The 144179-nt window shown below is 36.9% G+C and overlaps 1 protein-coding gene across 1 annotated transcript; it reads left to right on the plus strand.

The window, feature by feature from the left end:
- Positions 1–9267: 9267 nt before the first annotated feature.
- LOC108701422 lies at positions 9268–108165 on the plus strand. Its single transcript, XM_018236080.2, has 58 exons — positions 9268–10047; positions 17801–17894; positions 24536–24662; positions 27229–27311; positions 27636–27706; positions 28833–28985; positions 30687–30817; positions 31365–31468; positions 32576–32676; positions 33645–33744; positions 36096–36195; positions 36980–40936; positions 41904–44840; positions 47291–55117; positions 55865–55977; positions 56444–56541; positions 57378–57622; positions 57794–57867; positions 58905–59029; positions 61330–61485; positions 62387–62557; positions 66003–66183; positions 66678–66817; positions 67354–67482; positions 67758–67848; positions 69486–69665; positions 70238–70535; positions 72194–72308; positions 73225–73554; positions 74153–74222; positions 75504–75638; positions 75742–75888; positions 75961–76147; positions 77034–77252; positions 78679–78875; positions 79190–79347; positions 81995–82231; positions 82570–82723; positions 82923–83175; positions 84300–84380; positions 84932–85022; positions 85286–85413; positions 85577–85664; positions 86001–86106; positions 87337–87388; positions 88255–88432; positions 88936–89051; positions 89777–89948; positions 90973–91226; positions 92889–93102; positions 93765–93874; positions 94617–94767; positions 99746–99880; positions 100364–100467; positions 102000–102092; positions 103628–103733; positions 105926–106063; positions 106542–108165. The coding sequence occupies exons 1-58, from the start codon at positions 9979–9981 to the stop codon at positions 106632–106634; spliced, it is 22467 nt and encodes a 7488-aa protein (XP_018091569.1). The 5' UTR covers positions 9268–9978; the 3' UTR covers positions 106635–108165.
- The last annotated feature ends 36014 nt before the right edge of the window (positions 108166–144179 follow it).

The following is a 144179-nucleotide window of genomic DNA, read 5'->3' on the forward strand; positions in this document are numbered from 1 at the left end:
TACCTGAGGGGCTAGCTGGGAAGGGTTGGGGGATGCTAAACACGGGCACATTATGGGGGAAGGGGGGCCTGGCCTAAATCCATTCCTACCTAGACGGTCCTCATTCCCCCTCCTCTCTGTACTCTATAGTTTTGTCACCAGGATTCCATGTGAGAAGCACATCTTGGCATGTCAGGGCAGGAAGGGGTAAAACTGCAGCAAATTGACTAAGATTAAATAAATTCTAACCATGGGATAAAGGGAGCTACAAATACAGTTTTACACAATACACAAATAATTGTTCCCTTCTCATTGCCTAAGTCTCTGAATGTATGTGAAATCTTTCAGTGATATATTAAATAAATATAAATATATATGAGCAACTGGCAACCTGGTTTGTGGAATAAATACATATTTATAACTACTTGGGATCTTTTTAACTCACTGTAGTCCTGGAGATGCTGCACATGGCTAAACCTGAACTTCCATTTAGCATACAGCCTTTCTTGCAGGAGGATCAGCTCTGAGCTGTGCAGGTCCCGCCCCCTCCCCTCCCGTTCCTCAGACAGCTGATCTCTCAGCCTGTGTGACACTACGGGAGCTGCAAGTCAAACAAAGTTATTGATTTCTATAGCAAGGTATTGCTAGAATCGGTCTTTCAAATCCCCCAGTTTTAATGACATTTACCATGATGGTTTGGGGAGGCTTAGCCTCCCCAAGCCTTCATTAAAATCCGCCCATGAGTGTTTGTGTATGTATATATATATATTTGCTCAATGGATGGCATACCAGGTTACTACCAGTTGCACAGTTAAATATCAATATACATTTGCAAAGTAGAACCAGCAACCATAGGATATTATCAAATCAAAAAAACGTGTATTAGGTAAAGCATGTATATCCAAAGTGATGTTTCGGTCCCAACTGGGACCTTTCTCAAGGCAACCACACCCTCCATATAGAATGCTATATATAGCCAATCAATTTATTACACACAGATTTATCAAGGGTCGAAGTGAATTAGAGGGAATTTTCGAAGTAAAAAAATTCGAAATTCAAAGTAATTTTTTTGGATACTTCGACCATCGAATAGGATACTACAACTTTGATTCGAAGTAAAATCGTTTGAATAATCGACCATTTGATAATCGAAGTACTGTCTCTTTAAAAAAAACTTTGACTTCGATACTTTGCCAAATTAAACCTGCCGTGCTATGTTAGCCTATGGGGACCTTCTAGAGCATTTTTCTAAGTTTTTGGAAGTCGAAGTAAAATCGTTCGATCGATCGCTGAAATCCTTTGAATTGATATTCGAAGTCGAAGTATTTCAGTTCGATGGTCGAATTATTTCTAACTTCTATTTCTAATTTTTAACTTCAAAATTCGACCGTTGATAAATCTGCCCCTTAGAAGTAAAACATCAGAGTGATTAGTGCACCATATATGTCAACAGATAACCAAACGTTGAAAGATTAAAATGTGATGGTGCTAAAAAAATACATTTAAAGTGACGTGTGCATGTTTTTACAGTTATAAATTACATTTCCATAATTAATCTAAAAAATTGTAAAAGTGCATGTGAGCATATAAAAAAGGAGAATACCCTTAAAATTCACTAAAAAATAGTTAATATGTATCCAAGTTAGCTATGTTAAAAATCACCATATAAAGGGGATTTGGTGCAAAAAACAGCGACTTATATTCAAATGATTGTCAACCTGCATAATAGATTTTAATACAGTGTTATTGGGTTACAATGAACTTCTGCTTTTCCACTCCTCAAAATCTGAAATTGCAGTGTTAAAAAACGAATCAAAATCCATATTAAATATATCAGACACAGGGTTTAGATTTTACGGGTCTGAGCAACTGTTTTGGCATGCATTTTAGAATATCAATTCCTTATCTACCTTCTGCAAGTGTAACAGGAAGACACAAAGGTCACAATACAATGACTTGCACACCTGAGGTATATATTTTTTATGTTGACAGTTAAAGGACAAGGAAAGGTCTTTTAATTTGGGGGTGCCAAAAGTAAGGCATGTACTTACCTCACACCCAGTCTGGGGATTCTTCCAGCGAGCAACACAGAGTTATCATCTTCTGACTTCTTCTATCTTCAAATTTCCCGGGGCAGACGCATGTGCTGTAGAACAAATTAAATGACTTTTTCTTTAAAGTAAAAGGGTTGTTCACCTTCCAACATTCTTTTCAGTTCAGTTGGTTTCAGATAGTTCACCAGAAATAAATGACTTTTTCCAATTGCCTTCTATTTTCTAATATTGAAGTGTAAAGTGTCATTTTTCAAGTGTCATTTTGTCATTTTTAAAGCAGCTCTGGGAGGGGAGTACCCAACGCTGTAAACTGTTCTAAATTGATACATTTAGTTGATACATTTCTTATCTTTGTCCCTGTTGAGCAAATTCCCTGGGTTTCATTACAAGCAACTGTTAGAATTGATACAATAGTTGCTAACATTTCAGATATGCTGCTGACAAATGTATCAACTAAATGTTGCAAAAATGTAAAAGTTTCGAGTCTGCGCCTGAATTTCTGAGCTGACAGGCAAACAACAGAGATCGAGACATTCAACTTAGATTTTGGAAAAATGGTAAAAAAATCGAAGGTAATTAAAAAAAAGTCTTTATTTCTGGTGAACAATATGAAAACAATTGTCCTGTGAGTGCTGCGGCCGTCCAGGCATACAGTGTTATTTGGTGTGTGCCCTCTATTACTATGGTATATAGTAATCTTTTATGGTATATTGTAAACTCCTTCACTCTGCAAGGAGTTTGAATGTTCTCGCCAGGACTGCGTGGGTTTCCTCTGGTACTCAATGGGCATCTGTTAATCATCACCGGCGTCTAAATCGACCCCGGCATCGATTACGTCGCGGTCAAAAAAAAAAACAACGGCGAAACGCAGAAATTCACTGCCTGCCAAATAAATTCACCCATCACTAACTGTAAACTCTCCTAGGTCAGGGACTAATGTAAATACATAGTGATGAGTGAATCTGTCCCGTTTAGTTCCGCTGAAATCCTGAATCCTGAAATGCACTGAAGTCAATGCCCATCAAAATAATGACGCACAACAATTTTGACACGAGCGACAATTTTTATATGTGCGACTATTTTGTCCAAATGCCATGAAGTCAATGGGTGTCTGAATAATTTTGGTTTTTACTACCCAGAATTTTCTCAATTGGAAACTGAAAAGGAAAATAAATTATTTGTAGAAGTAAAGCTTGTTTACATTGCCTTGCTCAAAGTTACCCTTAAACCTGTATGAATGTACTGCTGCAAATCATTTAGATTGTTTTGTGTACACCATCTATTATTACCCAAACATGACTTTTTGTCATGTTGGAAATCTTTTTCAAGGGAAAAAGGGATTATGCGCTTTGCACTTTCATACCCTGCCCCACACTTTGCAGTTGCAGCACTGGTGTTTTGGCTCCAGAATGTAATGCAAAAGCCTGTGCGTCCACTAGAAATACAGTGCTGTCTGTGTTTAGAAACACTGTAGCCATGATGGGAAAGCTGAGGCACATAGGTATCCCTTCTTTTGTCACCTTTCTGCCTTCTAATTAACATGTCATTCAGATGTGGAGGATAGGGAGTGTCAGCAGATACATGACTTGCAAAGACAGACTGTAAGGACTGTCAAATATGTGTCTTTATAAACAACAAAAGATAAAACCAGTTGCGTTACCTGGGCATTAGGATCGACCTTGGTTCCCGATAAAATTACCCTATTGTGTGTGTAAATGTAATAGAGCCCTTAAATTATAAGGATCACTGATGTAAATGTTGTATAATCTCTATAAAGCACTGCAGAATATGTCAGCACTATACAAATACAAAATAATAAAATAATAATTGATACATCCCTTAACCCTTTCCCTGCCAGCCGTTTTGTCCTAGATGCGAACATCTACTGCCAAGCAGTTTTTAGACATTTTGTACTCTTTCACTTTAAGGGCCTTTGCTGGGGCGGTCTTTTAGTTTACCAGTAAAACAATATATTGTTTTTTTCAGGACAACCTGAACTTTAAAAATATGCAAGAATTTTGGTGTAATTCTACTTCTGTAAAAAAAATATAGGCTTCTAAGTGTCTAATAAAATGAAAAAAATCATGTTTCACAAAGAACAATCACATATATCAGAAACATCATTTATTTTATGTACGAGAACACAGCCGATTTGGAAAGGTCTATGTCTCCTGAACGCGGCAATATCAAATATATATAGTTTTATGGAGATTTTTCACTTGTATAAATCAAAATCTCTAGCAGTACACTACCAAATTTCCAAAGCACCGCTCCCCAAACAGCATACTTCTCATTTCAAGGCCAAACATTACACTAACAGTAGGTTTACCCAAGAAAACTACCCATTATTAGAAAGAACAGATTCTGGTGAATCAAAAATGGGTAAATATATCTTTGTACTCCAAACTACCAAGTTGCAAGTTTTTCCTAAAATTATAATGTTTTATAGAAATTGGTGAATTTTCTGAAAAATTAACTCAAAGCTTCCACTCTACAGCATCATATCTCCCACACATCATTAGGTATCAATGTAAAACACCCCAAATATGAAAGCCTGGGGTCCACTGAACAGTTTGATGCCCAATATGTATCAGTTTACCTAAACATGTGGTATATAGGGGCCCTAAAATATAGACACCCCATTTGAGCTATCAGTTCTGTAATTCCAGATACTGCAAAATCAACACTTTTGCATCGTTTTGGGGGGGGGGGGGTAAAAGTAGAAAAAAAGTAAGTTCACCCCAGAAAACCATATATTTTCGGAAAGTACACATTCCCCCAAATCCAATATGGGTATGCATGTCTTTCTACTCCAAAGCACCAAGCTGCAAAACTTTCCTAAGTTTGGCAATTTTAGGGACATTTTCAAAAATCACCTCAAAACGTCCACCATGCAGTATCGTATTTCCCACATACTATTGAGTATCAACATAAATCACCCCAGATATAAAAGCCTGGGGTCCTCTGAACAGTTTGATGCCCAATATGTATAGGTGTACCCAAGCATGTGGCCTATAGGGGCCCCAAAATGAAGACCCCCCATTTGGTCTGTCATTTCAGGTACTGCAAAATCAACACATTTACATAGTTTTTGGGGGGGGGGCAAAGGTAGAAAAAAGTAAGTTCATCCCAGAAAACCATATGTTTTCGGAAAGAAGGCATTCCCTTGAATCTAAATTGGGTATGCACGTCTTTGTACTCCAAAGCACCAAGCTGCAAAACATTCCTAAATTTGGCAATTTTGGTGACATTTCCAAAAACCACCTCAAATTTTCCACCCATACACCATACATACTTCTAGGTATCAAGAGAAATCACCCCAAATATGAAAGCCCGGGGTCCTCTGAACAGTTTGATGCCCAATATGTATAGATGTACCCAAGCATGTGGCATATAGGGGCCCCAAAAGGAAGACCCCCCATATGGTCTGTCGTTTCAGGTGCTGCAAAATCAACACATTTACATTGTTTTGGGGGCGGCAAAGGTAGAAAAAGTGCGTTCACCACAGAAAACCATATATTTTCGGAAAGTACACATTCCTATGAATCCAAATTGGGTATGCATGTCTTTATACTCCAAAGCACCAAGCTGCAAAATGTTCCTAAATTCGGCAATTTTGGTGACATTTTCAAAAATCACCTCAAACTTTCCACCTTGCAGCATCGTATTACCACATACTTTTAGGTATCAAGAGAAATCACCCCAAATATGAAAGCCTAGGGTCCTGTGAACAGTTTGATACACAATATGTATAGGTGTACCCAAGCATGTGGCATATAGGGGCCCCAAAAGGAAGACCCTCATATGGTCTGTCATTTCAGGTACTGCAAAATCAACACATTTACATCATTTTGGGGGGGGCAAAGGTAGAAAAAAGTAAGTTCACCCCAGAAAACCATATATTTTTGGAAAGTACACATTCCCCTGAATCCAAATTGGGTATGCATGTCTTTCTGCTCCAAAGCACCAAGCTGCAAAACGTTCCTAAGTTTGACAATTTTAGGGACATTTTCAAAAATCACCTCAAAATGTCCACCCTGCCGCATCGTATGTCCCACATACTATTGAGTATCAAGATAAATCACCCTAAATATGAAAGCCTGGGGTCCTCTGAACAGTTTGATGCCCAATATGTATAGACATACCTAAGCACGTGGCATATAGGGGCCCCAAAATGAAGACCCCATATAGTCTGTCATTTCAGGTGCTGCGAAATCAACACAATTACATTGTTTGGGGGGGGGCAAAGGTAGAAAAAAGTGCATTCACCCCAGAAAACCATATATTTTCGGAAAGTACACATTCCAACGAATCTAAATTGGGTATGCATGTCTTTCTACTCCAAAGTACCAAGCTGCAAAACGTTCCCAAGTTTGGCAATTTTGGTGACATTTCCAAAAATCACCTCAAATTTTCCAACCTGCAGCATCGTATTACCACATACTTTTAGGTATCAAGAGAAATCACCCCAAATATGAAAGCCTAGGGTCCTCTGAACATTTTGATGCCCAATATGTATAGGTGTACCCAAGCACGTGGCATATAGGGGCCCCAAAAGGAAGACCCCCATATGGTCTGTCATTTCAGGTACTGCAAAATCAACACATTTACATCGTTTTGGGGGGGGGGGGGGCAAAGGTAGAAAAAAGTAAGTTCACCCCAGAATACCATATATTTTCGGAAAGTACACATTCCCACGAATCCAAATTGGGTATGCATGTCTTTGTACTCCAAAGTACCAAGCCGCAAATCATTCCTAAATTTGGTGATTTTAGTGACATTTCCAAAAATCACCTCAAAATTTCCACCCTGCAGCATTGTATGTCCCACATACTTTTAGGTATCAAGAGAAATCACCCTAAAAATGAAAGCCTAGGGTCCTCTGAACAGTTTGATGTCCAATATGTATAGGTGTACCCAAGCACGTGGCATATAGGGGCCCCAAAATGAAGACACCCCCCCATATGGTCTGTCATTTCAGGTACTGCATAATCAACACATTCACATCGTTTTGGGGGGGGAAAGGTAGAAAAAAGTAGGTTCACCCCAGAAAACCATATATTTTCGGAAAGTACACATTCCCACAAATCCAAATTGGGTATGCATGTCTTTGTACTCCAAAGTACCAAGCCGCAAGCCTTTCCTAAATTTGGCGATAAAAGCAACTGTTTTTCTGAAAATTTCCTAAAAATATTGCAATTGGCCGCATTTATCTCACCCAATTTCTTACATACAATTGTAAAACACCATAAATATTGATACCAAGGGTCTACTGAACAGTTTGATGCCCAATATGCATAGATATACCAAGGCAGCTGGCATGTGCGGACCCCAAATAAAAATAGTGAATATGAGTTTTCTCTGCTGCCGATTCGCCTTCTGTGAACATAGACCCTTGACTTCATATTATGTGCCTCAAGACCCTCCTAACAGCAATGTTAGGACCATATATTTTTGGAAAGTGCACATTCTGACGACTCCAACAAAGATAACGACGACTTTCTACACGAAACTACCAAACTGCAAAGCTTTTCCAAACATATACGTTTTTACAACATTTCTGAAAATCGCCTAAAAATGTTGCAGTCTGCCGCATTTATCACAGACAATGTTTTACGTACAAAGAAAAATCTCTCTAAATATGGACGTCAGAGGTCTAATAAATAGTTTGATGCCCAATATGAATAGATTTACCAAAGTATGTGTTGTGTATGGACCCCAAATGAAAAACGTGCCTATCAAATTTCACGCTAGCCAACTAAGCTGCAGAAAAGAGAACCCTAACTGTACGTTATGTGCCGTAAGACCTCCAAACTGTAAAAAGACCCCCAGAAACCCATATATTTTTGGAAAGCACATATTTTGGCGGATCAAACTAAGTAAAATCTATCTTTCTATACCAAAGCACCAAAAAGCAAAACTATACTAAAGATACATAAGGAACAATAATGCAGGGATAAAATTGCAATAAAACCACAAAAATAGCGTAAATCAATGAAATAACAAAATAATTGTTCTGACAGCGTAATTAGTGGCCGAAATCGATTATCTAATAGTCACGCTGCCAAAATAACACGTTTTTAGGCAAAAAAAACAAAAGATAACAGTACAATGAATTCGTAAAAAAAAAAACACCTGTTTGTGTATACATATTTGTGCACTAATAAAAGTTATCTGAGTGTGCAAATACATGTAAATAAGTGTAAATAAGTGTAAATAACTGTACAAAAGGGACCAAGTGTGCTAAAATAAGAAACATTTTTTTAAAAAAATTCCAATCTTTACTAAAATTTATAAATGTACTGTAAGTATGTGTAGGTGCAGGTAAGTGTGTAAAAAACGTGCACTTACCGTTTTTGGAGCAGGAGAATCGCTGTCTTCTTTGGAGGAGTCCTGGCAGCGTGTCTGCAGAGTTGCTGCGCAGCAGGAAGTGCGTGGGCGGCTCTGCAGGCAGGAAGAAGGTGAGTTGAGTAGCAGACGCTCCAAGTCGGATCTGCGACAATTGAGTCACAGATCCGACTTGACAGCCCCCCAGCCTCGTTGCCTAGGGGGCTGTCTTCTCTCCCACTCTCTGCGGAGGCGGCAAAAGCCGCCAAAGCAGAGAGAGAGCTCAGCTGCTAAAGAACGTACAATGTACGTTCTTGGCAGCCTGAGCATTTGCCTGCCAGCACGTACGCCGTACGTGCTTGGCAGGCAAAGGGTTAAACAGCAAATATACAATTAGGTGCAAATTTATCAAGGGTCGAATTTCGAGTCTATGGGAGTCTCTAAAAACTCTCATATACTCCCATAAGCGTGAAATTCAGAAAAAAAGACCATCGAATCGAAATTAATTAAAATATCAGATTTTTTTAAAAATCGGGTGAATAGAATTGGCCAGCAAATTGATTTTCAAAAGCCCACCGAATGACTCCAAATTGATTCAAGGTGCTCCCCATAGGCTAAAACACAGATTCGGCAGGTTTTAGATGGCGAATGGTCGAATTTGAATTCTCAAAGGGACAGTACATGATAAATTTTAAAATTCAAATTTAGATATTTTTTTTCAACTTGAATTGAATTTGGACTATTCCCTAGTCGAATTACACTTAAATAAACTTGAAACTCGAATATTTGAATTTTCAATTCGACCCTTGATAAATCTGCCCCCTAGTTTTCATGGTAACTATCCAGCAGAGTCTCGTGGGTGTGCCTTGCCCCCCCCCCCGGAAAACATCTTCTGTGGAGGCCTGGTGTGAACAGTCCCTCCTTCAGCTCCTCTCTTGGCCCACTCGCACAGTACTTACCAGGCCACACTGTGTATTTATATCAAAAGTCAGAGCAGGGCTTGTGAGGGAATATGATAAATCATGCCCCCTTGTTGCCTCCCCCCACCCCACGACCATGGGGGCTGCTCTATAGCTAGTTATTCCACTGTAACACATGAAAATACATTGTCTTTGTAGGTGTCCCTATAAAAAAAAAAAAAGAGATTGCACAATTTTTTTCTTAACCTAATATTCACAGTCAAAGAATGTGTGGTGTGCAATAAACTGTTGACACCACACGCAGAGTGTATTTGCTCACTTCTACTATGCTAAATGTCATAGAGGGAAAAGCTAGTGTATGACTACTGGGCTTGGTAGGGGAGGGGTGGGAAAAAGGTGTGCTTTAAAGGCCACCCAGACAATGAGTAGCATCTCTCGTTATTCCAGTCTGTACTAACAGCAACACAGGCTCATTAGCAAACACTGAGCGCTGCTTTCCTTTGCCAGGCTACCAAGAAATCATCTCCTGCTGCTCTGAAATTCCCCATAGTGCTCCATTACCTTACATCAGCGGAAAAAGATGGCCTGGATATATTTTCTCACATCATTTGTTTTAATTTTTTAACACCAAATGTATCATATTTCTACATATTTATTTTTTTTAACTTAATTTTTTTCTAAACTGCACATAAAGCAAGATGGCTTCATTTTTACACCAACTCAGGGTTCTCTTATGGAAAAACTGGCTGAGCATCTTGAGGCAGCCGGTAAGTAAAAACTAGTCATTTCAGTTTACTTTTTCATTAATATTAATTCCCCATTATTACTAAGTAAAGCAGAAATATTAAAATCATGATTGATTTTGGGCTGCAGTATTACAAGAAATATCATATTTTATTATTGTGAGGAATACTATAGGTTTTGTATAGGGTATGTATGCATGTATCTATATTTGTATTTCATTGCCAGGGTAGCAGGTGTTAACCAGGTATACAATATATTTATAATACAGATAATAAAGAAAGGCATTTTAACAGCTGAAGTCAGTACTTTTTAAACAGGGAAATACATGCTGACTAGTTTTAGAAATGCAGAGGAACATTGCCCTTAAGAGTCGATGTGGGCAGTTTGTGACTTTTTTAGAAACAAAAGTTGGCATGGATCATGGATATACTTTAAAGGGGATGTAAAGTCAAAAAATACTATTGCAAACAGCTCTTCTCCACCTTAAAAGAAGCATCTTTGTAAAATACTATATAAATTCAGTGCCATTTTTATAAAATAAGCAATCTTCTGCCAGCTTTCGTCTCAAGGATGCACACTGAAATCTTTTGACAGCTTCACGGCGGGAGTAGCAATGCTTCCCTGCCCTACACAATGTAGAGCATCTGATCATTTTGCACTACTCCGGCTGTCTGGCCGTGACGCAAGGGAGAGGGAAAACGAAAGCCAGCAGAAGATTGCTTATTTTATTTTTGACTTCACATCCCCTTTAAGTGTAAATGGCCTAATAGCCGGTAAATGGCTTAATAGCCGGTGCTGCTTCAGTACTACTGAAGTTAGTGCCATCAGTTTGCTTGAGGGCATATGTTAATTGTGTCCTGTCCTTGTGACAGTCGTTCTTTAGGGACAGTTGTTCACATGAATTTAACAGTGTACACGATGACTGTGTGCTGTTAGGCTGTGATACAGTAGTGTAACTTACAAAAGAGAAGGGTTTGATCAATACACATTATCTTGTCCCTGTTTCACTAGTCATTATGCAAGTGCAAAAATAGGGTTAAAAAAAAAAAACTTTAATGGTGGTCTTATGCCTTTAAAAATGGATGGAGGTCTGGGCAATGCCTCTCTCTTTAATGTTGCAAGAAGGGGGGGGACTAAGCATGTGCAACCAGTATTTTGGTCTTCGCAACTTCGGGCGACTTCGGAAAACGAATCAATCAGAGTGCCATCCAGCCAGCGATTTTCATTTTACCTGGTGGGAAGGCAGTTCAAGGAGATTAATCGCCCCAAAGAAAATGAGATTTGTTGCCGGGGGACTAATCTCCCCGAATCTTACCGTGTGTCTCTGCCCTAAAAGCTAATGGCAGGGGAGGATTAAGCCCTTTGATACCAGTCCCTTGGTTAGGAGACACATCCCAAGAAATACTACTATGCAGGGAGGTGCCAGCCTATGAAAAATGATCAGAGGTAAAACGTTAGGAACGTAGTTTGGTGGCTTGTCAATTTAATGATCATAAATTAAAACCCCTGTTTTTGTAAATACATGCACTTGCACAGATACTAAATTACTCTCTTTGTATGTTTTCAGTTAATTTGGCCAGGTTAGTAGTACTTCCATTGTACTTTTGTATTCTGCTTAGCCATGGGGCGGGGGGGGGGCTAGAAAGACATAACAGTCTGCTTTATGCAACCCACCGACCCCTTCCACTGATTTAAATCCCCCAAAGCCTTAGACCAGGGGCCCACTCTCAGTACCAATATTCTTCATCTCCTCAATCAACTTCTATTTTCCTAGTCTTTCTTTATACTATAATCAATTATTCCATCTGTTTAGCCTCTTTGTTCTCATAGAAATAGGGAATGGCCATGAAATAGACCAAGTTTAGCAGCATGAGGTCCCACTGACACCTGGGCCCACTGGGAGTTTTCCTGGTATCCCGGTGGGCCAGTCACAGAAGTCTGCACGCAAGCTATTTGATACATGGTATATGCTCTGCTTATACTCTTATGTCTGTAAGTCAGCTTGTAGAAGCAGATCTACTGAGTAGTATGAGGCTTCATTAGCTGCTATTGTGAGGCCCCCCAAGCAGAAAAAGAACATCGATGGTTTCTAGGGAAACTAGTAATCTGCCTTTATGGGGCAATCTGGTTATGCGTGTAACAAGTTTTAATTCCACTCAATGATCTGCCCCAACAATGTGCATTGTGGTGAGGCCTGATGACTAATAACATGGTTTGTAGTTTCTGCTCTGTTCCTCTGGAAACTAGCTCTTTCCAGACCAAAATGGTTTGTTTGAATAAAGCTTGTGGAAAATATGAACCATGTGTATTCAGCTTAAAGAGATACCGATACAGATACGAAACTGTCAGGTTTCAAGTAACAATTACATTCAAACGCAGACTTAACAAAAAACTATTAACATATTAGTGTCAGTATCACTTTTAGTACTGATTGAACAGAAAGCCTGGATACTTTATTCAGATGGCATTTGTGGCATCTTCTTCTATGTTGAATAATTTAGTGGCAATGGATTTTTCTCCATTTAGCAAATGAAGGGTATATACATTTATATGTAGAATTATCCAATCCTTTTTTTACTTCATTTACAAAAAGCTAGGTGATTGAGTGAAATAATTCTAAAATATCAACAAAAACCAGCCTTGGTGTGAAACAAAGTCATTTTCAGTTAAGCAAGAAAGTAAAAAATAAAGTAAAATTCACCTACGTGTATGGTTGTAAAATTCCATGCATTTGCCTGTTTCTTAAAATAACTCACTTTACATTCTCATGGCATTGTTCTTCTTTTGTCTCTTAATCTGCAAACTGCAGAGATAAAACATGCGTAACTATAACAAAAAAACAAAAAACTATTTGATGAAGGATAAACACATTGGAATATCTTGTTACAGGGCAAGTTTAAAATCACTGTGTGAACTCAGTGTACAGCAAGGGGCCAATTTATTATGCTTTGCAAAGAGTAGAGTGAAGCATTACCAGTGATGTTGCCCAGAGCAAGCAATCAGCAAGTAGATTTCAACAGTTAAAAGCAAACATCTAATTGGGTGCTATGAGCATCATCACCGGTAATGTTTCACTCTTCTTTTTACACAGCATTATAAATAGACCCTTAGGCTAAGGCCACACTAGGCGATAGCGCCGCGATTTGACTCGCGGAGACTTGTCGCCGTGACTTTTAAGCCGCAATCGCTGGGGAAACTTTTGCGCTGGCGTCTATGGGGAATCGCGAAAAATCGCCAGCGTAAAAACACACGCGGCGATCTTTTTTCTATTGTCGCTCGAAATCGCCTAGCGAGGCAATTTCGAGCGACAGTAGAGAAAAGATCGCCGCGTGTTTTTACGCTGGCGATTTTTCGCGATTCCCCATAGACGCCAGCGCAAAAGTTTCCCCCGCGATTGCGGCTTAAAAGTCGCCGCGAGTCAAATCGCGGCGCTATCGCCTAGTGTGGCCTTAGCCTTAATTGTTTAGGTAGTTGCTTATATACCCTGTACAGCCCTGAAGGCAGTGGTGTAACCAGGCCCAGATTTGCAGCAAAACCACAAAGGCCTGGGCCAGCATGAATTAAGGGGGTGGCATGCTGCCCAGCTGCATGGGGAATTTGCTTGATTCTGGAACACTAATAGCTAGGTGCTAGTACTCCGGTATGAAAAGGATGCACATGTGTGATCCTGTGGGAGGGAGGGGGCAACAGAAGACGTGGACCTCCAGGTCCCCTTAGGGAAAATTCAGCCCTGGGTGTAACTACCAGATACACTTTCGATGGGGAACACTGTTGTATGTCAGTTCCTTCTCCTAGCCCTGTCTGCTTTCTAATTTTCTCTGCTACAAACAAACAAGCAGACAGACACACAGACAGCTTGGCAGTGGGCTGGGAGGGAAGGCTGAAGGAGAACTCACCGGGCCTTCAGAAGTTTTTTTTTTCACAGGGGGCCTGGCCCATAGTAGAAAACGCTACTGCCTGTGGGCCATATACTGCATCTTTTATCACTGTCAATGGTGATCCTTTGTTAAGAAATAAAATACATTATTTTGCACAAAGGAAAAAAGAACTTCTCAAGCAGTATCCCAGACATACCCAATCACCCATGGATGCAGGAAATTGCATTGTGCAACACTTTCTCAACCAGTAACTTTGCTTTTTAATAAAGTTACAGGCAGGTAACCAGGAGACATCAATAATGAAAGACAAGGATGACAAGTGTGATTGGTGATCCATGACAACCTGTTGCCTGAGGCAGAATCAACCTGTTGGTCAATGTTATAATAAAAAGGTATGGGATCTGTTATGTAGAAAGCTCTGAATTATGGGAAGGCAGTCTCCCATAGACTCCATTTTAATAAAATGAATTAAAAATGATTAATAACATAATTACAATTGATTAAAAACTATTTCCTTATTCTCTGTAATAATAAAACAATACCTTGTACTTGATCCCAACCAAGATATACTTAATCCTTATTGAAGGCAAATCCTATTGGGATTCATTAATGTTTAAATGATTTTTTTTAGCAGATGGGGGGATACAAATTACAGACCCCTTACCTGGAACACCCTAGGTACCAAGCATTCTGGATAACAGATAACAGATCCCATACCTGTACTGGGCTTTCTTTTATACACTGGGAAACGCTCAGTGAGTGAATTCAGAGGCATTCAAACCGGCTGAACAGAAATTCAAGTTTAAACAGAAAGTTTGTTTCTTTAAACTTCTACAGGTTCTTTTAGAGCAGGAGTGCCTATACTTTAATAATGCAAGGTCTACTTTTAGTTCTGCTGTCCCATTATGATCTACATCCATAGAACATTGTTAGCATTCTGTTCCATGGAAAATATTACTTAAATAACTTAAACACTTAAATAACTTGAACAACTATATTTCTTATGTTACCTTAACATTATATCTGAATGAAAAACATGAAACGGGAGGGTAATTTAGACAAACTGTTTGTTCACAGTGTCATGAGATCTACTGATCACCAGCTAAAGGTCTACTGGTAGATCCCGATCTACCTTTTGGGCACCCCTGTTTTAAAGGACCTGTGTAAAAATAAAAACTGGGTAAATAGATAGGCTGTGCAAAATAAAAAATGTTTCCAATATAGTTAGGCAAAAATGCAATATATAATGGCTGGAGTGACTGGATGTCTAACATAACAGAACAGGACACAACTTCCTGCTTTGCAGCTCTCTAACTCTGAGTTAGTCAGTGACGTGAATGGGGGGGCACATGGGACATAGCTGTTCAGTGCGTTTGCACAGCCTATTTATCCATTTTTATTTTTACACTGAACTGTTCCTGTAAAGGTTTTACAGACTTTGCTTTCTTATTCTAGTTTGCAATAGAATGACAGTTTCCCTTGCTCTGATGACATTTAATGTATATCCTACCAAGGTCTTCTTGTCAGTCTTAATAATCCCTTTGAATGAAACCAAGACATATGGACTAGGGTGAATGCAAAGTCATGTGGGTGTGTGATTAGCCTTAAGCAGTCGAAGATGCAAAAGACCAAAAAAAATCACTGTTCTAATAACGTGAATGGCAGAATACCAGTGAGTGTGTATAGTATAAGCATTTCACCTTCCTGAGTGAAATACAGCTAGCAATAGCACTGGGTGTTTATGACATTAGGAATGTGGTTAAAGGTCTTTTCTTGCACACAATACAAAAACATATATGTCTGTTAACATTTCTTTTTTAGTTCTTGATAGAACCTCCGGCATATAACTTTTCAAGAATTTAGCTTTTCCTTTCTCTCTCCCATACAGTATCTCAAGCAATAATTGTAACTTGAATAAATCTGTCACAGACTTTTAAAGCCTTTTAAAAAGTTGCAATAACAATGCACTTACAATGAATTTTAACAGTACAGATTCCATTTACACAACATCAGCACTTATGTCATTATGCGCATTTACTGTACTTTTTAACTCAAACTTCATTTAACAATTTCTCACCAGCAACAGTGTATATAAGATAGGCAAACACTGACTCATACTGCACAGTAATCCACCATAATGTAATATAAAATGCTCTTTGTCTCGTACACTTTGAGGTTTGAACGTATGAAAAGAAGAATTAACTTATTAAGGTATTATCACTCTTTGAGTCCTTCTAAAGCAACTCTCGATAGGGGGTCGCTGACTCTAGAAATTGTTGTAAATGATAAATTAGTTGATATATTTTACATTAGTTGATACATTTATCTTTGGCCCTGCTGTCCACAATACCCGAGTTTCATTTAATAACTGATACAATACTTGCTAATAGTGATGGGCGAATTTATCGGCAGGCGCGATTTGTAAAACCACAGCGAAAATTTGCTGGCATAAAAAAATGGACGCCGGCATCGTTTCGCGAATTTTTCGCCATTTTGAGAATTTCGCGGGAAATTCGCAAATTTTTCTGCGAAGCTTAACATCCCAAATTCGCCCATCACTAGCAATTAGTTGCTAATATTGATTTCTTAGCACAGATGGTGCTAACAGATGTAGCAACCAAACAAATTATAACAGATTAGAATCTGTACCTGAATTACTGAACTGGCAGACTGAAACACCAGGGACAGGAACATTAAACTTTAGATTAGATTTAGAAATACAGCAATTGAACAAAGTCTTTTTTTCTGGTGAGCAATCTGAAAACAACAAAATTGTTAAAATGGGAAGGTGAACAATCTCTTTAACCTGTATTCACAAGTTGACTGGGCAGCCTAGGCCACCTGGCTGGCCACAAGGCTCCACCCCCTGCATGTGCCATAACTAAGGGGAAGACAGTGGAGGAAGGGAAGAGCGCCAAAGGGGAGGGAGTTACAGGGGGAGGGGAGAGTGGCAGAGGGGAGTGGCTAGGGGTAGGCAGAAGACCCATTAACAGGTACCTGCCCAGCCCCCCTATAATTGCGCCCTAGGCAGGTGCTGCTTCTGCCTACCCCTAGTTTCGGCTCTGGGTTCATCATTAAAAATATATACTGTATGGTTAACACCAAAAAATCAACCAAAAAGTAATGTCAAGATGCTATATAATAAGCAGTATATAAGAACCAAACAGAGAGCACTCACAGTCCTTCATTAACCAAATAATTCAGTATATAGTGCTCTATCATATCAGGAGAGTATTATTAACCTTTGTATCAGTACAAAGGTACTATATATGTTAAATTGTTTCCCAGTGTCGGAATGGAATGCCAGGGGCCCACCAGAAAACTTAGACCATAGGCCCACTTTCCAAACTATTATTTCTCCTCTCCTCACTTAACCTCTTTATTCTACTAGTCTTTTATATCTACTTACTATACTCTATTCTTCCAATATTACGCCTCTTTTCCCCCCATAAATAAATAGGGAATGGCCATGAAATGGGTCAAATAGTTAGAAGCAAGAGGGCCCACTGACACCTGGGCCCACCAGGAGTTTTCCTGGTATCCCGGTGGGCAAGTCTGACACTGTTGTTTCCTATGAAAAAGTGTTCTATGAGTAATGACTTTGCACTTTTCTACCCCCTGTCTCAGAGGAAACAGCTGTAAGCCTTATATTTTAAAGCTTTACTAAATCTAGTATTCTTATTGCAAAATAAGATGGTTAGCAACCACATATTACTTTCCAGTATCTTGCATTCTGCAAATGTATCATGCCTTTCTGTTAATTGATTTTGGTTGTCTATGGCTTCCATTATTGATAGATATTGACTATATTAAATAACCTATGGTGTTTGCTAACTTACTTTTTTACTGTATTTGTAACAAAGCCATTGTTTTTTCATAAATACTTTTTTAATTGCAGGTTTGGTCTTTGGTCCTCATTTTATGGCCTGTGGTCATATTTGTAATAATTGCAATCACCCGATCAAAATTTCCTGGAGATATCCAGCCAAACTGTAAGTATTCTATGGATAAACAAAAGAAAAATTACAAAAATGTGATACCGCTAGTACATGTTTTGTCACAATACTACATTTTTTAAATAACTGAATCTGCTGAAAATCAGTGGAAAGTTAATTTCAGTTTTCGATGAAAATTCACGAAAAAATCTATTTTTGGGAAAATGTAATAATAAATAAGCGTGGAAAACCCGAGCGGGTTAGATCGGAGTTTGTAGCAGCCAATATTGAGATAAATTCGGACCTTGATAAATAACCCCCTAAATGTGTCATGTTTTAATGTGCAATTTTGTTCCTAGCACTGCATTTGCTAAAAGGAAATGAACAATAATGTACAGCTAAACTTTATACACTCCTGCAATGGTAGCACACATTCCCTAGACAGTAGTCATGTGTCATAAAATGCAATAAAAATATTTGTAGGAGCCACACACAGTATAATGCATTCAAGGAGATGTCTGACAAAGGGAGTGTTATTACACCAAAACATTAATAAATTGAGTGAGCAACAGTGAATTATGGGGGTTATTTAGTAAAATTTCTCATTTTTTAGATTAAAAAAGCTCAACCAAACTCCCATCCCTGATTGTGCTTTATCATTAAGGTAACTAATAAATTGGATCGGGAAAAAATTATTGATTAAATTAATCAGTTTTCAGGACCTGAATGTACTTGATTTAGTGTTAAGTCATACCTGGTTTTACCTTTATTATTTATAAATCTTTTGGATATTGTTAATGTGTTAAAAGGTCTGGTTATATTCAGTGGTGTAACTATAGAGGATAGTTATTATAGTGAGTTAGTATAATTGGTGGTTGAACAGAGTCTGGTAAATATGAGATCCAGAGCCATTACCGTTGGAGTGAGAGGGGGAGTCTGAGCACAAAGATAAGCATAGGGAGGATGTTAGTGAAAGAAGTTTAGAGACAGCAGGGTTGTTAAGATTGGTAAATGGCTATTGCTTATTTATTGTGTCACCTACAATTTAGGGAAGTCAAGCTATGAAAAAAACATACCAGCCATAAATACAATCCTTGCGTTATATTAAAGGGATACTGTCATGGGAAAAAACATTTTTTTCAAAATGAATCAGTTAATAGTGCTGCTCCAGCAGAATTATGTACTGAAATCCATTTCTCAAAAGAGCAAACAGGTTTTTTTATATTCAATTTTGACATCTGACATGGGGCTAGACATTTTGTCAATTTCCCAGCTGCCCCAAGTCATGTGACTTGTGCCCTGATAAACTTCAATCACTCTTTACTGTTGTACTGCAAGTTGGAGTGATATCACCCACCTCCCTTTTCCCCCCCAGCAGCCAAACAACAGAACAATGGGAAGGTAACCAGATAGCAGCTCCCTAACACAAGATAACAGCTGCCTGGTAGATCTAAGAACAGCACTCAATAGTAAAAACCCATGTCTCACTGAGACACATTCAGTTACATTGAGAAGGAAAAACAGCAGCCTGCCAGAAAGCATTTCTCTCCTAAAGTGCAGGCACAAGTCACATGACCAGGGGCAGCTGGGAAATTGACAAAATGTCTAGCCCCATGTCAGATTTCAAAATTAAATATAAAAAAAAATCTGTTTGCTCTTTCGAGAAATGGATTTCAGTGCAGAATTCTGCTGGAGCAGCACTATTAACTGATTCATTTTGAAAAAAAATTTTTTTTTCCCATGACAGTATCCCTTTAAGGAAATGTGCAAACTAAAAAAAAACAAAGTCTCAATTGGCTTTCTACCCAATGGAGGATCAACTACCATTAAAGCCCCCCACCCACCGCTTAACACCATCTCAGTGCAGGTTTCCATGTGCTAAGTATACTTCTGTTTCCCTTTTGAAAAATGACCAACTACAGTACAGGGGGCAGGTAGGTTGCATATCATATGCGGACCTTTTAATACAAAAACTGCCAATTACATCCAATTTCTATTCCTACAAATAATGAAAGATCTGAAAGTACCTTTTCAAATCTTGAATTGAAATAGTCGGTGGTAGGGGAAACAATGGCTTGTCTAGTAATACTTTACCTTGCAGAGTGATCCCCCTCTACAGCCTTAACCAGTGATGTGTCAGTAGCACATCATGACATCGCATTTCATTCCCTGGGGGATTTGTGACATATATAAAGGAACGCTTTCCATGGCTTCTAAAAGAAATGCTGTGTGCTGTAATGCTGTGTGCTGTATAATATTGTGCGTCATTAGAACAGTGGGTGAAGAGAGAAGTTAATTTAAAAAAAATGCTATCACAACTATGTAATAAATATCCCTTTGACTCAGTTAGGATGTCTTTCTCTTATGAATCCATTTTATTGTATGGCAAATATAAGCTTACGAGTGGTTCACCCAAAAAGAATAAAAGTAGCTGCTGACTACAATGTCACAATATCACAAATGCCTGTGTTTGATTACTGTTTTAAACTGATTTGGTAACTCCAATGTGCAGAGTAGAGATATGTGTTGGTTGCAAATATGTTTTTTTTTATTATACAAATTTTTTTTTTTTTAGTTTGACATTCCCTTAAGGGGCAAAATGTAGTTTGCACTTGCATCTCTGACATCTGCATATGACAGTTTTGTGGAGGGGGGTTGTTTCCAAGTAGTTTCTTGCTTGGGTTAAAAACATACAGTTTAATAGCAAGTTGTAACCCACTGCTTATTGGGATGTGTCACAATTTTTTGCGCCACTTAGAGCTCTTCCACTTCCATCTGGGACATCTGCAAGTTTTTGGGAGGGGGCTCTTTCCAGTAGCCTCTTGCTGGGTAAAAAAAAAACAAAAAACAAAAAAAGTTAATATCAAGCTGCAACTCACTGCTTATAGGAATGTGTCACCTAGTGGGTCTGGGATTGAAAGGGCTAATATGGAGTTTGACAAACTTTATGACCCAAAATTGTGATTTGCTTTAATTGTATCCTATAGTTAATGCAAATTGGTTGGACTGTTAGAACTATGAGCATTAGGCATGTTATGTTTAGTGCAGTACCTGAATTATCCAAAGACCAATGGCCAGTTGTATTTTGGAAGGCCATGCCCCCCATACTGGGGTGACCTTACATGACGAGACAGGGAAAAAAAGGATACATACCATGAACAGGGCTTAGTTGTGACTCAGCATAACACTCAGAGAAGGATTAATACACCTATTGCTGCTGAAATACAGGTGAACATTATGTTCTTGCTTGTAATTTTACAGGAGCTCTTCTAATAGCAATAACAATGATTTCCACCCTGAACAAAATTACACAAATTGTTATATTCACCATAAATCTGTTAATAAAGTATATAATCAGTAAAATAATGTGGTAAATACTACTGCAGAGAAAGTGTGGTTGAATTAGTGATGCATCTCATTTTAATTAATATTATCTATTGAAAAAAACATTATACATTATGAAAGGGGTTGCAGGAGACTCACCATAAACAGCCAATGTTAGTATACACTGCTGTTCTATACAAAGCTGGTCTGACCAGTGCAGCAAGATGCATATCATGTTGCCTGCGAATTTATGCCAAACCTGCAGCATTCCTGGGGTAGATAATAAAATGAGTTGAAATCATGCAGCTACTGTAGCGTTTAAGCCTTAACTGGGAAATGTATTTCAGTTCATAAATAGGAGCAACAATATGCATATCATGGTGCAACATTCTTCATAAAATACTTAAATTACATTGTACATTTTACAAAGACCTGCATGGAATGATACTAGAGTAGTAGTGGTGTTGAAATATAAATATATTGAATATCCTCATATTTTACATTAGGAGGTACATTATTTATTAAAATACACAAGATTCAATGAGTCATGTGACAGAAATTACATCACTACACCATTTACAAGGATAGAATTTAAAAGATATTCATGACTACTTGTGTATTAGGGTAGGACTACATGAACGTTTTCGACAGGTTTTAGCGGGAGTATTTATGGATTCATACTATTTCCAGCTTTGGAGTATAATAAATCTTGAAAAATTCAAGTTTATTTTTAACCCAAAAATGCAAATTTTGACTGGAAAAATACCATCGAAAACTCAAATTTTTCGGGTAAAAAACAACTCGACCTTTAATAAATAATCCCCTTCATCTTGTGCACTTTTAAACAATGTATGACTTTTATTATATACTTTTAAAAGTTAGCTGCACCTGCAAAGTTCAGGTGTTTTAAACAAAAAAAGGAGTAAAAATGATAAATTGGTAACAAATATACCAGAAGCCAAGTGCTGGGAATGACATTATCATAAAATGATATTTAAAATAGTGTTACTAATACAACTTTTTTGTTGCTGTTGAGAAAAGCAGCCTAACCACAAACGTCACACAAGGAAATAGGTTATGTTTTCTGTCTCCCCAATCTAGAAAAGCAGCAGTATCAAATCTCAGACCACAGATTGTTTCCCATTAAGGATTAAGAAAATTAATATAAAAATGGCACACCTACATGTTTGATACTTGGAATTGTAGCTTTGTGCTCTTGTCAGATTACACAGTTATATATGATGTTATTATATCAAATAATCTAAGAAGATGATCTATAAGTAGTTGGAACAAATAGTGGAATATTACTGTGAGAATTATAAATGACATACAGTGCACCTCTTCCTTTCTAAAGATTGGTCCATTTTGCAAGATACACAAACACTGTAGATTTGATAAATTCCAGTAATGGAAAAGATTTTGCAATTTCAACTAAGGGCGTATTAGAATAACTTCTTCGGATAAGTGTTAAAAATTCCTAAATGTCATCCTCTTCAGTCACATTCTCTTACCATCAAAAGTAGACACATAATTAGGGCTATGGCAGGATTACCTCCTAACAGATATAACTACTGCCACATAATCGCTTAAAGAACTTCTTAAAAGAATTGCAGCATCAGAAAAAAATCCTATAGAATTATGTTATTTATTACCCTGTCAGTTCTAGCAGCTCACAGGTAAATCTGGCTGCCTACTTGGTGTCTTTTCGCCAAAGTAAATTGACTCCCCCTACATTAAAAGTTATTATCGAAGTAAATTGTAGACATTCATATTTCATCACTCCTTTCTCTACATAATCAGTGTGCAGAGCTTATACTGCAGAATTTTTAGCATATACTGCCAAGAAATTAAAACTGCAGATCTAAAGACAATAAAAAAACTTAAGAACATAAGACTGTGTTTTCATTCTAAAAATATATACATTGAACAGATTCTCCTTGCATAAATGTTTCTATGAATGATTTAAGAAGGAGGCAGTACAATTAAAGTGATATGCTTTGGACTCATAATAGACTTTGGACTCATAATAGACTCATAAAGCAAATTTTCAGGAAAATGTAATAATAAATAAGCGTTAAAAACACGAGCGGGTTGGATCGAAGTTTGTAGCAGCCGATATTGAGATAAATTCGGACCTTGATAAATAACCCCCTAAGAGTACAATAGAACCCCCATTTTAGCTTTTTCAGGGGACCAGAAAAAAATGGTGTAAATTCAGGGAAATACATTTTGTAGTATATATTGAAGGGACCACAAAAAAGTAGTGTAAACTGAGGGGAAACTTAAAATCAGGGTATCTAAAATGGTTTTCAATTTTTATTTTGTTGTGCTTTTTTAATTTATTGAGCTTTTTGTTCAGCAGCTATCCAACATGGGATTGAAGCAACTGTCTGGTTGTTAAATGGGTGGTTCACCTTTAAGTTAACTGTTATTATGTTATAGAATGGGCAATTCTAAGCAACTTTTCAATTGGTCTTTATTATTTATTTTGTAACATTCCAGGAATTTTTGGCTTGCATATATTACACCGTATTTAAACATCAGGAAGGTAAACATGGTGCCAATTATGCATTCCTTTTTAGAAAAAAATGTATTTATGCTGCGCGCAATGACCATAATGAAAAAAAAACAGGTTATTCACAGGGCAGACAGGATTCTAACTTGAGAGTTCTCTTGCACTTAATTGGTCTTCATTATTTATTTTGTATAGTTTCTGAATTATTTGCTTTCTTCTTCTAACTCTTTCCAGCTTTCAAAGGGGGGTCACTGACCCTGTCTAAAATCAAATGCTCTGTAAGGCTTCAAATTTATTGTTACTACTAATTTTTATTTCTCATCTTTCCATTCAGACCATCCCCTATTAATATTCCATATTCTCATAAAAATCAATGCATGGTTGCTAGGGTAATTTGGACCCTAGCAACCAGTTTACTGACATTGCAAACTGGAGAGCTGCTGAATATAAAACAAAATAACCCAAAAACCACAAATAATAAACAATTAAAACCAATTGCAAATTGTCTCAGAATATTGCTCTATACAGTCTACATATAAATTAAAAAATAACAGTACTATAACTTCACAGAAAAATGGTTTTCTGGCTGCTGGGGTTAGTGACCCTCGTTGAACAGCTGGAATAACCTTGGAGAAGCAGATGATTAAAAACTATGAAATTAAGACCAACTGAAAAGCTGCTAAGTATAGGACATTCTATAATATACTAATAGTTAACTTAAAAGCGAACAACCCCTTTTAATGACAGTTCCTGGTGAGGCTTTTTCACTGTTATTGTTCACTTGTTATTCTTATCACGGCTCAGGTATTCCCAAATGGGAAAATGGTTTCCCCTCTAATTCATTACTTTTTATTTGCAGGCTACTTGGCTCCGCGCAACCTGCAGAGCACAGGGATGGTACCCTTTCTTCAGAACTTCCTCTGTGAGACAGGTTGTCAAAAAATGTCCTACCTGCCTACTACAATATTTACTAGCACAACAAGCAGGTAAGTGGAATGGTGTCACGACATAATTTTAGTAACACAAAAATATCCGCATTGTATGTAGGTAGTACGTTAAGACATAAGAATCAATACCTTAGCAAAAATCAGTAGGACTACATTAGTGGACATGATTGCTTGGCTCTACCAACTGTAGTAGGTGTAGCCTCTGCCTAGGAAAATAATCGCAGCTCCCTTTCATATGTATACATTTATTAAAGAATAGCACAAACACACACACACATTTCAAGTAGCTTTGAGCTGCAGATCACACAGCTGTTCAAATGGTACCCAAAAATACTGTAGCGAAATTGGTAACACTAAACACACACAATACTACCCTCTGGTGGTGATTGACCATAAATATGACAAATTAAAAAAATAAAATTGTAATCATGGTGCTTATAGAATCTTAACAAATGTGATGGCCACACACAGAACTAAACACGTGTTCAGTATAACTTATTTGCACAAAACCCAGGGATTTAATGGTAAAGGGTCCCTATCATCTGGTGGTTGCATCGGTTTTGTTGTGGCATGCTGTTTGTTAAGCAGCCAGCGGTCGCAGGCAATATTAGGGTTTACTTAGATTTAGTGGTGCAAACTTCCACCAAAATTGTGTTGTTTGAAAAATTAGAGACAATTCTTACACATGCAGGTTGGTAGACTGTAGTGTTTGTTTTACAGTTACAGTATATGCAGTCAGTGTTGTCTTTTCTAGCTAGATTTTCTAGGAGCAATTATTTTTTTGTGATCAAGTAGCCTTAAATATATACTCACTAACAACAACCAGTTTGTTATTTGCTTTCATGTTGTATCTTTTAGCGGAGTGGTCAAAACGAATATATAGTTGGCTACTTTTGATGACACTAGTACAATTGTAATCCTATGTTAGTAAATGAGTACAGAAGGCTGATTCTACAAAACCCACAGGCGCAAATGAAAGAAAGCTAAGGGAAGGTAATTTGCACCCCTCCACAGAGGACTTGTACCCATGGGATTTCTGGTCCAAACTGCAAAGTGCAAAGCACAATGGACACAGGAGCAAGGGAGCCCTCTACATAGACCCAGGGCAATCACAGGCTCCTCTTAAATCCTTCACCCAATAGCACTCCCTAGGTTTCATGTCATTCAGGTGGAAGCTGCCTTTGTTTCCATTATAAATGCAGGCAACTCTGTATTCACAGGAGGATACAGATTAACTATATTAATGCTCTCTGGGAATCTGTAGGGTTATGGCAACCCAAAGGTAAGGGTGTATGGCACTTTGCCGCCTGCCATGTATAGTACAATGAGACTCAGATTAAAATATGTACTTGATGTTATTGTATAAAACTGGAGTATTGGAATATAAGAAACACTACCTCCCACTGACAGCAATGGGAAGCATTGTAAGTAGCCAAACATGCATAATGTACACCAAAAGTGGTGCCCATTTTCAGGTGATAATGATAGGTATAGGGTGATATGTATAATATGGACATCCCATTGGAATAACATTTTTCAGGGGGTTATTTATTTTTAAGGAGTAAATCACCTTCAAATTAATTTATGTGTGATGTAGACAATGGTATTTCAAGATAATATTCAGTTGTTCTTTACTATTGTGACTTTTTTTTATTATATTTTGTTTTCAGCTCTACAGTTTGAAATTTCAAATGCTTTCTGGTGTCAAGAAAACTAAACTATATGCTAATGGGCTCCACAGCAAATTAATTTTAGGACCCCTATCATTTGCAGGAGTTGTGCTGTTTTACCAATATATGTTGAAATTGTCATGAATTAGGGCCTCATGGGGCCCCCTATACTTCCTGGCCCCCCTGCAGGGTCTGCTTCCAATGTAGTTAGGCCCCTGCTTCTAACCTAGCAGTAGTTTGGATATCAGAATGCATAAGAAAAAACTTGTCAGTACCTTAATAGACAAACTATGTTGAGTGGATGCATGTCCCACCGTAGTCACTTTTCCACAGGTGATACAACTTGCACTACTTGAGATAGCCCTCCAACACATCTATAAGAAATTAAAATGCCTTTAATGGTACATTTTTGTACAGACTACACTGCAACATTTCAAGCCCACTGTGACCTTTAATTAAGATAATAAATCAAGCTTGATATATGGGGCATTGTAGTGTGAGGGCTGTAAAAGCTACACCAATAAAGGCATTTCAATTTCTCAAAGACGTTGTGGAGTGCTGAGTGGTGGATGGAAGATGAATAAGTCAGGTTCTCTATAGAAAGTTAAGTTCTAAAAAAGTTGTAAGAAGTTTATATTGCAAGCTGTAAAGAACCAATATGAAGGCCTAATTCAAAAAGGCTATAAACATAAAATTGGAAATCTGGTTCATCTACAACATACTTATAGCCAATTTAAAGATGAACTTAAGTGCAGGTATCAAAAAATAGCCAGAGAGGCCCCTTTTAATACTCAGTTTTACTGGTGCCTTCGATATCTGTCTGACTTTGAAGGAAGTGAACAAAGGTCACGTCACTCACTTGCCTTATAGATTTAGTTTGTTCGGATCATTTTCTCAGTTATAATATAATATAATTTACACTTGTTTGTTGCCAGAATACAAAAGCGCTCAGTTGATTCTGGAGGGGGAGGTGCCACGTTCTTGATAAGAGCATCAGACAACACATCATCTTCATTGGGTATGTGCTAGTTAACACCTTATTACTCTGTGTTTGACATATAGATAGCAAACTATATGTAAATGGTCTGATCATAATATTCTTACACATGGTTAATTCAACCAGTATTTAGTCAACCAGTTTTGTACGCCCACTAATTGATCAAATAATAGAAAAAACTGGTGTCTTAAGGTGCCTTAAGACACCAGTTACAGATGAATGGAATTGTTGCTCTTTCAGGAAAATAACAAGTCACAATGAATTATTCTGTTACAATGTGCATAAAATAACCATATCATATTGAAAACATCAATAACATTGAATACTCATTCTTCTTCTACATAGGGCAAAACAAAACAAATCAAAATAACACAAGTCCGCTGAGCAATCTCACCGAAAATGTAAATACTGCACAGGTAAACCATAACTCAATCTATTTCATTCAAAGGGCTAGAGAACACAACTGGTTTTGGCAGGAGCAAACTTTGCAACCAATCAAATATTTGCTATCATTATTCCAATCCAAGGTAAAAATATCTGGACTTAATTTACAAATTATAGCAGCCATATATTAACATTGGGGCCTATTTATTAAACCTTCATTTTTTCTGGTAGATTTTTTATGGGAAAACTCAAATTGTTCGTGAAAATATTTTTTAGAGATTTATTATACCCCAAAGCTGCTAAAAATCTGAATCCGAATGTACTCCATCTCAGACCTGTCGAGGTCATGTAAAAGTCAATGGCAGATGTCCCTGAAGTTGTTTCTTGACATTGTGATCTGCGCTGGATAATCTAATAAAGTCTGGGTTTTTGTTCAATAATCAAATAAAATCACGTTTACGGAGCATCAAATGTACAATACAAATTGAGGCTCAGTTTTTTGTATAATTTTTTTCACTCTTTTTCGAGAAGATTAGTGATAAATGAGTTCAATTTGTGGAAGGGAGTTTGGTCCAATTTGTTTTAAGAAAAAAATGTAATTAATTCGAGTTTTAGTTAATAGACCCCATAATGTTGCTGGGTGTAACACTGAAGAAATCTCTAATGCAATAAAACCAATGCAGTTTAAATACCATCAGCTTGCTATTAATATAGCCGGTATAAATGCCTTTTTCATATTCACCAATGACAATGTAATACTGGTCTGGGACAATCTGTGCTATAGATCGTCATCACCTTCTAACAAATATGTATATTAGTTGCATTCAGTCTGCTTATATGTTTTGTTTGTACACTTATGTTTGAGAAGAGTGAAAGGGGAACTGTCACAAAAGTAAAAATGTAATATTAAAGTTTTATCTCATAACCAAATTAAAAACAATTCTACCAATGTTCTAATTGGCCTATAACAGCTAAATAACTGCTTGTTGTGTTGTAATTTCTAATAATTTATGAACTATATTAGTATGCACTGTGTTCCTACTGAGTCTGTAGGTTTATGGGAAGCTTGGCACTGCTAATTCCACTACTATTTCAGTGGAAAATAGACCTTGTGTATTCACAGTATAACCTTTCATTCCTATATTCTACTGTTTCTAGATGGTGATACAGAGGTTGCTTTCAGGAGATGTAAATGGAGCTCTTTGCCTTTCTGCTATATCATTATTGTCACCCAATCAAACCAGCAGCTCCCAGGACTTCTGCAAAAACATAACATCACTGACCCAGTTTATAAAACTGGCAATAAACCAGGTAATTTGAAAGTCATGGCATTCCAGTGTTTCGTCCATTCCAATGAATATCAATGAAATGAAAAATAAATATATTTTTGTGCTGTTTGTTGTCAATGATAGCATTGCCCTGGAACCTGCATGGGACTAGATGTACACATGCCATGTTAAACTTGCAGGGGTTACAGCAGTGATCCTCAAACCATGCCCCACCAGTGGCCCAAGACAGTGAAGACCAAAAAAGTTTTCCTAGAGGGCTTGTCCATGATATGTGAAATAGAATACCAATGTGCTTGTTACTTCGCCAGCATTTATTTGTTCAGTTTGGGAAAGCTGTTTGTATTTTGCCTGGAGAGCCCTTAACTTGAGATTCAAGTTAAATCCATTTAGTCTCTGTATATCTGAAACAGACACTATTTCCCATATGTACTATTGTTTTGGAGCCATCTCCTTGCACTTCTGGCTGGCAGCTGCTCAGTCTTGCAAGCACCAGTACATGCAAATTTTAAGCAAATTAGCTAATAATGAAAATAGGTGCTTAATTGCTCATGTGTATTTTTCAATAGCAATTGGTTTCTGCTGCAAGATTTGATTAATTTTCAGCTTAAGCAATCATAAAGGAAAACCAGTTTGAGTTAAGGAAGTCAGGCGGAGTTTCAGGAAAAAAAAAGCTTGTTAGTTGACATACCTGTATTTTCCCCCAAGCAGGTTTTCTTAAATAAGAAAAAGTTTCTCAACTTTTAATTGCCAAACTTTTTCTTATTTAAAGGACATGTAAACCCTACATTTTACTAACATGTATATAAGTTGGGCAAATCTCCGCATCATTTGTACTGCATATATGCCCTCCGTTTACCAGTGCATCACATTTTCCTAAAAAAAAATAGCAGCTTTCACCCAATGGCCATTTTCCCTCATCCACATCATCAGTGAGGTTTACATTTTCAAACAGCACACATGTGCTGTAAAATTCATGCACTGAAGAATGCAGGCTTACACAACTTAAAAAGTCCTGCTTGGATTGAGCAATGTAATGGTTAAACTGAGCTCAGGAGAGGAGGTAAGGAGAAAACATATTAGCAGATAGCTAGAGCTGAGTTTTTATGGGAAACAGCAATGCCATCTCTTCATTAGCTGCTAGACTGGAGGGCATGTTTACTAAACTGAGTTGAGAAGCACTGAGCATGCCAAGTAGCCAACAGCCAAAGTCAATTCCTAAGGAGGGGGCTGAGTGGGTAAGAGGAGGAGAAAGAATCCTAAGTGATTAAGTGGAAGCTACAGCCTTACTATTTTACCATTTAAATTCGTAGTGGGTATACATCTCCTTTAAGAAAGCCCACAGAAAGGCTCAAGTAATCATAAATTGCCCCCCACACCCTTTTATCAGGCATTACATTTAAGGTTCCCTTCGGTTGCCTCACCTACATGCAAAGGTGTTTGCTTAAAAATACTTTATTGCGCCTAAATGGAAAGTAAGCAAGTGAAATCATATGCTCCTACCCAAAATGATGTAGCAAAGGATATTATGCAAGATGTCTGGAAAAAAAAGACAAAAATTGGGAATTCTGATTTTTGCAGTTTGCAATGTGTTGCCCACATTTGATCTTAAACAAACAGTATATAGTGGTATGCAATGCACTAAAAAATGTTTTAACTGTGTATGAATTTATAAATGTGATACAACTTTTAAAATATGTATGTTCTTTCTTTTGTCTCATTAAAGATTGGCTTAAATATGACCGTACTCCTCAGTACAATGCAGACAGTGTCAACTGAGTTTCAAAAAGTACAAAATAACACTGCGTTTTGGAATCAGCTTCTTATGTTACCACAGTATATCAAGGATCCAAAAAGGTGAGAATCCCAAAACCGATTATCTGTAATAACACACCACATGGTTAAATATTAGAATAAAACATGGCATTGAATAGGCCTGGAATTGCTTTCAGCCATGTTCTCTTAGGGCTATGGCATTTGGCTGTTTAAATCCATATTTATAAATACAAATTATGCGGAAAGGAATTATTAATTCCCAGAACTACTACAGATTCTTGGAAATATTTATTAATGGGGTAATTAGCCAAAGAGGTTTATGTAATTATTATGCATGTATGATTATGCAATTATGTTAATACTTTTGCATGCAAACTAAGACTGGCACTGGACCATTTTGCAGTACCATAATGGGATTTAAATAGTGGTAATGGTAAATCATCACTATTAGCTTCCTTAACCCTACTAAGAAACAATATTAACAATATCATATTTTGTAAGTTAGAATTTATTTAAATTATGACATTTTGTTTGTGTCCCTCTGTACATAACATGGTTTATTTCATCTAAACACTGACACAGATTTTTCCTTATTTGTTACTTTCTCCCCCCCCCCCCCCATTCTCAGTTTTCCCTTTGGTGGAGCGCTGACTGTAGAAGTACCTCCAGTAATCCAGGAACCTGCAGATATCAATTCCTGCATTAAGTTCATCCTAAGGATAGAAAAAATAGGTAAAAATATGAAAATACTGTGAGATATGTAGAGGCATGGGCAGTTATGGACCCAGTACAGTAACTCATAACATCACAATAAACACATAGGGGTTCATTTATCAACACTGGGCAAATTTGCCCATGGGCAGTTAACTATAGCAAACAATCAGTAATTAGCTTTTTGAAGGCAGCTACAAGTAGAACAATGAATGCAGCAATTTGATTGGTTGCCATGGGTTACTGCCCATGGGCAAATTTGCCCAGTGTTGATAAATGACGTCCTATAGTGGTGCATCTGATGTCAGGTTTGCCCAAGTTGCTATAACCCTAACATGAGGTTCTTTGTGTAAATTAATGTTGTGCAAAATAATGTTTTGCATACACAGGTGTCAGTGGCAATATGCGACTACACAGGGCAGAAATTAGAGAGAAAAGGGAAACACTTGTATATGAATTAACCACAAGGCACTCATTTTACTATTGCCAGTGTACATTGCTTGCCTATTACTACTATTACTAATGCTGGCAAATATTGCCAAAGTGCAGTGATCCCTCACAAATAATCAGCAATTATCTTTCTGCTGGTAGAGTACTAAAAACAAATATCTGGTTGGTTTTTATGGTTTAATGCACTGAGACAATATTGGCAACTGTTAGTAAATGAGCTGCAGAATTGTTATATATTTATATGTGCAAAGTGACAGCAGTTCAGAAGCGTTACGTCTGTTTTTGCTTTGTAAATGTAAGGGACAATAATAGGTAAATTCCAGACTGGTGAAGTTGAGCAGGTTTGTCTTTATGGAAAAACAGTATTTTCACATTATGTCTGAGGAGGGTGTGACAATAAAGTATGAATTTTAAATCTAATGCCTGGAATAATTATGTGCAAAGCAGCACCTTGAATGTTACAGTTTCTCCATTATTGTTATTCCAGTCAGGTGAAGTTGAGCATGATTGTCTATAAGGAAAAAACATTATTTTCACTTCCATTTTGTCTCAGGCTGAGGCAGGTGTGATAATAAAGTATGAATGTTAAATGTAATGCCTAGAATTATTATGTCTTTCATATTATTATTTGCATGGTATTTAATAATTAAATTTTACTAAAAGAAATGTCTTTTCCAGTGCAAAACAGCACCTTAAATGTTGAAGTTTCTGGCCAGTGGGAGACGTTGGCAGGTCAGAATCTTACTAAGGAGATTGAAGCCTGCATTTCATTGTTCAAGGTAAGACCCTATTAAGTAAAAACTTCTCGTTATTCAACCCAAATATACAGAGCTTCTTGGGATTTTCCATATAGGTAGGCCCTCATTTGGCTCTTTAAATCTATATCTAGTCCTTTTTCACAATCATGACAGTTCATGACAGCTGGGTTAAGACCGTGTACTAGAAAAGCAATCCAAAAGCTTATTGCATGATGATTTTCTCAACTATATTTAATTGAAGTGTTTTAAGACTTGTACACAGTTTTCCAGCCATTGGCATAACTCATAACAAGCTGAGACACTTCCCATTACAAGTGATTGTACCTACCTATCCTGTGTTATTACAGATAAACCAAAACTGTAAAAGGGAATAAAGGTGAACATGTAAAAAGTGAACGATAATATTAAATTTAGCTGCACATTAGCACATTAGTACCTTAGGTTTTGGTCTAAAAATCCTTCGTAGCATCATCCATTAGTAGATGCAGCCTACAAATGGTATTGCTCTACTGTACTACTTTATAGTAAGTTCAGTATGTCTGAAAATCATGAAAACATTTAGAAAAAGAGAAGAATCATTTTGTTAGGGTCATAGGCAAAGTAATCTGATCCACTTAAAAACCTGGGGCACATTGTAAAATGTATTTGCCATGGCTCTACTAATAAACCTTAGACGAAATTGAATAAGAAAGCAGTTTAGTTTAATTTAGCAGGTCACAAAGCCTCTAAAAGCAAATAATTGTCATTCATTCATCATATTAAGACCTGTCTGACATTTTGAGTCCTGGGTCACTGGCAGTACAGAGTCAGGTGAATCAAAAATATTGCCACATTCCAAACACTCCAGAACTGAATGCAGAATGATCATGGTTATCTTACAATCTGAGTTTCAGCCAAGCGGCTCTTTTTGTTGACTTTTGATGTATTATGACTAGAAAGTTAGTTTTTATTCTGTGTTTGTGCTTAACTATCTCATATTCATTCCACAGAGCTTGCCATGTGTGAATGGGACTTCTGAATGCTGGCCTCAATTGAAAACATTTTTTTCATTGGTGATGTCTCTTAACAGTCCATCTATCAACAGTCCATGTAAGTCAATTGCTCAGAGCTTTTTTTCCATAGACAAACATAATGCAACAAAAGACTAAGGGGGTTATTTATCAAAGGTTGAATGTTAGCGTTTTTATACCTCAACAGAACACACAACTTAATGGTTTCTTATTTAAGAAAAAACTCTAATGGAAAAAACTTGATTCAGGGGGTTTGATTTGCAAAACCCTCAAACTGAAATTAATTGAGTTTTCGGCGAAAAAAACCCCTCAACGTTTGAATTGATCCAGTTTTGGGGCAAAACCCTGCAAAAAAAAAACAAAAAAACATGAACAACACGAAGGCTAATAACATCTTCAAATGGTTCAAGGGGCCATTTGAAGATGTTATGGGTTTTAGATGGTGTATTTTAATAAATCTCAAAAAAAAAGTTTAACCCGAAAATGTTTTGACCAAAAAAATCATCACCTCAAAAACTTGAATTTTTAATGTAAAACACAACTCCAACCTTAATGAATAACCCCCTAAAAGTCAAATTAGCTAGCATATAAGGGGCTATTTACAAATGCACCAGTACATGCTCATTCACTTAGCACTTGCATCCATGGCACAGTGCACTCTGCACCGGGCCATATTAAAAATCCACACATGATTGGCACCTACGCTATGTGGTGTGTAGGGGTGAGATGGGTGACCTACGTGACTCCCATCCTGACCCTCAAAAATACAGTGTTGGTTAGTTAATTGAAACAGAAGATGAATAGGAAAACTAACTTGCAATTATAAATAAAAATAATAAAATTAAGCATCAGTGAGAAATGTTTTTTTGGTTACTAGTGTCTGTGGCCACAGAAAGAGAGAACATTGTTTATTGCAAGGAAACCAATAAAAATAAGAACAGTTGAAAGGTTTCTTAGAATAAACCGACCTATAACATCATTAAAGTTAATGTAACAAGCAAATTCTCATTTAATTGATAAATGATAACTCTTTCTCACATGGATTTCCACTAATAAGTAAAAATATAAAACATTGCAATACAGATAGTGGAAAAAAAGATGTGTCATCGTGCAGACTTGTAGACTTTCTGCTTTTGTAATGTTTGTGATCACATCAACAGAGTCAACCAGTTCTGCACCAACGCCTACAAATAACACACAAAGCATTAACGACAGAGAAAATCAGTGGCCATGCTTTGACAACAAATATTCAGCATTTTTTGTTGTTTGTTGGGGAAGCATTGTGTCAATATCTGCATAGAGTAGCTCCACGCAGGCTTATGCCATGCCTGTGAATTGAGCTACAGGAAGGAGTGCATGAACTTGAATCTGCTTTCCTCTACTTGTGTTCCAAATGCAGGTGGAGGAAACAGGAGGATCCATTGTATGTGCTTTTGCCCTTAAACCCAATACAATGTTACAAGTGATAGGTTTGTAAGATTGGGACGTTGTACCCATTTTTTTTCACTGCTGAGGAAACTGCATTGGCAGAGGTCAGTATGTAATGAAAGGGCTCAGGAGAGATGCAAATAAGAATCTCTTTAACTCCCAAGTGTTGTGATAAAGTCAAAGAAAGAGAAAAAATAAAGCTAAAAAAAATGCTAGCTTATATATGGAAATAAAAAAAATAAATAAATAAAGGAGCATACATAATATACTACAAATCAACTGAAACCTTTAAAAAAGAAACAAAAGTAAGTTTGTTCGAAAATCAATACATGAAGCATACCAGAGTTACACTGCCATACAACTGGACCTAAGGAGCAACATCTTTTCAAATTACAGACGCACAGGATGCTTTTGATTATTAAGGATTTGGACCCACTAATTTTTTTTCTAAGTCATGCAAATCAAAAGTACCGGTAAACCATTTATATAGCAAAGCAACAATAAATGTTGGGGTTATAGTCAGGTCTGATAAATGTCTGCTTATAAAGATGCATTAACAAATTGGCATAGGATGGAGCATGGGCACTACTGTCCCTGTTGCAAGGCAATGTAACACTTTATGTATGGAGTTTTAAGCAACTCTGTCTTGTAGTAGTGTTCTGGCTATTATGTTAGTCATCCAGTCACTCCAGCCTTTATACATTACATTTTTGCCTAACTAACTATATTAGAAACATTTTTTATTTTGCACAGCCTATCTATTTGCCCCGTTTTTATTTGTACACTGAACTGTTCCTTTAAGTCCTACACGCCTGCCTGCCACTGTCAATCTGCTCTGCATTGTCATTGCTTGACAAAAACAAAAACAATACAAGTATTTACAATTAAAAAAATAAACCTACTTTGTTAATTCAAAAATGGGGATATTATGTATTGATATATTGCTTGTTAACTATTAGCTTTTTTTAGTTTGACATTTCACAAACTCTGTTTCATGATTAGGCATGTCCAATGTCTCGGAAGTGGTGTGCAACAGTTCCATCAACAGTTCAGGGACTCTCCTAAGCAAAGTTATTACAAGTCAACCAGCAGAACTTTTAAGGTGGGAAGCTTTTAATGCTCTTATTGTAGAAGCAAATTTTGCTGACATTGCAGCAAGTTGAGGAGATAAGAAGACATTATTTGCACCTAAAGCAAGTCTCCTATAGGCCATCTCTATTTACACAAAGAAAGATTACTTTTTTTTCATCTAAACTTATATACATAATGTAGGACACAGGAAAGTAAAATGACAATAATATTTAGAAAATGACTATGAAGACGATCATTACTGTATTGTATTAGTTAAGTATTTATGCTTGTAGTAAAACACACACACAGAAATATAGAAATGTATTTTCTTTGTCTCAATTTTTACATTTTTTACTCTTCGGGATTATTTGTTACTTTAGTTCTAGCCATGCCCAAATGAAATGCAGTCACCCCTCTCTTGCTTGGACATATTTGTCTCTTAAAAAAGCAATTTCTGTATGTAGCAACTGGTCCCGATACAAGTATTTTCATTACTGTACATTCAGGGATTGTGTAACACTAGGTACTATGCAAAAAACTCACCTACCAGAAGCACTGCACCTGGGTGCAGGTCACATAATAACACATGCCCATGTATTGAAGGAAATCTGCAGTCACAGGTCTTATCTTGGCCAAAAAGATACATTTAATGCAAATACATTAATATCGTTATATTTTAATATCAATATATATATTTTAAACAGTGTATATATTTAAATCAGAAGTTGCAAACATTGATTTATAGATCAACGTAGTTGTTTGTATAAAGTTATTTTGAGTAGACTCATGGTTTTCTTATTATTTCATGATTTCAGATTTTTACCACAAACTTGGACACTTGTAAAACAGTATAACATTGATGAAATTATCAATCAGAAACTTCAACAAGCAATTGCCAGCCAGTACCCTGGTAATCTTCAAGTGCAACGTACCCTTACAGGCCTTGTGCAGCTGCTATTTAATACCACCGATTTACTGATTAACGAGGTCTCAACCAACTCTCAAATTCTGAATATCACTAGCTCCTTGCAAGTACTTCAAAATATATCAAATCAGTTCAACATACTTTTTCTTCAAAATAATCAGGCAGAGTTGCTTAACACCACAGAAAATATTGTTAGCGCCCTACAAATTACTGCTCAGAATTTCCTGCACTGGAACAATTTCAGTGACTTGACTTTGCCCTATAATGGATCAGATGAGGCCTTGAAAGAGCTCCAGACTTTAGTTAATACCTGGATGACCATTAGTTTAGAAAATGCTCTCTTAAATGACACAACAAGAATAATTGGGATTCTTTCTATGCTTAACCAGTCATCATTCACTCCATTAAAACAAATATTTTCAGCTCTTTTGAACTTGGACCCAATGGCAGCCAACATAACCAATGTAGTGATCAAAACGTTAAACATATTAAGTGAGTCAATATCTTTAACTAATTCATCAGACAGCTCTTTGCTTGCTGAATTTTACTTAAAGCAGATTGCAAATTTTATATCTGATAATAACCTGCAAAAGAAACTTTTGTTCTTCCAATTACTTTTCAACAACAGCAGCCAGCTCTCTTTTTTGCAATCTGATAATCTTAAGACTGTGGCTATGGATTTCTTGTTACTTTTTACTCCATCCAACCTTCAAAACATAAGCTCAGACCCCACTCATGCAGCGTCATCTTTATTCAATTTGATATCTAATGTCATTCCTGTAGAAGGGCAAGGTATTTTTCACGAACTGGTGAATGCTACACTGACTCTACTTCAATCAGTTGCCACTTGCCAGAGGAGCAATTCAAACTGTACCGGCACTACCACAATGTTTCAGCAAATGTTGTCGGGGTCCATATCTTTTATCAACTCTCTAAAAAGTGATATTCAGCAACAATTTATAAATGTTTCTGTGTTGCAATTTCCCATTCCTAGCAGTGCTGAAATTGATGTAATTAACAACATATACAATATGGCTTTGTGTTATCAAGGCAAGTCCTGTACCACCTTCAATAATATCTATAATGAAACCAGGAAAATTATAGATATACTAATAGAATACACTTTCGGAAATGGTTCAAACATCCTTTCCAACCCAGCACTTCTAGAAGAGTTAAAACAAAACCTTACTACCTTTGAACAGGTTCTTCATTCTGTAGATGTAAATAAGCTGATGTCTCAGCTAGAGAATTTTATCAATGGATCCACCTGTTTGATCTACGCAGATACCCAGCCATTGAACTGTACAGTAAAACTGTTTTCTTTTCTCATGGGCCTCATTCAGAGTTGTCCATTGCCTCAGCAAGTGAATGAAACTGTCCATGTGGCTTCTTCTATTGTAAATTTCTGGGTAAAAGAACTAAATTCATCATTAGATTTGACCTACATCTACAATTTAACAAAGCTAACATTTCAGAATAATTCAATGATAATGGATATTAACACAATGATTACAAACATTGCAAAGACTTTAGAAGAAATTGAAATTATGTTAAACACTAACAGCCAGGAGCCTATACTAATTATTAAAAACCTGGTTGATATTATAAACTCTGCAAACACAAATAACACAACTACCCTCTTTCTTCAAATAGAGCAAGAACTGATAAATATAAAAACACAACTTCAGATTGCTCAGTGGTATATAACTTATGTAAAAAATATAACAGAATCATTTCAGACTTCTGGCAATTGGTATCCTATCAGGACAATGACACAACTTATATTAAATAATATTCTATCTACTATGAAAGAAAATCCCTCCTTGACATTATTTGCAACAGAAGTAAATAATACACTTTACTGGTTAGGACAATCAAATCTTATACCTGTTATTCAAAGCCTGTTAAGTGCAACATCTCAAAATGGTGTTCAAAGCATAGACCAGATTATAAACCAAACTATGTCTATAATGCAAACTATATTTCAGGATAAGAACTTTTGGAATACTTTACTTAGTGAAACTCAACAATATGATGTGATGTTTGTGCTCAGACTAATACAGAAAATAAGCACAGAAAGTCAAGCCAATTTATCATCTGTTTTAATCTCAGTGGAAAGAGTTATTTATGCATTGGAAAGCATTCTAAACAATGCATCTCTGGACATGGCATTTGATAGGGATATCATGGAAATAATCTACAACATTCCCACTGGGATAATGAGTATTATTTCTAATACTGGAAACACAAGCAATATTAATAGGGATATGATATTAAATATTTCCATATTGCTGCTGCAGAACTGGAATTCAAGCAGAGTGCCAATTCTTCATTCTATAGAGCAACACTTGATGGATCTATTAGATATAGGCATGCAGTGTCATTTAAAAAACATGACTCCAGCAAGTACTCAAAACTGCTCAACCACAGACATTCTACAAGGTATACAGAAAATACTGAATTATTCCGGCTGTCAAGATTCCCTTCTGCTTTCTGACAGTAGCAATGGCATTACTTTAACTAAAATAGTGGAAAATGCTTTGCATTTTTCACAGACAGGAAATATGAGTGGATGCCTGATTGAAGGTGTACATCTCGCAGATGAATTGGTGTGCTTCACTGAAATAATAAGAATCTATACTGAGTTTCTTTCCAAACCAAATGATGCTTTTGGTCTTAACCTTACTTGGATTCAACAACTAAATGGGGAAATAACTCTAATTTCAAAAAAGCTTTTGGAAAACAACAAGACATGCTCAGTGATAGACAGAGCCACTCTAAATATAATGGAACAAGTGTTTGAAAGCCAGATGCTTTTGTTGCAGAAGCTTCTTTCTTTTATTGCACACCAGACTACCATTAATGGTCATAATCTCCCTTCATACACTGAATATTGGGGATGGCTCTCTGAAACTGTGGAGTTCTACATCTCTCAACAGCAACCAACACTTTTAAATGATAGTATGTTCAAGATTTTGAATGAAACCATGATTCAACTAAAAAATCTCACCCAGACCTCCCAAAATTGCAGCACACAGTCTGTAGTCTCTGCAGTATGGAACATTCTGGGCAACTTGCCAAATAAATTGGGTCACACAGAAGCAATGCAAAATTATTCACAATTCCTCAGTGATCTACACAAAGCTGTTAATCTTGCTATAAGTTTGGAAAGGATGCTGTCAAATAACAGTTATGAAAGCTTCCCAGAAGGGTTTCAGACTTTTATAACTCTTTTGAATTCAGAACTTAATTTAACTTCTCCTGAGTTATGTAGCACTGCAGTAAAAACCTTTATTGCTACTAACCAGAGTGTGGGCAGAGAGATGGACACACAGTTAATATCTATCATGAGCAACTGGTCATGCAATTTGATTTTTGGCAATATTTCCATAGTAGACTGGATGAAAGAGCTTAAAAATCTTGCAGCTACAATAGCAAATACACAGAATAGTCCTTTACAGTATGTGGAGATTGCCCAACAAATATCATCATTAATAAAAGAGGTTTTAAATTCTACCTCAACAGTAAACTTTCATGCAGTTATAAACTCCCTAAATGCAGTTTCCAATGCCCAATATGACTCAGTAAGTTGGAATGTGTACACATCTCTGCATGACTTTATTACCTCTTTACAGTTATCTCTAAATGTTGCATTATCCAGTGGAACTCTTGGACCCCTGGCAGTAAGTGAAAAGATCACTGCTGATACAATTGGGTCATTGGACATCTTACTGAAAAGGCTAAATGTCACAGGATATGAGGACATTTTGACATTTACTAACAACATCGTTCAGCTGTATTTCAGAAGCAGAAACAGTTCATTTGCCTTGGACAACTTAGCTCAAATGTAAGTTTTTAAAATTTCTCTTAGAGCATGGGTGAATAACTTTCTTTATCTCATAGCTAATGAAAATCTAGAAATTCAGTTAATAAGAATGACCCAAGTGCCCAAGAATGCAGAGCATGAGGGAGTGGTTTGTAGCAGTAAGGTTGGGAAATCTACTGTGCATATAGGCATGTGTCAAGTACCAGGGAACACACAGTGCAATCTAGTACTTTTGTTACAAGATGAGTAACAGAGATTCAAGTTCTAAAACCTTTACGGGGGAATGTAATAAAAATCGCTAACGGAAAAACTATTTGCAATGCGAAAAGTTATGCCTTTGCGCGAACAAATTTTGCTTTGTGCGAATTTAATAGAGCTTTTGCGATCCCGGAAACTGTTTAGCGACCACTTCCAACAGTTAAAGACCGTTTGCGAATCTTATAGTTTGCGCCAATGCGCAGTCAATGTAATAAAACTTCTTACTGAAAAAGTCGTTATGTTTGCTCCAAAAGATTACGACACCTTCAAGCATTTCTTATGAGTGCGCAATTAAAATTCGCAATGCGCAATTAAAATTCGCAATGCAATAACAGTTTAAGGAACAATATTACATTGCGAGATGTGGATTTTTAGTCTTATTGGTGCGAATTGTTTTGCTCTTTGCGACTTTTATTACATTCCCCTGTAAATGTTGTATCTAACAGATTATCAGCATAGGGAATCTATTTTGATGTGTGCCAAATGCATTCTAGTGCAACTATGTAGTGTAAAGTCACTACTACTTTGTATATTTTAGGAACAGTGCCCAATAATTGTCCATATTAGTGCTGCAGAAAGGATTATATTGCTTATTGAATCCTACTGATGATGCCATTCTGAAGAACACAAATGTAGAATATGCATCTGCTTGGTCAAGTTTGGCTTGTAATAAAGATTAGCAATCTAATAATGAGCAGAAGTAGCATTAATCTTTGTTTTTTCTCTGCAGGACATGGAAACAGCTATTGAGCTATCTACAACAAAATGGATTTGAGAAGGTACTTATTCAAACACTTGAGAGTCATATCTTCAGTTATAGCCCTGAAACCCAAGGGACAGCAAAGATCCTGCAGATTTTACTGAATACTGTGTTCTCCTCATTTGATGGACCCTTTTCTGAGTTGGGCCTCCAAGCACACTACCTCAACAACAGCATGATAATAGGCATAATAAGGAACATTGTGGGGAAACTAAATAACACCATATTTCAAGAAAACCTCATGGATGACAAGAGAAAATTCACAGAACTAATTGTAAATCTCATGGATTTTGTATTACAGAACAATCTTAATTGGGACAATGATTCACTGGACTCTCAATTTCTCCAAAATGAAACAAGTGAAATGAAAAATGTCCTTGAGAACCTGGTGAATGACTGGCTATTAATAAGCACAGCAGAAAATGAACTTCTATACAACAGCAGCTCAAGCTTTATAAAGGCATTTTATCTTTTGTTTAAAGCAAGTAATAACACACAAGCAATGGAGGCACTGCAGTTTTTCTTAAACACCAATGACAGTATAATAAGCATTCCCTTTCTCATTGATGCACTAAAGAATTTTTACAACTTCAGTAGAGAAACTTCTGCTGACATGAATGTTCTTACTGAACTGTACCTGAAACAGTTAGTGGTATTTCTATCCAATGGTCAGCTAAATAAATTTCTCCTAGAATTAAGTGCAATTCAGGAGATCACATTTTTGCACGCCAGTGATGCTGCAATGGATATTTTACAATTTCTAAACCCTGATAATCTGTACAATATTAATGACAGTCAGGGCCTGATTCAAAAACTTCTTACTACTTTATCAAGCTACATGCCTATGGAAGACAAAGCAGGCTTTGGAAATATCTCCAGCTCCATTGTGTCAGTTATTGAGGCACTTAACAACTGCACAAATGCTTCAGGGAAATGTCTGACCTTAGTTTCTGTGTTTCAGAACGTGGTTACAGATGTGATTAATGTTCTTAATTCCATAGAGAACAATAGCATTCCCAATAATTTTTCCAATAGCTCTTTGCAGCATTATGCCACATTTGATCACTCACATATTTCCATTATAAATAATATTTATTGGCTTGCTGCACAGTCTCAGGAAATATTTTATAATGATACAGGAGAATTTACAGATGTGTACCAAGAAGTTCTTTTAGCAGTTAAATTCACTGAAAACATCACAAATGAGCTGAACATTACTGAGCATGCAGACTTAAACCAGGTTAGTAAATACCTGCAGGAAATGAAAGCGATTCTAAAAGTGCTAAAAAGAAATAACATGACAGAAATCCTAATACAGTTTCAACATGTTGTTCAAGAATCTAACTGTGAAAAACAAACAGAAGCGGAATTTCTTTTGTGCACTTTCAATCTAACGTGTCATATTCTGAATACCCTGGGAAAACTACAACTACCTAATCCACTCAGTGGAAAAATCAACGATTTGTCCTTAATTGCAACATTCTGGATGAGTGAAATGGATACAACTGTAAATATTTACCAGCAAATGATTTCCTTTTACAATCTAACAAAAAGTGTCTTGCAAAATCAAGCAACCCTACAAGCAATTCTCACCCATGTAAATGAAATGTCAAACACTCTGCAAAATATTAAAATGGAAAATGGTACTTCTGGCATTGTACAAAATATAATTAGACTTCTTGATCTGTTGAAACCAGACACTGTCTTCAGCCTGAACAATATTACTTGGAATGTGAACAGTACCCAACTAGAAAATGTACAAGCTCAGCTCAAAATACTTCAATGGTATTTAATATACATAACAAACAATACAGAATTTAATAATACATCCAACAAATTGTATCCTATGTACAGGCTTACACAGCTTATATTGACCAATGGGATTCTGACCAAAGAAGCAGATAGACTTTTTCAACTGATCACTGATATTGTAACTTCAAACCAGACAGACTCAGACTTCATAAACCAACTCGAAACTTGGGTTGAGCTTTCGGAACTAATAAAGTCAATATCAGCCAGGGAAAATGGAAGTGCTTTTGTCTCATCTGACCTTACTGCAATTTGGCAAAGTATAGACAAACTCATGAGCGGAGAATGGAACTGGGTCCAAATAAACAGCATAGCAAATGTTGTGCACACGATCATGACCAGAGGCAATATTACAACTGAAGCAGATATCATGCAACTTTATGAATCTTTATTACATTTTTTTAATCAAACAAATTCAGCAGGATACATGAGTTATGTACAATTATTTATTTCTAATTTAGATTCTTTGTCGAAAACAAATTGCCAAAATGTTTCCAATGTAATTACAAACATGTATCCGATTATACAAAATGTGTTCCCTTCCAATTTTTGGCCTAAAAATACCATTATCCTAAATGCCACCAAAGAGATTTGTGATTTGATACAGGGGAACTCACAAAATAACTTGGCCACAATTCTGCGCATTCTCAGAATAGTTATCACGGCTGCTGAGCCTCTTACACAAAATGACACAAGAGAGTATATTATTGCTGTAGAAACTATTGCTGCAATGGCAGAAGATCTTATTTCTGAACCAGTGCCCTCTTATAATACTATTGTAACCGCTATGAAAATGATACCAAAAATTACTGAGTTATTCAATATTGCAGAAAACACAACCAATTGGGTGGAAAACACAGCTCTTAATCAATTACTTTATCTGTTGTTGGACTTGGCATGGAGCTCATCTTTGTCTGAAGACATAATTCTTGCTAAAGTAAAAAATGTTACTTTGGAAACAATACAGATTGTCCAGGACATCCTCAACAGTCAGAATGACTCTTCCTACAAAACAATCTTTTCTTTTTCACTGGAGGTAGTTGAACTTTTCCTCAACAAGACTGGCAATACATCTTCTGAAGACTACTCTGTAATGTCGTAAGTTTTATAACAAAATTTCTTTACCATTCTTTGTAGCAGAAATAAGTAGATGCTAGCAAACAAAAACAAAAGCATATCTGTGTTCAATAAGTGTGTTTTTGTGTATGTATCTCAGATGACCCTTTTAAAAGAAAGATAGGGAACTTTCCTACTTGAAGGAACAGGAAAAATAATATACTGCAGCCATCTTATAGAACTAATAGAGTTAATGTAACAACAGCTTGTTAAAACCATAGTAACCGCTCAGAAGATAGCATTTACTTATCTGCTGTTTGAAAGCAATTACCATGATTGCTATGGGTATAGTAATACTGAAGCTGTGTGCCTGTTATTATATTATGCCTATGGGGTGTCTGAAGAATTTGTCTGAAGAGGTCTATAATATATACTAGATAAATACTTTAGCAAAGAAAAAATCTGTTGTGTTTTTATAGGAATTCTCTGGGATTTCAAAGTAAAGTAGTAATAGTAGTAGTAAAGGGCATGTTCTTGCTGTGTTAGTGGCGCTAAAGGTGGCCACACATATTTATCAATGGTCAAATTTTGAATTAAAAAAACGTCGAAATTCGAATTCAAAAAGACCAACCGAAATGAAGTTGAAGTTTTCGTTGAATAGGTCAGTATTCGGCCGAATTCGAATTGTACGAATCGTAGGAATAGCGCATTCAATCGAATTCAATTCAAAGTTTTTCCCAAAAAACTTCGATTTTTTAAAGTCCACCAATTGACTCCAAATTTAGGAGGTCCACCATAGGCTAAAACAGCAATTCGGCAGGTTTTAGATGGCGAATGGTTGAGACAGTACATGATAAATTTCGATATTCAAATTTTTTGCAAATTCAAATCGAATTTGGACTATTCCCTAGTCGAAGTATACAAAAAATAGCTTGAAATTCAAATTTATTTCATTCGTAAATTCACCTCGACCTTTGATAAATCTGCCCCTCAGAGATACGCTCATTTGGCGATTTCTCCAAAGAGCATATCTCTCCCCTGTATATGCAGGAATCCGCAAGTCACAGGTTTCATAGTGGAAACACCAACATTTTTATTTGGAGACTGTGACGTGCGGTTTCCTGCTTCAACGTTTATTACATTTCCTTGATGAACTGCACCCAGGCACATCATTTTATCATTTATACCTGAGTGCCAGTATCTTTATGTGTTTTATATATATATATATATATATATATATATATAGATATATACACCAGCATGTATATATATATATATATATATATATATATATATATACCAGCATGAAGTTTGCACTCAGTTTGTATAAGCTAATTGCCTGGGTGCCAGAAATAAAAAGACGATATAACATCATATGAAGCTAAACTCACAGGTTTTTGCAAGGTGAAAAAAAGTGGTTTAAAGTTATTTAATGGATCTTTCTCAAGGTTACAGGACAGGAACAAAAGAAAAGTGCAGTTTCATATGATGTTATATATAGATATGTATATATACTGTTTATATATTATAAAACATGTGAGAGTATATAAAAAACATTTAGGGGGTCTATCACAAGACACTTTCATTATTTGTGCACATTTTACTGTATATTTGCTTTGTACTATTCATTATATTACAGGGTTATTAGAATGTACTTTTTTTTGTTATTCATGGCCCTTTATCATATCAATAAGAACTTATTCAAGAGTTTGACACTTGATACAAAAAATGCATTTGTCCAACCAATAAAGTCTTGTTCAAGCTCTTGAAAGTTCATTGAAAATGGGCTTGTTGGAGACTTTCTTACATTTTTTTCTTTAAAGCGGACCCGTCACCCAGAAAAATTATTCAGAATCCTATTTTATCACATTCGTCAAGCAAAATTAACTTTAATTACACTATATCAATTATTTGAATCTTGTTTCCATCAGTCTGGGAATTCATTATAATAACAAGCAGGCAGGAGCCATTTTGTGGACACTGTTATTAAGACAAGCCTTGTATCATCTCAGAATCTTGTTTGTGCACCAGAATGGGGGACCCGATGTCCATCCCCATGCCCTGGTTACACAATTAAACAGTGAAGAGAACGGGAATGTGTGGAGAGCAGTGACATCTAGGAAGTGCTGAATGAAAAGTGAAAGTAATTGTCTGCCCCGCCTCTATGCTTAGGCATAGAGGAGGGGCAGACAATATTTGATTGACAGCTAAGGTTTTTAAATTGAGCTTACAGCTATGAATGCTTTAATAAAAAATAGAAATTGGATTTCATGTTTAACTTGAAAAGGATTTTTATTATACAGATTTTTGTGTCTGGATGACAGGTCCACTTTAAAGTATTTAAAATTGCATCAAAATGAAAGGAATTTTAAAATGCATTTCTCTGAGTTCCTGTTTGATAGAGTCTCTAATAGCTTGAAACTTTGCATAATGGCTGTCAACACAATTATGTGAGAAGCATGCTAAAATTAAACATCTTTTATTCTTCACAGATTTGTAAAGCAAGTTTGGGATCAATTTAGAGAAAGTGGAACTGAGCATTTGATCACCTCGATTATCAAGCAACAGATTATAAACACGTATCCTGGAGGCTCAAAAGACTCTGCGATTTGGGACACTATTCTACAGCTTATGATTAATATCACAGACCTGATTCTTTCTGACACCAAGCAGCACCAAAACTATAGTAACGACAGCACAACCATAAATATTCCACCTGTGCTTTTAGAAACTCTCAAATACATTTTGCTTCCACACACTGAAAACATTACACAAGTCCTTATCGAATCCTGGGAAATTCTTCATAACATGTCTCAAATATTATTCTCCATGTCTGAACAAAATGAAACTAGCCAAATCAGGATTATACTTACCAGCTTAAATAACCTTAACATTGGACATGACATTTTTAATGACACAGTGAAACTGGTTGAACTTTTTTCTGTCATAAACCAGACAGAACTTTTTACTGAATTATTCCACACTACCTATATTGCATTAAACAATAATAGCCAATCTGGAATGCTTTTCTTGGATGCCCTCGATATTTTCAAAGACCTTGTGGACTTGTATAATTCAAGTGACATTAAAGAACTTTCTACAATTTTTGAAAAATACTTTCAGAATCTCTTGGATGCTGGTATTGATCTTATGCTGTATTTTAATGATCTCTTAGGGCAACAGTCTCAAGAAGTAAATAACACAATTGGACAAGTGCTACCATATTTTATGTCTGCAGAGCTGCAAAATAGAAGCATTAACACTACAAACCATATTGCAGGGCTCTTCAAACTGATGTCTGAGTATGTTCCAAAGGATGATCAGGATATATTCCAGAAAGTTGCAAATACCACTCTGCTGCTTATTGATGCTCTAGAGACTTGCAGAAATAAACCTGAGAACTGTTCAAATCTTAATGAAGGAATACAGTACATTGCATCTGATATTACACAGATTCTGTCAGCAATACAGAACAAAAGCTTGGAAGGATATTTTGGAAACAACTCTCTCACTTATAATGCCCAGTCATTGAAAAACTTGGTCAATGATGTTAATTTGATATGGTATTCTCAAGGACACCCAAATTATACCACAGAAACACTGATAAACCTTTTTGAAGACTTCCTTGCAGTAAGGAGCTTTATTTTGAACACCACATTAAGAAATGATCTCAATTTAACAATGTCTCCTTCTCTACAGAGCATTCTAGAGGTTCTAGCATCTTCCAATATCTCTGAATACCTTTTTCAAATACAGAATTTGCTCACATCGAACTGTATAATCCAGGAAGATATAGATAAAGGGGTGTGCAATTTAAACCTTATATCAAAGCTTGCACATCTCTTAAGTCTACATCCCTTAACAAAAGTGGCTCATGACAGGCTCTCAGTCATTTTCTCATTAGCTGAACTATGGCTAAGTAAAATCAATGCATCTATTTCAGCGTATCAACAACTTTCTGATCTATACAACGTTACAATGTTTGCATCTAAACACAGACCTGTTCTATATGCAATAAACAAAACAACAGAAAATATTGTACAGTTATTACAGCAGACTGAGACTTTCCTAAATGTCAGTATAAATGGAACCATGTCAATGACCACACTTCTTTCTAGGATCTTAAAAGTTATTGCTTTTGATAACAAGCTAAATTTTTCAAATGCATTCTTACAAGTTAATATCAATGACAGCCTGGTGAGCATAAGACTGCAGAGTGATATTGCTTATTGGCTCATGTCCCAAGTGAGAAATATTACCCCTTTTCTGAAAACATTGGCAGGTGACTATACAAATCAGACTGTTGGACAATGGATAACAGATAATTACCAATACATAAATCAAATTTTTAGCAATGCAGAAAATGTGATAGATGCATTGAATTCAATTAATGAACTGAAAGACCAAACACCTATATTCAATTCTGTAAATGAAAAATACAGACTTATACTCTATAATGTTCGAGGACTACTCCAGAATTTGTCAAATACTTACTTATTTGAAAACCTAGTAATGCATGAAAACCTTCAAAATACCTCCTGGCGAAGTGTAATGTGGCTTGTTTTTAATGTTACAGAACTGATCATTACTGAATCCTCTCCCAGCCCACCATATATTACCGCCAATGCAACAATGACAATTCTGCAGATGGTTTTTGAAAATATCCAGCAGATGATGCTACTTCAGAAAGAGAACATAAACCAAGTTCTAATGGAATTCTGGCAAATGGTTCTTGATGTATCTGACATATTCTTTGCAGTTGGACAAAATCATACCAGCCAGCTAGAGATGCTAATCACCAATGTGAACAATCTGAACTTTGGACCTGATTTCATCAAGGATGCATCCAAATTGAGTGAACTATTTTCTATTATAAATCAGACAGGGCTTATTACTCAACTAACCAACAATCTTCCTACTGCCTTTAAATATGATAATATTCAACACTTCAAGCTCTTTCTAGATGCATTGGATATTTTCAATGGCCTTGTTCAATTGAACAGTAGAATACATATTTATGAACTTTCTTCTGTCTTTAAACAATACTTGCAGAATTACACAGAAGCTCAAAACCAAACACAAAATTCACTGAATATGATTCTAAATGTTTTGTTTTATCTCAATAATCTAACAGGAGAACTATTCGGGGAACTAGATATTAAATTCATGCATGGGTTGTTCCAGTCCCAAGAGCTAAAAAATCGAAGTAGTAATTTCACAAATCAAATTGAAACGCTCTTCAATTTTATTTCTGAGTATGTGCCTAAGGAAGAGCAGGGCATCTATCAAAACGTTGCAAACATCAGTCTGCTGCTTATTGGGTCAACAGAGACTTGTACTGCTAAACCTGAGAACTGCACCAGCATTTTTCAAGGAATCCAGCATTTAGTATTGGATATTACCCAATTTCAGGCAATAACAGAGAACAAAACCTTGGCTGGACTCTTTTCAAACAGCTCGTTATTGCTGCTTGAATCACTGGACCAATCAACAAAGGCTGTTATCAGTGACATCATAACCATACTGTTGAATACTCGAAAGCACCTAGATAATTCATCTGAAATGGTATCGGGAGTCTTTGAAGAACTGCTTACAGTGAGGAACTGGATTTTCAACAACACATTAAGAAATGATCTAAACTTAACAAATTCTACATCTCTGCAGAACATTGTGAAAGTGCTGACATCATCCAACATCACAGAATTTCTGTTCCAAATAGAAAATATTATACATACATCCAACTGTTTTAACCAGAGTGGAGCAAACCCCTTACTGTGTAACTTAAACCTTACACTGAAGCTTACACATCTCTTAATGTCACTGCCATTGTCCCAGTCAACTAAAGACAGCTTTTTAAGAATTTCATCACTTGCAGAACAGTGGCTAAGTAAAGCCACTGATAATGTTTATACATATCAGCAGTTCACTGAATTCTACAACGCTAAACTGATTGCATCTGAATACAAAACTGCTTTAAATTTAATTAACAGATCAGTTGCAGATATTGTACAGTTTTTGCAGGAAACCGGGGCAGTACTAAATATTACTTTTAATGGAACTGATAAAATGGATGCTCTACTTTCAGAAATGTTGTCAGTAGCTGGTTTCGTTGGCTCTAACTACAATTTCTCAAGCATCATACAACACAATATCAGTGACATTCTAAACAACATACAGTTTCAGCTTGATGTTGTGCAGTGGTTTATTATCCACGTTAGAAACCAGACAGGGTTCATGAGCACATTACCAGGAGCCTATACCATACAGCAACTTGCACAGTGGATGATAAATAATTACCAATACATCAAGGTAATTATTCATAATATAGAGCATACAATTAATGTATTCAACCCATTTTTTACCCTGACCGATGTATTACAAATATTCAACACAGCCTCTCAAAATGGACAATATAATTTGCTTCTTTATAAGATTAATTCAGTATGGCAGAATTTATCAAATGGTTCATTTTTTGGAGATCTTCTCGCAAACAAAAGTGTTATATGGCAAAATGCTCTGCAACTTGCTTCTAATATTACAGACCTGATCATCACTGAAGCATCTTCCAACCCACCTTATATTACAACTAAGACAACAGTGAAAATTTTACAGGTGGTTTTAGGAAATCTTCCCCAGATTTTGCTCTCAGGCAATGATAACATCACACAGGCTTTTAAGGAATCCTGGCAAACTGTTTTGAACATATCTAAAATATTTCTTGCATCATCTCAACAGAATAAAACCAGCCAGCTAGAGATGCTCATCACCAGTTTAAATTCACTGAATTTTGGAAATGACATTTTTAATGACACAGCCAAGCTGGTTGAATTAATTAATATCATAAATGAGACAGGGTTTGTTAGTGAACTAGATAATGCTCTTCAAATTATTTTGAGCTATGATAATATCCAGAAAGTAAAACTAGTCCTTAATGCATTGGATATCTTCATGGGCCTTGTTGAAATCAATAATGCAACTAATACTCGTGAACTTTCTGCTGTCTTCAGAAACTACTTGCAGATTCCGTCAGATTTTGGAAACCATACAGAAATCACTCTTACTATGATCCTCAACGTTTTGAAGAATTGTAATAATCTAATAGGGAAACAGTCCAGTGATGTGAAAAATGTAATCCTTGAGGTTCTACCATTTTTCCAGTCCCCTGAGTTAGAAACTATAAATAATACTGTGACAAATCAAATTGCATTGCTTTTCAACTTGATCTATGAGTATATACCAAACGGAGAGCAGGACACTTACAAAAAAGCAGCCAATTCTAGCCTGATGCTTATTAAGGCCATAGAGATATGCAATACGAGACCTGAAAACTGCACCAATCTCATTCTAGGAATCCAAAATTTTGTGCTGGATATAAGACAGGTTCTTACAGTAATAGAGAATAAGAGCTTGGCAGAAGATTTTAAAAATGACTCCTTCCTGCAGGTGGAATATTATGACCAATCACTTAAAACTCTGCTTAATGATATCCTCTGGAATGTTCAAGTAAGCTCCAATAATACCAATGAAACCTTGTCTGTAGTTTATGATGAACTTCTTTCAGTGAGGAACTGGATCCTCAATAGTACACTTAGAAATGATCTAAACCTTACTATTTCTCCATCTCTGAGAAAAAGTCTTGAGGTTCTGTCATCAACTAATATCTCAGAGTTTATTTTGCAAATTCAGAATATACTTCTCACATCAAACTGTGTAAACCCTACAAATGCTGATCCATTACTTTGCAACTTAGAGCTAACATTGCAACTTACACAGCTCTTAAAGGCAACATTGTTGCCACAGCTGACTCAAGACAGACTCTCATCTATCTATTTATTAGCAAGGCAATGGCTAAGCAAAGTTAATACTACAATTTCTTCCTATGAACAGCTCAAGGAATTCTACAATCTTACAGTTCTTGCAATTCAGCATCATCCAATTTTACTTGCAATAAACAAATCTTTTGTGGACATTATACAGATATTACAAGACAGTGAGGAACCATTAAATGTTTCTATAAATGGAACTCACGTGATAGCTAATCTTATTGCAGACATGTTACAAGCAATTGACTTTAATTCATCCAATTATAATATTCCCTCTTTGTTACAGTATAATATCAGTGATCTTCTGGAAGGCATACAACTACAGCTTGACTTGGTTCATTGGCTTATGCTTCAAGAAAGGAACCAGACATCATTCTTGGATCCTTTTTCAAGAGCCCACACACAAAGCATTATGCAGTGGTTGCATGATAATTACAAAAATCTCAGACAGATTATTAATGATGTTGAAACTGTTCTCAGCTTTTTAAATTCTACATTTAGCTTAACTGATCTGATACATTTAGTGAATGCAACTCTTCCAACTAAACAAACCCAGCTTATTATACAGCAAGTTGACCAAGTGATGCAGAATATTTTAAATATTTCTTTTCTAATTAATCCAAGCAGCCAAACAGGTGTTGAATTAGCTTTGCTTCTCTCTCAAGAGATGAATAATACATTATTGCCAGCAGTTTTGCAAACCATAAATGTTGCACTTGAAGTTTTACAAGGCAAAAAGGACCTTTATCTAGAGTACCCATCTCAAATCAACCTTACAGTAGAAAATATTGCTACAATATTGAAAGAAGGAATGGATATCCTAAATGATATTCAAATGAAAGAGATGGTAAATAAAGAAATGATTTTACGAATTTACAACTTTACTCTCCTGCTGGTTCAGGATGAATTGCACTGGGTTCCTTTCCAAAACATGTCTGCTATGAAAACAGAGTTGCTGGATGTTTGGTACTTGGCTATGAGTCCATTCTTAGGAGGAAATATATCAAAACAATATACTGGTAACTGCTCTGTTCAAGATGTTTTACATATACTCATTAAGACAATATTTAAGAATGCTACTGTGAATGAATCTTTGGAGGAAGGAAAATGTTTATGGCAGTTTATAAGTAACACTTCTGATAACAGCACGAGACACAACTATACACTGAATGATATTATTTATCTTGCATTACAGAATTCTCCTATGCTCCATAATGTCTCTGGTGATAACAGTTTGCACCCATTAGCTAATGAAATCACATTCTTGATGCAGTTCATGGAACTTTCTGTTGGCGTACTGGCAGAGCTAAATAATCTTTCTGGCTTGCAGAGTCCACTCATTAATTTGCTACACAATAGTTTTACCTGTATTTCTTCTCATTTACCAGAACAAAATTCCACCTTTACATCAGGAATACAATTAATACAAATCTTTCATAATATATTTCTGAACCAGACCAACCCACTTCACAGTTTCATTCAATTTCTCATTAAAAACATTAATTCAAGTGCCGAGACTCCAGATATGCAACTAAACTGGGCAGAATTATCCAAGATTTTGGCTTCACTTCACGGCCGGTTTGATAGCCACATTTATGAGATTATTCAGTTAGCCTTTAATGTAACACACCTACCACCCTTGCTAAAGTCAATTGGTCATATAGACAGCTTTTTATTGATAAACTGGACTGTTGCTGAAATTGATAGCTCCATTTCTGTTCTGGAAACTATAAGAAGCACTCTCAGTCTTATTAATAGCCTTTCGGCATGGGATTCAAAAACAATTCAGATTTATCAATCCATGCTGTCTTTATTGAAAGATTCAAGCCTTCAATTTCTTCTAAACCACAATAATAACACAGTGGATAACTTTACCCTGACAGTGAATACTGAATGTGAAGCAATACTGAAACTGGTTTTCAGATTTTCAGATTCCGTTTGGGTGGTATTTGATCCAACACATCAACAATTGGAAGAAATGTTAATTTCTAACATAAGCTCATTGGCTTGCAGTCTCTTGAATTACCAACCAGGCCATTTCAATGGAGTTTTAGAACTGGTGACAATTAAAAATATTTTACCTTACATAACATATTTTGTTCCAGTGGAGATGACTAACTATTTCACTGCTTTAGAGAATATTGTTTCATTTTTGTCTGACAATCTAAACTCATCAAATAACTCTATAGAGAACATAGTAATGGGCATTTCTAACTTGCTCCTTCAAGAATTAAGACTCTTCAACGGCACAACATTTGTAGCAGATTGGTTGGAAAGCCTTCCTCTACAGAACATCAACTTGTTTTTATCAAACTCTTTTGTCGATGTGACAGCCACACAGAGCTCTGCTGCACAGATGGTGGTCTTGAATTTGGTCTCCAAAGCCCTTGGTGCCACTTCATACACACAGGCGATTTCTTCCTTATCTAACCTGACAACATATGTGATGAGCAACACTGGAGCCATTGCCTCAAGTAGCATCAATTTAACCCCACAGTAAGTATTTCACATTCAGTACCTTATAACATACATTTTGAGATATTTCACTGTACAAATGTGAAAAATGTTAAATATGTGAAACTAACAAATGAGTCTGTTAAAAAAAGACGCAAGCTATTCTACATACATGGCAACAGGCTCACTTTAATTAGACTGAGCAAAATACTGAGATACTCTATATTTTATTTTGCCTTTTTATGTCAGTGCAAAAATATCTAGCCAACCACCTTTGTTGCATCATAGTAATGTGCATTTGAGTTGAAATTTACTATAATTCATCTTTCTTAAAATATTTTTTGGTTACACTAGCATTTGTTATATTATACAAAGCTGTTTTATGCATGGTTGTATTTATACGACCTTCACATGTTGGGGCCACTTTATCCATGATCAGTAATTTTTACCAAGCAATATTGATGGTAAAACAAATTTTAAATGAAACAATCCTTTTTCTGCTTTGGAACAGTACAGAAGATAACTGTGCGAACTCTTAAGCCTACATGCAACTTTCATTCAGATAGGTGTTAGTGCTGATGCTGAGTTGTGCTACATACATAACACCCATTGACAAATGAAATCGTTCATGTCAGATGCAATCACTTTAACAAAATTGTCACAAATGTCTGAATAACTGATATAAAATAAATCATAGAAATGTGCATGCATGTTATTCTGCATATACTGCATGTGTACTGCATATGCACCTGTGGGTTCAATAGAATCAATGTAGATTTTTTATTGCAGGCTTTTGACTCTTGTGGAGGAATTGGCTATTAAAATACAGAATGTATCACTGACTGGACCTTATGAAAATGCCAAAAGTTGTTTGATGAATACTGTCTCCAACCAGTCATCAGGTACCCTATTATTTTTCAGGTTATCGTGGGTGTATAATTATTGTAGCCATTCAGCATGAAGACTGCATTTTAATGAAATATAAAGAACACATCTCTATTTGTTTGTTAAAATAATACAAAGATTACCTCAGCTGTAACCTGGAGGGAGGTTACATCAATTTCATACCATACTGGAATCATGCATCCTTACAAGAAAATATACTTCAAAAGAAAGATAAAACTTAAAGCAAGAAAATACTGCATTATATTTACAGTATTTATTGTATGTAATTATATATATTTAGCATTAGGAACATTTACAGCAGGGATAGTCAAAAAAATTTGCCATTTATTAAGAAGTATTCCATTTGAAAAGTATATATTGTGTACAATTAAAGTGTCCTTTCTGTGAATCTACTGTCCTACACAATGAAATTTAATATGGATTAGAGTTGAGGGTCCCTGTTTAATCTTATAATTTACTTAGGTCAACTTGAAGAGATGATTCAGATCATTCAGGCCGTGTTCACTCAAAGCAATGAATCAGCCAACGCATCACTGACTCTAGATTTGCTCAAAGAAAAGGCAAGTCAGCTAAAGTTATGATGACATTGTTGTTTGCTCTAATACTGACGTTTTTGTGATATTATAGGGATTTTATCTTGTATGCACTGTATTATATCAAACAAGAAAAAAACAACTTATTTAACAAGGTGAATGTATCCTGTAACATCTGTCTCTCCTTGTCTTTATAAGTCTGTATCTCTTTTCATAACCAAGTCTTAGTTTTGTTATAAATGTATTCTTTAATCAGTTTTCCAACTTTCCATTTCATGTATGATATTTAACATTCTGCAGGCTTATTCACACATTACTTCAGCTCACTAATTTACATCAGTTGTATAAGATGTGACTCTCTTCTCTGCACAGAATAGGTACCTCTCATTAGCTGCCATCTCATATGCCCTTCTATCTTTCTCCAAACATTATATTTAGCTTGCCATGGGACAAAATCTTTCAGCATCACATATTCTTGAAAATCCAATAATATTATTAAAAGATCTGCTTGGTTGTTAGGGCATACCAGATAGCACCTGAATGTTGAGTTTTGGTCTGAAATCAAATCTTGCAAACGATTTAGGGATTGGACTTTTGTAAAATCATATAATTGGTAAATTACTAGTATATATCTCCAAAAATGTAGGTTCAAAACTCCAATTTCTTAGATGAACTTAAATAACTTTACCCTAATTTCTAATATTCTGTTTATGTTTTTAGATTACAGAAGCTTGAAATTTTGGCAAATCTGAAATTTTTAGTTAAATCTCTTACAGGCACAGATTAGGCCACAATGTACAGCAACTCTTAATCAGTCATCATACCAGGATCTAATTTCTGCTTTGTATATTATTGTTTCCTAGATACAACAATTGCAAAATCTGACAACTCTAATCTGCAGATTTGGAGATTCGGATCAGTCCCACAGCTACTGCAACTTTACATGTCAATATCAAATAATGCTGAAATCTGCTGCAGACCTTGCGATTTCAGTAACCAGGGACACGGTTACCACTGTCAGCACCACAAATACAGACAAAATAGCAGCTTTTTTTGACAGCTTGCTTGAAAGTCTCCAGGAAGCTCTGTTAGCAGATCTGAGTTCTATGTAAGTGTAACTTAGGCAACAATAACTTATTCCTGAATTGCCCTGAAACATTAGTTAAACCATACCTCCCAAATGTCCACTATGCCTTTGACTTGTTTTGCCTTTTCTTTTCTAGATAACAACTACAATTTATTATATAAAAAATAAATATAGTTTCCAATTTTGTTTCAGGTTTCCAACAAGTATATCTAACATAACATCAACATTGAATGCTTACATTAATGAAACATCCCCCAGTTTTACAGGTAATCATTGTGGGGAGTGTGGGCAATGTCAAAATTTGTTCAGCTTGGATACAGTCTTTGTAATCTATACTTCAGTCAGCTCTTTATCCAAGTATAAATATTATGCTATATTCCTTAATTTAATCAGTAACCATCTGTGAGGTACTGAATCAAATTATTTGTGAGTTTTACAGCAAAAAACTGTGGCAAAAATTCAAATTCGAACATTAATTAGTCAGCCTCATAATGTTGTGATTTGCTATTTATTCAAGTTTCTTTTCCCTTATTATCCCTTCCACAAACTTACCTTCCACTGATGTCAAATTAACAGGCCTATAGTTTTCAGGCTAATGGGCTCCCTTTTAGATTTTTGATTTCGGTATTGTAAAAATGCCTTGACATACATATGGGGGCCCATTCACTAAATTCGAGTGAAGGAATAGAGGTAAAATAGTTCGAATTTCGAATGTTTTTTTTGGCTACTTCGACCATCGAATTGGCTACTTCGACCTTCGACTTCGAATCGAACGATTCAAACTAAAAAACGTTCGACTATTCGATAGTCGAAGTACTGTTTCTTTAAAAATTTCCTCGACCCCCTAGTTCGCCACCTAAAACCTACCGAGGCCAATGTTAGCCTATGGGGAAGGTCCCCATAGGCTTGCTAACAATTTTATGATCGAAGGATAATCCTTCAATCGATGGATTAAAATCCTTAGAATCGTTTGATTCGAAGGATTTAATTGTTCGATCGAACGATTATTCCTTCGATTGTTCGCTCGAACGAATTGCGCAAAATCCTTCGCCCTCGATATTTGAAGTTGAAGGATTTTAATTCGGCAGTCGAATATCGAGGGTCAATTAACCCTCGATATTCGACCCTTGATACATCTGCCCCTAACTGTTTATAGCAATATGACTATATAGGCAAATGGGGGGTAAAACATGTAAAATATCTTTATATTATTTCATTTTTTTACCATAGCACCCATTTATAAACTGCCCAGATATTTTTACTGAAATCCTAATATATAAATTTTTTTCCTCTCATTTCATAGCAAATTTAGGAAACCTGTTCACAAACACCAATCAGGTGGACAATCAATTGAATGAAATTGTGAAAATAAATAACGAAAGTAGAAGTGCACTGCTGAATGTGCCAATCCCAAACAACTTCTCCCAGGTGAGTTCTCATTTAAGAATTTTTGTAATTTGCATGTTAAAACTTAAAAATATATTAATAGTTCGATGTTGCTAAATGGGAATTTTAGAATAGCAGCTCTTCAAGGGCTGCATTTGTCAGCAGAATATGACAGTGTATGACAGTGTATGAGAGTTAAGGTGGTCTTACACAGGCCAATTTGGCAGCTTATCTGCCGTGTATGGGGTCTTCCGACCTCTTTTCTTCTAATCTGAATGGGTGACCTTGCGTCAGCTGGAAAGACCTACTGGTAAATAAAGCATTAGAGAGATTATTATATGATCCCCTTATATATTTATACATAGTTATCATATCACCCCAATTTGGCCAGTCTTTCCTCATAGCTAAGATTTTCCATACCTTTTACCAGCTTAGTTGCCCTTCTCTGTACCCTCTCTAATACAATAATGTCCTGTTTGAGTGATGGAGACCAGAACTGTATGGCATATTCTAGATGGGGGCCTTACCAGTGCTCTATACAGTGGAAGAATGACCCCTTCCTGCCGTGAATAAATGCCCTTTTTAATACAGCTCAAGACCTTATTTGCCCTTGATGCTGCTGACTGGCATTGCTTGCTACAGCCAAGTTTATCATCTACAAGGACTCCAAGGTCCTTTTCCATAATGGATTTGCCTAGTGCAGTCCCATTAAGGGTATAAGTGGCTTGGATATTTTTACATCCCAGGTGCATGACTTTACATTTATCAACATTGAATCTCATTTGCCACTTAGCTGCCCAGATTGCCAGTTTGTCAAGATCGTGTTGCAAGGATGCCACATCCTGGATGGAATTAATTGGGCTGGATAGTTTTGTGTCATCTGCAAACACTGATACATTACTTACAATACCCTCCCCTAAGTCATTAATGAACAAGTTAAATAAAAGTGGACCCAATACCGAGCCCTGGGGGACCCCACTAAGAACTTTACTCAAAGTAGAGAATGTACCATTCACAACCACCCTCTGTACCCGATCCTGTAGCCAGTTTCCTATCCATGTACAAACGACTTCATTAAGCCCAACAGACCTTAGTTTAGAAAGCAGTCGTTTGTGGGGTACGGTATCAAACGCGTTTGGCAAAAATCCAAATAGATCTACTGCCCCCCACTGTCCAGCATCCTGCTTACCTCATCATAAAAAGCAATCAAATTTGTCTGACATGACCTATCCTTCATAAAGCCATGCTGATTGCTGCTCATAATGCCATTCACTAGGACAAAATTTTGAATGTGATCCCTTAACCTAAGGGAAACTAAGCCTTCAAATAATTTGCCCACCACAGCAAAACTTATTGTCAAATTTACTGACCTATAACTGGCAGGTTGAGATCCTAAAGGAATTGTTCAGTGTAAAAATAAAAACTGGGTAAATGGATAGCCTGGGCAAAATAAAAACTGGGTAAATGGATAGCTTGGGCAAAATAAAAAATATTTCTAATATAGTTAGTTAGGCAAAAATGTAATGTATAAAGGCTGGAGTGACTGGATGTGTAACATAATAGCCAGAACACTACTTCCTGCTTTGCAGCTCTCTTGGTTTACACTGAGTGGTTACCAGGCAGTAACCAATCAGAGACTTGAGGGGGGGGGCACATAGGTCATATCTGTTGCTTTTGAATCTGAGCTGAATGCTGAGGATCAATTACAAACTCACTGAACAGAAATGTACCATGTGGCCCCGCTTCAAGTTGCTGACTAACTCAGAGTTATAGACCTGAAAAGCAGGAAGTAGTGTTCTGTTCTGTTAGACATCCAGTCACTCCAGCCTTTATACATTACATTTTTGACTAACTAACTATATTAGAAACATTTTTAATTTGCACAGCCCATCTATTTACAAGGTTTTTATGTTCACACTGAACTGCTCCTTTAATCCCTTTTTAAATATTGGAATGACATCAGCTTTTCTCCAATCCATAGGCACCATACCAGATGAAAGTGAATATGAGAAAATCAGAAATAGGGGCTGGTCTATCTATTTATTTATCTATCTATGTTCTAGGTATCCATACATATTTAGAAATACATTTACTGTAGATGTATGTACAACTCCCAATCTATAGGGCTGACTGATGGGGGCTTGAGTTTGAGTTCTGCAGGTCTTGAAAATTGTTTATTCTTGTTTTATATTTTGTTTAGTACTTTAGTAGACAAAGAAAACCCTATATAAGCATGCACAGCATAGAAATGATTCTGTCAGAAGTTCTCTAGAGCCTTTTTGATTTGCTCCCTCATTTCAATTTTATTTGTCTCATGACTTATTCTCCTTTGGTTTATACAGATTATTGACGGGTTTATGACACTGGACAATTGCCGACTCAACGCCTCTATTGTCACCGAGCCATTCCGGGTGTTTTGCAATCTTTCCTCAGAGCAAGGATATGAGATGGCCATCATATTTTTGCAGAATGTCAATATTTTTAAAATGTTTTACAGGGTGAGTTCAACAGAACAACACCACATTGATCAGCTATTGCATTTACAGACATAATGGCCCCAAACATATCCTGACCAGAAAGTGTTCAACCAGTGCATTGCTCCAGTTCAACATGAACATATTCCAAGGGATGTGTTTAAGTTTTCATGCTTCCCAAATTTACTGCCACAGCACCCCATAAACACAAAAAGTAAATGTACTGCTGACGCAAGGACAGTAAATAAAGTATGACACTGACACAGGACTCCACATGCCCCCAGGCAACTTTGTCCAAAAGACTGTCAGAAATACCTTGCCTTGAATACAATATGCTACCAGAATACATACATAACAATTTATATCCTCCATTGTTATTAGTTATTATAAGATTGAGTGTAAAACTCTCTGCTGGGGAACTGCCAATGTTGTGCCATGTGTTTAGTAACAGACATGAATGGAAATCTACTGTTAGGGGTGTATTTATAAACATTGGAGACAATGTTTATAAATTGATGTTGGCCATAGCAACTAATCAGCAATTGGATTTGAACAGTTGACTATAAGTTACAAAAAAAAGCAAAGATCTGCTTGGTTGCTATAAGCAACATCCAGATCCACCAGGGATGTTTGTCTTCAATGTTAGTAAGTACGCCACTTAGCATTAACATGGGGAGGATTCTACTCAGAACATCCTGCATGTGCAATGACAGGCGGATCCTATTTGTGTCTATAACTCTACAAACGCGATGGGGAGTGACATTATCCTATGGATTATACAGAAAGCTTGACCCTAAACCAATTATTTCACTAGGATCAGAAAGCATTAGTTTCTAGGGCAAAAGAACATTGCTTGCTGCCTGCCTCTATATCAATTTACATAATATAACTATGTCACATGCATTGTGCTTTGTCTCTCATTTAGTTACTGGTTCCAACAACCTTGCAAACAACCATAGACCTTATATTGACTGCACTGAATAAAATGATTAATGACTGGAATGCAATGCTTGCACAAATTCCCCCTGAGCAAGAACTGCAGCAAATGCTTGATGTCATTAACACTTTTATGAGCATGTCCAAGCAGAGTAAAAATGTAAGTACTACAATGATAGACTGTATATAGACTGTATATAGGAATGATGGCAAATACAGTGTGTGTATGTATTATAAATAGAAGAAATGGGCAAATAGGAAGATGTTTAAAATGTTTTCCCCTATGTAGCACTTAAAGTAGCGTTGCCATCTTTTCAAGTTGGGGCAAGTATTAAAGCATATTGTGGGCATGACCAGATAGTTTCAAACTGGCAGCAAAAAGAGAAGGAAATGGTTGTTTTGGGGATGAATTGTGGGTGTAAGTGGGCCAATTAGAATGTGTACCAACAGGGAAAACTTTCCCAAACCTTAACCAGTTTGTTAAGGCAGTAAAATATGAGAAACCTATATTTTAGCAATTTTTTTACAGCAATAATTTTCACTAACTGTTTACCTCAGGCTGGTACAATATTGCACCAATCTGGGGATATTTCAAACTAAGCATTGCACCTACATCTTACTTGTGTATGTTCAGTTTACGTAAACTGGATAATATTAGTATAATATAGATGCGCAACTCCACAAGTCTGAACTGCAAGGCAGTCTGCAAAAAAACTAGTAAAATGGCATTTTGTAGCTAAATTATAAAGATTAGGGTTAGGGAACCAATACAATTTTTCCTCAATTGGTAAAAAAAGTTAGCAATTTAATATATACTGGACAGGGGGGGGGGTGCCGAGTTTATTGGCCTTTCCTTGTTCTTTAACACAGATGTGTTCTCATAGTGCCTTTGAACAGCTTTTTAATTATGCCTTTATTATGCAGCCGTTTGGCAACCTCACTATTGTTATTTATTTTAACAGATAGTGATGGTTAAAAACTCACCCTTATAGGGAAATATTATTATTGTTGTTATGTAGTATTTTCAGTTTATTTCCCTATAAACCTACAGTAGAGGGCATAGGATATTTTCTATGATCATAAATGGTAGCATTGAGTTGCAGAGTTGTTTGTTTCAGGTGGGACATGACTTCGCCAAGTTTTGGAGCACAACTTATGGGCTTGGTATCCCCTGTGTTCTGAGAACCCAAATATGTTCAGCCCCTAAAACATTGCTTCCCATTGCTTATGGTACAAAGGGTGAACCACGTACATTTCTTTGCTGTCTTGTGCTTCTCATAAGCCTTCCCATTCTCATAAAGTGCATTTACAAAATGAGCCTAAAAAAGACATCACGGATGACCACAAAGTGTGCAATTAGAGCTAGAGATGTCGCGAACTGTTCGCCGGCGAACTTGTTCGCGCGAACATCGGGTGTTCGCGCTCGCCGGAAGTTCGCGAACGTCGCGCGACGTTCGCCATTTTGGGTTCGCCATTGTTGGCGCTTTTTTTTGCCCTCTCACCCCAGACCAGCAGGTACATGGCAGCCAATCAGGAAGCTCTCCCCTGGACCACTCCCCTTCCCTATAAAAACCGAAGCCCTGCAGCGTTTTTTCACTCTGCCTGTGTGTGCTGAAGAGATAGTGTAGGGAGAGAGCTGCTGCCTGTTAGTGATTTCAGGGACAGTTGAAAGTTTGCTGGCTAGTAATCGTTTTGATACTGCTCTGTTATTGGAGGGACAGAAGTCTGCAGGGGTTTGAGGGACATTTAAGCTTAGGTAGCTTTGCTGGCTAGTAATCTACCTTCTACTGCAGTGCTCTGTATGTAGCTGCAGTGGGCAGCTGTCCTGCTTCTGATCTCATCTGCTGACTGCTGCAATAACAGTAGTCCTTGTAAGGACTGCTTTTATTTATTTTTTTGTTGTTTTACTACTACTACTACTACTACTACTATAAGAGCCCAGTGCTATTAGTCTAGCAGTGTTGGGGAGTGGGACTGGTGTGCTAATCTGCTGCTCCTAGTAGTTCAGCAGCACCAACTTTAATTTTTTTTTTTTAATATTCATTTTTTTTTATTTTACTTTTTTTTATTTTACTACCGCTGTAGTAGTGTATAAGTTGACCTTTTAGGCATTATTTGCCCTGTAGGCATTATTTGCACACTGTTTTCTTCAACCCGCCATCTAGCTGTGTGACCTTGTTCACATTCTGTCTAAATATCCATAATATTACCGTCTCCAGAAAAAACACCGGAGTGACTTTTTTCAAGCAGCCATAATATATTTTACGTAATCCGTATCCATCGCTGTAGTAGTGTATAAGTTGACCTTGTAGGCATTGTTTGCCCAGTTTTTTTGGCCGCAGCCACTGAAGCACAGAGGCCAGAAAAAATATGCCATATAAATGCTGAAAATAGTCATTTTTTGCCATACGTTGACTCAACGTATATGGCAAAAAATTACTATTTTCAGCATTTATATGGCATATTTTTTCTGGCAACTGTGCTTCAGTGGCTGCGACCAAAAAAACTGGGCAAACAATGCCTACAAGGTCAACGTATGGCAAAAAATGACTATTTTCAGCATTTATATGGCATATTTTTTCTGGCAACTGTGCTTCAGTGGCTGCAACCAAAAAAACTGGGCAAACAATGTCTACAAGGTCAACGTATGGCGAAAAATTACTATTTTCAGCATTTATATGGCATATTTTTTATGGCAACTGTGCTTCAGTGGCTGCGTACAAAAAAACTGGGCAAACAATGCCTACAAGGTCAATGTATGGCAGTTGTTTAAAGAGAACAGTAGATTACTAGCCAGCAAAGCTACCTAAGCTAAAATGTCCCTCAAATCCCTGCAGACTTCTGTCCCTCCAATACAGAGCAGTATCAAGCAGATTACTAGCCAGCAAACTTACTATCATCTGTCCCTGAAATCACTAACAGCTCTCCCCCTACACTATCTCTTCCAAGCACACACAGGCAGATTTTTCAGATACATTTTTGCCCTTGATCCCCCTCTGGCATGCCACTGTCCAGGTCGTTGCACCCTTTAAACAACTTTAAAATCATTTTTCTGGCCAGAAATGTCTTTTCTAGATGTTAAAGTTCGCCTTCCCATTGAAGTCTATGGGGTTCGCGAACCGTTCGCGAACCGCTCGCATTTTTGCGCAAGTTCGCGAATATGTTCGCGAACTTTTTTTCCGACGTTCGCTACATCCCTGATTAGAGCACTGCCCCTGTTCTCAGTTCTTCATATTCCACAGATACATTCAGTTTTTGAGCTTCCTTCATTTGCTACAGCACTGTGCTTGAAAAAAACATGAAAAGTGAAAGTAATGTTGAAGCACTGCCACCGACTAAAAACACCACAATCCTTGCTTCCCACAGCCACATGACTGCCTCTGTACCACTGAATCTAAGAAATACTGATGTATTGGCACCTTCAGTTAATGAATTCTTTCCACAAAAGCCAAGCAGAAAGCTGATATGGCAGAAAAGCTATACTATGCAATACTATGACCCTGCTCCTATGATACCATTGCTCTGTAGCAAAATCCAGAGAGGAATACATGCAGGACAACAATTTGTTGCATTATCATTGTTCATTATCTTTCTCTTTTTTTAAGACATTGTTAAGGAAAAAAAGATCCACTGATACCCGTACCATCACTATAACTGAAGTCTCAAAAAGTATCTGCAGTAACAATTTCACCAGCCTCAGGAAGGCCCTTCAACAGCTGTACTCTACAAACACTTCCAGTGCAAAATCAGCAAGCCTCACTGATACATATGGCATTCCTACTGACAGTAAGTAATGAACATAGTAGCCTTCTATTGGTTGTGCCATAATATCATATAATAATGCTCTCATGTGGTAGATTAATATATATTGCAAAGTTCCATTCCTAGTGACCAATGCCAACCAATCATTAGGCAGCATTTAGTAGCCTGTTTGAACAAACATCTGATTGCTATGACTAGTCCCCATTTAAGTGACAAGTGGGGCCATGTGCAATATCAAATATAGCCACTTCCATATAATTGTGCTTGGTGCCGCTGCCTTTGTCCTGCCTCCTGTTAAGGAGCAGCTGACTCTGAAAATAACCATAGCTCAACGCTTCCCACAGCGGCCTGCTTAAATATGTACTGCGAACTTACGCCTAAAAAATTGGAATTGGAACCTCCCAACATCTCAGCAAGATATTGTAAATTAAGAATAACAGTGAACAGAATAAGAATACCTGTCATAGGCAGAATCATTTTGCAACTTTGCATCATGTTCTAACTTTACTCTTTTTCAGATGCATTCTGCACCCAGCTCTTCATGAATTTAGTTTCCACGACCAGTGGGACTGCCTCTTGGCTTCTGCTGAAGCCCCTGTTATATGGACAGATTCTTTACACACCAAACACCATCCTAACACAGCAAATAATGCAGAAGGTATTTCTCAGTGCAGGATTTCTGCATATTATATATACATAGCCACCCCAAATACCTTGGCAATGTAATTCATTAGGTGCTTGTTACTTTTCACCAGTGTTATCTTCTATCATTACAGCTTATTAATTTCCCAAAGCACTGTATAGTACATACATATTTCAATGCAGATCTCATAATTTAAAGGTACCATCTAATTGCCCTAAATAGAGGGCTTTCTGCTGATGTCTATGGAGAATAGCTCGGCAAGCCAGAAACAAGGAAGTAGTACGAAGACATCATACTATATGTAATATATTGTATGCACAAGATGGAGCCTCATAATTGTCTAGATAGAATTAGTTACATGGAATATAAAACAATTTCTGATAACAGTATAGTATAACAATGGTACTATAAAAACAGTTAGCCATAACCTGTGATGATGTACCCATATAGGATTTAGAAAGCAAGGCTGCCATGTTTACATCTGTTTACACTTATGGATTCAATTGTAATAATTATCATACCAAAAGAAAAAAAAATGCTTTCTCTTACAGGCGAATGCCACCATTCAGCAGGTTGTGGGATACAAAGCCAATGTCAGCAGTTGGGATACTAGCATCCAGCAGTTATTAAATCAATGGGATACACTTCAGAATGCTGAATCTCTTATTGGACCTCTACAGGTAAAATCTAATCATAAATAAATTGTAAACCATGAGTGATGCTGTGGCTCTGCCAATCGAATCTTTCCACCAGTAGGTGCACATCTGACCAAACATACTTCCCAACATAAATGGCATAAATTGCTCACTGTACTATTGGATATAATGACCAGGTGATGTTAGCCAGATATCTGCAACCAGCGACTCTCCAAATTGTGAATACCATACAATAGTATAATCCAAGAAGCATACCTGTGTAGCTAGCCTGCTGATAAATTGTTTGTTTTGCTTTTTAGGTTCTGCTCAGCAATTCTTTTATAAATAGCCTTCTTGAGGAGTTTCTGCATACTAACGCATCTCAAATCAATAGTACAATAAACAGTGCCTGTAAGTATAGCGTTTCTCTTCTTACAAACTCCACACAGACTTTATTTAGGCTTAGTAAATACAAAGAAACGTACAAATGAAATCTATGTATATTAATTGTAGTATCCAAATGCATTTGTACACACCAACCATAAGAACTGTGTAGCTTAACTTTAATATTCACTGTTCTTTAAGGGGTAGTTTATACTAATGACACCAAAAGTAGCACTTGCAAAAAGTTATTACTGGCTTGAGACTAAAACTTAATATTCACTGTTCTTTAAGGGGTAGTTTATACTAATGACACCAAAAGTAGCACTTGCAAAAAGTTATTACTGGCTTGAGACTAAAACTTAGGTTTTTATCATTGGGGGCCTGTAAGAATACTAAACCTGGAGGATGCATTTTATCCAAAATGAGTCTGTTATTTTGTCATACTTTATCATTGTACCATTCTGTGTCCTGCAAATTCAGCTATACTGCTGCACAACCAGGTTTCACTATACGCAGTTGATATACAGGTATGGGACCTGATATCCAGAATGCTTGGGACTGGGGTTTTAAACATTACATAAATCCAATAGGCTGTTTTTGCTTCCAGTAAGGGTACATTATATCTTAGTTTGGGTACAAGGTACTGATTTATTATAAAAGAGAAAAAGGAAATCATTTTTAAAAATCTGGATTGTGTGGATAAAACGAAGTATTGAAGATGGCCACCCCGTAATTCGGAGCCTTCTGGATAATGGGTTTCCAGACAATGGATGCCATACTTGTACATATGCTGCCAACAGTAGCAATTAAAGTGTCAACTTGTACCTGTCTGAGTACAAGTGTGCACAAATGTCTGCCAACTTTGAGCTGGAAATCATCCTGTACATTGAATCTCCATTACATACCAGCTGCTAGCTATGCCAGATGGAGTAGTTGTTAAAGCAGTGCCTTTCTCCACTTCTCTTATGGAACACTTTGATTTGCACCGACTATCCACCAAATAGACAAACTTGGATGCCAGTGGCCCATCAAAAACCCTTAGACCGTGGGCCCACTTTCTAAACTACTATTCCTCCCCTCCTCACTCAACCTCTTTATTCTCCTCTAGTCTTTTATAACTACTTACTATATTTTTCCATTATTAAGCATTTTTCCCCATAAAGAAATAGGGAAGTACTATGAAATAGGCCAAATGGTTAGAAGCAAGAGGACCCACTAACACCTGGGCCCACCAGTAGTTTTTCTGGTATCCTGGTGGCCAGTATAACACTGAATAGGTGTTAGTGACATAAAGTATGCTTCATGTTCTGACCAAGCATGCAAATCGAGAAGCTGACCAGTAAGGGGAAGCCAGCAGTCCAATGCCTGTTACGTTACATCTTGTTGCTTCAATGTGGCCTTCCTCCTTCAAACCCTTGTCATAGACCATGCAGAGCACACTCAAATCAGCTGCAGGGTATTGGATTCACCCCTTGGCACACATAGCTATGTTTATTCTGAGCAGAAATACATAATATACTCCTGATACACTGGGTGGGGGGGGGCCTAATATCAACATGCACCACTATTTTCCCTTCCAGCATCTTGCCCAACTCAGAAATGCTTTTTCTCCCCTTTTCCAGTTTTTTCATCTGTCATTTAACAGAATGTTTTTTTCTGTGCAGTAAACATCATAAATCTGCTCAAGAAGAACATGAATAATATCAAGGAATTCCAGCCTATTGCAGTTGTGCTAAACAACTTATTATCCTGTATGACATATAACCGTATCCAGCCAATGAACAGTGTAGAAGAAATGCAAGCAAAAGCAGAAGAACTGCAGAAAAACAACCAGCTGTTTGCAGGTGACATAGAAAGAAAGAAAGAAATACTGTATTTATACGTAGAAATAACTTTTATTTATTTTCCCCCTTCCTTATTTTACTGTGAACGCTTATCTTGTTAAGTACCAACATCATTACTCTCTTGGGTTTATACACAAGTGGAAGTTGTAACATTGTGTGCTTCTTCTGGGCTAATCTTCACATAATACAGCACCATCTGTGCATGACTTTTGTTTCAGTTACTTTTCTGTACTATGAAGATTACCCAGCAGAAGCAATCAGTATTGTTGGTCCTGTTCATGTATACGGCAGTGGTATGACATAGTACACAAGATAAGTCACACAGTAAAGGAAGAAATCATGTATGAGGTGTCCCAAAGAGAAGTAACCATGGTTCCAGTATGCAACTATAGTATCACTATGAAATCCTTAAATGGGCTTAAATTAGCTAATTAGTTCATTAAACTTAGTCTCTGTGTGCAACCTATGCGCAGACACTCTTCTAAGAAAAGAAATGGTAACCATGCATAAAAGGGTATTTCTTTGTGTGGGAACCATACATAAATCTCTATACACACTTTTTCCCTTTACAGCTGTGACGTTCGATCTTCCCTCTGAGACCTCTGGGCAGAATAAAGCATCATCTAATCTACCCAAGCACATCAAGTACACAATTAGCATGGAGCCCATGCTCTCAGAGGACACCAGTGTCATCAGAGAATCATATTGGACCCCTGTCCCAGCCAGCTCCATGAACAAATACAGTCGAGGCTTTGTGTATCTACAAGAAAATATTGATAGAGCTATTATTGAAATGCAGACAAATAAGAGTGTCACTAATATTGGATTGCAATACCAGCCAATGCCATACCCTTGCTACAAGAGAGACCGGTATGTTAAATTCTCTACCACCATTAACACTGAGTTATAACTATTATCTAGGCAGGGTATACATACTAATCGGTTTAAGTCCCCTGGGGGAAATGCCATAAAAATATGATGTTATTTGGTATAGAACAGGCAGGGATTATTCACATAGTCTATAGGAAACCCCTATTCATATGCAAATGGATCTTGAGAAGAAAATTATAAATGTTTTAAGGACTGAAGAGATGGAGCATGCTCTGCTACTCCCCAATGCAAGTGAGGCATTTTGAAGCCTCATTTAAGAACTTCAGATGTATTACCATCTTACACTTGTGGCCTTGTTGGATTTTTGGCAGCTCCTTGTACCAATCTGACTTTAATCTCAAAAGAAATACAAAAGATTGACCAGTTCTTAAAAATAGAGTCAAGTTTGATTTACTTAAAAGGGGCAAGGTGCAAAGCACAACATTGCTGAAAAACACCATGATTTTTGCACTGTGCTCTTCCCCATTGAAATTGTGTTTTACCCACAGAGTCCATATAATGAAGCACACAGAGTTATGTTTTTTACTGTCTGTGGCACTGCCTGTATTTGACAGTGCTGCATACATGAGAGGTTGGATGTGGGCAGCACACAGGTCCCCTAGCGATCCCCTAATTTGCATTTCCTTCAGAACAAGCAAGCCAGTAGTTGCAGGGGATGCAATGCTGCATGGAGACCTGTACTAATTGCCTCTTAAAGTAGAACTATTGTTAAAATAAAAATGTAATCTTTATCTAACTGAAATAAGAAACTTTCCAAATATAATCAATAATAAATTCTGTACTCTTTCTAAAATAGTGACGTTATGCAAAAATTTGAGTTATATTTTGTTTGACCGTTAGATCTAATATATCTTTATTCTCTCAGTCCCAGGATTTACCTGTCTCAAGGGCTGATTTATGAATAAAAAAAATATGCAAAATTGTGTGCATTTACCCTGCTTTAATGCATTGTGTGTAATTATATACAAATACACAGTACAGGGCACACAAACAAATGGGAAACCAGGAATTAATATCTATTTCGAGGATTTGTTACTTTAAGGGTTCCCTAAGAGGTTAATTTGTTAAAAGGTGAATTTTAGTGGTATTAGAGCTTTTTCAAACAATGACTAAACTCTATTTCTCTAAAACAACAAATGCCATGAAAGTTATTAAAGGATCTGAATATGAAAAGCACTAATGGAAAAAAAACACTGACTGATCTGAAAAAAAAAATACGAATATCTCTAAAACCTCTAACATTGCGAGTTTTTCTGACAATTACAATAGGATCAATGCAGCTTCCATTGACTGCATTTACTTGGCAAAGTTTTGTATTACAGTTTATTGTAATTCTTACACTTAATAAATCTAAAATTTTTGGAGTCATAGAGAAATTAAAAAAACATGAATTTGGGAAAAAAACAAGATTTGAGGAAAAAAAAGAAATCCGAAATGTAGTAAATCAGTATGTTGCACCAACAAATGTAACTAACTTGCATCCATTGATTTGCATACTTATGCCGTTGTTGATGCTGCATGTTAAAAGTAAATGCATTTACATATATAAACACATTTACATATCTGTTATAAAACCATTTAATTATAACATCAGAGAACATTCTGACAGTTTAGCTCTGTTTTCTTCATTTCAACAGTTTCCTGGCAAGCATGGGCTACACTCTGCCAATCGCACTGATGATTACATGGGTCCTTTTTATCTCAGCATTTATAAAGAAGATTGTGCATGAGAAAGAGATGAGGTTGCATGAGGTATAAGCTTTTTTCCACAGTGTGTCCAGAATGCATTATTTACTGGTGTTCCAAAGGCTTCTTTAGGGGAAACAAACATAGAGTCAAAGTGTTCATATACTGTAAGAAATTATATTCCTTCATTAGCTTTCATTTAGAACAGTGATTTGATCTAGTTGAAGCAAGAACCAATTGGATATATATATATATATATATATATATATATATATATATATATATATATATATATATATATATATACAAATACAAGAGGTCCTCTGCACTCAACCCATTATCAATATATTTAAGACAGAGACATGTTGTGCATACTGCTACTGAAAAATGCCTTACCCTTTAAACAAAACAGGGATTGTTTGTCCATATATTGCAATATATTTAAGCTGGCCAACTACGTCAAACTCATCCAATATCTGGCCAGTCCTATGTTTAACTTTTATCTGATTCATTAAGAATTCTATTGCTTCATTATAAATTTTACAAAGGGACTAAGTTTTACCTGCAACTTACTTGCTGCTTTCAAAGTAAAACTCCCAAACTTGGCTGCCCTTTTATTAGACACCAGTGGGATCACCTGACTATAGCTGGGAAGGGTGGGAGCTACAACATGGAGCTGGTCACTGCTCCTGTATAACTATAACAAACAAGGGAAAGTTGTGCTCACCACTAATTTTTAAAACCATTAGGTGGGGGTGCAATGAGGGTGTGACCACAAAATACATATAGACAAATACATATCCATATCGACAGTTTGTGGACTTTAGCTAGACTCCAACAGCTTCTGATCCATAGACAAGTTGTATTATATTCACAAACCATGACTAGTCAGTTATTTTGTCGTATGTTCTGATGCCTATTGTGTTCCCTGGTAAGGCAGGGTACAGTGACCTGACAATAATAATATGTGTTCTCTTTACAGTACATGAGGATGATGGGAGTCAACTCGAACAGCCATTTTTGTGCTTGGTTCATTGAGAGTGCAGCGTTCCTATTAATAACACTCAGCATCCTAGTTATGCTTCTGAAATTTGGCAAAATGCTTCCCAATAGCAATGGCTTTATTCTTTTTCTCCTTCTCCTGGATTATAGTTTAACAATTATTGCCATGAGCTATCTCATCAGTGTTTTCTTCCACAACACCAATGTGGCTGGACTTAGTGGAAGCCTGATCTACATCATTACTTTTTTCCCTTTTATTGTCATTGTCACAAAGGGGTCTGTTTTATCCTTTTCTGCTAAGACATTGCTGGTAAGTTTATATGGATGATGGTTAAAAGAAGACATATTTATACAGTATCATTATAATATATATGTATAGTACAGGTATGGGATAACATGTCTAGAAACCTATTTTCCAGAATGCTCTCACAGAAGGGGTGCGGCTTCAATGTCATGGGGCAGAGCCATGACATTGCATGGGATCCAATCAGACCCAGACTGGCAATCTGTAGATGCTGGCAAATGTCAGAGGGGCTGCTGTAAGCTGCCATAGACAGTCACTATTTACGGGGCTGGCGGGGGTGCTATTTGGACCTTTGTGTACATGAAATGTCAGGCCCTATTTTGAATCCCAGTTCAGACCTGAATTCAATGCAAACTCAGTAAGTAGGCAGGTTTGGGGGGCACACAGGGGGAGGGAAGTGATGGGTTTTTAGGCGGTTTATAAGTGGGGCAGTGGCTGAACACCTAGGGATTACAAATTTACCAGCAGCTACATTGCTGGTAATTGTGTAATACCTGCCCCAGCCTTGGCTAGTATTTTACAGGATGGCAACCGTACTAATGCATACAGACTTCACTGTGTTAATCAGTATTCTAATATACATTTTTTTTGTATTGCTACATAGTGTATTTTTTCTCCAACGGCACTGAGCAATGCAATCCAGTATGTGGTTTATTATGAAGAACAAGGTGTCGGTGAGTTACATTTTGTATGTGAAAAAAGAATTATCCCACTCTTTTGTAGTTTATACACTATATAAAGTGTATAAAGTATCCCCAATGTAAAAGATAAGCATATTATAAGTCACTGAGGAGTTCCAGGACCATTTGGAGTGCATTTTTACAGGTCATGGAACTCCTTGGTGACTTCAGATATCCTCAAATGGATCATTATTTATTATAACAGGAGTGTCATGTGACAAATTTTAAACCACTAAGCACCAATTACAGCTGATGAGATCACTAAGCACTGTTTCTAGGGATATACAGAAAATTCCAGGATATTCATGACAAGTCTCTGTGGGGACACCTGTAAACTTACAGGTAATCAGCACTTAAAGAGAAGCAGGGTATTTAAAAAAATTATCATTCTTGTATGTTGGGTTATGTAATAAGACAAATAATTTTCATATATTGTAACTCCTAAAACTATAGCTGACTTTTACACATTTTCATATATTGTGAACTTGTTATAGAGGGTTGTTAAAATCCTGGCCCACAAATTGGCTCTGAATCTTTGAATTTTCAAAGTGCAAGGCAGTTTGTAAAGTGCAAAAAAACATTCACAGACTGCATTACTCTACCCCATGCTTTGCAACATGGGCAAAGGTATTTGCCGTACAAAATGGAACACTATAACCTGCAAAAGGGCACCCATTATTTTTTCATTAAAACACTTTAATTTGTGTGGCTGCCCTCTGTACCTCCTGTCAGGTAAAAAATCCTGCTCAAGGTGCAGAGTGCAGAGGATGCAAAGCAGCTGCTTTAGGACAGGTGGTAAATGCAGGAACTATTGCAGCCTGTATCTACCAGGGCCATTTGTGTGCCACCCCATCCACTTCTCATGAATAAAGTGCAAAAACCTTTGGCAATTCATCTATGTGCAAGTCAGCAGTGCATCCTGCCTTGCATATCATCAATGATCACTATTATCTCTTTACAGGAGTTGTGGGGAAAGAATGATAGGAACTCAGAATCTACTCTATCATATAGATACAATAATCACTTACTGTGATTAAGTGCCATAGGAAAGGCATCCAAAATGTATGTAACAGGCATGGGAGTGACAGTTAAAAAAGAGTACAGTTCTGTAACATAACCACTTCCTGTAGCGGTACTTTGTTGCTTTTGCTCTTTCCTCAAATAATATAAAGTGGCATATTGAGTGTTGCTGGCAAAATTTGTTCATGTCTATACAATTGAATCATGTGAAGATAATTATGTTTTCTTACAACTGAATTTATTTTGCCTTTCCAGGGATCCAATGGAGTAATATGTACATATCCCCACTTCTAGGGGATTCAATGACTTTTGGGTGGTTATGTTGGCTCTTGCTAATAGACTCAATGATTTACTTCCTCGTTGGCTTTTATATTCGGATGGTATTTCCAGGTAAAAAAATCATGTCCTTGAGATTCCCACAAAAAGCTGTGTTAATATTTACATACCTTGAAATTAGTCATGATAATAATACAAATCCTCAAATTTCTTTCAGGCAAATATGGAATCCCAGCTCCCTGGTATTTTCCCTTCCAGATATCATTCTGGCTGAAATGCTGTGGGCTTGAATCTCTGCGCCCCACAAAATCAAGTGGATTGATGTTTACCAATATCATGGCAGACAACATATATCATAGAAAGGGTAATTAGCTAAAGAATTAACGATTAAAATGAGTATTCGTGGCATATCAACTAACATCTTAGCTTTTTGCAGGTGCAGAGAATGATCTTTGTCCGTTAAATGAACAAGAACCCAATGGTCTTACTGTGGGAGTGTCACTTCATGGCTTAACAAAAGTTTTCCAGTCCAAAACAGCTGTCAAAAATCTAAATTTAAACTTCTACGAGGGTCACATAACAGCACTTTTGGGGCACAATGGAGCTGGAAAAACTACCACTCTGTAAGTACATGTGTAATTTATGTAAAATCAATCTTATGTTAAAAACAAAGTTTAGACATACCATAGCTGATGCCCCAAAGGCTTTCAACCCAAGATTAAAACTTTTAGCAGGTTCCTGAACTAAGGAAAGTATGTTATTGTTAAGCTACAATAGCTGATTTGATATTAATTTCTAGTTTATATTTCCTTGAAAAAGGTATGTAGCCCTCACAAACCAGTATATCAATTGGATTCAAGTATAGGCAACTATCAACGGGATTCAACTATAGGCAACTATGGGGCGATTTAAAAAGATAATCCTACTATTCAAGTCTGTCCTGGCTAAAATGTCGATCAGTTGGTGAAAGAAAGTGAAGAGAAGAAGCAGTAAACACTGGGAAGAGACAAGACAAATATAGCATTGTTGCGCTCATTGTGGGGCTGCAACAGTATCCCATTGGGTGTTCTATTTCAGTCTAAATGCCAAGGTCATTCAAGCAATATAACATCTCTCATGAATGTCTAAAGAAAATGAACATATGAATGATATGATGATATTATTCCCATTTACTGAATATAAACGGAACTTCTAGAATAACAGAGTTTAGTGAATAACACTCACACCATTAAAATAAGTGAAAGGGCTACCCCTACAACAAATTAATTTGTTTGACTATAAATGGAGAGGCTTTGAGACAGACAGCAGTGCTTTACAAGCGGCACTATCCTTTATTGCTAACTGTGCTATGATTTATAGCTAATTTAGGATGATATATTCCTAATGTTTTCTATGCCCACAATTCATTTTAATAAAAAAATGGCAAAAATATTGGGGCAAAATCATGGAAATTATTTGAATTTATATAACCACTTTCCAATGCTTTCCTTTGTTTTTTTTATTCTCCAGGTCCATGTTGACAGGTCTCTATGGTTCCACTTCTGGTACTATTTATGTGTATGGTGATGATATCAGAACAAATTTGGATCGTGCTAGGAGCAACATGGGAGTCTGCATGCAATATGATGTTCACTTTGATCATCTTACCACTAAGGAACACTTGCTGCTTTATGGTTCTATCAAAGCTCCTCAATGGAGCAGGACACATCTACATGACGAAGTGAAGAGGTGAGTGGAATTAGATTGCTATGGCAAGCCTTCTCCATCATGATTCTTTGTTAGTGAAGTCAGAGAACCTGTATTTCATGAAATAATAAGAACCGTAGGGCCCACTCCACTTAATATGACATGAAATATTAAAAGGCCACTATTCTGATTTTCCTTCCAATCTCTCTAATATGAATAAAAGCTCCACATGTTTATTTTCCTTAATTATACAGTAGAGTTCTCCAGCTTAGTCATACAAATAACAGCTTTAATTGAATCATATTAAGGGAAAAGTGCCAGAAAGACTTACTATTGGAATGTATGGCCCTCTCCATTATATTCACTTTTCCATAAAAGTTCCTTAAAGAGGTGGTGATTTATTGTGGCAAAATATCCTGTCCTTAACCTTCTATTCAGCGATGCTGGAAAACAATCGGCAGCAGCAGTTGCCTCATTGCATTTATTTTACAAAAGCAAGATCTTGTATTGATTGCAAGTTGATGCTGCACTTTGGAATGCTTTATACACACAAAATACAATTTAAATGTAAAATTTAATTGAGAGACTCCCTTGTCCCCTTCATGCAGCACAAGTTTACAAATATAGAATATGTTGGAGATTTCTTAAGAAATCTTGCTAGTGCAATTTTTAATGCAAGCACCATGTTTTTTCCCACTATGCACTTTTTCCCTGGATTTCTAGCATCAGAGCAGATGCAAATGTGTGATTTCTTTGATGCAATTGTGCTGTGCCTACCATAATTCCATCTGATTCTCCAAAATGGATGAAACTGCGTGTGTACTTTGTTAAAAATAAAAACTGATACAGATGTGCTGAATATTTTCAAGTCGGCCTGGAGTCATTTCTGCTGTTCCCCATTTGAGTGATGTCTGTACCCAATTCTTTAGGGGCAATGATGCTGCCCTAATTGACAAGGGGCTTGGAAGGGAGCCCTAGAGCTACTGCCTGGTCAATAGGAGGTGGTAGCTCCAGGGTCTTCCTGCATTAATATGCCCAGCAGTGCCCATTCCAAATGGAAGACAGGAAAGACCTAGCAGCGCTAAGTAAAATTATAAGTGCGCAAGAAGCACATTTTGGTGCCCTAAAGGTACACATAGTGCTACTTGTTGCCTATGATTTTGTGGCTTCCAAATGCCAGAAAATATCTCTCCTATCCCTTATATATTTTAATTCATGTTATATGCATATTCTGTCCTCAATAATTCTAACATACATCTTTATAACTTATTTCAGCATTTCTGTAAAATGTCTGGTCTTGAAGGTCATTCTTAGTAAGTGTAATAAGGACAGTATATGCTATAATTTATAGTATAGTATATATCTTGATAAAATGTTAATGTTGAATAGGATCTTGAAAAAAATCTAAGTTGCTGATGTGATGTAAGGCTTACTGAGTGCTGAACAAAACTTTTTAATTTTTTTGCAGGAATTTGAAAGACACAGGATTATACAATCACCGCCACAAGCCTGTGAAGGCCTTATCTGGTGGCATGAAACGGAAGCTGTCTATTTGCATGGCTCTGATTGGTGGTTCCAAAGTTGTGATCTTAGATGAACCAACCACTGGTGTAGACCCCTGTTCAAGACGTAGTATCTGGGAGGTCATATCCAAACAGAAAAAAGGTTAGGGTGAAGTCTGTATGTGCTAAAATATCAGTGACTAGATGCTAAAATATATTATATATATTGTTTGATTCTGTCCATTCTTTTTATGACATTTTAAGCTTTGGTTTATATAGCAAATACATTTAAATACTCATTAATTTCCAAATGAACCCAGTGTGTATGTGTTTCTATGCTAGATTTGTGGAGTACCTGTTCGGGGGAACTTGGTAATGGTTGTGGTAAAATGGTGAACACCTGCAACTTTTCTGTCATTAAGGGTGTTGTTTTCTTATTTAAGCCTTGGTAAATAACCTTAAGGTACTTTATTGCAGATAAAACCATCATTTTATCCACCCACCACCTGGACGAGGCAGAGGTGTTGAGTGACCGGATTGCGTTTCTTGAGCAGGGAGGCCTGAAATGCTGTGGGTCGCCTATGTATCTTAAAGAGAAGTTTGGCAGTGGCTACCACCTTACTCTCACTAAAAAGGTACAAAGTGGAAAGTAATATACACTAATTATCATCATGCTATGTCAGCAAAGGTTTTAACAATTTCTTAATTTCAAATATATTTTTGTAACCTGAAAATGATTGTAGTGTTTAATCAGAAAAAATACAAGTTCATATTCCCTGCTTATAATAAATAGTACAACTATTAGTATGATACACTCTACACAATCTTCATTTAATCAATAAGAGATCACTGGCCTTCTGTGATAAAAATAGGATACAGGATAGCCCTGTATCACATTCCAACAAATCAGCTGCATTGATTCCTAATTTTATTCAGGCAAAAGGGATAAAATACAGGCCCAAGAGCTAATGTAAACTCTGCAAATGTCGGCACTCCTCGGGTGGTTGTGTTTTATATTTGTTTAGCGTTCTGGACATGTTTGTATCACAAGAACATAAAACAAATGTAAGGAAAGGTACTGAACTGATGCATTTTGCATGCAAAACTTCTGGAGTCGATGAATGTAGCTGCCTCTAAGTTTATGTGTGAGGCCCCATAATCCTTAAAAAAGAATATTGTGATTGAAAACAAGAAACATACATTAATTAAGTCTCCAGATTTTTGTCTGTATGCACTCGCACACCCTGACCTAGAGATATCGGCCACCTCGCTTTCGATATGGCACAAAGAAAATCATTGACACAAGGTAATGCTGGCAGGGTGAACCCTTGCTTTAAGTTTATTGCAGCATGCAATGTTTCAGAGGAAAACCCCTTTATCAAGATATATGCTTGATAATAGGTAATAAAATGGTTGCATAGCATAAGGCAAATTGACTTTAACAGAATTAGAAAGTTACAGGGGCATATTAAAAAAACAGATTAATATAATAAACCATTATCATCATAAAGCAGCTCCCAAGCAGAATAAACTATTCTTCCACCACATTGTTTGCGGTGTGGTAAGAGGGTACCTAACCAGCCAAGGGCCACACAATTTTTTTGAAATTTGATGGGGACTCTATGTACACTAATTGCTCTATTCTACAGACATCCTGCATCACCTGTTGCCAGTTAAAGAATGTAGGGGGAGCTAGGTTCCTTCAGTTTTGTGTAATTAGCCTTTTTGCCAGTATAATGGACTCCTGCAGGAAAAGAGACTGATGATGATGATCACGTTTAAGGCCTCTAAACACAGCTGGAATACACACTTTAGGGGTATTATGAAGTTTAACCTACATTATTGATTCCAGTGTGGTCACAATCTCTCTGCAGTATTGTGTGATCTTGCTCCACATCATTATATGCATTGTAAGGATTAGGTAGCTGGGATCAACTTTGTGGGCCAAATCAGCCACGACACAATCACAACTCATGAGAGGGTTGTCTCTTTTCGGTAGTTTATATTCACTTTCAGCAAAATAAACAAAATAAACAGATCAATAAAAATCATTGCCACTGAATGGGCTTCTAACTAACTCAGGTCAGTTATCCTAACTAACCAGGAGTAGGCCTACCGCCTGTCTCCCCAAAACAGAGAATATTCAAACACAAACAAATTCCCAACCTTGTGGTGATTGCAAGTCTCTCAGTGAGCTCACACAGGCAGCTTTCCTGTGTCTTTTTCCAGACTGGAGCTCAACACTCTGGCTTGAGCTGCCTTTTTAATTATTCACCTGAGATGCCTCAGGACAACACAAAACACCCATGGTGGACTAGCAGTCCTGGAACCACTCTGTTAGGAACCTGGGGCATAAATAAGCTCCTTCCTGGACTTTCCCAGGTATCCTAGTGGTGACCTCACCACAACAAATATACTTCTCTTTTTCCATTGAGTTTTGACCAGATGTGGGAAGTTGCTAAATGTTAGCTACAAAAGGTTTGCAAACAAATTATTGTGCTCATGTTTATCCATCTGACACATAATTTCTACTGGCATGACCTTTGTAGGATAGAGATCTTGGGAGCCAAAGGCATTAAAGTCCATTTAAATTGTACAAAAAGATTCATATAATCTGATAAGCAAAACAATTAGGTTAAGAAACAACAAAATAAAATGTGGATCGTGGATAAGTTTATACCACCTCCATAGATAATGTTGATAATCCTCACATGCTGTCTGTTATCCAGTAGGCCCATTTGCCTGTGGCCAATAATGCAAATCATAGTTCAGCATTTTTACAGTTATATATGTGAGTTTATTTATGATGGGCGGCCTTCTTCTACCTTCAAATTCTTCATACATAGTAGCATATTTTGTCTCTGCAGTGAAATCCACAATCAAACACAATACAGGCAACCACAACAATGTTGCTGCTTCTCTTGATTTGTATCATCAGTTACACTTCTAGTGACACTTAGAACATGGAAATGGAGAGTTACCTGAATAAAGGTTTGCCATGGTTCTGTAAAACATAGTAACCAATGACTCCTTAGCTTTTACTGACTTGTGCGATAATGAAAACAACCTTCTGTTATGAATTACTAGACTGTGGCACACACTGCCCATATAAGAAGTTTGTTCTTCAGCAAAAAAGGTTGTGCTGGGCAGTCAGATTGTATAAGGTTTTTACTTATTTTTTTACTTTTACTTATTTTTGCATGTGTAGTATTTTTATGAATGAAGTTCTGCTGCATCTCAAAAGAATCTTTTTAAATTAACAAGGTCCACCTTTTATTTCAGTTTCCGAATCGAGAGAACCGAGAAGAATGCAATGTAGAGGCGGTGACTGATCTCATAAAGTCTCATATTTCAGAGGCACATTTAAAGGAGGATGTTGGAGGAGAACTTGTGTACATCCTGCCTCCATTCAATGCTGAAATATCTGGTGCCTACTTATCTCTTCTCCAAGCTCTTGACAGCAGGATGAATGACCTCCACATTGGATGCTATGGAATCTCAGATACTACCATAGAAGAGGTATTATATTAAAGAGTGAGCCTATCAGTATATCAGTGATACTACGTTACCCATAACATTTTCAAATATTTTTATCAGATCAAAATTAATTGACAGATTAAATTAATTTTCAGAAGAGAAGTAGTACATAAAAATGACCTTACATTTAAATGTAATTTTGAGCCCATGATCATGTGCTGAACACATGCTTTGAAAAATCATCTGTGTAAAAATATTTTTATTAAAATATTATTACTCTTAAAACAATATACACACTGCACATTGCATCCTGTAACTTTCAGAACATTTTCAGAAGTGATGGTGGTTACTGCTCATACATTCCTTTCACTACTACACAGGTGTTTCTCAAACTGACTGATGGCCTTAATGAAGATGAAGAAGATGCAATGGCTTGGTCGAACACAAAGACGGTGGTGCCTATACCTAGTGAAGAAAATGTGAATGTCCAGGATGAGTTGTCTTTAACCAATTACAGATTTTCAGATAGAGATGGTATGATATCAGACACACCTTTTTTTTTAACTTTGGAATCAAGTCACACTTGTAAATGAAAGAATATTCTTCTTGTCTAGATTCTGCTTACAAGATAACATGAAACCATTTTTATATATTGAATAACATATATATTTGTATAATCTGTACCATTAATATAACATTTTATGCTCATTGTATCTTTTATTATGTTGTATAGACCAGCCCCTGACCAATGAGGAAAATCTTTTTGGCGTGTCTTTGCTCCTTAAGAAAATCATGGCCATCTTAATTAAGAGGCTCCACAATTCAAGACGAAACTGGAGGGGCCTAATATCTCAGGTTCTGCTCCCTGTACTCTTTGTTGTCATTGCCATGGGGCTAGGGTCACTTTCCTCAAATGAGGTATCTTTTCCAGAACTCCTGCTGACACCCAATCTTTATGGTACATCTTCACAGTCAGTGGCATTTGGGTAAGTGTTAAAAACAGAAATATGTTTGCATTAACATGTTATCATGGGCACAGGAGACAGAGGGTTTAGGTTTTTCTAATGTTACTATAAGACAATATCATTAGCATTTAGGTTCAGTTTCTATGATAATTTATTGAATACATGTCACTGCCTATTAAATTGTACGGTTAGTCAACTCGTAGAGTAAAACTCCTTTGAATTTTGTTGAAATTACATTCTGAAAAATTCCATATTTTCCCTCTATAAAAAAACGAATTTGAAATTTGTCCTATGTTCACTGAACTCACCTCCCTCTTCATTTATAAACAGGGCAATTTGTTCAAAGCTCCCTATCTACCTTTAAACAAACAAACAACCCTCTCTTCTTTCTAAACAGCAGCATTTCAGGAAAAAAATATCAGGGGCTTCTCAGCGAACACTGAGTTTTATCAGTACTTTGAAGTTCTTTGGGACCAAAAATGACAGGAAACAGTGAAACTTGCGTCAAATTGTGATTAGTGCCAGAAGTAACAGAAACTATATATATTTCCTTATTAAAACATTAGGCAAAAAGTATGTTCAGCAAGCTCTATTCTTTCAGCTAATTTTGAGTTTATATTGTTCCTTTAAGCAAGAAAGGCACAAGAGAGCTAATTTTTAATATATTTATTAACACTTTCCTCACAGTCAGAGGAGTATTTAAAATAGACAGATTTTTAAAAACAGTGGATCAAGTGTGGTAGTGACCAAATGGCTTAAAGAAGATAGAGTCCAATGTAATGTATTAAAATGATATGGGTTACTAGAACTGTTTTACCCATTTTTACATTACCCCCACTAGAATCTTAACAAAGCTACAGTGTGTTTATGATATATGTTAATACTTTAACAAACATACAATTTACACACAAATACTGACCAATAAAGTTGTGTTTGTTAGAGGGAGAAGGGGTTAGAAGATACACGGTGTAGAAAAATTGTCATTTCATCCAATCCTTCTTTCTTTGAGATTTGTTTAATTCAAATTAAAGTGGCTTAAACTATTTCATTGGTTATAGTTTCACTTGTATTGTTTTGTGTATCTAACTCACTGTTGTTTTGAGAAGATATTTCCTAATTATAAATTGTTATTATTTATCATTAAGGCATACTGAAAGAACTTCTAATCTGGTCTCAGCAATGAATTCATTCCCTGGCATAGACAACTCCTGCTTGAACCAAAATGCGTAAGTATTTATATGTTGTCATTTGACTCACATTGTTAGCCCACAAATGTAAGATACACAAATATGGCATTGTGGTTTATGTACCCCTATTGCTTTAATGCAGGAAAAATAAGATAAATATAGGGTAACTACTAAAACATATATGTATCCCCCATATTATAATTCATATTATATATTTTATATAATTTTTTTGGCATTGTGGGTATATGTGCAAATGATGAATCAAATCCATATAAACAAAATCCTCCACCAAAGATTCAGATTTACATTTGATCAAAATCGAAATAACATGCATCATCAACAAAATACTTATATTTGGGTAGTATCTGTTTTTTCTTTGTACATATTCTAAAATAAAGTTTTCTTGGGAACATCATGGCTAGTCATGGGCGAATCTGATTTGTTTCGCTTTTTTCGCCCAATGGAGTCTATGGGAGTAATTTTTGTGGTGAAACTTGTCAAAAAATTTTGCTCATCACTATCATGGCCTTATATTGTTATATTATAAAATAATTATCAATGTGTTTTGATATATGGTGCTTCTGTTTTAGTAATTGCTTGAGCCAAAGTGGTTTGGGTTTATGGACGTCTGACAACCAGTCGCTTTCATATGGTTCCTGCAACTGTTCAACTGGTGCACCGGTAGGTGGAATAAAAATAGCATATATTTTATTGAATGCCACTAATGCATTGACAATGATAAAAAGAAGCTTTGCATATTATCAATAGATCCATTTTAATAAATACATATATGTTGTATTTATCTGTGTTATGTTTCAGCTGCCATTTTTAATATTTAGTTGGCTTTATTTTTTAAAGAAGCTTACTATCTTCCCTATTTTACTGTAATATATATTATATTAGCATACAATTAAGGGGTAAATCATATTCTTTGTATTATGCAGGTATGCGATGCATCTTCAGCTGCTCCACCTCATCGCCGGACCTTCTCTGAGCAGATGCTTTATAATGTCTCTGGATATAATATGGAAAACTATCTCCTGACCAGCAATTTACAGTTCATCCAACAGCGGTAAGACTGAGTTAAACAAACAGGATTATAAGAAGTGGGTGGCTCACAGATTCAGTAGTGGCAAACTGTATTTTCAGTCAGAACAAGAATAAGCAATGCTCATGTTACTTTATCCCTACTGTATGTGAAAACCAACTAACAACATTTATATGTAAATATGCAGATACGGAGGGTGGAGCTTTGGCATCCCATGGGTCTCAAGTACCCTCGAAACACTTGCAAACCAAAATCTAAATATGACAATAAGCAAGGTAAGTCCATAATAATTTATATTGCATGTATATGAATGTGTCAAGCCCCAGATATTGCTTTCTTGCTTCATTTAATTGCCTCATTAAAATAACTTTTCTGAGATTACTAACTTAACCTCAGAAAAATTACGAACAAGGCATTCTTCCCTTGACTAACATGTAAAGTGTTTAAAATGCAGGGATCAGAATGTTAGTGAAGGGGGAGGTATAATGATAATTGCTGGTGCAACGCTACTCAACATTTTTGTATGCAATAAATATACAGTACATATAAATGTGTGTTACTACTGTCAGTGTGGTTTCATATATTTTTGTCTGTTTTCCCTGTTTTCCCAGGTGTGGTTTAACAACAAGGGTCCTCACAGTCTCCCAGCGTTCATTAACAGTTTTGACAATTTTCTTCTGAGGGCCAACTTACCAAGCAACAAATCTGACCAGTACAGTAAGTAATGATTTCTGGAGCCAATACCTGCTACTGAAATACCATTCCCAGTATCCCTATCATAGCCTAACTGTAGCACAGTCATATCTGGTGGATGGAGATTTAGGTTTCACATACTTTCACAACATAATACAAGGCAATTGTTCCATAACCAAATGCATGTATGGGTCATACGACACATCATTAGTCATCATCCTAAATCTAAGATTCCAACTGTTCTTTAAGCTGTGTTTGACTTCACAGGTAAATACTGTATGCATCACACTTTAGGCCTCAAAGACTTTCTATATAGATGAAGTTTTTAAAATGTTGTTTTTATAGCTCTTTTAAACATGTCTCACAGTAGTCAAGGCACTCAATAATGTGCATCTAGCTATGGGCAGCAACTGATAAAATTCAGCTATGCAGCCAACATAGCAGAAGTGAATTACAGGGCATTAATACAAGTCTTATTAATTCATTAGTTCACGTAAAAAGGAGCAAACAGAGAGTAAAAACAGTAACAAACAACATTTCATTAAAATTGCATCATGTCAAATATTGTAACTGAGTCCTGCTCTGGTCCATTTTTTGAAACCCGTACCCAACCCATACCTGTAACCCCCATGTTCGCGTTACCTGACCCGCAATAGGCCAACTAACCTTCCAAACCCGGAAGTATAATAATATAATTATTATAAGGTGGTTTTGCCATTGCTATAGATGATGCAAGCAATATGGTAACCCAAATACACACATACTGTATATACATGCTAATAGGCACAGAAGGACTGTTTAGTACATGCACAGTTGTGGTTTGGTCTAGTAAAGACCAAATATGGGACATATTTATTTCTAAAATTTTAAATTTGCTAAAATGTTTCATTCTGTTACTAGTTAAGGTGAAAATTAGTCTTATGTTAATTGACATCGCCCTATTTATATAGTGCTTTGCCATCTATTTCAGCCAAAAACAACACCAAAATTACATTGCCAACACAGACTATTTTATCAGTGGCAGTATTGCATTACTACTTCAATACCCACTTCACACCCGTTATTCTTGGCCAAGTTGGAACAAAGGACCAGATGCTTTGCACATAAAATAACATGGCAAAGAGTCAACAATTTAGTTAGTTTTTGTCATAGACAACTGCATCTTTACACATTGCCACATTAATGCAAGTGAGGATGGAATAATTTAGATTTTCTTGTCCAGAGGTAATAAATGGATGATTATTTCTGTTATAGGTATTTCTGTCGCCAGCAAACCTCTCTCTGGAACTGTGATGCAGGCATCCACGTAAGAACCATTTAACTATTTATGTTGATAAGAAATTTGAAAATATCTGAACATATCTGTAAAACTTGCTTTTCTCCAAAATAATTAGGACCAGTTTGAAGGCCTTCAGATGCCAAAGCTAAAAAACTAAACAGACTTAAAATAATTATGTTGGTTATCAGTACATATTTTAATTTTATCGAGGATGTTCTAGCTTTACCTAAGGGTAATTTGACAGTTGGGACATCAGTTAGCACAAAATAGGAGAGTGCCTAGGACTTTAAATTGCAGCTCCCTATGGCTAAACTGTGACTGTTCCTCACATTGGGTTACAAAGGAGAGTGAGTTCAAATAATAAAAAGCTCCTGTGTGGTTTTTGCCTCAACAACAAACTTTTTTCTCCATTCAGTGAATATTCTTTCAACACTTTTACGCTGATGTGTTTTAAATTGCTCCTTGCTAGCCCAGGGCATGCTACTGAATGCACTTCAGCTCCAGCAGTCCAAGGACCATAGTTGGTTTCACAGTGTGAAGCAACACATTTTCCATATTTTAAATAATTTAATGCTCAGGAGGTACTCCTCCAGCAGTATTTAGATGGCTCATCACACTATATTACCAAAAAAATATATTTCAGCAGGTTTATACTGTATATATTAAAAAAGTGAATAAAATATATGATCATTTTTTTGCAAATAAACCTCACATTGACATGTGTTTGCCATATTTATGGAGTAAATGAGACTACAACAGTCATAAAGCTACTTGGAAGTCAGCTAGGAGTTTTAAAAAACACTTTCAAAACTCCTAGCTGACTGAATGCATCAGAGATGAGTGGTCATGACATTTCACCTTGAAATATATATATATATTTTCTCTCTCTCCAGGACTGTTAGCTTGGTGAATACTTTAATTGCTCTCTGTGTGCTTGTTGGTTACTCCATCACTACTTCAAGCTTTGCAACTTACGTGGTAAAAGAGCATCACAGTGGGGCAAAGAGACTGCAACATATTGCTGGAGTTGGAGAGACCTGCTATTGGGTGACAAACTTCATTTATGACTCGGTAATTATATTTCTTGCTGTGCCATTTCTTCAGTTATCAGGATTTTATTTACCTTTAGTGGCCATCTCTGATTTATCAATGCAGCTTCATACAGAATCATTTTACACCCCAGGGACAAACAAAAGCCTACCACCATTGGGACTTTTATCCACTAGGACCCCAAACTCTATTTAAGCTATTTATTTTCTTTGCATTTACTGAAATTATTAAAGTAACCTTATTCTACTATGTCCTCTCATCTGAGCTAAAGTAATGTCATTGTACATAATCTCCTGAAGTTTCTATTGGTACACCCTTACATATTTATTATTAATGGGAAAAGACGCATTTCCATCAAGTTCAGCATTTCAGCACACTATTTAATCAAGAGAAAGACAAAAGTTCTCCCAATCAATACAACTTGTGCTGATAGCATAATTATAATTTGTATTACCTGGTTCATATGTGGTTTTAACTGTGATTTATTCCTCGGATTATCAGTTAACAATTTTTATTTTATGCAGCTCATCTACCTTATACCAGTGTCCCTCTCCATAGCAACAATAGCAATCTTCAAACTACCAGCATTCTACACCTACCCCAACCTCGGTGCAATGTCTTTACTTTTTATATTATTTGGGTGAGTAATATTCCTAGTTCCAAAGCAACTTATGTTTTTTTTATTTGTTGGGCACTATGACAAAATTCTGCTGGGGCCTAGGTGACATACATTAACCTTCACTGTAGGGTATAGCTTGATATTGTGTCATACAGATCTATTGAGAGGAAAAATCCACTATGGAAGCAACATATCTAATGGTAAAAAACTGTGAAAGAGTCTAAAATGCAGATTCATTAAAAATTGAACTGGTGAATCCAGAAAGGCTTTGAACTAACACTTTTCTGCCTGTCAGGAAAGTATTGTATGAAGTGACACATTTATTAAAGAAGATCATGGTCAGTTTATCAGAATGTGTTTGACTATTCTGAGCAATTGGACATCATTATTTGCTATAGGGTGTTAGAGAACACCCAGCTGAATATACAGTATAAAACCTAGCACAGACTTTTCATTGCAGAGGAAAATAGTTTGGTAAAATCAAAGTCAATTCAGCAATTATTGCACTAGTTTTTACAATTATGCATTTTTGGGTTTTACTCGCAGCTACACCATTGCAAGCAATTGGAGCATTGTATGCATATAAACTGTTTATTTCAGTTTAGCTCAACACTTAACTATTAAACACGCAAAACTTGATATTAGCACAGGCAAGGTGTAAAGGAATGGATAAATAAGTGAAAAATTGTGGCTACATTCTGTAACATTTTTATGTGGTTCATATGTGTGTTTATTTTTACTTTTAGCTATGCCACATTTTCATGGATGTATCTTCTTGCGGGATCTTTTAAGAATCCAGGCAGTGCATTCATTACGTATGTTTCCATCAACCTGTTTATTGGCATCAATACAATCATCTCTACCTCTGTTGTTTATTTCCTTCTTGTTCAGAGGTCACCATCGGATAGTGATTACCAGGTAATTAACCCTTTTTTTTATATTTGTGTACAAAAATACCAGAAGGGTTTTAGAGATGCATTTTAGAATATGCATGTAAGGCATAATTTTTACTTACAGTGTATATTTAAAATGAAAAGAGTAGTAAATAGAACATTTATATACACATTAAATATGCATACATCGTAACTTGCTTGTTATGTTACTAGCAACAGGTATGTAAAAAAAAAATAAAATAACAAAATACGCAAATACAACGACTTTCTTCATAGGAACGTTTTTAACAAAGTGACATATTAATCAAAGCAGATGTCAGTTCAGCATAAAGTATTCGACTGCTTTGACTCATTAATCCCTAGTGCAAATTGGAGAGTTAATGATTCAGACAATCTGAATCTCTGTGGTGTAATGAGATGTTTCAGCAGTGAAAAAAAAGTTAACTACTGTTTCACTTCATTTCTAAAAAATATTTATATTTTTAAAGATACTATGATTGATTTTGTTCCAAGGTGCATAGTTTTATCACAGCCATGATATCATGGATCTATGAATTGTTGCTTCCCATTTTGTTCCATTTCAGTCAGTCTCTGTAAATTATTCTGTAAAATGTAAATGTTTTGTACACTGTATATATTATACTGATAATAAGTTTAGAGAATGTTAAACATTTTACACAATTCATAAAGAAATGCTATGGTTCGAGCCAAAAGAGACATATTTCAGTTATGAGTTATAATGCTGTGTGCTTGAGTGAGTGCAAGACACAACGGGCAAATGTCTAAAATCTCCCCAAAGGAGTTGGTCTCCTCAATTACTTTTTTACCTCTGTCTCCTTCTTACATCATTCTTTCTTGGGGGGATTAGTGTTTTAAACCACTCAGTCTTATTTAACTAATCATCGCAGTTAGCACCTAAGTCAAAAAATTACTGGTCATAAGTAGAAGCAGCAAAAGCTAATGTATATATACAATTCATCATTCTCACTTGTTACCATGTGCATTTGGTTGTAAAATGCTAAGATCTTTTCTTTACTTTTTGATGCTAGAGCCTGAATCAGACCTACACTGTCCTCACAGACGTTTTTAAGGTTTTCCCTCAGTTCTGTTTTGGGTATGGAATGATATTGCTGTCTCAAAAGCAAGCTGAACAAATTCAGTTATCAGCCTTTGGAGGTACAAGCACAACAAACATTTTTAGCATGGATGTTATAGGCTGGTTCCTCTCTGCCATGGTTATCCAAGGAACATTTTTATTTCTGTTAAGATTGTTAATTCACGATGGAATCATTTTCAGTGTCAAGTAAGTAATGCTTTGTTAAATATAGGAGTATTTATATGATTTTTTTAAACTCTGATACAGTCTAATTGTTAAAGATTTCTTAAAATGCAAAAGATTTTCTAAGACATACTTGTGTTGGGAAAGAAACATACAAGGGGTCCAGCTGGCAGTCGGTCAGTTTCTAAAGACTGACTATATAACTGTGGCCCTGTACTGACAGGGTGATTATAAGTGTTCTGGCTCCCTTAATTTCTCAGTAGAGCTCAAATGGCATCATTAGCAACATTATACTTTGTCACATACTGGCCAGTATTAGAGGAATACCACTCTTCCTCACATACCAGTATAAGAGTCTGGGAAAGTTGACATCCCTATATAACATAAAATTACATAACTGACCCAGGCAAAATAATGGTGTTGATATCTTCCACTTGGGCACATCCTCTGAGGCTGGTAAATGCAAGTTCTTGATTATGTTATGCCCAACACCAGGCAAAGGGACAGGGAAGCCCCTCCCTTCCTTAAATTACCCTTTCACTTTACACTTCCCTTGATTGATAACTAGGGAACCACCTCTTGCAAGAACCATCTTCACTAAGGGGCACCCTGTCCCACTGCCATATAGGGAATAATAATGACATTAAAGCCATTTAACAAAAAAACATAATGCCAAATAAATATAGCAACAACCTTAACCCTTTTACAACACACACACCAAAGAAAAAAAGCAGGTGATGAAGCAATAAACCACAAAATATCAATTCCCTTCAGGTCAGGGAATTCTAAAAAAGCTATTTAGGACATTCTAATTGTACACCTGAACTGGAACTTTATGCAGTGGCTGCTGTTTATACAGTATGCCATTGAACTCTGCATAGTACAGCAAGGATCAGCTTTATGCTTAGGTTTAAAAACTTTTCGTTTTGAAAATTCTTATTTTAATAATAAAACACCATTGTATTAAAGAAAAATATTAAATAAATAAATAAACATTTCTCTTAACTAAGTGCTTATAAAGTATTGGTAGGAATCTGAAATAATGGACTATTTGGGGTTTTATTTACTAATTGCTGTTACTACTTAGTAAAAATTACAAATACCATGTGATTTGCAATGCTCCGACACATTGTAAGAACTAGTTTATCATTACCGAAAGGGAAATGGTAGGAATGTGTTGGCCTTCAGTTGTGAAAAAGAAATATTGAAGTACTAGTAAATATGAGTAATGTGGAAATATTAAAATCTGAATATATATATATATATATATATATATATATATATATATATATATATATATATATATATATATATATATATACAGTATATATATATATATATATATATACAGTATATATATATATATATATATATATATATATTTGTTTTCAACATGTTTTCTTTCTATAAAGATTAGATACAGACATTTTCTCACTGCACTCACTGTCATAAGCTCCTTATCACTTCTCACATGGCTACTAATGTGAAGATTCCCATTACAATAAGCCAGGAAGGGGTGTGACATCATTGTGTGACATCTTTGGGAAATCGAGTAGAGCTTTGAATTAGACTCCTTTAGCTTTCTTAGTCTATACCATCATAGGTATTCCACTGTACTGAAAGCAATTATTCTGGAAAATTTGAGGGTATAGTACACCATTAACTATATTCCTGTTTCTTCAATAGGAGTTTCATCAAAAGAAACTGTATGAAGTCTTATCTTGCTGTTACAAAAAACCCTGAAGAAGATGAGGATGTGAGTGCAGAGAGAGAGCGTGTAGATTCTGGTCAAGCTGCTACAGATCTCTTACAACTTCAAGGCCTTACCAAAGTCTACCATCATGTCGGCAAAAGTATGGTTGCTGTTAACAACATGACTTTAAGTATTCCAGCTGGAGAGGTAGGGACCCCTAAGACTTGTTCAACTTTTGCTTGTTACTATAGGGGAAAGTAAATATGCCATGATCCAATAGTAGAACTAAAAAGTATGTTGCTGGTTTAAATTAACCTGTTTTAATGCTTAGTCTTGTCCATGATCAGTCTTGTCCCGGTTAGTTATGTGTGCTCCTTGAGGGAATGGTCCCGAAAGATTATGGCTGTACATTTTCTACAAAAATGTAGAATAAAAAGAATGTATAGTGGCATTTTTATTTAATTTTTTTTATATTATAACATATAGCAGTAGTTATAGTAAAAAACATTTTCTTCATCATAAACAAATAAATGTAACCTTATCCTGGTTTCTCAGGAAAATGATTAAATATTAAAACATAGAAACAATGCACTAAAAAAATAACAAAGCAAAGGCCTTTTCATTTCTAACAGCTCAGCAGCCCACACTGCATAATATCTTTTTAATATGCCTTTCCTTTCCACTTATATGCCTAAAGCCCTGCATGTGGAATTGTGCCAGGCCAGTTATCACTGCAAGTACTCCCATTTCATTTTCACTTGGTACAGGGCCCCATTGTGGCTGCACCCTCTGGATCTTTTTACAATCTCTGTGACAAGTGAATGGGTTCATGATATTCTACTGCTAAATTTGACTTTCTTCTGTTCCAGTGTTTTGGCCTTCTTGGTGTTAATGGGGCTGGGAAAACTACAACTTTCAAGATGCTGACAGGAGATGTTGCTCCATCCAAAGGAAACATACAAGTCAGGAACAATTTTGGGTATGTTTACTTAATAATTGTGAGCACTAAGAACTTGTGACAGGGGTGATGTATTAATGAGGGGTAGAAGGAGGCACGTAAGGCATATAGACACCCCCTCCTGCGACCAAACTTGCCTGTCATTCAGATGCGCTCGTAAGGGAGCAGAAGAGGCCACAGTGGGGTCAGACTGAGGGAAAAAGTATCGACTGAGCACTTAGGGGTGCTATCTTGCTCTCCTGGTCTTACACTTCGGCTGGTTTAAGAAAATTACCAATTGTGTTATCAATAAGTTAGTGCCTTGTGTTCAGCATTTAAATGAAACTTCAAAAGTCTGATGTTTTTATTTATGGCTTAATATGCATTTCAGCATACTACATTGCAGCCCTGCACTGGAACTAAAGTGATGTTTTTTTTCTAAAATTGATACAGTATACATTTATACTCTGTACAGCAGTGGTGTAACTATAGAGTCGCAGAGGGGCCTGGAGAACAGGGGCTTGCACTGTAGTCTGCTTCCCCTATGCTAATTAAGAAAAACCCTCCTCCCCCACTGCTTTCTTACCTGTGGTGAGGAAGGGGGACGCAAGTTGGGTGGGAGTGGGCAGGGTGGAGGTGGGGCTAGGGTGGAGGTGGGCGGAAGGACGGGGATTAGAGTGCGCTGGGTCCCTCTGAAACTTGTTATAATAATACAATGGTTTTCATTTTTGTTGCAATGAACTGAAGTAGCAACCACTAATTCACTTTTGTTTCCTTTATACAGAAATTTAGAGAATATCTTGGGCTATAATACAGACTGGTCAGCCTTTGGTTACTGCCCTCAAGAAGATGCACTGGATGAATTATTGACAGGAGAAGAACACTTGTATTTTTACGCTCGATTACATGGGATTCCAGAAAAGAAGCTCAAAGCAGTAAGCATGCCAGTCAAACAAAAGATTTTGATGATTTCATTTCAATCACTAATATCCTTTTTAATGCTGTGCCATAAAGTGTTATAAATAACGCAATGCATACAAGCATAATCACAAAGGAATAGCTGAAGTGCATTTTACCCCTACTTGTGACAGAATATTTTGTAGCTTTTATGAATACTGTACTGACTTAATTTCAGCCCTGCCTTTGTGTGCACTCGCATTGCAAGAAATGTCAGGGATAGCTTCCTAAAGTGAAAGAAAATTAACTAACTATCTACTTAACTACCTTAGGAACAATCCCAAATACAAAAATTGTATGGAATATCTAATTCCTTTTCATTGTTATAGACTAATGGAATATAAATGATCACTTTGGTAATAGAGCCAGCTAATAGTATTACAGTGTCAAAGATTAAGCTCTAGGGGCTACAAAAAATGTGATCTAGTAGAAGCAATAAAGAAAATAGAAAATTAAAGGGTAAAAAAAAAGATGATAGAAAAGACAAAAAGGCAAATAAGAAAAATGGAGCAGTAAAAAAAAAGGATTTTAAAGAATTGGAGCATTTTAAATGTATAAGTTAACTCCAATGGTGATTAGTAGGAAATCAATAGCAAGTAAAATTGCCCCAGATAGATTACATAAGGAACAAAATAGAATTACATGGCTGGGAAGCTTATAGGGATTTTTTTGCAAAAATAATTATATAATATTAAATAGATAGTTACGTTTTGGATGAAAGATATAGAAAACCGAACCTGGTTAGGGTGAGATGGGCTAAAAGGAGCCCATAAGCCCATCACAAGCAATTACATGCAAAATGAAGCATTCTGAAATCAGAAGGTATTTACTTGTCTCATGCCATACACATAGCACTGCCTAAATACCAAATATGAGAGTTTTAATTCTCCCATAAGGCATCATGGGCGGAGACATTCAAATCACTTATTTATGTCCCTTTGGCCAACATGCATCCAGAACTGCAGGTTTTATAGCACAGATAATGGCCTAATGGTTCAGAGCCATATTTCCAAACTTGCAGACAGCTTGTTTAGATCTTGATAGATCTCATCAGTGCAAGATATTGGAACATGGCTTGAGAAGGGGACCATCTGAGGAGTATTAATAATAAAGAGGACAATAGTTCTATTTTTTGTAAACTTATTTTTTTTAAACAGTTTTTTTTCCTTTTTTTATACAATGCAAAAGCATGAATTACATATATTACATATTTATCCCATAGTATATTTGTGACTAAACAGAAGAAAAATTAAAAAGAAGAAGTAATACATTGTGCTCATTGGGTCCTAACTCATTAAGCCTCCTTGATCAGTTTATTGTCAAAATAGTAATGCATTCAGAGTACCTTATGTTGAATAATGGGATGACTTATGAAAAAAAGGGGGATACTCTGCCCATTGCCTAGTTGGTGGTCATATAGAGGAGAAGGTTTTTCTATTAGATATCCAAGTGTCCCATACTCCAGAATATAGCTCCATCAGGTTATCCTTATGGTATTTTTTTGGTAATTTGTTAGTGTGTAAATATTCTATAGTATCTTGTCCAAAACTTTAGTGATGGAGAGACAGTAAGATTTCCATTGAGAAGCTATATGGATCCTGACTGCCATGCATATATGTTGTATTAGCCAATGTGCTGAATTATTTAGGCATTTTAATTTATGTCCCAAAAGTAATAAGCTTATGAAATAACTTAAGTGAAGTTTCCATGACAGCTACATTATAGCTCCATTTGAAGATCATTTGATAGCTTTTGAGCAATGTACCTTGAGAGATTGTTTTTCCAAAATCCTGTTCCTAGTCCAGCATGTGCTGTCAGGTATATCCACATGGTTCAGGTAGTTGTATATTGCTGACAGAGTATGCCTACCCATTGAAGAAGCCTCACATATGCCTTTCATGAATGTCCATGATATATTGTTTTTGCGCCATAAATGATGAACAAAGTGGCTAGTTGTGTTGCCCAATAGGTTTCAATAGGAGGGACCTCATATTTCCATATGATCACTTGTAGTTGTAAAGACTTTGATCCATCTGTAAGCTGGTGCAAAAATATGATCCCATGATTGCACCACCAGCTAAGCACTTTACCTGTTTGTCCTGGGGAAAAAAAGAGTATTCCCATGTATTGGGATCATCCCAGATGGTCTTTAAGCTAACTGGAATTTGAGGTTTAGTAGGATGTTCCATAACTGGAGCGTGCAATAAGTTAATGGGGAAGCAGAAGCTCGGTAGTGATGTCAGTTGTATAAGGGTTGATTCTATTTCCACCCAAAGAGGGGCTATAGTTCCTCCATGTATTGGTGGGATTTGGATGCATCTCACCTCTCTATAATATTGATGCGGGTTTGGCACTCCTAGTCTGCCTTTTGTTTTGTGGAAGAACATCATTTTTTTATTGATCCTTAGTCTCTTATCGTCCCATATTAATGACATAATTGTTTGTTGGTCCTTTTGTAGGTTGGCAATGGGCAGGGTAATAAAGTAATAAAGCAATCTGGGCAAGGTCATCATTTTAATACAATGAATTCTCCCTATCCAAGAGATCTTTTTCTTTCTCAATTCTTAAAGCTCCTGTGTTAGCTCCATATAGAGTTGAAGGTAATTACATTTATACATAGTTTCTAACATATTGGTAAGACAAACACCTAAATATGACATATATGGTATATATTTTCTCCCATAGCTCAAAGTTGAGCTCAATGAGCTTAGTAACATTTCTTTGGATTCCAGATGGCATAGATTCACTCTTATCTTGTTTAAGCTTGAGTCCCGACACAAATGTAAACTGTTGAATCAACTTAAGGAAGTTAGGTATCGTAGTTAGGGGTTGCATAATAGTAAGCAATAGGTCATCTACAAATAGACAAACTTTATGTTCTGTCCTGGCACTAGTTTAACCTCCAATATTTTGATTCTTCCTAATTGCTATAGCCAGCTCTGCTATAGCTCTGTATCACAGAGCAAAGAGTGCTGGAGATAATCGGCACCCCTTTCTTGTGCCTTTTGTATTGCTATGATTTGCTGTGTGATTGTGGTGATTTCAGGGTGGCTGAGGGGGTTATATAGTAGGTAGAAAGTGTTGTAGTGAAGGATTCCCCTATTCCTAATGACTGCAGTACTGTTTTGAGATACTCCCAGTAGAGGGAGTCAAAGGCCTTTTCTATATGGCTAAAATTCCCAGCTGTGGTTTGTTTGTTTTGGAATGGTGAATAATATTGAGAACTTTCCTTACATTATCTCCTGCTTGTCTAAGGGGTATAAACCTTATGTGATCTTTATGAATTATGTCAGGTAAGATTGAGGAGAATCTCCAAGCTAAGGTGGTTGTTCGGATTTTGAGATCTATGTTCAATAGAGAGATTATTTTTAGTATGTTTGTCTTCCCATTGTAGGGAGTGGAATAAGAGGCTAGTTCAGGTATGCATCATAGTTAAAAGTGAACCCAGAGCACTGAGATGTAAATAACATTAATCTCAATAGAAGAAACTCTAACCTTGGGGTTAGTGTCCTGGCCGAGAGGCGACTTTTCCTGTGGTGTCATTACTGTGTTGTGGGCAACATTTATTCCCAGGCCCTTAGTAAACCATAATGCTGTGTCTCTGTATTCCTGCGACTACTGGGAACGAGGTCTCTGAGGTTTTGGAATGACATTGTTCTGGTCAGCGTGAAGAGACAAGGTTGCAGTAGAAACTACCTGCCATGCTTTCTGAGGCCTTAGACGACTGCTTTCAGATTTTATTGGTGATTGTGGAATGAGTCCCTCTTTGTGCAGAGTATGCAGGATCACCTCCCCCATCTTAATAGAGTAAGCACTGTTGTTAATTACACAGTAAAGTGCAAAGGGGAAACTCCATCTGTGCTTAATCTTTGCCTTCGGTAGTCTTAGGGTAACATCCTCCATTAGACTCTTTCTTTGCAAAGTGCTAGGGGCTAAATCCGTGAATATATCTGCTGGTAGCTTACTAGGATCTCTACAAATAAATTGGCGGGCAGCATGCAGTATTTGGTCCCTAGTTGCCTTGTGGTATAACTTAAGGACTATCTACCTTGGAGTGTCTTTATTGCGTGGTCTAGTAAAGGCTCTGTGTATCGTGAAAAGGTTGAGTGCAAACTGCTCTATGTTTGTTTCCGTTTCTGAGACTCCCCCCAAACGAATATTTGCTCTTCGGGACCTATTATCAAGGTCCTGTATGGATATAACATAAATATATGAATAACAAACCTCGGAATATGTATAAAATAAATATGCAGGTATATAAGGGATGTGACCTACAGGGACACCTCCTCTGACAAAGCCCAGAATAAACAGTGGGGTTCATTTATAAACACTGGGCAAATTTGCACCTGGGCATGACCCATAGCAACTAATCAGTGATAAGGTATTTTCAGCCAACTGCAAGGATAACTCTGATTAGTTGCAATGGGTAACTGGATAGGTGCAAATGTGGCCAGTGTTTATAAATGGTTCCCACTGTGTTGCATAACAGACAGTATTGGTGCCTCATAAATAAAGGAAAGAATGTCTAATTTGTGTCTCTGTAATAAAAAGACAGTAACTAGTACCTGATGATAAGTAAACTAGCATAAATGATGATTTCAAGGCAGTCCTACTTTTGAAATGTTTAAAGCCTTAAGGATGGTGCCCCAAGCATTTCAGGTAATAGATCCCTGCCTGTATTCTAATACTAGTGATATTTCACATAACCATATTAATGTCTCACTAGCTTCACCCAGCTAAAAACACATCAGCATAGGCTTCCAAAGCAAATGTTCTGCAGTTTTCTTTTATTTATAATAAGCAAGTACTTTGACTATGAAACTGATGAGTTCCTACTTTGTATTGATTGAAACACTAGTTACTGATGTCCCTATATAGGGAGTATTTGGTATGAGATGATGACTGAAAAGGTTTTACATTGAGCATTCCTCATTTGTATCTTGCTTTTAATTATAGGTATCGCTTAACCTCCTTCAAAAGCTGCAACTTGTGCAATACAAAGACCGAATTACAGCCGGATACAGCTGTGGAACTCGGAGAAAACTCTCCACAGCCCTGGCCCTTATTGGAAGACCTTCTATTCTTCTCCTGGTAAACAGCAGTACCATGTTTAGATTATGGTTTGAAATGACTAAAGATATTGTACATCCCTATAATCAATTAAGCATGATAAGAAACTGGAGAAACCATTCCCAGCTGTTTGACTTTTAGCAGATTTACTAAACACTTCCTGATTGTCAGGAACATTTTGTTCTTTGTTGTGTTAGAGTTTAGCTTGCAGTACCAAGCTTTAACACTCTTAGAAATCTTCAATTAACAGTGCAAATGACAGAGAATTAAGGATAAATTCATTGTTTCAGTGCATTGTGCAAGTGTATCCAGAATCCAAAACATTGATTTACATTAATTAATTTTATTCTTGTATTAATACAAAACAATGTCTACTGTACTGTCTGTGTATTTTAATGAAGTAGTAGTCGGGAGACTAATTCAATGTTTATATTCATATGCAATATTAGATATCACTAGGAATCATTTAAACCAACACTATTTTATTCTCCCTATGTAAAACAGGATGAGCCTAGTTCAGGGATGGATCCAAAAACTAAAAGGCATCTATGGAAAATAATCTCTGAAGAAGTTAAGGAAAAATGTGCAGTGGTCCTGACATCTCACAGGTAAGAGGCAAAGAAGTAAAACTTTAAGCTCAATTACTTTTTACAAGGCCAAATGTCAAAAACATCCATGTCAAAGCAGCAGTTACACAGATAATAAAGCATCTTTACCAAATTTGATGCTTTCAATTCAGTTTGTCCAGAGCTTCCTGTCTTATATGATATGATCCCTGCCCAATCCTCACCAGTAGGAAAACTAATATGAAGCCTAGTCCTTGCTGCAGCAGGTGAAGCCTCATGCATGTGTTGACCGCACTCTTAACAAGATGCATCAGAGCTTATACATTCATGTACAACTGTACAACGCAAAGTGTTACCTGTTCCAGTAACTCCAAACAACCAATTAGATATTTGCTTTTGGAATTCTACATGATGTAGTGTAGTTAATACAACATATTGTTTGTTGATAATTACTGGAGCAGACAAAATATTGTCTTTTATTGCACAGTAAAAAAAATTTCTGTTGCAAATGTTTTGTTAGTCAAAAAAAAAGTGGTCCTGGTGCACCAGCCCCAGACTCTGATAGCATTTTTATTAGTACCATTTTGACCTTGTGTAAGACAAAACTCAGTAAAGGAAAACCTTTAGTAATAGTCAGGCAATTTATTCATACATAATACAACATAACAGTTTTGTCTGGGTAAGCTGTTGGAGTAACACACAGAATGTCACCCAAGGACTTACCAAAGACCCACCTCTTGGTCCAGGCGTTATATAGCTTTCAGAAGGCATTTACAGTAATTGTGACAAGGGGTTCACGGAAATTCCATACATGATCTGGCGAGGAGACTTACTGACATAATATACATTTATACAGTCCTGTAAGATGTGCAGTTTTGCAACATAAGAGATTTCTGGTTCCAACTGTCCACAGCCTCGTAAACATCTGTTGGCTAAACATAACCATTGTGGTACAGACAGCTATTGAGCAACACTTCTGCAAAAGGGCATAAGAGACATGCTGACACTATGCTGACACTCTGGAATTTAAGTAACAGACTGGTGATCATTTATTTGTATGGCCTAGTATAAGTTATATGAGTGACCATTGTCCACAGTTGACCATTAGCCCTTATAGTCCATCCTGCCTTGGGCCCTATAGCGTTATGGCTTCATAGAGGGCGGGGGTGACAACTATCAACCCTCTGACATATAAACAACTCTCAGCACAGGTAGTAGTAAATCATTAACAACAAAATATGGGCATACTGTTTCTTTCCAGAAAGAGTCACAAACAGTTAAAAAGTAGAAAAAACAGTAGTCACAAGCAGTTAAAAAGTAGAAAAAACTTTAGAACATCATTCTAAAACTTTATTCAGAACAATAAATCTCATCTTGTTGCTTAGTTAGCCTAAGTCTAAGCCCTGTCTTTCCACTTTTTATCTCACTTCCATGTGCTAGTGCTTGCAGTATTATATAAAGTGTTTCAAATAAATACAAAATAAAGTATTTCTTATAGTTGACATATGTAAAGAAGAATACAATTAGCAAGGCATAAACTAGATGTTTGTTTACCTTTTTTCTTTTATTCCCAGTATGGAAGAGTGTGAAGCTTTGTGTACTAGGCTTGCTATCATGGTGAAAGGAAAATTCCAGTGCATTGGTTCCCTTCAACACATAAAAAGCAGGTGAGAAACTAAAGTATTACCCTGTGGCACCATGAAATATTCATACAGCTCAGATTTATATCCCGTCTGTTTCTGATAAGCCATTTATTGTCCAGTCCTTTACAGGTATTTGCATATTTTATCTCCTGCTTATAAACACAGGGTACTGAAAACACATGTGCATTATATTAAATCCATCAGCTAGATTTCATAAACATGAATACATGTAGCAGCTGAAACACAAATAACCACAGTAGTGTTCCAGTACACACAATGATTTACAGCCAAGAGGTGTTTAAATCAGGAGAACTTTTAAAGGAGAAGGAATGTCTGTTTGCACTTGGGGTTGCCAAAAGTGATTGTATTGACTTACCTAAAACCCTGGGCCGGTGCTCTTATCAGCAGAAAACTGCACAGGCCTGGGGTTTTTCTAGCAAGCATCACGGAGAGATCTTCTTCCGGGGTCTCTTTTCTTCAAATTTCCCCGGGCAAACTCATGCTCAGTAGAGCAAAATAGCCGATTTTTTAGTTAAGTGCTTTTCATTCCACTGCGCATGCGCAACTGCGAGAAGAAAGAGGAAGCAGGGAGGAGATCTCTCTGTGGTGCTCACTGGTATAACCCCAGGCCGGTTCAGATTTCTGCCTATAGGAGCACCAGCCAGGGGTTTCAGGTACGTCAATACAATCACTTGGGGGTGCCTAACATTTGGCAACCCCAAGTGCTTCTCCTTTAAACATTATTGTTACTATGATGGCATAACTGGGTAACTGATAAACTGGGTCTTTGTGAAACAGAAATAATACAGAATAAATGTACCATAGTAATTTACTTTTAAAAAAGAAACATGCCCATCAAGTACATCCTTTTAGTCGAATGAAACCTGCTGAAAAAAACTCCATCTGCAGCATCACTACCCATCTACTCCACTATGTCAATCAGACCAGTCCCTGGAACAAATTTCTTCTTCGTTTTAGAAATCAGGACTTTGATCAGACCCTTGATTCTGTGTGGGTTATGTAATAAAGGTGTTAAGCTGGCTAAAGGTGTAATAACTATATCAACCAATGAGCAGGTAGTATTAAACAGTCAACCATTTAAAAGCAAACATCTTATTGGTTGCTATAGTTTACTGCACCTGGGCAGACTCAATGTCTTTATTACGTATTGGAGTATGTATATTTAGTTTTAGATATGACATTGTTTGCTTTCTAGAATGCCATTACATTTTTTAACAACTGGCACTCCTATCAACTGCAAATTTCTAGTTATCAGTAAAGATTTCAGGAAAGTAAGCATGTCATTTACACTTCTAAAAATTATATCGGGATATTAATTTACTTCAGAAAACTGCTTTTTATTTCTTCGTTCACCTGAATTTATTTTGGAAATTGTTGTAGAGTTTGACTTTTCTTTCAGCTGAAATCATACTGTATTGCTTTTCAAAACCTGCACACATTCAGTTATTCACACGCTGCCAAAGGCTGCCTTACAATAGAGATATTTCTTCATTAGATACAAATATACTTTTTAAAATGATGTGAACAATGTATTTCAGATTTGGAAGCGGGTTTACAGTGAAGATGCATTTGAAAGACTCCTCTGTCAGTGTTGAGGCGCTTACCAGCTTCATGTGCCGTTATTTCCCAAATACATATCTTAAGGTAAATAAACTTCTTCTGTTTTATTCCTTTACTTTACCATATTTTTCTTATATGTTTATATATGTTTTCGTATATGTTTGTTTTTTTCTCCCAAGATAAATGAAACACAATTATGCATTGCATATAAAACAGTTTTCAAAGTTTAGTTTAGATAAATATAATCCCTTAATACAAGTGCCGCAGCTCCAGCTTCTTTGGAGTTCTATTGGCCAGATACCCCTTTATTTAATACTAAGTATAAGGGGGTGTTTACTTTTCCAAGGGCGCAAGTGCTAGAGCACTAAGGGGTGAAATAGCACCAGTGGCTAGCAGCAGGTCTCTCACTCCAAAATAACAGCACGCAAAGTAAAAAAAAATGGCTGATTATGGCCTTTTTGGTGCTGTGCTAGAAATGACCCCTATAGTCAAAAAGAAGCTTCTACTCTGTTTTTTTCCAGTACTGTAACATATTTTTATATGTTTGTTTGTGATTTTTTTTCCCAGGGTCAATGAAAAACAATATGTACCTTTAGCCATAATTCCAAGAATGTTCATCATTCTAGAGCAAACAGTCATTCTCCCCAAATCTTAACTAAATATGTTTAAAGGCTCCATTCCCCCTCTCCAGAGGAGCCAGCCCCACAGTTTGAGAACTATTGCTTTATACATTCTTTATAGTCATTAAGAGCAGATACCCGTCTACCGTTGTAAGCATCCTAGCCCTTCAGAACTGTCCTGCTCCCACAAATGCAAGAAAACTGAGGGAATCAGAAAATGTTGGGGAAAGTTAATCCAGATTTACCAACCAACCAGATGTGTGCTTTGATTTACCAAACTACAGCAAGCCAGCAAAACATGTATTGCTAATTTCTTGGCTTGGGTTACTTGACCTGGGCAACCTTTACTGTATTGTTTGTAGGGTAGGCATTCAAAGAGCAATCCACCAGGCATGAGTAGTAAAAACAGGTCTTTATTGAAGTACAATTGTGGATAACAGCCTTGCGCGTTTCATGTTCTCACAATAATTAATATTAGGCCTATGAGCCTATGATTAAGGGACAGATATATCAAGGGTAGAATTTCGACGTTAAAAATACTTCAAAATTCAACCATCAAATTAAAATACTTCGAATTCAAACTTTTTTCCATCGAATTTGGCTATTCTGCGGATGATTCGAGCGATTTTATCGTTCGATCGAACGATTTTTACTTTGACTTCAAAAACTTAGAAAAATGCTGTAGAAGTATTGAAGTCAAAATGTTTTTAAAGAGACAGTACTTCGATTATCGAATATTCTAATGATTTTCGAAAATTCCCTCGAATTTACTTCGACCCTTGATAAATCTGCCCCTAAGTGTTGTGAGAACAGAATAGTCTTTTATTTCAAAGAATCTTCCCAAATCACACGAGTTATTTCCTGAAAACCTAAAAAAAGTCAGATTTTCAGACTAAACTCTCCAAGGACCATGATAATTTAAATTTGGGACAGATGCCTCTCCTATTGACTTATACAGGACCTTAACAGGTCTGAGATGGTGGGTTTTCGGATTCAGGCTTTTTACAGCATCAAGGTATAATACATGTCAAAAAAAATTTGAGAAAGCTTTTTTTTCCTCAAAAAATTTGAGTTTTGCCAGACCAGAAAATTTTGAGGTTTAATAAATAACCCCCTTGATGTTGGTGATTATTACCATAATAAACCTTGGCAATTCAATAACCTCAATATTGCTTTGTTTGCTACTTTATGATACACCACAGTATTTGCAGAGAGTGACAGAACTTGTTTTTAGAATAAGCAACAGAGTTTCAATGAATTGTATTCATTTCTCCTTTTGACCGGCTACAGCTATTTTTGTACGAAAAGTTCCATAACTCATTTGGTTACACAGGTTTTGTTGAAATGAATGTTAAATAGGAATAAAGGGTGTGTAAATTTAGGCATTCTTAATTATGGAAAGTGAATATTAAGAAGATTATAAGTCTCTTTCTGGAATATGAGCCTATTTTGCTTTGTCAATAATATGTTTGTGCAGATGTAGTTTTATTATCTATAATAGAACTACTACTAATGGAGGTACAGTTCCTGTGGTTTGCCACTGACTGAGTAGGAAATACCACAGGTGGCAAAATATCGAGAACCACCCCTTGTAGAAAGTCGTGATTTATAATGATGCTTAAATAACTTTCAAATGTATCTGTTTTCATCTTACAGGATCAACATTTTACCATGGTAGAATACCATGTACCGGTGACAGCAGGAGGCGTTGCAGGCATATTTGATCTTCTTGAAGCCAACAAGTCAGACTTGGATATCATTCACTTTTCTGTCAGCCAGACTACTCTAGATGAGGTAATTTTTGACCCATTTATCAACATTTGAAGTTGAGTTTTTATTTCTATTTGAGTTTCTTTGCAGTAAAACCAGTTTTTAACCAATCTAGTTTTCAAGAAGACTTTTTTTTAATAAAAAAGCACACATTTGAGTTAGGTGAGTTTTTGAGGGGTATTTTTTTCGATAAAAATCCAAAAAAAAGTGTTTTTTTATAAGTATACCCTAATTTTCCCCCATATATCAGATGTTCATGAAATAACGCTATAGAATCAGTTCACTAATGTGCAGTTTAGATATACAGTACATAGACAGCTTGTACATCGGGTCTATGCCACTGAAAAATACCCAAAGAGTACAGATATTTCAATTTCTGTCAAAATACTAATTATTTAATGTATGCACCTGTGATTAAGACGTGCTCTGCTTTAACATATCCATTTTTATAATTATTTCTAGGTTTTATCTGATGTTATCTTCTTACTATCTTTTTATCTAGGTTTTTATCAACTTCGCCCAATCTGAAGTTAGTCCAGATAATTCCAGTGTGAGTCGCCAAGAGCTTCCAGAAGTTGCCTTTGTCACTGAATGAAATGTGTGAGACCATTTAAATGCAAAGACTCCTTTAGAGATGTTTATTGTGTGGCTATTCAAAGCATTAAGGACCACAATGTTTTTGCTGATTCAAACAATGACGCATATATATATATATATATATATATATATATATATATATATATATATATATATATATATATATATATATGTATAATAAATGCACTTTTATATAATATGACAGTTAAATGCACTTGTTTACAGGACTTAGTTGTGTCATCAGTAAAATTCCCATATTTATGATATCGAATTTTGCTCCAAAATATGACGTTTTGATTGACAAATGCCAGGTTTACATAAACCTTCTAGTGACGGGTTCACTATTAAGGCTTATTTCATAGGCACAAGAGTCTGCTCAGAAAATGCGATCAATTTCTTTTTCCTGCTAAAATAGTAATGTATTGCAGAAAATATGCAAAATATCAGTGCTGGTATCAGACCACTCTTTAGGCGGTGCCTTATCTGAGAACAAACTGAAAACAAAAAAAAAGTAATTTAATTTTTACAATAAATAAATAATTAAATATATCTTATTTTTATAATTTTATAATGATTTTCTTTAAAAAAAAATGTTTACATTTATATTATTATTTAATGCATTGCCAATATTTCTAAACATTTCACTATATTCTGATAGATGCCTTTTTGCTTTGTATTTGTACTGTATGAACCCAATGATTAATATATGGCTCGTAATTCAAAATTCATATAGAGACCATGCTGGGCAAGTTGTGTGAGTTTAGAGCTCCAGAAACTGTTCAGGTTCCCTGTTAAAATTGTTCTACTTACCACATACATAATGCCTTATAACACACACTGCCTCTGCCAAATAATTCTATTAGTTTGTTTAAAAATCTGACAAAATATACTGCAAGACAGCAGAAAGTTCTTGCGGCATTGATTTACTTTTTAAAATTTCAAAACTTCTTGCTGCCTTGCTGTGTATGCCAACGCTCGTTGCTTATTGAGTTTATTACTATCAATGAAAAGTCTGATATTCCATTTCCTAAGTTGTGGTATGTATCAAAAGCCATTTATTTTGTGACTTATAAATATTACTAACTGGTCTGATAAATTTCATTGCAAGAGGGGAGAACATATTGCATGCACTGTGAGCATCCCTTCAATGTAAACCCCTTGGACATTGTTATCTAGAAGGGAATCTAAATTATTCTGCTCACTCAAGTATATTTCTCATTAAGAAAGAGGCATGCGGTAAATCTAAATACCAATTTATTTTCAAGGGAAAAACTTGCCATTGATATAAACCTTTGCACTATATGCAAAAATACCTTAAGGCCTTTATCACAGGAACGTAGGTAAAATAATTGACTTGATTGTCATTTGTGTAAGAATCTTTTCTTATTAATCTTTTACATGTACTGTACTAGGTATTTTTCTAAATGGAAACAAATGTTGGAAACAAATAAGTGCACTTACATGCCACTTTCAGTGTATTTTGAGAAGGAAAAAAGCGTTTTATTTGAATAAATGCAATTTTTCAAGAAGATTGGTTTGTGTTATGAAATCAAAAGAATGCATTTACATTCATCAATGAAGAACTTTTCAAAATAAAATGCTAAAGCTAGGCATAAACAGAGAGATATGCTTAGACAAATATACCATTTTCTGCTTAACTGTCTGACCATGTGGAGGAAGAATTAACAGACTATCCAGAAATTCTATCTGATTAAAGTTGGTGTTCCTGGACAGAACATCTGGTTTGCCAAAGCTTCTCACCCACACTGTGGAAGGCCACTGGTCAACTAGGAAGCTCTTGAACTATCCATCATCACTTTCACATTATATTTGACTAGAGCATATTAATGAGTTAATTGGTCACAGTCACAGTTGCAGCTTTCACAACATGCCTCCTACATGTGTCCATGTTCTACTCTCCCACCACTGAGTGGGTATTCAAGCAGGCCCGAATTTCACGGATGAGTGCCCCTAGGCTGCACAGTCCTAGTGCCCGCCCAACCCCCCCCCCAACGCGAGGAGCACAGAGGAGATGCCGGAGCTGTGTGTCCCCAGTACTCCAGAGAAAGCGGCCGGATCGGCATTCCGCCCCTAATACTTTGGTGCCTGGGCCTTTGTGGCCTCACCACAAATTGAGCTTGCATTTTAAAGGGGTGGTCCACCTTAAAATGTACTTTTAGTATGTTATTAATTTTCAATTCCTATCAATTTTGCTATTGGTTTTCATTATTTGATTTTTTTATAGCTTTTGGAATATTTGTCTTCCTATTCTGCCAGTTTTCAAATGGAGGTCACTGACCCTGCAGTTATTTTTATTGTTAATTTACAAGTTAAAAGAAAAAAGTCCCGGTAAAGCCGCATGTCGATTGACTAAAGTAGAGGGGAGGTTCAAACTTCAACCATCTAATCCCCATGCGGCTTTATTGGGACTTACACTTCATGGCGAATCAGAGCACAGGAAGCAAGAAGCAGTCATCAGAGCTCCACCCAGCCCTCCCTTCCGAAGTCTGCAGCTCACTGATGGCAGGGGCCCGGCTATGCAAGTAAGTGAAGCACGGCCGGGCCCCACTTAACTCCCCAAACCATCCGGGCCCGGGATCAACAGTACCCCCTGTCCCCCCCTGATGGGGGCCCTGATCCCTAATGTCATATTCCAGGGGTTAGGGCATGCACCTGTTCAGGGTTTGTCAGTGCTGATGTCATGGAGCCATACCAGCAACATCATTGCTGAGTGCTGCACTGAGCAAAAACCACATGTTTTATAAGCTTTAATTATGTGCCATGGTTTCATTTGTCTGTCTCGCAGGGTTGTAATATTTTTAATTTTGTTAGAGAGGAGTGGGATTGGCTTTATGAGCATGTTCTAAGGTTGAAAGTTGTTGTGAAAGCAGAGTCAATTTCTTATGTTTTGCCTTTTTCCACTGTGCAGCCAATTTAATAAGTTTACCTCTCATCACTGCTTTATGCACTTCCTAGAGAATGGTTGGTGCTCTAACACCACATTCTCCTGAAAATAGTTTGTTATTCAGTGTGACTGTTTGGCCTGCTCAAATGTGGTTGGGAATATGTAGAAACAGTCCAGTAAGTGCCATATACAATTGTCTGGTTTGATAAACAGTGACAGTGTAACAAGTGAATGATCAGACCAAGCAACAGAAAGTATTGATGTGAAGTGGAAAGATATAACAGCATATTGGCATAAAGTTTATGATAATGTATAACACCTAGAATTTATGCCCTGGGTGTTGTGGAAAAAAAAGTATAACAGGTCATGATATAAGAGTGCAATTGAAATCACAGTCTAGAGCTCACTTACTCACCATACAGAGATTGTAGGGTGTCACCATGGTTCATGGTTCAAGTTATTTCCAGATCTAGGCAGAAAATGTAAACTAGCAAACAGTGAAAAACAGATAATAACATTTAGTTAAAGGAATGGGTTCACCCAGAGGAACCTAGAATGGGTCTCTGTGGAGTACCATTACATTATGGCGGTATAATGGAGAAATCCAGGCACTATTCAGAGCTCCATGAACTAATATAGTGGTGATGAGAACATTTTAAGAAGTAAGTCTCAAAATCAGTTGTATTGATGTTGTAAATTGTGACTTCTGGGGCATCACTTTGTCATTCATTGAGGTAAAGGGAATCTAGAAGCTGAAGACATCTCTAACGATGGAGAACCAGACGGTTGTGGAGATGAATGTGCAGAACAGGATCTTGGTGAGGGACTATCAGTAAGGTCCATGATTGACAATAATCCATATTTACATTATAAAAGAAGATATGTTTTTGGGGAAATCCCCATCTGTGGCAAATTTTATGGTGTTGCACAATTGTAAGTATGAGTTTATATGCTCTCCACCTGATTAAACTTTATTGGGCCAAATCTGCAAACAGTTGGATTGAGTGGTCATGGAAATGCAGAAGCGTAACAACTGTAGGTTCTGAACCTTCCACAACTGAATTACGTGTGGAATGTATAGTGCATTCAGAGTAGCATTCTAAAAATCATACGTTTGTTTAGTGGTAGTAGAGGAATGAGGCTTTACATCTTTTTATTACAGCCCATATTAAAACGTGAGACATAGGGGCAAATTCACTAAGATGCGAAGTTGCGCCAGGCGCAACTTCGCCGCACTTCGCCGCACTTCGCCAGGCGTAGTTTCGCCAGGGCTCCGCAAATTCACTAAATTCCGAAGTTGCGCACAGGGGTAGCGTAAGGTTGCGGAGTTGCGCTAGCGTTGATTCGCTATATAAAGCGAAGTTACGCTAGCGAAGGCTAATTTGCATACGGCGCGAAATTCAAATTTCAATGGAGGAACACGTATCTGCACTACAAATGCCTAGAAAACCTTCAAATCAGCAAATAAAAATTTTATTTTGCCCTACACATGTGCCCACTGTCTAGGTAAGTTGCCATGAGTCAGGAAATGTAGGGGGGAGGAAGGGGAGCCCCAAAATAATTTCAATCTTTTTCAGCCTATCAGCCATCATGTAGAAAACACGCCAGCGTTTTTTGGGACTTAGAAAAAAAATTGACTTTTTTTTAAACAATCCCTATCTACTCTATTGCGCTTCGCCAGGTCTGAGGTGGCGAAGGAAGTCTAGCGTAAAAGGTAGCGTTCAGTACACTGCGCAAGTTAGTGAATTTGCGTAGTTTCGTCGCTAGCGAAAATTCGCCTGGCGTAAGGTTGCGAAGTAACACTAGCGAATCTACGCCACCCTTCGTTAGTGAATTTGCGCAGTAGCGAAAATGCCAAACGCTAGCGAATTAACGCTAGCGTTCGGCGCTTCGCGGCTTAGTGAATTTGCCCCATACAGTTTATAAATCCATTGTTAAGACTCTCTTGGTCTTCACCATCAGCCCCATGGCACAAACTGACTCACCAAAAGATTTGTGAATTAGCAGAGCTGCCTCTACTCCCAGCAGTCTGTGTGCAGTACTGCAATAAAAACTCAGACCAATGTGATGGGCGACATATAGGCCTTTATGAGGAGCTGGAGCCTTATCTACAGCCACTAACACATATGACACCATTCTGTCCCTGGTATGATTAAACTTCTGTGCTTCCTTTATTTTTTCCCAAATCCAGAAAGTTAGAGGGATATATGGTGGAGTGTCGACTTGCAGTACACATTTTCACGGTCCCTTGGCCAGGTCCTGAATGCACTACGTTCTGTGTTAGGGAATTATATCAAGTTTTCCAGGAATAGGAATGACTGGAATACTGTAAAAAGAGACTTCTACTCTTTCAATAGCATCCCGAATGTCTTAGGTGCTATAGATTACACTAATAATGCCTGACAATATCACATGGTTTAAAAAAATTGCACAAAATATCGCATGCTATAAAATACCGCACACATTTTACAGAAAAAAAAAATGCTTCTTAAGTCAGAGTGAACTTTTAGTAAATCCATCATTAATTCTTTTAATGAGTGTATATAACAGTCACTTTTTCCAACTATTGTGAATTGGCCCCAATGTATATTACCTGTGTATTGTGTACCTGTGTAAAAGAGCAGATCCCATGGTTGGAGGGGCAGAAAACAGTGGGGCTCAATCTGCAGGGGCACTTTAGCCCTTTTCCTACTTCAAACTTTGCTGCCTGCCTCAAACTAGCAGCAGTGGTGGACGCAAGCTTTTTGCAGGGGGGGCCCAGTGCTATCACTTTACACCACTGGTCCTTTCTATTAACAGTTAACAGCAGCCCAGGAAGGCATACAGACAGTTATCTTCATACCCATGAATTCAGTCCAAAGAGATAATTTGACATTTTTGGGGGTAGACACACAATGGTAATTGTAGCTTGTCATTACTGATTCTGCAGTGAAGCACATGCAGAGGGACTTTGTAGCCGGCTAGAACTGCAACACCCAGGCATGCTGTAACTAGTTAAGCCATGACGCATGTACAATAGACAATAGTCATTAACTAGAGGGAAATAACAGGAACTGTAATTTTATGGTTATGTGCTAAAAATACATGCAGAGTTCATTTCAGGTCCACTCCTGACCCTTTACACTAAAGGATGAGCCTTTGCTTATTTTTCTAGGCAACTGGAGTGTTTAATAAAGTAAGAACTGATTTATTGACAGAAACAGAATCAATATTCAGGCTTATGTGCGGTTACAGGGCACTTCATTACAGCACACTTTCAGGGGTAATCAAAAAATTCAAAATTCATACGATTTGGATTTTTGCTCGATTTTATCGATTTTTTTCCCGACCTGACTTTTTCCAGTTATTTTATTGATAAGTAAGATAAAATCGTGGATGGGAGTTTGAGTTTTAGTAAATAACCCCCTAAATGTCACTAACAAAGAATTAGAAATTTGAATTTAAAGAAACACATGTGGCATCCATAGAAGGAAAAAACCTCTTACCCCATTTGAATTGACACTAGTTCAGAAACAGACGTTGAATCATAATGATCACGTTACCTGGAAGGAATTTCTACTGCAGACTTTGTCCTGAAATAACCTGTGGAACATAGTATCATTATCATCATGTACAAAGTGCACATTTGCACCGCTGCATGTACATGTTGAAAAATTTATTGTGATATATTTAGGACATACTATGATAATTATGCACACACCTAACAGGTAATAAAACAGGTATCACATATGAAGAGTTCCCTTACTAAAATGGACCCCTTGTGGACTACCAGAAAGAAAACAATTGTATTGGGGTCACCCCTGTACTCGTGTTTCTTCTTTGGGGATCGCTCCTGGCTTTTTTCTCAAGTCCTCACTCAGACTCAGTCAGACCGATTGTCTGTCACTTAGTCTCGGGCTCTCTCTGCACCTTGCAGTGGCAGGCAGCACCCCAGCCCCTCTGGGAGTTCCACACACAGGCAGGTAATAGTCTCATTAGAATTAAATACCTTTCCACAGGACAGCCTTCCTGTGCAAAGTGAGCTCTAATACGTGAGCTGGACTACTGGATCGGAGTACCTGTTTCTTCCAGAATACTCCAGCTTCCAAGATATGGCCACTAAAGTCTTTGAACAGAGAACTCATTCTCTGTTTATTACCACCTTTCTTGGAGCTTAACTCTCCCACTGTGCAGAACTTAAAGGGGAAAACACACCTTTCCCAACATTATTTTGGTCACTCTACCAATGTGGCCACTTCAAGCATTTGCACCAACATCATTAAAGGAATAGTTCAGTGTGAAACTAAAAACTGGGTAAATGGATAGGCTGTGCAAAATAAAAAATGTTTCTAATATAGTTAATTAGACACAAATGTAATATATAAAGGCTGGAGTGAACAGATGTCTAATAAAACAGCCAGAATCCAACTTCCTGCTTTTCAGCTCTATAACTCTGAGTTAGTCAGCGACTTGAAGGGGGGCCACATGGTACATTTCTGTTCAGTGAGTTTGCAATTGATCCTCAGCATTCAGCTCAGATTCAAAAGCAACAGATATGACCCATGTGGCCCCCCCTCAAGTCTCTGATTGGTTACTGTCTGGTAGCCAGGGTAACCAGTCAGTGTAAACCAAGAGAGCTGAAAAGCAGGAAGTAGTGTCCTGACTGACATGTTATACATCAAGTCACTCCAGCCTTTATGCATTACATTTTTGGCTAACTAACTATATTAGAAAAATTTTTATTTTGCACAGGCTATATATTTACCCAGTTTTTATTTTTATACTGAACTGTTCCTTTAATAAAGACATGTATATGACCTATATGTGCCCGCCCTATTCAAATTGACCTAAGCGAAAGTATATTAACAAAATACACATGCAGAAATTAAAATTCCCCAGCATTCGGCATTCAAAACTTTGCATTTTGATGAATTAGCGTATGCGATGTGAATAAACGCCTGACAAAGTGTACAACCAGACAGAACATAATGGAATCATTACGCTGTTGCATTTAGATGCACTGAACAACTATCCCCTGTACCCGATCCTGTAGCCACATTCACTGCCCTTGGTCTGTGCATGTTCATAATATACTGCATATATAGATTATGAAAACCACAGTATAAGGTTGAGTAATTCTTATTAAATCAATCAGCCCTGTACCATTAGCTTCTATGACATTCAAACCCTTCTTCTGCTTTATGATTTGCAATGATCCCTATGTTTAGCTTCTCAAGAGCTGATCAGAGCACACTGAGCATGTGTGTGTCACTGGCACTTGCAAGCAATCGATCCTCTTCCTTCCTTCTTTCTTTGCGTGGAAGCTAATGTGCAGTAGTTAAAAGACAGACTTTTAACTACTTTTTTGCTTTACTGCACATGCATTGGCTCCTGGATTTTAAAGAAAGAAGAAGGGAGACAGAGGATCACTTGCTCGTTTGCCAGTGCCCCAGTCCGATGCAGTTTTCTGCTAATTGGCCTGGGGTATCAGGCAAGGCATTACAATCATTTGGCACCCCTTGGATTGGAGCTTTCCTTTACCTTTAAAACAAAATCCAAGATGGTGACCCCCTGTGCACAACGTTTCAGGCCAGAGCCATTGCTGTTATAGAGATTCTGAAACTTTAAGCTGGTGCAGTAGGTTCAGTATATAAAACAGCCTTTAAGAGCTAGAGACACACGAGATGTGTTGGGAACACTAATCTCCTTAAAGAAAAGAGTATAAACAGCAGGGCCATGTAGGTAATATAATAATCTTCCATTTGAAGGTGATGGCTTTATTTTGCATTTATTTTCCTATTAACCAAGTTATGTAATGTTACGTATGTAAACAAGCAAGTTTTTGTACATTTGTAGAACGTGTATACATAAGCATTATTCATAAAAGTGTGAGCTGTCATATTCCTTGTCACAGTGGCCTGCCAAGTTTCTCCTTGTCATAACAACACCACTTCTAGTGGTCAGAAATGCAATAACTAATCTATAACTCACGATGTATGAGTGTATTTATATGTGTATTACTGCCTGCTGAAAATACTGAAGCCTTTGTTTCCTCCAAATTGAAAAGAAGCCAAAGGCAGACTGTAATGACAGGACTCGCTTGCATCTGATAGCACTGCGATCTGCACTTCACACTCATCAAGGTGCAGAGCATAAGAATCGTCCAGACATATGTCCACCTCAAAATGAATAAAAAAATTTGCATTAAAGGGGTGTGATTTTGCTCCCCTTAATTCTCTAGCACTTGTGTCCAGGGTAAATGAGGCCCAGTATCTATGCTATTGGGTCTAGATCTTTCAACAGTGTAGCTAGACTGCAGCTTCTATTGTTCTCAGCCGAAGGATGATTCAAATGCTGGGAGTTATATTCCACTATTTAGTTGGGAACGCCCAGCTGAACTAACTGGGGTAAAAAACATACATTTCTGAAACATTATTAGTGCTATATATGTCTACTATGTTTCCATAAGACCAACACATAACACAACTAGTTTAGGTTCTCAATGACCTTTTTTTATTCCGATAGAGCGACTTGTCTTAACTCACATCTCTGGGTTTGCAGGGTGCCCAAAAAATATGAGCATCACAGTGGTTAACATTTCTGCCTTGCAGCTCTGAGTTCAATTCTAGTTTGAGTAGTATCAGTAACCCCTGTATGTAATAAAAGGCACAAAGTTTGCCCATGAGCAGTAACCGGTAGCCACCAATAAGATATTTTCTTTTAAACAGGTGACCAGTAAATGCTACCTGCTGATCAGTTGCTATAGTTTACTGCACCGGGGATAACTTAATTATTACATAGCTCATACTGTATGTGTTAGATCTCTGTCTGGGCACCCCCAGCTCTCCTCCCACATAACAAAAGCATACAGGTAGGTTAATTGGTTCCTAATTAGAAGGTGTTTTAAAGGCCACCCTGAAAAAGAGTAGCATCTCTCCTTATTCCAACCTGTAACACCAGCAACACAGGATCATTAGCAAACGGTATTTGTTTGATTTTTTTAACAATGTATGTTTTTTTTTCCTGAACTGCACATAAAGCAAGATGACTTCATTTTTACACCACCTCAGGGTTCTCTTATGGAAAAACTGGCTGTGTGTCGTGAGGCAGCCGGTAAGTAAAAACTTTCCAATTCATTTTACCTTTTCAGTAATATAAATTCAACAGTATAACTTATCAAGTACAGCAGATGCATTCAACTAATGATTGACTGAGCTTTGGTTCTCCAATAGCTATGTATCTATATATGTATGCATGTATCTATCTATATATCATCTATCTATCTATTTATCTATCTATCTATCTATCTATCTATCTATCTATCTATCTATCTATCTATCTATCTATCTCTCTCTCTCTCTCTCTCTCTCTCTCTCTCTCTCTCTCTCTCTCTCTCTCTCTCTCTCTCTCTCTATCTATCTATCTATCTATCTATCTATCTATCTATCTATCTGAGGGGCAAATTCACTAAGCGCCGAAGCGCCGAACGCTAGCGTTGCTTCGCTAGCGTTTGTCATTTTCGTTACTGCGCAAATTCACTAACGAACACTGGCGTAGTTTCGCTAGTGTTACTTCGCACCCTTACGCCTGGCGAAGTTTCGCTAGCGACGTAACTACGCAAATTCACTAACGCGCGCAGTGTACTGAACGCTACCTTTTACGCTAGACTTCCTTCGCCACCTCAGACCTGGCGAAGCGCAATATGTGAGTAGATAGGGATGGCGTGTTTTCTACATTATGGGTGATAGGCTGAAAAAGATCGAAAAATTTTTTGGGGCTCCCCTCCTTCCCCCCTACATTTTCTGACTAATGGCAACTTACCTAGACAGTGGGCACATGTGTAGGGCAAAATACAATTTTTATTTGATGATTTGAAGGTTTTCTAGCCATTTGTAGTGCTGATACGTATTCCTCCATTGAAATTTGAATTTGGTGCCGTATGCAAATTAGCCTTCGCTAGCGTAACTTCGCTTTACTTAGCGAATCAACGCTAGCGCAACTTCGCAACCTTACGCTACCCCTGAGCGCAACTTCGGATTTTAGTGAATTTGCGAGGCGCTGGCGAAACTACGCCTGGCGAAGTGTGGCGAAGTGCGGCGAAGTTACGCCTGGCGCAACTACGAATCTTAGTGAATTTGCCCCTATCTATCTATCTATCTATCTATCTATCTTTCATCTCTCTCTCTCTCTCTCTCTCTCTCTCTCTCTCTCTCTCTCTCTCTCTCTATCTCTCTCTTATTATCTCTCTCTCTCTGCCTGTCTGTGTCTGTATGTCTATCAATAAGATTGTTTGAAAGTAAGGAACTGTAAATAGATCCCACAGAAAAGGTGCTCTGAAACCCTGGATGCTACACAGTTACAAGGTCCTTTAATCACAACCCCTTGCCCACCATTTTATCAACCCATTGGAACAGAACAGACGTCTGCAGATGATGGGAAGGTGATATATGGTGTCAGTATATAAATGTCCTGCAAACTATTGATCTGACTTTATGTGGCAATCTGGTTATGAATGTTTTAGGTCTACTTAATGATTTGTAAAAAAAAAAAGAATACTGTGAAATATAATTATCAGGTCTCCAAATAATTTAAACATAATTTAGTTAGAGAAGAACAGGTGGATAAACAAATGAAAGGTTAAAGACAGAGTCATCTGCCCCAAAAATGTACATTGTTGTAAGGCGTGAGGACTATGGTTCATGGGTTGTAATTTCTGCTCTGTTCCTCTGTTATCTTGAATAAAGCTGGTGGAAAATATGCACCATGTGGCATCAGGGCTGATTGAACAGAAAGGCTGGATACTTTATTAAGATGCCATTTGTGGAATACTTTAGTAGCAATGGATTATATATATATTCCCTTTTGTAAAATGTATAATGAAGATGAAAATTGAGCATAGGACTGGCCAGATATGGGATAACTTTGACGTAGTTGGCCATCTTAAATATATTGCAATATATGGACAAACAATCCCTGTTTTGTTTAAAGGGTAAGGCATTTTTTAGTAGCAGTATGCACAAAATGTCTCTGTCTTAAATATATTGATAATGGGTTGAGTGCAGAGGACTCTTGTATTTGTATATATGTATTTTGTGGTCACAGCCTCATTGAACCCCCGCCTAATGGTTTTAAAAATTAGTGGTGAGCACAACATTTCATATATATATATATATATATATATATATATATATATATATATATATATATATATATATATATATATATATATATATATATATTTATATATATATATATAAATTTAAATATATATATATATATATATATATATATATATATATATATATATATACACATACAGGTAATGGACCTGTTATCCAGAATGCTTGGGACCTGGGGTTTTCTGGATAATTGGATCTTTCCGTAATTTGGTTCTTCATACCTTAAGTCTACAAGAAAACCATGTAAACATTAAATAATCCCAATAGACTGGTTTTGCATCCAACAAGGTTTAATTATATCTCAGTTTAGACTAATTACAAGGCACTGTTTTATTATTACAGAGAAAAAGGAAATCAAATTTATAAACCAGCAACACAGGGATATTTTCAAAAACAAAAAATGTATATTTAGTGAAGCATGTTTATAACCTATATCTCTATTTACAAAAGCTACATGTCTGGGTGCACGAGTGAAATAATAATATCAACAAAAACAGGACTTGGTGTAAAACAAGACATAATTGTCAATGAAACCATTACTGTATAAACAGGTTTTCTTTTGCCCAGAGTCCCATTAGAGTAGTGGATCTGTTGATATTTTATGTGATGTATGACGCCTAAAAAGCTACCCCCCGCCCACTGGAGCTGTAGGTTGACACAACATGCTATCTGGGGGAGAAGCAATACCAGAGTTGGACCGGTTTTCCTGAGGTCCATCAGAGAACCAGACATGCAGTGCCCATGCTCACAACATTGGCAAGACAGTGCTAAATAATATGTGTAATATACAGTATGGTAATCAATAGGAAAGGGGTGATGGAAATTAGACTGAAATCCAGCACCAGCTATGATGCCCTGTTGTGCACAGTCATATCTTGGTATGTCCATGCAAATTCAAGGATAGTGTGTGCCCATATCTCTCGTAAATCACAATACTGAGGAACTCAGTAGATATGTGCATGAGAGGGCCCAAATTTGCGTGCGAAGTCCCGGAAGTAAAAATACTGTCCCTCAGTGCCCTGTGAAATTTATCTTGGTGGCTGGTTGTTAAATAGATCATCATGTACTGTATTCACATGTTACTTAAAATAACTCCCTTTTGTTTCTTAATCTGCATGCTGCAGAGATAAAACATGTGTAACTTTAACAATTAAAACAGTTAGATGCAGGATAAACACATACTGGGACATACTGTTACAGGGCAAGTTCAAAATTACAGCGTGAACTCAGTTTACCTTAATTGATTAGGTAACTGCTTATATATATATACAGGAGATATACACGTAGAGGAGGCTCCAGACACAGGAGGAGGCTCTCGACGTCCTCAGCGAGGGTGCAGCAAGAAAGTGATAAGCAAATAATCTATAATATATCAAGTAAAAGGCTAACTGAGTTGAAAGAATCTGTGCTGGCCTTAGGACTGAATTTCTGTCCAAAGACTGTACCGGACTCACTTCAACTTGATATTGATCTATACCGTTTTTTTCGCTCATTAAGATTAAAAGTACACTTTGCAGCTAATCCCTCTTTTAAGAGTGACATTATACACGACAATAGCTGTTTGGATATATCCACTTGGGATTTCCACAATAAAAGTAGGTTTGTTCCGCCCACCACCTATCCCGCAGTCGAAACATATATCAAAACCATCCATGATGAGATTCGACAACTGGGATGGGAGGAGGGCTTGAACAACCCAATCACACAAAATATCACTAAACAGCAAAGAGAAGCCCTTAATGGTTTATCACAGAGGATAGATATCACTATAAAGCCCTCCGATAAGGGGGGAGCTATAGTGATAACGGACACTGAGTATTATATTGCTGAGATAGCAAAACAACTAGCGGATGGGGAGGTTTATCGGAAATTGGGTGGCAGTCCGCTGCCAAGCATATGTAAAAGGATCACTAGATTGCTTGATAATATGGTTGAGCAGCGGATAATCACTAAAAATTTGAAAAGATTTTTGACAGTTGAAAACCCCAGAACGCCCATTCTGTATACCCTGCCCAAGATACATAAGGATGCCGCACGTCCTCCGGGTCGTCCCATTGTTTCCTCGGTGGGGTCGATCTTTAATCCGATAGCTATTATGTTGGATAAAATCTTGGGTCCACTTTTACAGAATGTGGCCTCTTTTGTGCGGGACACAGGCCATTTCTTGGAATTGTTACAAGCCATGTCGCACAATATTGGAGGGGATGTTATTCTGGCAACCTTAGACGTTGCCAGTCTATACACCTCGATACCTCATAGAGAGGGCATAGAAGCATGTGAGTGGCTATTACAAAAAGACGCCAACTATTCTGTGCAACAAGTTGGGTTCTTTTTGGAAATGCTGGATATCATACTTAGTTGCAACTACTTCACTTTCAGGGATGACTTCTATTTGCAGCTGCGTGGAACCGCGATGGGGTCCAACGTCGCCCCGTCATACGCAAATGCCTTTATGGCTAGATTGGAAGAATTATACATCTATCGCGATGTTGACTATGCCAGCCACTGTGTGGCTTGGCTTAGATACATCGACGATATCTTCATTGTATGGCGGGGCGACGTTGAGTCCCTTTTCGGGGTTCCACGCGAAGCTAAATGGGTTTCATCCTTCAATTTCTTTCACTGTTTCACATGATATGCAGCAAATACAGTTTTTGGATGTTATGGTCTGTAAAAAACAAGAGGGGGGTATAGATACAACACTTTATGTGAAACCTACCGATCGTAACCAACTTCTTCACTATAAAAGCCACCATCCCAAACATATCAAGAAATCTATCCCAGTTAGCCAACTTACTCGAGTAAACAGGATTGTGAGTAACCCAGAAGAAAAATCTAAACAAGAAAATTTAATGTGCAAAAAATTCCGGGAAAGGGGATATCCAGAAGCAGTGATCAGTGAAGCTAGAAGTAAAATTAGTTCAGTTAGAAACAAAAAGACTGATAGGAGGCGAATCCCCTTTGTTAGTGATTATAATAGACAGTATCGATCAATTAGTAATACACTTCGACGTCATTGGCACATCTTACAACGAGCATATCCACACATAGATGAATTTATTGCTCCGCCCATTGTCTCCTACAGAAGAGGCAGAACAATTGGTACCATGGTGACTTCTGCCCAAGTAAAGAAAAAAATCAGAGAAGTCGATACTTTTCTCGGTAAGAGAGCAACAGGAATGTCACCATGTTACAATTGTAACCAATGCCCTTTTGTATATAAAGGGAAAGATTTCATTCACCCTGAGACAGGGTATATTGCCCACTTGAGGGGCTTCTATACCTGTATTTCCAAATATGTTGTTTATGTGTTGGTCTGTCCGTGTGGTCTCATCTATGTAGGTGAGACCACGCAGATGATTAAATCACGTATCTCACAACATAGATCTGCTATTAATTTAGGTAATATGAGTCAGCCGGTGTCCAAGCACTTCCTGGAGAAAGGACATAGTCCTGATCAACTCAGATTTATGGTGCTTGAAATGATCCCCCCACTCAAAAATGGAGGTGATCGCGAACTCCGTTCGTAAAACAGAGAGAGGTGTGGTGGATCCACAAATTAGGATCCTTACAACCCAAAGGATTAAATAGGGATTACGATCTGTACCTCTTTTTATGAGTTTTTTTGACTGAGCCTGTCAATAAATCATGTTTTTATAAATTGTAAACTATGCTGGCTATCATAGGTTAAATTAGACACATGAAGGGTGTCAGTCAATTCCTGCACAGTCCTGAGGGCCATATACTGCATTTGTTTCTACTGTTAATGTTTGTCCCATGCTAAACCTAGCATAGTACTACTCAAAGTTAAAAATTAAAAAACCTCTTGTGTAGTATCCCAGACACAGCTAATTACCATGGATGTATCAAGGGTCTGATTTATCAAAGGTCGAATGTTAGAGTTTTTTTTTTAACCTTGAATGAACTTGAATGACCTCAAAACTCAAATGGCATCTTACTTAAGAAAAAATTTGAATGGCAAAAGCCCAAATGTGTGAGTTCGAGTCCCACAACCTGAAAACTCGAATTGATCGAGTTTTCAGTTAAAAACTCTAGAACTAGAATCTCTAATAACTAAAATCAATTGAATTGAGTTCTCGATTTGAGTTTTCGGCCTAAACCCTCCTACATCAAGCAGTCTATTAACCTCTGCAAATGGTTCTAGAGACCTATGTCATCGACTTCTACAGCATATAGTAAAACACCTGGCTCTCGCACACTTCTTACTTTAAATCAATGAAGTCTGGTGCACAGTGGTAGAGGTTCGGCAACCTCAAGTACAATGTATAGAAAAAATCCAAAGGCACACAGAACTGCTGCAAAGCAAGTAACACCTTGCACGTTTAATGTGGAAGTGCAATGTTTCGGGGTCACGTCCCAAAGCTTGACAAAGGGGCATGACCCCTAAACATTGCACTTCCCCATTAAACGTGCAAGGTGTTCCTTGCTTGCAAGAGTTCTGTGTGAATTTTGGATTTTTTCTAGACATTGACATCTGCAGCACCTTGACAGGTTTTAGGTGGTGTATTTTCTGATACAAGCTATTTTTTTTAAAAAAAACCACTAATCATGAATTTTTTTAACCCCAAAATGTGAGTTTCGACATAAAATTTTGTGGAAAAAAACAAATTGAACTTTAATAAATCTGCCCCCAAATGTTTCCTACACCACATTGCTTCCACCAATCATTTCTCAACTAATAACCTACTTTTTTTGTATGAAGTTCCAAATGTATTGAGGAGACTTTACTGACCAAAGACTAGTTGAAAGAACTGCAACAATCAGGCCTGAGATTGTGGGAATGCCACAAAGACCTGGGACTAGGGCGTCAAAGTTCTAGTTCCTGCACCAGGAACTGATCCAGCCTTCAAAACGCCTCTCCTGGGGCATTTTGGGGAGGAGGTGGTGGACACATGAGTGGGTGGGCACATTAGTATGCATTCACAGGTCAACCTGGGGCGCATATATTTATGATTTGTCTCTGGCATCAATGACCCTAGAGCTATTGCCTGGGAAGCCTTGACCTAGCACTTGCTCTCTTTCCTAAGAGTCTCTCTCTTTGGATAATGGGCACATTTACTTTAGAAGCCAAACAGTCATAAACCTAGGGTAACATCCTTTAAAAGATTCACTTTCAAAAGAAATAATGGCAATTAAATGAAAGTCCAGTGTCGGACTGGGACACCAGGGGCCTACCAAAAAACCTTAAACCAGAGGCCCACCCTCAGTACTATTTTCTTCCCTTCCTCACTCAACCTCTATTCTCCTAGTCTCTTTTCTTTACATACTTCAATCTATTATTCCACCTATTTAGACACTTTGTTCTCATATAAATAGGGAATGGCCATGAAATAAGCTAAACGTTTAGTAGCAGGAGGGCCCACTGACACCTGGGCCCATCGGGAGTTTTCTTGGTATCCCTGTGGGCCAGTCTGACACTGTTAAAGTGTCAAGATTGTGTCATTTTTTTGGAAAGTGTCACACTATTACTTTAGGAAATTGGGCCTCATCTGAGACAGTGATGAGAATGAACCAAGTGAGACATCTCAATCTAAAAAATATTTAACTTTATCAAATCTGACCCTCTAATCATAAAAATCTGATGTGACAAATTGGGATTTTGGCTGTATATTTCACACCTGTTAGGTAAGCTTTTTTTCAAGCCATTTGATATACATGGTATATAAAATGCATTCGCTTTTGTAACTCTTGGCTTAGGGAAGCAGATCTGCTGAGTAGTGTGAGGTTTCATTAGCTGCTCCTCTGAGGCCCCCAAGCAGACTGTTTCAGAACCTGAGGAATTACAAGGCAAACTTGAAAAACAGGAACAGAAATCAGCCCATAGGAAAGGTATGCTGTACTCCTTGAAATATCACGTAATTAATAATAACACAACAGACAAATAAATGGGTGGAGAAAATGGCTGCATTAATTTGAATGTAAAACAAATGACAATTTTTAATAACCAAATGGCATACCGGTACTTTAAAGAATCCTACATATTTTAAGGTAACCCATAATTTTAATCTATTCAAGGCTATCTATTAATAGTAATCATCATCTTAAACAATCAATCATCTTAAACAAAAAGGTGAAATAAAGTGAAGGTTTATTTGTGGACCAACGTTTCGATTCCGCACAAGAGAGAGAAGAACAGTGCCAGTACACAGAAAGCCGAGTTAAATACACAAAAGGTGAGGTGAACAATGTTCAAAGTGTAAAAACATAGAAACACACAAGTCTGATCAAGCCCCCCTTACCTTTGAAAAAGCACGAGTACTCCTGTCTGGGATATTGGCACTACTGCTAGGCTTATCTCAGGCAAAGCATGGTGTAACCCGTCCTGTGTTTCGCAGTGGTGAACCGAGACCCGGAAGTGCCCTACAGTTTCCGTGAACCAAGCGTTGTTACCGTTGCCTAGCAACCAATGACGCTGGTAGCGATCCATGCGCTTCTAGTACAAAGCTTGTACACAGTAGCTGCTTCCATCTACATTACTGTAGCAGCCTATACCATACGCTGTGTCATATGCTCAATGAAGTAATGTAACGAAACATGGAAATTCGCCGCAAATTTGTGCCAGGCGAATTTATTTCCCCTTTACTAACAGTGAGCATTTCGGTCATGGTGCACTGCTGTCACAAAAACGACACCTACTGACTCGGTCCACCCAGACTGATTTCCATAATATGATCTGATTGTTGGCTCAGGGGCCAAATGATCAAACTAGCTAATGATCCAACTAGCCAGATCAAGTAAAGATCCCCTCCTTTGTAGGGGTGTGGTGAATGGCCATCTTATGTAGGATGCAATCAATAAAACACATTTCTAGCCAGCTACACATAGCAGTTACTAGTCTCTCTGACACAAAGCTTAACCAATGGCAAACCTACAGTATCCCCCTTGATTTACTGGAGTTCAGTGAATAGGGCTTGTGTTATCCTGGAGAACCTGCCTGAGGCAGAATAAACCTGTCACTTGGTGTTTTCATCTCTTCATATCTTCTTTACTAGTGTGGAGGCATCCAAACCTGGGGTTCTTTCAAATGTTTTACCTGTATCCACACCCCTTCAAAGAACACAGTGACAAACTGTTGGTTTCATAATTAGAATTATTTATATACTATATATGTGTAACGCTATAGTAAACTGACCGGCACCGTTTCTCTAACTATGAGTTTTACCCCAATAATGTGTTCTGGATGAGACCTTAAAAGGCTTCTGTCATAATTTTCATGGTGTCATTTTTATTTCTAAGTTACACAGTTTACACTGCAAATAATTCACTCTACAATGTAAAATGTCATTCCTGAACCAACAAGTATAATTTTTTTTAGTTGGAATATTGGTGCGTTGGCAGCCATCTCAGGTCATTTTGCCTGGTCATGTGCTTTCAGAAAGGGCCAGCACTTTAGGATGGAACTGCTTTCTGGCAGGCTGTTGTTTCTCCTACGCAATGTAACTGAATGTGTCTCAGTGGGACCTGAATTTTTACTATTGAGTGCTGTTCTTAGGTCTATCAGTCAGCTGTTATCTTGTGTTAGGGAGCTGTTATGTGGTTACCTTTCCATTGTTCTGTTGTTAGACTGTTAGACTGCCGGGGGGGGGGGGAGATATCCCTCCAACAGCAGCAATAATAACTGATGTGTTGTAAGAGAATAATAGACAAGGGACTTCACATAGAGATGAGCATGAAAATGGAATACCCGTGGATAGGCATATATACTCACACGTACCAATGATCAGTATAAGATCCTGCAGGGAAGAGAGCATAAACAGCATCTATGAAGGTACCCACAGCTTTCAGCTTGTACCCTAAATGGAACAAACTTTCAGTCCCTACTTCTGGGCAATCCCACTCACACTCCTCTGTGGAGCCTCAGCTGCTCATCTAAAAGCCTAATTATCTGTCACTCCTGGAGTGACCTATGAATGTGATGTAGCCTTTCCTTTCTAAACCAGACCTTGTCTAGGCTGCACGTCCTCCTTCCCGCTTGCTCAGATAAGGCGATTAACAAAATGGCCCGTGAGCACATGTGCTCTCATCTTATTTATTATAGCATAGCGCCACCTTGCGGCCAAGCCTAGGATAGCTAGAGGTCCTACTGTGACCTAGGAAATTAACTCCTGTCTAACTCCTGTATAACTAAGGGGCGCTTATGTGGCCAAACTTTAGGGGAATGCAATATAAATGGGGAATACATTTATTAGTCCCCTACATATGCAACACCCAATTCTAGCACTCACTCGACCAAAATGTGATGCCAAGGTGCTTAATAATAAACAGCATATAGCAACCAGAGAGCACACACAACCCTTCATTAACCAAATAATTCAATAGAGAACTTCATATCATGAGCATATCATTAACCTTTGTATCAGTTAAAGGATACTATGGAGGAAAGGTAATAACATTTGCAAATAAAAATTCACCTGTCAAAATGTAATATTCTTCGTTAGGCTTTTATTGCATTGTGAATCTTAATTGCGCATTGGAACCTTTAACACCTGCTCTGGAGTTTCATTACATATTTTGTTGCAAAAAAACTGTTTGCGATTGTGAAATTTTATTACATATTCTCTATTATTATTATTATATAATATTAAAAGCAATTTGTTCACAAATTTTGAGAGGAAGTCAGTAAGGTCTTTAATCAATGAATAATTGAGCAAACATGGTCGCCAAACGTTGCATACATCTTTGCGACCGTTTTTTGCGCTAGTGAAACATTTTACATTCCCCCTTAAATGTGTCTGTGGATTTCCATTAACTGATAGTGCTTCTATTAATGATAGAAATGTATTGCATTAAATGACCTCTAGTGTTTGCTTACTTTCATTATATTTTTTGTGTATCATTTCATAATCCTTTTTCAATTACAGGTTTGGTCTTTGGTCATTATTTTATGGCCTGTGGTTGTATTTATAATAACTTCAATTGCCCGCTCACAATTTCCTGTAGAAAACCAGCCAAACTGTAAGTATTATATGGATAAACTAAAGCATTTCATTTACTAGAGCAAAGTAGGAAAATGTGGAGCAATAAGTATTTTTTTTACAATACAGATTTTCCCCAAAATGTTTGAATCTACTGAAAGTCAGTGGAAAATGAATACTTATTATAGCAAAATGGGCAGGCCAATGGGCCTCTATGGAATACTAATGCATTGGGGAGGGGGGGGGTAATGTTAGGAATGTTAGGAATATTAGCAAGTAAGTTGCAGGTAAAACTTAGTCCCTGTGTAAAATGTATAATGCAGCAATAGAATTCTTAATGAATCAGATAAAAATTGAGCATAGGACTGGCCAGATATGGGATGACTTTGATATGTTGGCCAGCTTAAATATATTGCAATATATGGACGGACAATCCCTGTTTTGTTTAAAGGGTAAGGCATTTTTAAGTAGCTATATGCACAAAATGTCTAATATTAATAATGGGTTATGTGCAGAGGACCTCTTGTATCTGCTTTTCACAAGAAATTTTAATGGGTAACATTTGGACACACACAGATGGTTTGTCAGGTCCCTAGGGCCTGGAGAATCATTTTTCTTGTAAAACAATGTCTTCTTTTAGAAATGTCTACTAGTAAGTTCTCATTTTCTTTTTCATTGGCATGTCAGGAAGGTTTACATGTCTTATGTATACTTTTCTGTTTTCCTTCTGAAAAATGACCAACTGCGGATTTAACACATGGGGAAAGTAGGTTGCATGTAACATGATGTCCTTTAAATACAAAGAAAGATATTATGACACATTACTTAAATTACACACATTTTCCTTTCCAACACACTGTGAAAGATATGAAAGTACTTTTTTAAAATATTAAATTAAAATATTAGAACTAAAGTCGCTTGCTGAGTAATACTTTACCTGCCAGGCAGCATGGCCTTTATCCTAACCTGCTGTGTGATCCCATTCTACAGCCAGTGATGTGCCAGTAGCAATGAACACAACAGAAGCAACTGAAACATTGTTATTTTTACACTTGATCACTGTAATACATTGTAATGTGTTTTAATAATACTTAACACTTAAAGTTATCAAATTGTGTATTTTAGTGTGGTAACATGCACGTTCATATAATATACTTGATAGAACAACATGATAGCATGTATGGTCACTTTTGGTATGCGAGTGACACCTATTGGACAGATTGCTGAAATGCACATTAATATGTGTGATATTTTTCACACTTTATTGAGGCATGAGTGAATTGGTTGTTTCATCTCATTTTGGCATCTTTTTCAAAGTGCCAACTATTTGTGATCCCTGAGAAAGGTCCCAATGTGGACCAAAACATTGGATGTGTTATGTGATACAAAGATATTTTGCTGTTTTCAATAAAATGCAATAAAGTTCACACAATATATATGTATTGTGGCACAGTGAATTCTCTATGAGAACCAGCATATAAGGAGAATAACAGAGGCTGTGTCAGCTTCAACTGGGAGTGAGGCGTCACCATCTGGGGAGTGGAGCTCTGCTAAGGAAGCAGGAAGAAGTTTCTGAGGCTGAGGGATTAAAAAAAAACTCCCCTAGAGAGTCTGGTATACCTGAATTTCTTTGAAATAAACAATGTAAGGGTGGCTACAGCCAAAAAGGCAAGCCCTATTTAGGGGTAGACAACAGATTTGTATTCTATTTCTCTTTTGCTTTGAGAAATTATTGCTAAGGCTGTCATGTAAGTAAATTCCCTATATATAAAAAAAATATTATATATATATATATATATATATATATATATATATATATAGACAAATACAAGAGATCCTCTGCACTCAACCCATTATCAATATATCGGACATTTTGTGCATACTGCTACTGAAAATGCCTTACCCTTTAAAAAGTCATCCCATATCTGGCCAGTCCTATGCTCAATTTTCATCTGATTCATTAAGTATTCTATTGCTTCATTATACAGTAAATTTTAAACAGGGACTAAACGGGTACTAAGTTTTACTAAGTTTATGGCCAAACATGGTTATTAGCCACCACTGAGATCACCTGACTCACTTTGAGAAAGGCCCTTGGGGGGCCGAAACGTTAGTCCATACCTGTATAATAAATTATTATTATTACTTTTAAGACCTGTGAGTGCTGATCCTCTTTTTTGTATTTTATATATATATATATATATATATATATATATATATATATATATATATACCTATTGTAACAAGAACAAGTAAATACCTATTGTAAAATATATTGATATTATATATACAGTATATATAGGAGTTCCGAAGTCATGAAACTCCAGGAGACTTCTAATATCCTCAGATTTCACAACATAGGGTACTTTATTTATTATAATACAATACAATATAAATTGTGATAGAACTTACATCACTATGCACCGATTATAAGGATTTAATTTACAGGATATTTATGGCTCTTGTGTTTTATGAAATGATAGATGTAACCTGTAGCGATGGTCGAATCTGTCCTGTTTCACTTTCCCAAAAAATATGTGAAAAGCAAAATTTGCAAAATGCAAGTCAATGGGCATGTTTTCATTGCAACTTTTTCCGAACAGCAATATTTCTTTTGTAGTTTTTGTAGTTTCAGAGCATGATTCGTTGCAGTTTATGAGCAAACCCCAGTGAAACATCACTAGCAACCTGAAAATGATTAACTGCAGAGGTTAACACACTAAGTAGTTACAATATGGAAATGGTAAACTGTAGTTGCAACTCAGGTTTAATATATTGAGAAGTTGCAACATATTATAAATAGCATGCAAAGACACTGTTATTATACTGTTGATGTAAAAAGTTTAATCTCTGGTGTCAGTATCTATCTAATATGTATGCCATATTGACTTGATGTTAGCCATATTGATGATGAAGGTGGTGGAGCCATAGGTGCTTCTCAGAAGCACAGTGATTTGCAGTGTTAAATACTGGTATTGAGAAGGTTGATGATAACATGCTAGGTGCCTCTGAGAAGTACAGATATATCAGTCTTTCTTGTTCGTTTTGTGTCACTAAGAGACCTAGTGTAGTGAACATAACCTAAGATTAGATGCTTCTAAGAAGTGCCTGGCCAAGCCAGCTGGGTGCCAAGATGACCTGGTTGGCCACCTTACCCACAAGTGCATGAAGGAGCGTGCGCGCATGCTGTTATTACACACAGGGAGGGGAGCACTTATATACAAGTGACATTAATGGTACTATTTGGCTGTAATGCAAGAGATTTTCCTTGCTTTGCGTATATCTAGGAAAACAGTAATTTCGAAAGTTATTCTAATATGTTCTTAGAAAAACGATTTCCGTTTCCAAATTAATATACCTACAATGTTTGTGTATCTTGAAAAATGGACCAGTCTGTAGTCCATAAAAAGAAGAGATACACTGTACACCATTTATGATTGTCATAACCTTACAGTCGCAAAAATATTCCACTGAATTTTGCAACTACTTATAGATTATCTTCATAATATGATAACCAAATATACAGGTATGGGAAATATCCAAATAATCTGTATAGCTATGTGACAAGAACATGAAAAACATTTTTGATAGCAGCAATTTAATACATATTCAATATCTTATTTAATATCTATATCTTTCACTAGATCAAGCATCAGACCTGGAAAGATATGTAGTTGGTGGATCTTTGTGTAGGCTGGCTCCTGAATGTTATATTCAGATTCTAATATCCATATATAGGGGAAGCATAATTTATCAAGTCTATGAGATACTTGTTTTATACAGCCTTGCAGAAGAGTGCTTTAACAATAAACTCTGCACATCTCCGGAACACTAAGCTCCTTTTAGGTTACAAGTTTGAATGTTAATACAAATTTAGGAATTTCGATTCATTCAGGAATAATTGCCAAATGGATATCAATGATGTTGCTATGCTTCTCAGAAGCAGGGCAAGAACTATGGATAGACAAAAAAAGGCACATGTCTAGGGCAAAATGGTGGGGGAGCTCTGGCCCATACCTCTAGTTTAGCCTAACACTGGCCTGGGCCCTCGTTTCCCCCACCGCCAGTCAGGAGGTGAGCAGCACTATCCCAAATTCAAATGGACAGGAATGTTTTTGTAGGACAGATAGAAACCACACTTTAGAAATATAGAAAAATATTGCACCCTCCCCCAAATTAATACAATGTGTAATTTAAAATATTATGTTTACTTAAATTATACAAAGTAACAATAACAACAACATTGCAGCCTCAAAGAGTAATAGTTTTTTGGCTGCTGGGGTCAATGACCCTTTGTCTTCATCTCCCTGGTTTGTCTCTCTTTGCGCGCCCCATGGTGGTCCATACCCCAGATTTTTGCACAAGCCTAACCATACAATCACAGCCTGCTAGCTTGGGCATAGCCCCTACCCTCTGGTGCTTTCTCTGTCCATCCCACCATTTAAAAAGAGGGGATTCCTGAACCAGATTATGCTACACACTCTTTTATACCCCACTGCCAAACCATTGCCATTGTCTCAAAGTGCTAGCTGTGCATCTGGACCAAAACCGTCTCAATGGCATCCTGTAAACTGGCATTGAAAATATCCAAACCAATGTCTGAGAAGTGCACTCCATCCTGCCCATAGAATCCTTGGGCAGCCCCTCTTCTTTTGTTTTTCCTACATGCCTCACTATTTATCTCAAATATGTCCACGTTCTTTCTTGTCTATTGTTTTTTAATTGCCTGGTTTTTAAATGTTTAAACAACAAGAATGTGTATCCCCTGCTGATGCAACCTTGATGTTTCCTTCCTCTGTACCCCCTTTTTCTATGCCTTCCATGGTCCCCTTTTTAATCTATTTGCTCTTAAGCACCTTCTTAAGTGTCTTATAAATCAAATCCCCCACAGACTCCCTAATTGAATCAGAAGAATCTGTATCAGATACATTTATCTTACAGTACTCACCCTTCTCCATTGCAAAGTCCATCTCTGCACTTGCCTACCCCATCTCTTGCTGTATCAGAAGCTGATGTCTTTTGTTTCGCTGAGTTGAAGCCTTCCTTTTGTGGTGTTCTTCTGTTTGCTCTAACTAGAAAAAACATTTTCTTTCCATGGCAGCCTCACAGTTATATGCTGTTGAAATTGCACTTGTCTTTGCTGTTGAGATGATTTAGCATGTTGCCTTGCATTGTCCTGCTACCAGTCTGGTCTCACTACTAGAGATAAGATTCTGGGGCCCTGTGACCCCTGTGTTACCTAACCTGTATCAGCCTACTTTGTAATCTGCTCTTAGGCCTGGCAGATTTGTCCCTGCTGCAGTGAGTCTGTCTGCTCCTGTAATAATGGGGTCTGGGCTGCCTAGGTGGGCTGCTCCTGTGGTTATCATATGCTGGGGAGCATTTCTAGTATCTATGCAAGTGCATATATTTACAAAAACAGGGTTTTTTATTTATGAGAAACTTATCCAAAGAAATACTACCATGCAGGGATGTACCAACTATGACTGAAGGTAAATAGTTAGGGGCCACCATATGGGTTTTGCCTTGACATGGTATGGTGGCTTACCAATTTAATGATCATAACTTTGTAACTGAAAACCCCTGTTTTTGGCAATACATGCACTTGCATAGATACCAGATCACTTTTAAAACAGGGGGCCAGGAAATGTGCATTGCTCAACCCCCCTCTTTTTGAACAATGTTAAAAAGCCTGGTTTTCCCTCTTATTCATTATTTCTTATTTGCAGGCTACTTGGCTCCACGCAATCTGCAGAGCACAGGGCTCATACCCTTTCTTGAGAATTTCATCTGTGAGTCAGATTTTACATGTCAAAATGTAAGCTACCTGACTAACAATACTACCACAGAATCTACTAACACAACCTCTACTACCTCAAAAATAAAGTAAGTGGAATGGTGTCACTACTTAACACAACTTTACTAACGTGAATTGCAAGTAGGTAGTACCTAATTTTATAATGTATTAGTTGGCTCTACTGACCTTAGTAGGCATAGCCTCTGTCGAAGAAAACAATAGCAGCTCCCTCTCATAGGTATAAATGCACATTTTTAGATATACAACACACAAAACACACAGTACTACCCTCCTGGCCTGGGTCAAATCCATATGCAAGATCAAATACCAGCTGCACACTGTGTAGATTGTAGTGTTGGAAAATGATGACTAATTCAGCCCAAAAACATACAATATAAGTCAACACTGCAGGTCTTCAGGCCTTGAAGGCCCAAAACATTGCCTTTTATTGTATTTTTCGGCTGAATAAATCCTTGTTTCTTCAGATTTATGCAGTGTGCTGCTGGTAATTGTTCTTGCATATGTTTTATCAAAGGTGATGGCCACAAACAGAAGTACTGTAAATTGTGTTCAATTTAATTTCTTTGCAAACCCAGGGATGTAGTGGAAAAGAACCTCTATTATATATTTTAATAAGGGGGTAGTTGCATCTGTTTTAGTTTGACATGCTGTTTGTTAACTATTCAACTGCTCTTCTAGGTTTCAGGCAATAATAGGTTTAATATACTATTACTGGTGCAAAATTCTACCAATACATTGGTTAACAAGTTGTTTGAAAAATCAGAGCCTTTTTTATAAATGCAGGTTGCTAGACTGCACCATTTGCATTACAGTTATTTGCAATCAATGTTGCCTTTCTAGCTAAATTTTTAACATGATCTAGTAGCCTTAAATATATACTTACTAATAACAACTAGTGTATTTGCTTTCTGTTGTATCTATTAGCAGAGTGGCAAAAACTAAATGATGGCTAATTTTGATATTGACACTGGTATAATTTCTATCCTATGTTAGTAAATTAGTCCAAAAGGCTCACTTTACTAATCATTCAGGTGCAAGAGTCGGCAGCTTATCTGTCACTGTACGGGGCCTTCCGACAGGGCTGAATGATTGAATTAGCCAGATATCGCCCTGCCTTTAGTGGGCACATGGGGAAAGAAAGATCATGCCAAACAAGTGGAACTTATAGTGTATGGCCACGGGGAAAAATTGTACCCTTAGGACTCATCCACAGAGGACTATCCATGGGATTTCTGGTGCAAACTGCACAAGGTGTAAAGCGCAGTGCTCTTGGGCACAATGGAGCCCTTTGCCTGATAGATTTGGTTAGTTCAGATTATTTTCTCAGTTATAATATTTACACTGTTTTGTTGCCAGAATAAAAAAATGTTCCGTTGATTCTGGAGGGGAAGGAACACATGCCACATTCTTACAGAAAGCATCATTCAGCATATCAGCTTCACTGGGTATGTGCTAGTTACCATTTTTTTAATATGTTTATGATTTATAGATAAATCAAAAATCTGGCAGATGGTGATTGGCAGGTTTGATTTTCCTATTGGATCAAGCACTGCAACTGCGCATTGATTCTGTCCTTGTTCCATCTGCCTACATAGTCCAACTCAGCCTGACTCTACGTGGGCATATCAGTGAAAGATCCACTTGTTTCATGACTTTGCCAAATAAGATGATCTTCACATGTATGACCAGTTATACACGTTTTACACAATCCAGTATTAACAGCAAGTTCTGTACTCGAACTGATTGATCAAATAGCGAAGGTGCCTTAAAACACCTGTCATAGATAAATGGAATTTTGCACTTTCAGGAATATAACAAGCCACAATGGATTGCTTTGTTATTCTATGCATAAAATAACCATACAGTCTCGGACTGGCCCACCGGGATACCAGGAAAACTCCCAGGCCCAGGTGTCAGTGAGCCCCCATGCTGATAAACATTTGGCCTATTAAATGGCCATTTCCCATTTCTATAAGAACAAAGAGGCTAAATAGATGGAATAATAGATTATAGTATGTAAAGAAAAGAAACTAGGAGAATAGAGGCTAAGGGGCAAATTCACTAAGATTCGTAGTTGCGCCAGGCGCAACTTCGCCGCACTTCGCCACACTTCGCCAGACGTAGTTTCGCCAGCGCTCCGCAAATTCACTAAAATCCGAAGTTGCGCACAGGGGTAGCGTAAGGTTGCGAAGTTGCGCTAGCGTTGATTCGCTAAGTGAAGCGAAGTTACGCTAGCGAAGGTTAATTTGCATACGGCGCCAAATTCAAATTTCAATGGAGGAATACGTATCAGCACTACAAATGCCTAGAAAACCTTCAAAACATCAAATAAAAATTGTATTTTGCCCTACACATGTGCCCACTGTCTAGGTAAGTTGCCATGAGTCAGGAAATGGGGGAAGGAGTGGAGCCCCAAAAAAATTTTCGATCTTTTTCAGCCTATCACCCATAATGTAGAAAACACGCCAGCGTTTTTTGGGACTTAGAAAAAATGTTGACTTTTTTTTAAGCAATCCCTATCTACTCTATTGCGCTTCGCCTGGTCTGAGGTGGCGAAGGAAGTCTAGCGTAAAAGGTAGCGTTCAGTACACTGTGCGCGTTAGTGAATTTGCGTAGTTATGTCCGTAGTGAAAATTCGCCAGGCGTAAGGGTGCGAAGAAACACTAGCGAATCTACGCCAGCGTTCGTTAGTGAATTTGCGCAGTAACGAAAATGCCAAACGCTAGCGAATTAACGCTAGCGTACGGCGCTTAGTGAATTTGCCTCTAAGCGAGGAGAGGAAGACTAAGGGGCAAATTTACTATTGGTCGAATATCAAGGGTTAATTAACCCTCAATATTCGAACCTCGAAGTTAAATCCTTCGACTTCGAATATCGAAGTCGAAGGATTTACCGCAATTCGCTTGATCGAATGATCGAAGGAAAAATCATTCGATCGAATGATTAAATCCTTAGAATCGAACGATTCGAAGGATTTTAATTCAAAGATCAAACGATTTTCCTTCGATCCCAAATTGCTAGGAAAGCCTATGGGGACCAGTAGTACCTCGGTAGGTTTTAGGTGGCGAAGTAGGTGGTCGAAGTTTTTTTTAAAGAGACAGTACTTCTGTACTTTTTCTCTTTTTTTAAAGAGACAGTACGAATGGTCGAATAGTCGAACGATTTTTAGTTCGAATCGTTCGAATCGAAGTCGTAGTCGAAGGTCGAAGTAGCCAATTCGATGGTCGAAGTAGCCAAAAAAGACTTCGAAATTCAAAGTATTTTTTATTCTAATCCTTTACTCGAGCTTAGTAAATGTGCCCCCAATAGTACTGAGAGTAGGCCCCTGGTCTACGTTTTTTGGTGGGCCCCTGGTCTAAGGTTTTTGGGTGGGCCCCTGCAATCCCAGTCCTACACTGTAACTGTATCATATCGTAAACGTTAAGAACTTACTTATTCTTCTTCTACATAGGGCAAAACTCTGTCAATGTAACAAATCACAATAACACAAGTCTTCTAAGCAGTTTCACTGAAAGTGTAAGTAAACCTTTTTCTAAATCTATTTCATTCCAAGGGCAAGAGAACAAATCCGGCAATAGTATGTGCAAACTTTGCTTCATATCTAAAATACCATTGCAACCAGTTTCATTAAAGTAAAAAATATTGGGATTTAATTTAGTCATAGGTTAATATAATGTTGCTGGGTATAACTAGCACTGAAAATGCAATAGAACCAATGCAGTTTAAATACCCTCAGTTTACCATTAATGGTATAAATGCCCTTTTAATACTGGTCTGGCACAATCTGTGCCATAGAGCTCACCTTCCAACATAAATGTATTCTGATAGTACACAGTCTGCTTATGTGTTTTGGTTGTATGCTTGGGTTTGAGATGAATAAAAGGGAAACTATTACAAAATAAATATGTAACATGAACTTTTTATTTCCATGAGACGAAGCTCATATGAACACTTCATTTTCAACATTGTTTCCCGTTATATAAAAACAATTGTGCCAATGTTCCACTGGGCCTATAATTGCTAAATATCGGTTCTTTGTGTTGTATTTGCGAATCATTTATGAAACGTATTAGTGCCCACTGTGAGTCTGCAGATTTATAGGAAGCTTGGCACTGCTAAACCCACTACTGGTTCAATGGAAAATAGACCTTGTGTATTCTCAATATAATCGTTCATTCCAATATTCTACTGTTTCCAGATGGTGATACAGATGTTGCTTCCAGAAGATGTGAAGGAAGCTCTTTGCCTTTCTGACATTTCATTATTGTCACCCAATCAAACCAGCAGCTCCAAGGACGTCTGCAAAAACATAACGTCACTGACACAGTTAATAAAACTGGCAATAAACCAGGTACCTTGAAAGCTGTAGCAAACTAGTGTTCTATCATTTTAATGAATATAAGTGAAACAAGAAATATATTTATTTGTTGCTGTTTGTTGTTAGTGATAACATTGCCCTGGAACCTGCATGAGACTAGATGTACACATAGAGTAGGTTCTTTTGATAACAAAAAGGTAATGATAGACAGTCTCAGATTAAGCTTGCAAGGGTTATAACAGTGGTCCCCAAACTATTGGACTATGGGGTGCCGTTTGTTCCAAATACATTCTGTATACAAAACAATCCCTAGTACAGAGAATGAATGTTTATCATGGTACATAAGTATTTGTGAAAATATACACAGATAAAAAAATATACAAAAGACTTGTCTATTTAAAGAATGAGAACAGTATCTGGTTTCATTATATGACAAACTCCATTCTGTACACTTTAACAAGCAATCTGTCTTAGAAATATATAACATCCATGTAACAGATGCAGCTATGAGTAAAGTTACTTACAGAATAAATTATGTAAAAAAAAAATAACTTGGACAGAATATATAATGGTGTAACTAGTGCACAAAACAGATAAAATATCCATTCTGTGAAGCAATACTGTCAGTCACGTTACTGAACTAATAATTGTAGAGAAAGAAAAGCATGCAAAACATAAATATGATTATTTTAGGTGATATGGCTATTCTTATTGTAGTAACCTGCTTGTGTGGGCATTCTGGTTAAGGGCAATCCTGCTGTTTTGCCATTGCATTATGATTCATATTCCTCTTCCTGTTGCCCTCTTCCTGTCTAAGCTGAGAGGAAGCATGAAATAGCCACACCTACCTGCCATGTTGTAATAAATGTACCAGAAATAACTGTGCTTGTCTGACCGCTTTACATAAATGAATACAGCAGAATCATTGAATTTACTACTAGCTAAGCAGTTTATCACACTTATTATCTTGCAACCTAACCCAACATTATTATAGGTATAATAATCCCTCACTAATGTCTGAAAAACTGTCAAATCAGTAATAAGCTTTGCACTGTATGTGATTGTTAGACTCCATTGTCTCCTCCTAGCCATTATCTTGCACCAGTTAGCTTTTAGCAGTCTCTTAATAATGTGCTTAGCTATAGTTCAGGTACTACATAACATGTTTTTCTTTCTCTACAGTCATTATCAGTGCAGCTTGAAATCTGGTTTTAATTACTTTTTCATCCCTCTCACTTTGGATGAGATTTGCGTTGAACGCTCTCTTGCTGTGCATAATATTCGAAATTCGATTTGGGGAAATTTATTAAAAAAATTGAATTGTTAAAACTAGGAAAAACTCGAATCGAAATCTATTGGAATTATTCAAAACCGGATTCGAGTTTTTTCTCAGAAAATAAATCATATGTCAGGAAGGCTACAAACATCTCCAAATTGATCCCTGGACCTCTCCAATTGACTTATATAGTAATTTGGCAGGTTTTAGGTGGTATAGTCGCATTCAAATTCTTAAAGGGCCAGATTATGATAAATCTTGAAAATCGAATTTGAATTTTTTTAAAAAACAAAAACTCGAATCGAGTTTGGATAATTCCCTAATAGAATTTGAGAGTTTTGACCATGAAAATTTTTTTCAATTCGACCCTTAATAAACCTGCCCCTAAATGTTTATATGGGAGAGTATACTGTATAATCATTATATATTTAATATTTACTCCCATACATAATGAAAAGACTTTTCCTCTCAAGTCCTAGTTATTGTATTCATTAGGATCACAGCTGTATATTTCTGTTTAACACATATCAGTTACAGACCTCAAAGGAATGTCTGTGAGAAGACATCTTAAATCTTAAATTATTCTTTCTTAAAAAATGCCCTTGGAATTCTTAACCCTTAACACTGATTCAAGTAAAATCCATTCAGCCTCTGGATTTCTGTAACAAACACAATTTTCCATACATATTTTGATTTTGGAGCCGTTAGTTTGCACTTCTGGTTGGCAGCTTTCTTGAAAAGAATTACTATTAATCGTGCTCATGTTAAGCAAAAGTGTGAATATATGTATACTACCCCTTGAACATTTACCTTTGATCGGGCATTAAGTAAAAGGTTCCCTTTGGTTGCTGCACCAACATGCAAAGATTTTAGATCCTAAACATTGGACAGTACCCAAATGGAATGTATATGAGCCAGCAAGTGAAATTCTATGCTCCTGCCAAAAATATAGTAGCATATATATTCCCCAGAATTCTGGGGAAAAAACAGTGACATGTTGAATTCTGCAGATTTTTGCACTTTTCACCTTGCTGATATCTGAGCTTACACAACCAATATAAAGCTTTAGGCAATACACTAAAACGTGAATATTTTTGTTAACTGTATATGAATACATCAAAACAATGCACCCTCTAAATTATAAATGTTCTATTTTGTCCCATTAAAGATTGGCCTAAATTTGCCAGTATTCCTCAGTACAATGCACACAGTATCAACTCAGTTCCAAAAGGCTCAGAAGAATATGGAGTTCTGGAATCAACTTCATATGTTGCCACAGTACATCAAGGATCCAAAAAGGTGAGAATCCTAAAACTGATTATCTTTAATGATACACACATGGTTAAAATAAGCCATGACATTTAGTAAGCCTGGATCCTGAAACTGCAAGGGCTATGGCATATGGCTTTTTAAATCTCAAACGTGTATTTATAAAAGCAAGTTATCATGAAAACAATGATTCATGCCCAGAAATATTAGAGGCTTTTGGAAAGGTTTATTTATGGGAAAATAAAAGGTTTATCTAGAAAGGTAGTCATAATATTTTGCATGCAAACTGAGACTGGTAACTACTATTGTGCAGTACCCTGGTGGTAACAAGTTTTTTCAGGAATTGTATGTAGGTCATGTCATGGTATGTGAATATCTGTCAAAATAGTGGACATTATATGATTACTTGACATATGACATATAATAATGACATATAATCACATATTGAGGCCTATTTAATAAAAGTCAAATTTATTTCTTAAAACAAAGTCGACCAAACTTTCATCCACGAATTGAACTAATTTATCAGTAATTTCTCTTGAAAAAAATGGAGCCAAAAAAACACTGGAAAAAAATCGAGGTTTGATAAATGGGCCCCATAGTGTCAGATCAACTAACACAATGTAAAATAAATGTCAGTGAATACAGGATGGATATTTGTTCTCATGACAAGGTGCTTAGCATTCTCCGCCTTGCCCTAGTTGTTGCTCTTGGAGGTTGAACTTGTTTTACTCCAAGAGCTGAACCTTACTCTGTATGGAGTGCTGACAGTGCTTGGGGGGCATGTGGATGTCCCATAAATGCTTCCTAGCTTGCACTTCATTAGATGGGAGCTGCATGGTGCTAGGGAGTGCCTCCTGGTTATAGTGGCAAAAACTCATATCCCATTATTGATGCACCCTTAATATAGACAACTTGTTGTTTGTATAAGTTATGTTGAATAGACTAATGTATTCTTATTATTTCATGATTTCAGATTGTTGGCAGAAACTTGGATGCTTGTGAAACAATATAACATTGACAAAATTATCAGTCAGAAACTTCAACAAGCAGTTACCAGCCAGTACCCTGGTAACCTTCAAGTGCAGCGTACCTTTACAGGCCTTGTACAGCTACTATTTAATGGCACCGATTTACTGGTAAATGAGATCTTGACAAACTCCCAGATTCTGAATATCACTAATTTCTTCCAAGTACTTCAAAAATTATCAAACCAGTTCAACATTCTTTTTTTTTCAAAATCAGCAGACAGAGTTGCTTGCTGCCACAGAAACTATTACTACCGCTTTACAAATTACTGTTCAGAGTTTCCTGCACTGGAACAATTTGACTGATTTTATTTTGCCCTATAATGGGTCCAATAAGGCCTTGAAAGAACTGCAAACCTTAATTAACAAGAGTTCAGAAAACGCTCTCTTAAATGAAACTGCAACAATATTTGGGATTCTTTCTATGCTTAACCAGTCTTCATTCACTCCATTAAAACAAATATTTTTAGTTCTATTGAACTTAGACCCAAAGGCAGTCAACATAACCAATGCAGTGATCAAAATTGTAAACACCATAAGCAAGTCAATATCTGTAACTAATGTATCTTTGGTTGCTGAATTCTATTTACAGCAGATTACAAATGTTATATCGGACAATAACCTGCATAAGAATATTTTCTTCTTCTTCAAATCACTTTTCAGCAACAGCAGCCAGCACTCTTTTTTGCAATCTGATCATCTTAAGACTGTGGCTATGGATTTCTTGTTATGTTTTACTCCATCCAAACTTCTAAACATAAGCTCAGACCCCACTGATGCAGCATCATCTTTATTCAATTTGATATCTCATCTCATTCCTGTAGAAGAGCAAGGTATTTTTCAAGAACTGGTGAATGCTACACTGACCCTACTTCAATCAGTTGCCACTTGCCAGAAGAGCAATTCAAACTGTGCCAGAACTACCACAATGTTTCAGCAAATGTTGTCGGGATCCATATCGTTTATCAACTCTTTAAAAAGTGATATTGAGCAACAATTTACAAATGTGTCTGTGTTGCACTTCAGCATTCCCAGCAGTGTTGAAATCGTTGTCATTAACAACATATACAATATGGCTTTGTGTTGTCAAGGCAAGTCCTGTAACACCTTCAATAACATCTACAATGAAACCATGAAAGTAATAAATACACTAATAGAATACACTTTTGGAAATGGTTCAAAAAACCTGCCCAGCCCAGCTCTCTTAGAAGAGTTAAAACAAAACCTTACTACCTTTCAACAGATTCTTCATTCTGTAGATGTAAATAAGCTGATGTCTCAGCTAGAGAATTTTTTGAATGCATCGACCTGTTTGACCTATGCAGATAACCAGCCATTGAACTGCAAGCTAAAACTTTTTTCTTTTTTGATGGGCTTCATTGAGAGTTGTCCATTGCCTCAGCATGTGAATGAAACTGTCCATGTGGCTTCTTCTATTGTAAATTTCAGGGTGCAAGAACTAAATCCATCATTAGATCTGATCTACAATTTAACAAAGTTAACATTTCAGAATAATTCTGTGATATTGGATATGAAAACAATGATTACAAACATTGCAAAGAATTTAGAAGAAATTAAAGTAAAGTTAAACAACAACAGTCAAGAGCCAATTACAATCATTAGAAACCTGGTGGATATTATGAAATCTTCAAACATAAATGCCACACGTCCAACAGCCCTCTTTTTTAAAATAGACCAAGAGCTGATAAATCTAAAAACACAGCTTCAGATTGCTGAGTGGTATTTAACTTATGTAAAAAATATAACAGAAACACTTCAGACCTCTGGCAATTGGTATCCTATCAGGACAATGACACAATTTATATTAAATAATATTCTATCCACTATGAAAGAAAATCCCTCGACATTATTTGCAACAGACGTAAATAATACAATTCATTGGTTAGGACAATCAAATCTTATACCTGTTATTCAAAGCCTGTTAACTGCAACATCTCAAGATAATGCTCAAAACATAGGCCAGATTATCAACCACATTTTGTCTTTAATGCAAACTATATTTCAGGATAAGAATTTTTGGAATACTTTATTCAGTCAAACTCAACAACACAATGTGATGTTTATGGTGAAGTTACTACTGAAAATCAGCACAGAAAGCCAAGCCAATTTATCATCTGCATTAATCGCAGTGGAAAGAGTTATTTATGCATTGGAAAGCATTACTAACAATACATGTCTTGACATATCATTCAATAAGGATATTCTGGAAGCAACCTACAACATTTCCAGTGGGATAAGGAATATTATTTCTAATACTGGAAATACAGGCAATATCAATAGGGATATGATATCAAGCATTTCCATATTGTTGCTGCAGAACTGCAATTCAAGCAGGCTACCAATTTTTCATTCATTAGAGCAAAAACTGATGGATCTTTTAGATATAGGCATGCAGTGTCAATTAAAAAACATGACTCCAGCAAGTACTCAAAACTGCTCAACCACAGACATTCTACAAAGTATACAGAAGATACTGAATTATTCCGGCTGTCAAAATCCCCTTCTGCTTTCTGAGAGTAGCAATGGCATTACTTTAACTAAAATAGTGGAAACTGCTTTGAATTTTTCACAGACAGGAAATATGACTGGATGCCTGATTGAAGGTGTACATCTCGCAGATGAATTGGTGTGCTTCACTGAAATAATAAGAATCTATACTGAGTTTCTTTCCAAACCAAATGATGTATTTGGTCTCAACCTTACTTGGATTCAACAACTAAATGGGGAAATAAGTCTAGTTTCAAAAAAGCTTTTGGAAAACAACAAGACATGCTCAGTGATAGACAGAGCCACTCTAAATATAATGGAACAAGT

The sequence above is a fragment of the Xenopus laevis genome, chromosome 9_10L (assembly GCF_017654675.1).
Source record: "Xenopus laevis strain J_2021 chromosome 9_10L, Xenopus_laevis_v10.1, whole genome shotgun sequence".
Lineage (NCBI taxonomy): Eukaryota > Metazoa > Chordata > Amphibia > Anura > Pipidae > Xenopus > Xenopus laevis.

What these genes read in the sequence shown, in the direction of transcription:
- LOC108701422 (XM_018236080.2), top strand. Translation starts at nt 9,979, where the DNA reads ATGGCTTCATTTTTACACCAACTCAGGGTTCTCTTATGGAAAAACTGG. An exon ending in CAACACATCATCTTCATTGG is followed by an intron (nt 27,312 to 27,635) that starts GTATGTGCTAGT and finishes TCTTCTACATAG; the next exon opens with GGCAAAACAAAACAAATCAA. An exon ending in ACCTTACTCTCACTAAAAAG is followed by an intron (nt 79,348 to 81,994) that starts GTACAAAGTGGA and finishes CTTTTATTTCAG; the next exon opens with TTTCCGAATCGAGAGAACCG.